Source organism: Chlorocebus sabaeus, chromosome 16, assembly GCF_047675955.1.
Source record: "Chlorocebus sabaeus isolate Y175 chromosome 16, mChlSab1.0.hap1, whole genome shotgun sequence".
Taxonomy (NCBI): domain Eukaryota; kingdom Metazoa; phylum Chordata; class Mammalia; order Primates; family Cercopithecidae; genus Chlorocebus; species Chlorocebus sabaeus.
The window spans coordinates 1-143,164 of NC_132919.1; the positions used below are offsets into that span (position 1 = coordinate 1).

At 49.6% G+C, this 143,164-nt stretch overlaps 1 protein-coding gene and 1 pseudogene across 4 annotated transcripts; one reads left to right on the plus strand and one right to left on the minus strand.

Annotated features, from left to right (window-relative positions):
- The first annotated feature begins 11 nt into the window (after positions 1-11).
- Positions 12-89,241, plus strand: LOC140713572 (uncharacterized). Of its 4 annotated transcripts, XM_073023829.1 has the most exons (3): positions 25,783-42,712; positions 42,801-42,856; positions 43,033-89,241. In XM_073023829.1, the coding sequence occupies exon 3, from the start codon at positions 60,929-60,931 to the stop codon at positions 61,877-61,879; it is 951 nt and encodes a 316-aa protein (XP_072879930.1). In that variant the 5' UTR covers positions 25,783-42,712; positions 42,801-42,856; positions 43,033-60,928; the 3' UTR covers positions 61,880-89,241. The 4 variants fall into 4 exon arrangements, with proteins under 4 accessions (XP_072879931.1, XP_072879930.1, XP_072879928.1 ...); XM_073023830.1 differs by lacking the exons at positions 25,783-42,712; positions 42,801-42,856 and adding an exon at positions 12-17,711; XM_073023827.1 differs by having other exon boundaries at positions 25,783-42,856.
- A 28,141-nt stretch (positions 89,242-117,382) lies between these two features.
- On the minus strand, positions 117,383-138,648 carry LOC140708581 (SH3 domain and tetratricopeptide repeat-containing protein 1-like; annotated as a pseudogene).
- Between the last annotated feature and the right edge of the window lie 4,516 nt (positions 138,649-143,164).

Below are 143,164 nucleotides of genomic sequence, written 5' to 3' on the forward strand. Positions count from 1 at the left end.
AGCTACCTACCTGTGAGTAGTCACAAAGGTTCACGCAGTTTTCTCTAGCCGTCCCTGGCTCGTAGCTCAGCAGATCCCTTCAGATGAGTCAGCCAGCTGTGTACCTGCATGTTCAGGATACTTGTCAGGGGCCTTCCTCAGAGCAAGACCGACGCTTACCTCATCCTTGGGACTTTGGAGCCCGCCCTGGAGAGACTCCAGCCACATCCTAAGGGGCCGTCCGGGTCCCACAGGCTGGTGGGAGTGACTTCTGAGCCACTCCAGACCACACTTTGTGTTCCTACACCCCACAAAGCCACTTAAAGTGCCGTGTTCTGGTGCTGTGTGCCTCACCAGTGTGCCACACAAGCCTGCACGGGGATCTGAGCGGGCGCTGCCTTCCTCAGGCTATGCTTGAGTTTTGGGGCAACTGGAGCACTCGTGGCTGTGATTCTCGCCACTGTCTGGGCTTCCCTAGAGGGTCTCACCCGCAGCCTGAGGACCACATCGGCAGCCACCGAGGAGCCGCCAGGTGCGGCCTTGGTCCCACTCAGTGCTTCTCGACTTTGGTGAGAGAGGAGACAGCAAAACTTCAGCTGGGAGCCCCAGGCCTTCTCTGCTTGGGGCCCTGGGACTGACATAGCACAGATCCTGCCATCCACGTGCTGGGGGCCCCGCCGTGCGGCTCCCTCCTCTGGTTAGGGACTGCACCCTTGGGCTGTGCACCTCCTGGTTCTCACACTCAGGGGCCCAGGGAGGGTGGTGGATGAAGAGAGAAGGAGAAGGGTGGCAGTTTGAGCCCAATTGTGTTGGCTTCGTCTTCCGCCTCTTGTCCCTAAGTACATTGGCAAAGTTTTCCAGATGAAAACTCAGAAGGGATTTTTAATGACTGGAATCTGTGAATTCCATGGAAGCCAAGTCTGTCCACCTCTTTCACCCGCCTCATTTCTCCCCGTTGGGGCTGATTTTGGCAGCGTTCATAGGGGCAGGGACGGAAGGGGTGGGGGTCAGCCGTTGGCCCTGTGTCCCTCCCCTCCTCCCCTCAGCGCCACAGCATTTCGGTGTCATCCCCTTCCGTGCACGCGTCCTCATGAAAACCAGGTGCGGCTGGAAGGAGATGCCTGTGCCCACTCCCGTGACCTTCCCGGCCACCCTGGCTGCAGCGGCCTCTCGGCAGACATCTTTCTGGTACTGCCTTCGTGCCCCTCCCATCACCTGACGCTCGTGTTCCTGAATCTTCACGCGTGTGCTCTGTGCAGCCACCTCACGGGTTCCCTGGGAACGGAGACAGTGTCTCACGCCGGTCAGAATGCTCTTCTCTGTCCACTGAATAGTCCAACACAGAATCATTCCTCTGTGATTATTTATGCTTTGTTATGTAGAACTGGAATAAAGAAAAAGTGAATTTAGACATTACAGCCATCAGGTTGAAGCTTAGTAATTGCATTAGGGAATTAAATGGAAGCATTTGAGCTTCTCGAGTTCTAATTCCACATCTTCGTATCCCCATCACCCCATACCCAGTGTCTAACACAGCTCTTGGTCTAGGAGTTTCTTGATAAATGCTTACTGAATTGAACTGTACTGAGCTTAACATTCCCACCCAGAGTTAGAAGCCAGTCCCTGAACAAATTGCATTTAGAATATGAGTTTGACGTTACTGTGGTAAGGGGTATCCTACACGTCATAATTCCTAGTCAATGTCGGGTATTTAGTCAAATAGACTCAAGTATAGAGAAGCATAGGCCCATCTGGCAAAAGGGCAAGGCATGGTGCTTTAGGTCCAGGTCCCCAATATCAACTATGAAAATAAAACGTCAACTCCAATGACAGCCCTGTCCTAAGCTGGTCACTGTTTACGCTAACAATTATAAACAGCTCGAACTTACTGTCCTGAGAGGCAACGTACCCTCCATTCTCTCTGCAGTGTAGCTGCCTTGGTGGATGGAACATGCCCCTCCTCCCTCCCTCTCCCTATCCCTCCCTCCCCCCTCCTCTCTCCCTCCCTCTCCCCTCCTCTCTCCCTCCTTCCCCTCTCCTTCTTCCTATCTTCTCTCACCTTTCTCCCCCCACCTTCTCTCCTGGACAAGGGGTAGAAGAGAGGAGACCTCTGGAATCTTCTGCTTCATCCAAGCAGCTTGGGGGCAGCATCAACAGCTGCAATTTGGCTGCCCCAGCAGGTGCCTCAGGGCAGCCTTTCTAATGGGAATCCTAGAATCGTGTCTTTCCTTAATGTGTCCTAAAGGCTGGAGGACATGAAGTGAAACAATGCTCCATGCTCAGTCCTGTGATTTTGTGTAATTATTGGACTTACTTTGAAATTAAACTAAATGATACCCAAGGTAGAGCATGAAAAAAAAAGAAAAAACAGGCTATGGTGTTTGAAAAACAAACAAAACCGTTTGGTTTGTTGGTTTGTTCTTAGACCTTCACAGGCTCCTAGGTCACACGTTTCAGTTTCTCAGCAAGTGACATTCTCTGCAGAAGCTGTGTCAGTCTCTTGTTTGATGATGTCAGCCACAGCAGAAAGAAGCACTCCGTAGGCCCCATGCTCAGCACCTTGGCGTGAGCTCCTGCCATCTTTCGTTCATGCTCATCACAGCTCTGTGCAGTGGGCATCCTCCTGATCCCTGTGGGAGGATGGGGGATGGAGGCGGAAGGGTGAGTGATGGCAGGATCACATGAGGGGTCTCTCCCGAGGTAGGGAGGGGAACCGGCCCAGGACCTTAGTGCCCATCGAATCCTTCCTCCTCCTCCTCTGCCTCTCTGTGACTGTTTGACTCAGGCTGCAGGGACGGACATGAGTATGTGCAGAGCCTGTGTGCACCCCTGGGAATGTGTGCTCATATTGGCAGGGAGGGATGTGAGGTTGTACAGAGCGTGTGTGCATACCTTGGCGGTGTATGCTGGCATTGGCAGGGACAGATGTGAGCACGTATGGAATGTGTGTGCACACCTTGGGGATGTGTGCTGGCATTGGTAGGGACAGATGTGTACAGAGCGTGTGTACACACCTCGGGGTGTATGCTGTTGTTGGCATGGACAGATGTGAGCGTGTACAGAGCGTGTGTGCACACCTCGGGGTGTGTGCTGGTGTTGATAGGGACAGATGTGTACAGAGCGTGTGTGCACACCTGGGGGTGTGTGCTTATGTTGCTTTGTAACCGGCAAATACGTGGCCCGTTGCGTCGGGCGGCCCTGCGCCCATGCTGAGTCCGTCAGTGGCCCTCGGGTTGGGGTCTCCGTCTGCCCAGACAGCACTCGAGTGGCTTGAGGTTTCAGATTCTTCCTCTACGGATACTTGGGCCTGCTCAGGACCAAACATCAGAACCAGCCAACTGCAAACTACAAGAACGTTCAAATGCATCTTCAGTAGGAAAAACAAAAGCAATTGGAAAAATTTTCCAACGTGACCCCGTGGTTAAGCCGTTAGATACTCCAGCCAACAGATTGAGTCACTTTAAAATTCACACCAATTAAAATGGTTGTGAGAGTTGCAGAGCTTTACCGCTAAACCTTGAAATAATTGAAGCATTCTGCTCCACTTGCTTACAAACTAGGGTTGGGGATACCTTTCAGTCCAAAGTAGCAACCTTCTAAATCCAGCTTAGATGCGAGGCTCCCACTGACACAGGAAGAGACAGTGGCCCTTGATTATTCTCCTGTGTTCAGATACTGTGTCATTTCCTTTTTTTTTTTTTTTTTTTTTTGTATACTGATCATCACTTCTGCTTTTCCAATTCAAACTAAAGGGAGTTTAGTTCTGTTTTGGAGAAGCTGTGGTTAGTGGTTTCTTTTCATGGTTTGCTTAATCTCTTAAGTCTGGTGCTTACATTACCCAAATAGACTTTTCTTTAGTACCACAGTGCCATAACCAGGGCTTCTCCCTCCATATCTGCTCCCCAGGAGGCTCCCTAGGAATGGGAGCTGGAGATCCAGCCCCTCTCCATGTGCCGTTTTCTTTGAGTCCAAGGCAGGTTTGGCTCAGAGAAGAAAAGAGGCCTCCGGGCTAGCTGCCTCTGACTGCTTGCTTGTGAAATGTTTAATGATAAGGCGACTTCAAAACTAATTTACACATTGATAGTTGTAGCTTGAAGTATCACCGCAGTCATAAGAACAAGAAACACTCCCATAAAGTAGATAAGCAGAAAAAAAGCCATAGAAGTTTAATAGAGCACAAATAAAATGGTGTTGTAAGAATGTACAGTGGGAAATGCTCTCAGTCCAGCCAGATCCAGCTGTGACGTCAGTCCAGCTGTGGTGTCCTCCTGTAAAAACATTCAGCCACATGTGGCCCTGATTGCAATCACTAGTCTGAATTTTGATCCAGAATGTTCTTGGGGGCCGATGCTGGGACTGTTCCAGCAGTTGAGTCTGATTGGGCGTCACGGTGGTGATGTGCTTATCGCAGACAGCTGGGCTGAGTGGTGGCCACCCGTGCACTCGCCACGTGCAGCCGTTATTCTGGTGATGGGGTTGCATGCGGTGCGGCTTGTCCACCTGGGCTATTAAAGTACAGGGAACCCAACCGCGGGCGGGTGCCTCCCGACATGAGAGCTGTCTTTTTTATCCAGGGCCCTCTGGCGCTGCAGACCCCTGCCGCCAGTCTGAGCTCACAAGGAGGTACCGGAGGGCTCTGCTGGGGCATGGAGGTCCCTGAGCAGGTGGTCACTTATTGCTTGTGGAGTGGTCCGTGGCCTGTGAGTTTATTCTCGGGGTTTGTGTGGGCGAGGTTAACCAGTTCACAGCTGGGCACTTACCCCTTACACAGGTGACACTAGTTAAAGTGGAATCTATATTAGCTCACACAGGCGTGTCTGAGGAACTGGGAGGGTGGGGAGGTTTGGCCCTAGCACTAGAGCCTGGGCTCCTGACATTCTGCGTCTTCCTGTTGGGGGGCCGTCAGGGCCGCTGTGAGTCCTGAAGACAGTAGGTGCCATATGGACCAGGGGATGCAGAAGCCTCTAGAGGCTGTGGGGGGCAAGGAGACGGTCGCTTACCCAGAGCCAGCCCTGCCGACACCTCGACGTTAGATGGTGGGAACTGTTTTGGACTCCAGCTTCCAGAAATGTGAGAAAATAAGTCAGTGTTTAGGGTGCTAAATTTGGGGTGATTTAGTGGAGAAATAGAAAACTAGCCCACAAAGGTGCACGCATTGAAATGTGCTCTGTCCAGGTGTTCACAGTGGTGTGAAGGGGATGGCATCAGCGTTCTGGGAACTGTGCAGTTTCACTGAAGGAAGGGGGTTCGCCACTCCTTTCCTCATGTAACTGAAGGTATGTATGCCTGCCACACTGCCCAGGAGACAGGGACTGGAATTCTGACTTTATTTCTTATGGTAACTAAGCCACAGTCAGAACACAGTGAGGGCTGAAATGAGCTTCCTACAGCCTGAACTGGGAAGAGGAATCGCAAGTAGCGTGTTTTTTTCTACACAGACCTGTCCTTTCAGGTTTTGTTAAGTTCTGGAAAAAGGGAGAAGCCAGGCACACCTCAGCGAGGGACAGTGTTTCTGGAGGTGGCACGGCTTCAGCCTTAATGTGGCCGTGTGGTTGGGAGGCTCAGAAACTGCCCTCCAAGGGCACTCATCTGTTCCTTATTGCAGTAATACTTCGTTTACAGAAATCCACAGAAATTACAGTGCGGGAGGCCTCTGGTCTGGATGGGTTTGTGTGGACCGAGGTCACGGGGTGTTGTCCCAAGTGCTTATCCTGATCTGGCAGAGGCTCTGTTTCCAAATAATTATTCTTCAGTTTCAGAGCCTATACCTGAGTGATAGTCTTTTAACTTTGTTGCATAAAAGTAAAGTATGTCTTGAGGGTCTAAAAACCTATTTAGTAGTCATGGCTTTAAACTCATACATGGGGCTTTGGGATGGAGTGAAAACCACCGTCACCTGCGTGGACGCTGCGTGGTATTTTTAGCGTGGTGGCCTGCTCATGCCTTGAGCTCCATCTGCAGTGTGAGCAACAGCTGTGCATTTGAGAAATGTAGGCAGGTCTGCTTGCTCCTCCAGGGGCCTGCGGGCATCCGGGTGAGGGGCCTGGGATGAGGCCACATCAGTGGGAAGGAGCTTGATTGTGTCAGCAGATATGTCTGCTTCTACAGGCCTGAAAGCCAGCCAGAACCCAGTTTTCCTTTGGTCATCTAATGCCAAAAGAAAAAACCGTTTCTTGGAGATTCTTGTAATTTATATTAATGAACCATTTGACCATAAATAAAATGTTATAAATGCATGAGGCTTTACAATTTGGCAGATGTGTAACTCACATGTCATTATATCAAACTGTTGAAGATATTTGTTTCACTTGAAGGCTTTTAGCATTTTATGCGCAAACCAAATGCCAGTAGCATTTTGAAGGAGTATTTTGGAATTTTAAACACAGTGGGACAGTGCTGGGTCTCTGGGATGCTGGTGAGGTGGACGTGACCTCAAGCTCTTGGAGCTTGCAAGCAGGATTCCTAAATTGTCACACCTGCAGTGCTGGAAGTCAAAGTGGGTTTCTGTAAATGAGGTATTAGTGCAATAAGGAACAGATAAGTGCCCTTGGAGGGCAGTTTCTGAGCCTCCCAGACACCCCAGGAGGAAGCGGGGTGGGAGGCAGTTACCCACCAGAACCTGGACGGTGGATCGTGTTTGCTGGTGGCCCTGCTTGGCAGGCCATTACGTGCAATAAGAAACAGGTGAGTGCCCTTGAGAGGTTTCTCAGCCCCCTTCAGAACCGCAAGTGGAAGACGCTCCAAGGTGGGGGGTGGGGGTTCGGTTATCCACAGGAGCCTGGTTGGTGGAGCTGGGTTTGCTGGTGGTCCTGCGTGGCAGGTCATTACGTGCAATAAGGTACAGGTGACTGCCCTTGAGGGCGGTTTCTCAGTCTGCTTCGGAACTGCAAGTGGAAGACGCCCCAAAGTGAGGGGAGGCTGGTGGTCGGTTATCCAGTGGGGCCGGGTTTGCTGGTGGCCGCTGCATGGCAGGTCACTGCGTGGAGCGATGGGAGGTGAGTGGAGTGGGAATAGAGGATACACCCTCCACAGCTACTGCTGGCAGTTGGCTCTGGTAGCAGAAGGGGCATAGATAGAGGGATTCCCATCAGGGGCAACACGACTGGGGTCCCACGTGTGGTGGATGCCGAGGTGTGGCTATATGTAATCTCAGTCTGCACAGCCGTCCTGGTGAGTGGGTTCAGTTACCTTCCCATCTCACATTTGAGAAATCTCGGGGGCTCACATCACAGCTAGGTGGGTTGGAACTAATGTCTCAGGCAGGACGTTGGCCCCAGAGCCCAGATCTTACCCGCCCCCACTCTTTTCAGTCCACCCAGCTTGTAGAGAGGGTTGTGTGGTGGTGGGTGGTGGCTGAGAAACCAACACAGTAGAAGGGGGGGAGGAAATAAACCAGGCAGGAGACACAGGCAGTGCTTGGGAGATCTGCACGGGGTGTGGGTGTGGGAAGCACCTCTGGGCCTGTGAACCCCGTTCTGTGCTCCTGGCTTGCCCAACCTTGGCCCTCAGCCACATGCTGCGTGCTTTAGGTGAAATCTCAGTCCCTCATGTGGTGCGGGCATCTTTTCTCCCTGGCTTTGCCTCTCTTTAAATCACGGAGTCTCAGTGGGGATGGCGGGGTGGTTGGTGGTTCACGGAATTTGCCCTCCACTTCCCCATCCTTGTCCTGTCCTGTCTGGCCTGTTACCTGAATCTGTGTCTCTTCAGAGCCTGCAAATGAGTGGAGGCCACGGCAGCCTCTTGCTGACCGACCTCTCAAACTCTCTTATTCATCAGAATCGTGTTAAATGCTGATTCCTAGGCACCGCATTAGACTCTACGCCTGTCTGGCATGGGTACTTTGGGGAAGGTACAGAAGGTTGCTGGGCTGTTCCAGGAGGGAATTTGCATTTGTAGAATGTCCACTGTGGTCTTTCCAGCACTCTACTTTCCACACACACATGGCATTAAACCTGGAAGATCCCTGGGTGCTGTGCTGGTGAGGAAGCCTCGGCTGGATGAGGGGTTGCTGGGGCTCAGACTTGATTCCTGGGCTGGGGGCTGCGGGCTTATTCTCTTCAGTGGGCCTGCTGATGGGATGCCCTGAGAAGTCCTGCTGTGCGCTCAGGGGAAGGTGCAGAGACAGGCTCAGAAAAGACAGACCATGGATTTAAAAATTCCTACTGGAAAATCTTTTATGAGCAAAGTAATTTGCATCTAACTGAAGACAATCATTGCTTGAATAATTGGTTTGTTGACAAAGTTGGTCCTATGAACAGATTAAAGTTTTCATTCATGCCTTATCTATAATGTAAATAGGAGCTATTACCACAACTTATATTAGCTTTAAATTTCGTATCAGATTGCAGTCCAGATTACAAACGGCTGCTTGATAACCTAATTGATAAAATGGAGGAATTTAGTGCTTGGAACCCAGAGTGAAGGGAACAGAATTGCTTTGGTTTCTCAAAAGCGTGTTGACTGAGTGGTGACCTGGGGTGAAGAGAAGTGGCTAGAGTCATTACACTCGAGGAGATGATCTGCTCCCGCCTTTCTCAGCTGTCTTCTGGACAAAACAAAAGGGTGATAAATGGAAAAATTCAGCACTGAGTTCGTCTATGCCCTGAGCTTCTCATACGGTCATTAATGGGCTGTATCTGTGAAGCCTCCATACAGGCACAAAGGAATTAGGCTAGAGTAAGGCGGCCGGCGACCTCTGGTGTCTGGACCGCGTGTCATTTCCTAAAGCCCTTTTGGATGAAATGACAGTCGCAATGTCTGTTCGGAGAAGTGTAATCTCACGTATGAGATGCAGATTTTAAATGATGCAGATTTTAAACACCAAAGTCAGGAAGCTTGGTGGGAGTGGCTGTCTTCCAAGTGGTTTTCTGTGCTGCCATGGATGAGGTGTGGATGTGTCATCTGTTGGTGAGATCCACTGGTGAAGGGGCTAAGTAAACCATGGAGGTGGGGGGGTGTGAAGCTGCATCTCTTCTGGCATCCCAAGGAAATACATTTTGTAAAACTTGTGAATTTGACCCTGACCCTAACCCTGAGTGTTGAAGTCTGGTGCAGTGTCTTGAGCCCTCTTCTGCATTGAGGGTGAGTGACTGTAAATGACTGATTCCTCAGTGGTGAAAGTTCAAATTTAGCTTCCCTGAGGAAGCCAGACCTCAGTCACCCGTATCTCCATTGTAAACACTGCGGCCCCTACGCGGGTGGCTGCAAGTATCCAGGCCTTCCTTGGAGAAGCAGCCGTGAGGTGCTTGATGATTTGATAACATTAGCCACCTTCTGTCTTCTGTCTAATCACGGTACAAATCATTCTCCTACAAGGAAATGGATCTGGTTTCTTCCCGATCGTTGGAAGAAGCAGCCCGCCTAGGGACTGCACCGTCCTCTGCACTTTCACAGCGAAGCCTGTGTCCGTCTCCAAGGAGTATCACGTGTGTCGTGGGAGTCGCCTCCTTAATTCTTCCTACTTTAGAGGGCTCGGGTAGCTCTGCCTGTTTCACCCGGGATGAGCAGCGGGTGGTCTCTGGCTGCTGTGGGACCAGGGCTTGTGTTTTACCCGGGGCGAGCAGCAGGTGATCTCTGGCTGCTGTGGGACTAGGGCTTGGGGGTGCATCATCACATCCGGTGGCCCGTCCAGGTGGGCATCATTGTCTTTTGCCTGTTGCCTGAGGGAGCTGTGATGCCATGGGGGTCATGCTTGTCAGGGCCAACCCAGTTCTTCCCGTGTACACCTCTCCTGCTGGAGTGCCTTTCCTTATGATGACTTGTTGAATTAACATGGAGAATGCAGAGAGGCTCTGGGCCTCTCTCTCCCGTTCTTACTCCCTGGAGCTGTGAGGCCCAACAAGGGAGCCCATAGCCAGGGGCTTCTTTAAATTTAATTAGAATAAAGATTTGATTACATAGCTAAACACATTTGAAAAGAACTTCACAGATTAAATTCCAGATTCAACCCTTCAGGCCCAGTGGCCACGTTTTGGGGCTCAGCAGGTGTAGGTGGCTGTTGTCTTTCTGTGTTGGCTGAGCAGATTGGGGCGTTTCCAGTTCAGCAGGCAACTCTCTTGCATGGCTCTGCCTGTGGTGAGGGCACCTAGGCTGGAGAGCCTCGTGGGAATCCCTTAGGCCTCTGGCTGCAGCCAGGCTGCATGGTTCCTGTGCCCCAGGTCCTCTGCAGACCCAGATGGATCCCACCACAGAGCCAGCACTGCTAGACTTGGGTACGGTGTGCAGACAGCAGAGGGTCACATCCGGGCCTTGCAGGGGATGGGGTGACTGGCCTCCTTGGCCAGGCTCCTGTCTCCGAGTCTTCAGGGGAAATGCTTCTACCATCCACCATCCACACCGTACACCAGAGGAAAACTGCAGGCTTCTCTGTGGATGGTGAATTGAGATCATGCAGAGTGACTAGGTTTGGGCTTCTGACCAGCGTGGAACCTGATACCTTTAGGTGGAACCTGACATGCCTCCATGTGTACAATGCAAAGAGAAGGCAGCATTGTCAGCTTGAATCCAGATGTGCTCCCGTTTTGAGGTGGAAGGTTCTGGGAGTATTGGCCATTGGTGATTGTGCTGCCATGGAGGACTTTGAATGCAGGCACTGGTTTGGGATAACCCTGGTTTCCTGGTCCTGTATGTGGGCATCCCTGAATATCCCGGACTGGAGGAAGGCAGGGCAGATGGGAGGGTGACAAGAGGTTTCAGGTGTTTCCAGCTTTGGGGACTGATGCCATCAGATGGCCGAGATCAGGATGGTGGTGGCCAGGGACCAAAGCAGGGGTGCGTGGAAATGCCATGTTCCTCAGAGCATGGGGAGGACCTCTTGAACTCTATTCCTGGGCAACAGTTCTTCCATTCTCAGGAATCTGTGCCATTGTAATTGAGTAGCAAATTCTGTAGTTGCTCTAATTACTTACTGTTAAGTCCCCATTCCAATTACCATAAATTAGCAACAGTGATAACAGTTTGCCTGGTCAAACCTTACCAAGAAAAACCAGTGGACCTAGTTTTAGTTGCCTCCAGTTCCCTCCAAATCAGATTCCTTAGCGGCTTGTGTCCCCACACTTGCTGCAGTTCCTCCTGGGCCTGGCAGGCACATTCCAGACATTCACATCTCCGCTCAGATGCAGGCGTGCGCATTATTTATAGAAAATCGCAATGCGCTGTGATCGGCTTGAGCTGACGTTCTCTAGGTGGGAGGTGGAGGTTCAAAAGTTCTAATGGGATGAAATTAGAAATACAAATTTTAAAAATTCACGTGTTATGAACTCTGTTCAGTGATTTTCTCTGAAATGAGAGACTATTTGCAGATGAGGCAGTCAGCCTGCAGCTCTCCTTAGATCTGTCCTAGACCTCGATGCTGTCCTTTGCCCTCTTCCTGGGTGTGGGGTGCTCTGCTTGAAGCAAAACCAAAGGAAAGAACGTGGTCTGCATCACTACTGCAGCCAGCTCAACGCGTACACCCACTAGGAGGGGGGTTTGTTCACTTAACATTTTAAATGCATTTAACATTAAACCAGCAAGTCAGCCAGTGCTTTCTGTAAGCAAGCTGCCTGGCTCATGGGAACCTGGCACTTGACTTTTTGGAAGAGAGTACTTGCTTCTGTGGAGTGTCAATATTTGTCTCATTTCTTGAGACTGCTCAAAGTGATGAATGTGAGTAAATTAGGACCTTTTTTTTTGTAAATTGGGCCACAGAGCTCTCTAGGCACAGTGAGGGGAGTAAACGGCTGTGAAAGATGCCGCCTGATGTGAGCCATGGCCAGGCACTTTGGAACCCGGGATCCCATCTCCAGCCTTTCAAAGGACACAGGAATATAAAATGCAGATGGGAGAGTTCATAATTTGGGCATCTCTGTTCTTTTGAAATCAAAGTGCAAAGAAAAAGTTTTGCCTTGAGGTCTTAACCCATATTTGCTTTTCTCCTGTGGTTTTAAAATTTTCTTAACTGCTTTTTTCTCCCCTGATCCTTAGGGAACTTCTATCTTCATATCTTCTTAAAAGATATGGTTAAATTCAACACTGAAATTTAAAAACATGCTTTCATATTTTTCTTTAAACTGATGTATCTGACATTGGTGAAGAACTAACTGGGAGTATTGGTTTATTTTTATTTTTTTGAGACAGTCTTGCTGTGTTGCCCAGGCTGGAATGCAGTGGCACGATCTTGGCTCACTGCAGCCTCACCTCTTGGTTCACGCCATTCTCCTGCCTCAGCCTCCTGAGTAGCTGGGATTATAAGTGCCTGCCACCATGGCTGGTTCATTTTTGTATTATTAGAGATGGGGTTTCAACATGTTGGCCAGGCTGGTCTTGAACTCCTGACATCAGGTGATTCGCTCACCTTGGCCTCCCAAAGTGCTGGGATTACAGGCACGAGCCACCACACTCGGCCTGGGATATTCTTGATTATAACTGTAACATATCCCTTTAATAAAAACAAAACAGAACAACAACAACAACAACAAAACAGCTGTCTGAAAAGTCTCGAAATTAAAGAGCTCACTTGGACAGGGATTTGGACACCAGTTGAATGGCCCAGCACGCCATAGTTACATGGGCCACTCGGCCTGTTAGATCCTTAGGGTATTTGAAGTCATGTGGATATTTGCATTTCTGCCTCTGGATATCGTGTTAGTATTCAGCTAGCGTTTGAGGTCCAGGCTCAGATCCGGGAAAACAAGAGCTCCTGCCCTCACGGAACTTCTCTTCCATGTGTGTGTGTGAGGAAAATAGAAAGCACAAGATATTTTTTTCAATGAGCTGGGAAGATGGAAAAACAAGCTTAAGATGTTTACTTGTTCAGAAGAAGGGAAGTACAAGGAACACTCAGCTTTGCTGCTGCTGAAGGAGGCCCCTGGTGGAGGCTGTTTCAGAGGTGGGGTTTCTCTGAGAAAGGTGGTAAGAAGCAAATAGGATGCCCCATCTGGTTTGCCAGAGATGGGGAAAGTTAGTATCCCCAAAACGGCTTCAGCATTCTGGCAAAGCTTTGGAAAACCAGCTAGGGTGTGGGACCTTGTTGGCCGCTGGGTAGAAGGAAAACATTGCTGGTCCTGAGGACTGTACTGTTCTTCCACTGCTATAAAGAACTACCTGAGGCTGGGTAATAAGGAAAAAAAGGTTTAATCGGCATACAGTTCTGTGGGTTGTACAGGCTTCTACATCTGGGGAAACTTACAATCAGAGTGGAAGGTGAAGGGGAGGCCGGCATGTCTTCACATGGCTGGAAGGGGAGAGAGAGTGAAGGGGAAGGTGCCATGCACCTCCTAACAACCAGATCTCAGAACTATCATGAGGACAGCACTTGGGGGATTGTTCTAAAGCATTAGAAACCACCCCCATGAGTCAATCACTTCCCACCAGGGCTCACCTCCAACAGAGAGTTAGAGTTCAGCATGAGATTTGGGTGGGGACACACAGCCACACCATGTCAGGCTTCCCATTCTTCTCCTGCACGTGCTTTGCCAATGATTCTGTCATTGGTTTTTGTCTCTGTTGTTACATAATATTTTATTTTGTATCTGAAAAATACATATTTTCAGAGTGCATGTGATACCTTGATTCACCCCTATATTGATGAAATCTGTGTACTTGGGATGTCTTTCACTTTAAATAGTTTCTTTTCCTTGTGCTGGTTATGTTAAGTTATTCTCTCCTAGCTGTTTTGAAATACACAGTAGATGACCCACTGCCACCCCCCTGCTGATATATCAATAGTAGGTCTCGTGTTCCCATTAGGCTGTGTGTTTGTGCCCGTTACCAGCCTCTGCCCATCCTGTTTATGAGTGGACTCTGCTGGGCCCTGTTGACCACCTACTCTTGGCCTCCACGAGATCTGTTCTCAGCTCCTGCTTATGAGAACATGTGCCGATTCCTTGCTTGGCTCGTTTGCTTAACGTAATGTCATCCAACTCCATCCATGCTGCCGCGGATGACAGGGCTCTCTGCTGTGTGGTGGAGTATTGCTCCTGTGTATGTTCGGGCCACATTCCCTTCGTCCACTGTTGACGGGCACTCAGGTGATTCCAGACCTTGGCTACTGTGGATGGGAGCTGAGAGCAGTCACTGGCTTTATATTCGGGGGACGTGAGCCACTTTGATGTTCTCAAGCAGCCATTCCCCAAAGCCCTCCGTAGAATGCTGCATTCGTTTGTACCCATGGCTTCTTCCACTAGGATGCACAGCTGGGAAGCGGCTTTGAGTGAATGCTTGGGTTTCTGTCTTTAATTGGTACCCAGCTACACTGGCCAAGCAGGGGTCCCAGTGACCCTGGACACTACCTCACATAAGATCCAAAGATGCAGTTAGGTTCTTTTTTTAACTTAAAAAAAAAAAATGCTTTTGACCTGGTTAAGCTATAGCATTATCAGTTAGAGTTTTTCTATATTGGAAAGGTGTATATTTTATTTTCTAAGAAAGAAAGAAATCCTGTTAAATACTCTAACCACAGATTAAATCGTGTCAAGGAAAGAGGTACTATTTTGGGGGAAAATTACCCCTTCATGTCAAAGATCAAGGAGATGACTTACATTGTTTAATTGAGTTAATTATGAAATCTTAAGTGGTTTTAAGAAGATGAGCTGTGGATGCTGCAAGACATGAGACTGATACTGATTTAATGTTAGTCAGCCCTGACAGAATGTGGGTAATATTTAAAGCTTGCTCCAGTATTGCTTGATAGATTGTAAGTTAATGTAAAGATCTGTTTGACACTTTTATTTTACAAAATATTATTGAGAAAAAGTTTGACAGCCAAGGAATGGCCTTCAACCAATTTCTTCCTAATTTCTATCACCAGAAAATTTTGTCCTGTTAATTCCAGAATTTACTTTTGGAAAGTTCCCGTAAGTAGAGCAGAGGTATTGGTGGTTGAATGGTGACTTGAATTTAGGTTAGGATCATTAAATATTTCATAGTCATGTTTGTCTTGGTGGTTTTAGCAATTTTATATTAAACTTAGAACTGTGAGTCAAACCAAATGTGTTCTTTTGCTTTTGTGATACTCCTTTGTATGACTATACTGGTAAAGAATGATAAAATGTGTATTGGGTATTTTTTCTATGTAGATATTAGGATTTTTAGGGGAACAAATTAATCATTCTTCTAATGTACACTGTGCTGTGTGTTGGGTCCTTTGTATATTAGTTGAATCACTATAATGAGGACCACTTGAAAGTCTGTTTCTATACCAGATCTTTTATATGTTGACTTGTGTTATGCAAAATCCTTCATCCTCTAAGAAGACTAAGCAATGGGTTGGAGGAGAGATTTAATCACCCATTAGGTCTATTCTGAATGCCCAGAATTGAATGCAAGTACTAATTATGTTTTTGAAGTGAGGTGTGTGTGTGTGTGTGTGTGTGTGTGTGGTGGACTTCTTTTTAGGTCATGGGAGGGAGGTAAAGCAAAGATGAGATTTGCTGATGAACATTTGTGCATATGCTAGTGGAGAAGTCATATGACTTGACTGCACCTGCGTACTCTGATTTTGGTTTCGTTAGTGTCCGTAGCCACAAGCCTCAGCCACCTCTGGGACCCACCCTGAGGGGCTGTGGTGAGGGTTATTACAGAGTCGTGTGTCTTAGTGAATGGCACAAACGGCCTTGTGGGCCTACTTTGGCTTTGTTTGAACCTGTAGATTGTTAAACTAAGTTTAACATTTTGAGGATTATAAATTGTGATTCTTGTCTAAGAGGAGGTTTTTGTTGTCTCTGAAGACAGGAGCCGTAATACAGATGGTCCCTGGCTCCCGAAGGTTACATTTGTGGTTTTTTTTCAACCTTGTGATGATGTGAACTAGTCACACTCAATGCATTGTTTGGCCCAAGATGGGCTGCCTCTGGATGAACCCGTTGTAAGTTGAAACTATTATGTCAAATGAACTTTCTATTTAGGATATTTTCAGCTTACGCTGGGTTTATTGGAACAGTTTCATTCCGTGGTAAGTCAGAGAGCATATGTGCTCATAAAAGTAGAGACAATCTCATAGATACCGTGAGATATAATGTCTCTGATGTTATAGAGATACGATGAAAACAATCAAGTGGGACTTGGAAGCCTTGGAGGGACCCACATGGGCGATTCCTGGAATGCAATCCTGAGCGCCACTGGCTCTGGATGTGACATCTGTGCCTTCTGCTTAGCCCAGTGTGTTATTGGCTGCTCTCGAGGGCAGAGTGGTCCAGCGTTCCTGTGTTTAGGTGTTTGAGCTGCCTTAAGAGGCTAGGTCAATTCTCACTGGTGTCTTCAGGGCTTTAGGCCTTCTGAACAAGCAGGAGGAAGGGCGACTTTGTAGAGCTTTGGAAATCTCAACAGACTTCAGGGCCATCCCCCTTGGCAGGAGAGAGCCCCACTGGAGGCGAGCAGGGTGCCGTGCGGGCCTGTGCTGGGCCCAGGCATGTACGGACGTTGTGAGGGCCACAGGACACAGATCGGTCTTGGTTCACAACTGGTGTCGATGGCCACGCAGCATTTCTGCCAGGTATATGAGTGCGGGGACTTGGGTTTTGGTGTGTGCGTCCTGGTTGCCTAGTTGCTTGGAAGACCCCTATTCAGACCCAAACCTGAGTCACCGTGACAGGCCTCCTGCTTCACACGCCACACGGAAGCCGTGGCGTTGGTCACTGACACCCACCAGCTGTCAGATGTGCGTGTGTATCTTCCTTGGTCTCGTGATGGGTCTTGTTTTGAGGTTATAGTAAACGTTCTTTACGAAGGGTTTTGGATTTTTTATGTTGTTTGCAAGGAGACAGCAGGGAGTGCTTAAGCAGTGAGATCCCCTTTCCAACCAATGCAATTTCAGATCCCAGCAGGTAATTAAGGCAGCGGAGCTATAGGATCACCTTTCCAACCAATGAGAATTCAGATCCCAGCAGGTAATTACGGCAGCGGAGTGGGTGGCAGAACCCTGAACTGTGGCTGTTCCTGGTGTCTTGCCCCGCGGACAGAGCGTGCTGGGGCCTCCGTGGTCCTCTGTGGGGTGAGTGGAGCGCATGAGCTGGGTGCTGCTGGGCCCTGGCTGGCTCCCCAGCCCGGGGTTTATGCAGCACTCGTTAGACAACTTGGAACCCAGAAAGCAGCACGAGGAGAACGGGATTGTGCCTTTCTGGATCGTTGGTGCTTCCCAGTCTCAGACACTGAGCAGGCTCTGAGGGGTCTCGCCGGGAAGACTTGCACAGTAGGCCCCCAGGGTGGAGTGGGGCTGCAGCGGGTCTTGCAGGAGCTGGAAGTGGGGGTGAATGTCTCGCAAGTGGGACCTTTCAAATGGGCCCAGTAGGATGCATCCGTGGAAATGGTGCCACCTAACGCAGGGCTGCGGCTAGCAGGACCTGAAAGGCTGCAGCGGGCTCTGTTTCTGCTCTCTCTCTCTCTTGAGTCTCTGCACGGTTTTCCTTGGTTTTTGTCTGTTTGGAGGACGCTTCCCCCCTTCTTGCGCTTACCTAGCCTTCTGAGCTTCCTTGTTGAGTATGACAAAGCCCTGAGAACCATTTTTATCGCATAATTGGGTTATCCTGGTGGCTGGATAAATGACCTGCAAATGTGGGTGACTCAGTAGCTCTGAGGGTGTTCAATATGCAAGACAGAGGTGGGAAGGAAATGTTCAGGCAGGCATCAGAGGATCTGTTCTCTGCTTCACACTAGGGCCTTGGTTTGCTGAGAGTCTTCACACTCAATCCAAAATGGGGATAATGAAGTCTCACGGATTCGGCTTCAGCTGAGAGCTGCCTCCAGCACAGTCTTGTGTGAGTAACAGTTTCTATGTTTGGTGCGAAGGGCGGGCGTCAGTTGATCTTATTTGTGGTGGTGCTTATGGTGGGTTTTCCGTGAGGAATGTAGACTTTATTAGCTTTGGCAAGGGAATCCTGAGTGATAAATTGGAAGAATGTTTCAGGAAATTCTGGAACCTGCAGTGAATCTGGAATCTGTATGAAATTGAGATTTGGATTCTCACGATTTCCTAATGCTACCCCGAAACCCAGTAGTTGAGACAGTCGTAGAGCTTCAGTTGTGCTGCCCTGGTTCCCCATTTTAAAAGGAACACGTTGCTTTCATCTAGAATGTTCTGAGCTCTGAGTGCTGCTGGCAGAGTGACCAGCTCTCTGCATCAGAGGGGAAGCCAGGACTGTGCTCAAGCTGTTGCAGCAGCTGGGAGCTGACCCTGGACTTCAGGCACGTGTGATGCTGAGCATTTTCTGTAATTTCCAAGGGTGTAGTGGTCTCCTTGGCCCTTTACAGTCTTCTGAAGCTTTTGATGTGTCTGTACTTTATAGATTTTTCAGAAGTAGACAGCATTTTCCCACACCCTTGGGCTGAGTTTCATCAGAGGCTGGTGTGTGGGAAGCACCACACCCACATTCTGACAGGGAAGACTCTGGTGCCCAACTGAGGTCAGAGTGGAAATTTGTTCTTCCATCCCTCCAGTCTGGTCCAGCTGCTCCCTGGTTGGCCAGAAGAAAATCATGCTTATCCAAGTCGTAGGCAAACCCCCGAAGTCAAACATTTGCCTTTTTTCTTTAATACGCCCATTTAGTTTATAAGGGATGATAGGTAGATAAATGTCTTTTAGGGGAAAATTAATTTCCTTAATTACACAGAACTTTTTGGATAAAAACTGCAATCAGGAAGCTATTTTGTAACAAGATCTAGTTAAATACTACAGTGGAAAGCTCCTTATATTTGATCTTAAACTTGGGCCCTGTGTGCGTGTCCGCACGCTCGTGCTCATGACGCCAGGCACAGATGTGAACTACAGGCAAAGTACATACTTTCTGGTTGCTTTTTTGAAAGTCTCATTGCTTGGCCTCTCCGACTCAAATGTTGAGTTACGTTGATCCTGTTCAGAATGTTCATCCCTCCGTCTAAGGTCCAGTCGTCTTTCAGGGAGGAACCGTCTTCCTCATCTCTGTCTCCTACAGTATTGTATATTTAATAGTCAAATATTTATAGGTTACATGGGTACATGGGTGACTGATCTGTTCATTAGGAGGAAAACGATGCCAATTTTCACATCATTATAATGCACTTGTTAAATGATTGTTAGTATAATGAAGTTTCCATGGCAAAAGAGGCTTTGCAGATGTGAGTGTAATGGACAGTGAGATGGGGAGGACCCTGGGTTGTCCAGGTGGGTGCAGTGTTCTTACATGTGCCTTGATGAGAGGGAGTACGAGGGTCTGCCTCAGAGGAGGAGACCTGAGGACGAGATAGAGGCCAGAGGGCTGTGGGGCTGAGGGCGAGTGTGGGGCAGGGGCCGGAGGGGTGCAGGGCTGAGGCTGGGGCAGTGGTAGGAGGGGTGTGGGGCTGTGAGTCAAGCTGCATGGTGGCCTCTATGAATTGGGAGACTCCAGGCAGGAATACAAGCTACTGACCCCTTGACTTCAGCCCTGGGACTCCTGACTTCCAGGGCTGAGGGGAGGTTTGCCTTTGTGGTAATTTGTTGCAGCAGCAATAGGAAGTTAATGCATTGTATCTGTTCTTCACCTCCAAACCTTTGAAAAGTAACCCTGTTGTATTGGCCTTTTGTGTGCCCTAAATTCTAATGAGACGGTTTGTAGGAAATAATGGACACAAACGATGGCAGAACAAAAAGTTGGACAGAAGTAGTGTCTTCTGCGGTTCTGTAGTTTGGGTCTGTGAAGTTAGATTTCGGTCAGAGAGTGTGTGGTCTTGTTCAGTGTATACCTGGAGTACTTGTTCAGAGCTCCTTGGGGGGTGGTCTTTAACACTGTTAGGGTTAAAACTCCAAGCACATCAGGGCCAGAGTTCCTAAGTCAGTGTTAGGCGACCTTTGAATAAGAGTTGGCATGTAGAATCTGCCCACTTTACTAGTATGAAGCAGCAAAATCTTTTATTTTTTGAGGTGGAGTCTGTCACCCAGACTGGAGTACAGTGGCGAGGTCTTGGCTCACTGCAACCTCCACTGTCTGTGCTCAAGTGATTCTCCTGCTTCAGCCTCCAAATTGTATGATTTATTTTCCTGTTTTATTTACTAGTATGTGAAAACTCTGCAAACTTTATTAATACAAAAGACATGCCAGAACTTAGGAGAATCTGGCATTTTCCCATGCAAATTAGTAGTGATGTGGAATTCCTGGGCTGGTTTGGTTTTATAAGACATGGGGTGGATTCTTTGCCTAATTTCTGTGGAGCTAACAATTGTTAATCACCCAGCACTCTTACCTCCCCCAACAGCTCAGGTGAGGGGGGTGTTATCCCTACTGTCGTGATGAGAGGCAGGAGACTGAGGCTTAGATGAGCAGGTGACACATTACTGTCCAGCCCCACCCACCCTGTAGTTTCCTGCCATGGCTCAGTTATCTTCCTGCAAGAAAGGACAGACACCCTGGTGCTGGGTAGAATTCCTTGTGAACCCCTTTCCAACCTCCAAGGAGTTCTTGCTTCACAGTGGTGGCTCATGGGGAGTCCTCTGGCCCACTGAGAAAAGTGACTCATGTTGTGACATTACTGTCTCTGTCCGGTTGCTGTTGATTGGGTGATTTGTAAAGAGACATTTATTGCTCACAGCTCTGGAAACTGGAAAGTCCAAGGTCAAGGCAGTCCAAGGTCAAGGCACCTGCACATCTGGTGCCCCAGGGCCTGTGGCTCACAGAGGGCAGCATCTTGCCGGGTCTTGCATGGCAGCGGTCGTCTCGTCAGAACTCACGTGGTGGAGGAGCAGGAGGGCTCCTCCAGGCCTCCCAACAAGGACACCAACCCCAGTCCTGAGAGCACGACCTCCCAAGGGCCCCACCTCTTAATGTATCCCATCAGAGATGGTTTCAGCATGAGGTTTTGGGGACATTCAGGCCACAGCCATTGCTCTGCTGTGGTGTTAGGGCTGCATGGCATCATTACTGCAGCAGAGCCACAGCTTCTTATCTGCATTTGCTGCAGGAGGAAGGCACAGGTGCCTGTGCAAGTTGGGGTTCGGTGCAAGAAGTGGAGACCCTCTGGGAATCTTAGCAGGAGGAACTTAAGGGCTTTGAGAACTGACACTTTAGGACTGCAGTTTTCTTCAGACTATAAAAACCTTGGTGTGTGACAATACTGAACATTGCCTGAGCCCTGTGATCCTGTAAAACAGTGATGGTTAAGACACTCCCCCTCCCCACAACTGCGCCCCCACTTTTACTGCAAGAAGCCCCTTCCCATGTGGCTTAGGCTGACTGGCGGATGACCATTTACCGAGGGCAAGGCCAGATACAGGCCTTCAAACCCCCCTTCTCTGCCTTATGAGTGATTAGCTAAACTGCCTGTTCCCACTAATCAATCACCTCCCACCTTGAAATGGTTCTTCGTGGTGCGGTTGCGCCTAGGGGGGTGGACTTGTCTTTGACTGTCGCCTTCCACAGACGACAGTTAGGGTGGGCAGGAAAGAATTCTCTGCTACAGGTCTGCATTCCAGGCTGTTTCCAGAACTGGGAATTCTGGGGCCCTGGAGTCTGGGAATGGATTTCTAGTGTCCCAGCTTCAGGTGGAGTTGAAATTGAGTGAGGCAACCCACCACACCCATCTGGAGCCAGGAACTGGAGCCATTTTTAAAGTGGCAGTTTCTCCATAAGATTACCCAAAAAATGTGCTCAGCACGTTTCTTTCTTTCTCATATGCATTTGGCCATCTAAAATGGGAATGGTGGTTTTTGGAAGCATGGACGTAGTTTTAAATTTTGAGTATTGTAAACCTTAATGTAGCTTCTTAAAATGTTTGCCTGATTATCTAGAGATTTACTAAACCTTTGGAGTGGTAATAATGAGTTGATCTATATGACTTTGCTTTCTATGATGCAATGAAAGTACTCTAGTTAAAACCTCTGCAGTTGGGTCAGCACGCGATTGGCCAAAACACATTCTGCTTGGGTTTCTTTAACCAAACAAGGGAATAGAGTGTAGACTGAAGTGGCAAATTCATTTCAGAGCATGCCAGAGCCCTCAGTGACTGAGCAGCCTTCTCAGGTGAACGTGTAACGTGCCGTGAGTCTTGGCAAGCCTGGCTACTGATGTGTGCACGTGACACCACAGAGCCACACCTAGGAAGATGTGGTTTCTGTAACAAGCTTTGGAAAACCAAAGTTCAACTTAATTATCCAACTTTGTTACAGAAAAAGCTTAGACCAGATAGCCAAAGACCTGATTGTTTCATGGTTGAGACATGGTTATAAAATTGCCCTTACTTGGTGCCAATCAGTGTTGGTCCACAGTGATACTCTTCCAACCTCACTGAATAGTTTGGAGACTGATATGAGACTGTGAAAATCTCCTTAAGGTGAAAAGGGCTCTGGGGCACCCGGGAATGTCCACACACCCGTGGCCATTCCCCTATAAGGTGGAGAGGACGGCTGGGTCACGCGGGAGCGTCAGCACACCCGTGGCCATCCTCTTTAAGACGGAAAGGGCTGCTGGGGTGCCCCGCAATATCTGCACACCCGCGGCCATTGTGGCTGTTCCCCTTTCTGCTCAGTCACCTCTGTGTTCCCGCATTCAGGCTTTGGGACACTCATGAACAGCTCGTCCCCTGGGCTGGTGAGGAAGGAGTGGGAGGTTGTTCTGAGGCTCTGTCACTGTCTGCCCTGTCATGAGCTGGGCAAGGCATTGGCAGTGACCCTGGAGGAGTCTGGTCAGGGAGGGCTCCGGCAGGAAGTGCTGAGGCTTGAGGTGGCTCTGCCAGTCGTAACCAAATGTCTTCCCTCTTATTTCCATGATTCCTTCTAGTTCTGCACCTTGCACTGCAGTGTCTCTGTGTATCTATAAATACATGTGAGTTATGATACAGGTGTCTCTTTCTCCTCTGGGGCTGGGCCCAGGGAGTGAAGTGCAAGACCCCCTTACTGCTGGATGCCCACCAGCACGAGGCACTGCCTGCCCTGCTGACAAATGCCTACAGCGAGTCCTGGAAGCCTCCTTCTGAGCACCTGGCCTGTTAACGGTGTATACGGGAGACAACTGAGCTCCCCTGGCCCCACCCTGAGCAGAGACTGGGGAGGTGGTGGCAGCACTGCCTCCATGGTGCATCCTTGGTGCATGGAGGAAAGTGTGTTCATGCTTAAAACACAGCCCATCCTCTCAAAAGCAGGGTGACAACCACATTTACTTCTGGAATCTTAAAAAAGGGCCTGTCTCTTTGAGAGAAGAACGTGGCATGTATGTGTGTACCTGCTTTGTGTTTTTTTTTGAGACTATTTCCCTCTGTCACCCAGGCTGGAGTGCGGTGGTGCGATCTCAGCTCACTGCAAGCTCTGCCTCCCGGGTTCATGCAATTCTCCAGCCTCAGCCTCCCAAGTAGCTGGGACTACAGGCACCCGCCACCACGCCTGGCTAATTGTTTGTATTTTTAGTAGAGACGGGGTTTCACCGTGTTAGCCAGGACGGTCTCGGTTTCCTGACCTCGTGATCTGCCCACCTCGGCCTCCCAAAGTGCTGGGATTATAGGTGTGAGCCACCGTGCCGGGCCGTATGTGTGTACCTCTTTACAAGTCTTGCCCGACCTTTGCATTTAAAAATTATTGAAAAACTTAAGCATGTAACTGACAAGAACTTTATAGGTTTCTCCAAGTAAAAATTTGGAAAAGTTAAGTGAACCCATAATGTGTTTTATTTCTATGAGTCCCACACTTGGATTTTTAAATGTGGGCAAAACATCTGTATGTTCTTCAGCCTGATTTCTGTGGAATCATGAAGGAAACCTGCTGAAGTTGCCGTGCGGATTTTGTTATGTGGCGGTGACAAGTGGGGCTGGTCATCAAACAACTGGAGGGATCCTCGTCCTTTCTGTGCTCCTGTTGGACACTAGGCACGTGCTTGGGTGTTTTCTGTGTGTGTGGACAAGATGAGGACAGAATTTCCAGATTCACACGGTGGTATCTTCTCCCTTTTCTGTTAAAACGTGTCTTCTGCTGCTTCTACATAGACCAAGTGTTTCTTTCTCTTGCCTGTCTACATAAACGCTGTTTAACAAAAACCGTATTATAGACATGTGAAGCTGAAGTCCACATGATAAAGCAGATAGAGATGACTGAGTATACTGTTTTGTGGAAGGAAGGTTTAAAATGATTTTTAACTTTTTCCCTGAAATAGGGAATACTTTTAACTTTTTCCCTGAGATAGGGAATAATGAAATGGGAAAATAATTAAATTTTCCCATGTAATTGTTAGATTATATTGAATTATTAGATTATTCATGTATTGCAAGGGAAAAAGGAACTAGATCACCCCATGTACTCAAATGAAAATTTAAAGGGTATGGGCGAGTTCATTTGAACTCCTTTAATTTGTTTTTGTTTGTTTGTTTTTGACAGTCTCACTCTGTTTCTCAGGCTGGGTGTAGTAGTCCAATGACAGCTCACTGCAACCCCAACCTTCTAGGCTCAAGTGATTCTCCTGCCTCAGCCTCCCCAACGGCTGGGATTTACAGGCGTTAACCACCACACACAGCTTATCACCTCTTGGAGACTAGCTTTGAGTTTGGGCATTCATTGAACTATATTTTGGTTAATTCTCAAAGTTTGTCGCTGTTTATCTTTAATTTGCTAAAAATCTACGTGTATTGTAAAATGCGTTACATTTCCTTAGCATTCACGGATTCTCCGTTAGTGGGGCAGAGATACAGAAGGGCAGAAGGCGTTCGGACATCATCAGGGTTGCAGTTGAGTCCTTGCCCCGAACATACTGGAGCTCTGGGCTCTGTGGCCCCACGGGGGTCCTCTGTCCACTGAGGGGGCCGGGTTACCTGGAAGGTCCCTCCAGCCTCTGCAATTTTGCCCTTTTCAGGTTAACATCTCATTGTTGTCCTGGACAGCACTGCCTTTCGTTCACTGACCCACGAGTGAACAGCTGGTCAGTGGCCAGTGCTGCTTCCTTCAGCTGGGAGGTGGTGATGTGATAACACTTCCGTGGAATTTGGTTCTTGGTGTATTAAGGGTTCAGTTGTATGTTTATTTTTAATCTGCACCTCTGAATTGGTCTTTTGATTGCAAAGAGATTGCTTACTGGATTTGTTTCTGAATATTTTGTGGATAACAGGAGAACCTTGGTTATCTGTGTGTTCATTTAATGTGTTTTTGCCTGGCATTTATTTGGGTGTGTTAGCCCTTAGCCCACTTTCTGTGTGTGGTGGAGTCATTGAAATCATTTATGTGAAGTGTCTCTTCTATTAAGGCCAGAGGACGTGGGGTGGTGTCTCCCTAAACTAGGGGGAAATGGCATTGTTCTGCCCTCCTCCCTGGGAAAGCTGGTGTTTCCAGGTCTCTGAACTTGGCTCCCACACTGGGAGAGTGGCTGTGGCTTCTGGAGCCCGTTTTGTGCGGTACTGACTCCTTCACTTGCTTTATTCCTCACTGTCTTTGCTGCTTTATGACGCAGGGATGAGGGAGTTGGGCCCAGGGGCCTTGACTATGCCTGAAGGACCCGATGCAGAAAACTCCTGGTGGGAAGGATGTTCCTTGAGGGCAGCTTTTGAAGTCTTTTCCTACTTTTAACTGAGAAGCAGCTATTCACATGGTTCTATTCTGCTGGTATGTTTCAAAATAATTGGCGTAGAGTTACGAAGATGTCCGAGACACCCATGATCCACTCCGGGCCAGTGCCGGGCATTGTGCTCAGATGCCTTCAGACCACATTCACATGCCAAAGATTCTTGCTTGGTTATTCTCAAACTTATGAGAATCTAAAACGCGAGGCACGGTATGGATTTTCTCTTGAGCCTCCATGACTTTGCCTTGTATTTTGGGCATGAATGACTTCATCAAGGGGAAAGAATTTGAGGAAGGAGCCTCTGAGGCTAGGAGGGGGTGGGAAGGGGCGGGGGGAAGAGGAGGGAAGAGGCAAGGAGCTGTAGAGAGAAGAGCCAGGCTGGGGCTGGGGCATCTCCCCATGATGCTCCCCCACCCCTGGCGCGAGGCCCCAGGGACTGACTGATTTTCCCACAGGAAATGTGCATGATTGCGTGTCTGTTTTGTGGGCTGGCCATTTGGATTGAGGGAATGTCTGTGTTGTGATTCCTTATAGATTCAAAGGTTGGAAAGGTTTGTGCTCAATACAGGGGTCTCTTGGTGCGATGGGAAATGTGATCGCAGCCGCCTTCAGGGTGGGGAGAGCCCTTGAGGCCCTCAGTGGTGGCCGGTGTCGGCCTTCGCTTTCCTGGGTGAGCTGCCCTCAAGGTGGGAAGGGAGGCCCTCGGTGGTGGCCGCTGTTGGCCTTCGCCTCCCTGGGTGAGTGCTGTTCCATCCCCAGCTCTCCGACTCCTTGCCTGGCACCTTCCTCGTTGGAGACCGTGATCCATGAACTTTTTCCACGCGTGTCCTGCAGACTAGTGCTGACTGCAGGTTCAGGAGTGGTCAGAGGAGGCCAGAGGAGGCCCTCGTGATGCGAAGCTAAACGTTTAATGATGGCGCTGTTGAGTGCATGAGCCGCGTCAGCCCAAGAGTCTGGGTAAGAGGGAACCTTGGGGTGTGGAGGGAAGACTGGACAGATGGGTGCTTTCCTCGGCCCCCAGGAGCACAGCCAGGTCTGTGCTCAGACCTCCTGGTTTCTCCCATATTTCCATAAATAGCAAGGGAAGGACTCAGGGGCACCCAGGGACCTCAGGGGTATAAGCTGTGTCCTCTCGTGGCCCCAGCTGTGGCCAGTGACGTTATTCTCTTTAACCTCAGGCTTATTTTCTATAAAAACACAAAGGGACAGAAGTAGTTCAAGGGCCTCTAAAGACTTACGTAATTGTTAATAGGCCTAATTTTATGCTTTCTTATGTATTAAGAGCAAATCATGAAACAAACTCATTTCTGTTTGAAGAAATCTTTACTGCTCTCATTTTTGTGGCAAGCAGCATTGATTCTTTGCTTAGTGAGCGTTAGTGCCCTCCTGCCTAGTGCTGCTGCCTGGTGTGTCCTCGCACACACCTCTGTCCATTGGTCTCCGTTCACCTTTCCGCCTAGAATTGTAGGAGGGGCGCTGGGATCTTAGGGCTAGAAAGAAACTCTGAAGACCACTTTCAGGGGCGGCTTTTAGTCAGGGCTTCCAGAGAGACAGCCAGCCGGGTGTGCGTGTGTCTCCAGGGCGAGGCTTGTTGCAGGGGCTACAGTGTCCAAGAAGCCCCAGGACCCACAGCCTGCAAGCTGGAGTCCTGGGAGGGTGTGGCTTGAAGACTTGAGAAGCGGAGGGTGCAGATCCCACCCGGGTCTGAGGAGCTGAGACCCAGGAGCACGGGCTGCAGAAGACAAATGTCACTGGCCCATCAGCCAGACAGGTGGAGTGAACCCAGTTTTCCCCGCCTTGCTGTTTTACTCGGGCCCTGGGTGGATAGGGTGGTGCCCCCCACACCGGCAAGGATGGGTCTCCACTCAGTCCAGAGGCCAACATGCATCTCACACAGAAATAATGCAGAACCAGCCATCTGGGCACCCTAGGCACGCTCAGGTTGATGCACAAAACCAACTCCGCGCGTGGCCCTGACTGACGTCTGCGTGTTCGCATCACTCCACGCACATTACTCGGTCGTCGCCTTGGTGAGTTTGTAAGCTCATTGTGTGGTTCTGGGGCTCTTTGTCCCGGGTGGTAGTGGTAGTGATGTCATCACCACCCAGCTCAGGTATGAAAGGTGATGGCACCAACGGCTCCTTGTTTCTCAGACACTTGAGCGGGTGCTCTGTGCAGCCAGTTCCACCTGCAGCAGCATCTGTTCCCTATGCCGATTCCATTCGGAGTATGTGCCTCCCTTCTGTTGAGGGTGCCGCCGCCTTTCAGGGAAGAACTGTGTCCTGTTCGCCTATATCTCCTGTTGTGTATCTCATGGCTGAATAAGTAGCTATAGGATACCTCAGTGGCTGAATGATAGGTTCATTGGAAAGAAAACTTTATAATCTTTTTTTCTTTTTGGGATGGAGTTTCACACTCAACGCCCAGGCTGAAGTGCAATGGCACGATCTTGGCTCATTGCAAACTCTCCCTTCTGGGTTCAAGTGATTCTCCTCCCTCAGCCTCCCAAGTAACTGGGGCTACAGGCGTCTGCCACCATGCCTGGCTAATTTTCGTATTTTCGTTAGAGAAGGGTTTTCACCATGTTGGCCAGGCTAGTCTTAAACTCTTGACCTCAGGTGATGCACCCACCTCGGCCACCCAAAGTGCTGGGATTACGGCCATGAGCCACCACACCCAAGAACTTATTACCATTTTTTAAAAAATCATAATGGGCTTGTTAAATGCTTACATTAATGTTTATTTTTAAAAATGTTATCTGTGACCTTTTAGCTTTTCATAGCACTTCTCGTGTGAGTATTTAAAAAAGGCCCTTTAGTCGTGGGGGAGAAGCGGTTATCCCTTTCAGCAGAGGGAGATGGAGGAACAGGCCCTGGTGGGTCTGAGCACAGGCAGTCACCCCAGCCTTGGTGCTTGCTTAGGTCTGTTCTTCGTTCACCGTAGCCGCATCCACTCTCATTGTCAGCTTAAAAATAAGCTTTTTCCTCTTTCTAATCAGAACAGTTAGTTTGTTAACCATCACGTTAAGGTATCGAGAATGATGGCTTTCAGGCCTCAGATATGACACAAGTAATAAATGCAGCTGACCCTGAACCACATAGGTTTTGAGCTTCGAAGGATCACTTACGTTAATTATTTTCCAACCAAACCCTTACTGAAAACACCTGGCTTTGTGGAGGGCCGACGTTTCCTACATGCGGTTCCATAGGGTGGCCGTGGAGTCCTGTGGATACGTAGATTTGGGTAAACTCGGGGGGTGTTCTGGAATCCATGTCCCTGTGTATACAGAGGGACAACTGCAGCTTTTTAAAAGTTTGTGTCCTGCCTTATCCTAAAACGGCTCCAAGGTGGATGCAAAATTATTTCATTGTTTTGATTTTCTTGGTGGGATATTGATGTTTATTCTTCAGTGTCTAAAATCCTGAGTGAACAGAGTTACCACTTCAGGAACAAAGCCAGTCTGGAAACACATATTGAGATATCCACCTCTTCTTCATGGTTTCACAAAAGGCCATGATCATATTTTATTCAGTTGAACTGTAGGAAACTGCCAGTATTTGCTGTTTTTGGCCTACAAAATGGCAAGTGCGTACGATATTAAAAACCAAGGCTTCCTGGATGGGGAAAATAGGAATCGGTAAGAACCTGAAGTTGTCTGTCATGGCCGCTGAGTCACAGATAAATAAACCTGTGTGAGGGGAAGTTGGCTGTACAGTATTTTCCTTCTGTTTTGAGACTGTCAGAAAAAGGTCAGTTCCATTGCGTTGGGTCCCTTTGCCTCACCTTTGCTGCATAGGGGATTTGCCATTATACCTCTTGGTTCCAGTGCCCAAGAGGCTGATGCCACATAGAAGACCTGCAGGTCGGTGGATGTGAAACAGGCATCGGACACGCTGTGCACCTTGGGACGCATCTGAGAAGTGCGTGCTTGTGGCAGGTCTGAGGTGAGGGCGTGTTCCATCTCCTCTCCCTTCTCTGGCTTTGCAGGCCTTTGAAGTTGGTCCTGGAAAGTGAAATTAGTTAATGCTGATTTAAGCTCCAGGTCAAAGTCGGGGGGCCGAAGAGACCCGCCCTTCACTAGGGGTGTGAAGCATTGGACCCTCCCATCAGGAGGCAGCAGGTACTCGAGAAAGCCCCACATTCCCTCCAGTTCCCTTATGTTGAAATTTTTTGTACTCGGCCATGCCGGGTCATTTTGGGAGGTAAATGGGACGTTCACATGGGGGTGTGCAGTATTGTTAGGTGTCAGGTGTGAGAGTTGAATTTGTAGAAGCTGTGCGGATAGGAAAGGGCCTGGCAGGGAGCGCTGTTTACAGGGAGCAGATTTAACGTGAGGTCTGTGCTCTGCCTGGGTCCATGTCTGACCGGTGTCTCCCAGTCTGCAACAGGACGTTCACGTGACTCGGCGCCATCGTCCCACTCTGTGTAGACGTCTGAGGATCTGTTCGCAGCTGCTCTGTGAGAATGAGTTGTGAGTTGTGATAATTAACTGAGAAACAGTGAACAAACCCTGAATTGGTTAGCACTGGTTCCACGGCCACTTCTGCCGTGGTTGGAGTCATTCGTAATAAAGTGTGCTGGACTCCTATGCAGAGCTCTGAATTTCAGAGGCCCTTTAACTTGGCAGCTAACCAGCCGCTTCCTTCAGAAGACATTTGAGTCCCCTTTACCTACCAGGGTGACTCTGGGAGTTTGAAGATGAGTGAGACAAGCCCTCCGTGTCTTGTGGATTTTACTGTCCAGAGGGGAGACAGATGTGGATGGTGAAGGGGGCCCTAGCAGAGGTCAGCGCATGTCAGTTTTGTTTCTTCAGCACTTGCTATGTTCAGGCAGTGCTCCGGGCCATGTGCAGAGCATCTGGGGACCCTGCCCATGGCATCCCAGGCACAGCTAACATCTGTGCCATCTTCGTACTTGGCCTGAGTTTTGGGGAAGTACCGAGGATGGCTTCTGCCTTTGCTGGAGAGAGTTGGAAGTCAGGGCAGCCCTCCACAAGGAGATGATCGCCAGCTGATTCCTCAAGAAAGAGAGGTGGTCCCCACATGGGCAGAGCAGGGCAGCATGCACAGACCTGGGTGTGGGGTCTGGGGCATGTGCATCTGAGTGGGGTCTGCTGGGAGACAGCAGGGGTGAGGTGTGAAGGCAGTTGGAATTGACAGGATAAATTATCACTAAGGCGATGCTGGGAAAACATAAAATTGGGACTCTCTGGGGTAAACATGGACTTAGGGTGACCCTGGGCGTGGGTGTTTTCAGGCTCTGAAGGCAGAGATTTAAGAAATTGGGGCAGAGCTGAGCCCCAGATGAGGATGAAGACCACCCTTGGGATGTTAAATGAGACAGGGGTGGAAATCCAGTGAATATCCTGGGGTCAGTCCAGCAGGAAGGCAGCAGAGGAGACCAGTGTCCTCAAAGGTCCCTTGGGCCTGCCTCTCAAAGTGCTGGGATTACAGGCATGAGCCACTGCTCCCTGCTGATACTTTTAAAATTTCTAAGCTACTCTCTCTCATACTCACTCCCGTATTTATTTTTTTTAGACCAGGTTTATGGCTATATTTTTTCCAAGGGAATCAAAAAGTTACCTGTTTGAAGTACAAATAACACCGTGTTTAAAAACCAAAAATGCTAATTTGCATAGAAGTTTCCAAATACCCAGTTGGTTTGAGCCTTGCATTGCAGTGTCACTACCTGCTCTTAAATTTCTACACGATGTATAGATAGCGAGGCAGGGGGACGGCTCGTACATCTTCAGGTTTCGATTCTACTAACTTAGGCTATATTTTCATTTATTTTGGCACACCTGTGGGTGTGGCAAGCAATGCCAGGGTATTTATTTTGAAGCTTGTCCAACAACAGTTGGGAAGATTTTCACATTTTTAGAATTTTCATAGTAATAGTTATAATTTACAAAGAATTTAAAATTGTGTAGTCATTATTTTGCTTTTTTTCTAGATGTGCCCCAAAACAGGATTGCTAAATATCATTCTACATCACAGGATTCAGAACAGTACCCTTTTGGAGCAGATGCCTGTAATCGAGGAATTCCACCTAGTCAGTTCACTTTAAACGTGTTTAAAAGGTTTTCTTTATCCTAGTTGGCACCTGTGGCTATAGTTTGTTTTCACTGCTGAGGAATATTCCATGATGGAAACCGTAATTCATCCGTTTTTCATATCGGTGGACATTTGGATTGTTTTGGGAGGGTGTGTATGTCTATTCAGCCTTCATTTTTTCAGGATTTTTTGTAGAAGATAATGTAACAGTGTAACATCCTCTGGTACAGAGCCAACACGAACCCTGATTACAGCCACACAGACTCACACACAGACTCTCAGGCCTTGTTACCAACGCACAGAACCATTTTCTTAAGTTGAAACACAGTAGCAGAACTTGAAGCCATGTGAACGGGTCCTCTGATCTTACACTTGGAATTCACTTTTTATTACTATGTCTGCCAATTAGGAAGCATATCAATTATACAGAAATCTGAGAATGTAAAATTATACGTTTATAACAGAAAAAACCTTATTTAATACCCCAGAACATATGGCTATGTTTTTCCCTCATGCCACACCACTGTTTTCTTTGCTTGAAATGGGAAATGATACTTGAAGGTGGTTTTCTAGCAACTGTTAGGCTGGCATAGTTCTTCAGAGACAGAGGATGTAAAGCACATGGAGAATTTCTGTCTGTGGAATGTGATTTCCTGGTCACCTCATTCAGGCTGCTGCCGCCTTCCCCTCTGGCCACCTGCACCGTGGGACGTCTGAGGAGGTCCCTGTTTCATCCTCTGGAAATTCTGAAAAGGAAGGAGAAGAGGGTGTGCAGGGTGTGGTGCATTTGTGTTGGTCCTTCGAGTTTTTATTTGGAGTCTCGGCTGCCTTGGTGGTTCCTGCCTTTATGTCCCAAGCTCGTGGCTTCGTCCTTGTGTCTAACTCACAAGCAGACAGATGGAAAGGGAAGTTGTATTCAGCCAACAGCTTGATGTTATTCTCAAGGCTCAAATCAACTAGGTATTTGGAGACTTCTGTGCAAATTGGCATTTTTGGTTTTTAAACATGGTGTCTTATTTGTACTTGAAATGGGTAACTGGTTCTCTGGGAAAAAATATAGGCATAAAGCTGGTTCTTTTAAAAAAAAAAAAAAAAAAAAAAAGGGAGTGGGTGTGAGAGAGTGGCTTAGAAATTACACCAGTAATGGTTGGGCCTGGTGGCTTACGCCTGTAACTCCAGCACTTTGAGAGGAGGAGGCAGGTGGATCCCCTGAGGTTAGGAGTTCCAGACCAGCCTGGTCAACATGGTGAAACCCCGTCTGTACTGAAAATATGAAAATTAGCCGGGCATGGTGACAGGCACCTTGTAATCCCAGCTACTTGGGAGGTTGAGGCAGGAGAATCACATGTATCCGGGAGGCAGAGGTTGCAGTGAGCCGAGATCGCGCCACTGCACTGCATCCTGGGAGACAGAGCAGAAATTCCATCTCAAAATAGAGGGGGGGGAAAAAAACACCGCAGTAATGGAAACCTGGTTGCGTCATTTGTGATGGAGATGGCGGATTATTTCCTTTTTAGTGACAGGATGAATTGGATATGTTTGCAGTATTGATCTTGACAAGGGAAATGGTGAGAACCAAACGTGGCGCCCAGCTTGGGCCTTGCCATTGGCAGAAGACCGTGGCAGGCAACAGACTGGCGACTCGGAGACCGAGGGGAGAATTCTCACGCTGTGACGCTGGTGCAGTGTGTGCTTCTGGACTCCTGCTGGAGGGAGCTGCCCCTTTTCCTTGCGGGCTTTGGTGCAGTGGAGACCTTAGGACCTGCCCCTACTGGCACACCTGTGGGTGTGGCGAGCAGTGCCAGGGCTGAGGCACAGGTGCTGAGCCCGGAATGTGGGACGGCAGAGGCTGCACACGCCGGCAGGCGTCTGCTCCAGCAGCCGGGGGTTTCTGCAAGGGGGCGGGGGTTGGTTTTCCTCCTTGAATTTGGGTGGGGAGGGTGTCCTGGGGTGCTATGTCTGCACTTGTGTTGCTCTGAGGTCAAGTTGTGGCCCCGAGTCCCTGTCCCTCTGCCAAAGTGAGGGTTTGCCCATTTTTAGGTGAGATTTCCCTTGGGTCCAGGTCTCTAGGAGTGGGGTGCACTCCAAGGGAGCGTGAGCACGGTGGACGCGCGTGGGCCTCTTCCTCTCCCCTCAGCGACTGGGCTGTGTGTGAAGAGCTGCCCAGCGGAATCAACCTCCTGCCTGGTGTTTCATTCACCACAAATCATTCTCACTGTGCACTCCTGAGTCAAATGTAATCCAGGAATGGAATGTGCTGTTGCTGGATGCCGCACACAGCATCAGGAGCTTAGTTGGGGATTATATGATCTTACCCCACACCTTAAAAGTAAAGACTATGGTTGTCAAACCTCTGAGGCCAAGCCAAGCCATCGCATCCCCTGTGACTTGCACGTATATACGCCCAGATGGCCTGAAGTAACTGAAGAATCACTAAAGTGCAAATGCCCTGCCTGGACTTAACTGATAACATTCTACCAGAAATAAGTGAAAATGGCCGGTCCTTGCCTTAAGCGATGATTTTGTTTGTGTGTGAAATTCCTTTTCCTGGCTCATCCTGGCTCAAAAAGCTCCCCCACTGAGCACCTTGTGACCCCCACTGCTGCCCGACAGAGAACAAGCCCCCTTTGACTGTAATATTCCTTTACCTATCCAAATCCTATAAGACGGCCCCACACTTACCTCCCTTCGCTGACTCTTTGGACTCAGCCCACCTGCACCCAGATGAAATAAACAGACATGTTGCGCTCACAAAGCCTGTTTGGTGGTCTCTTCACACTGGCGTGCATGACAATAGTTAAGGGGATACTGAAGTCTTTGGCAGCTCCAAGAGCTTTTTCAGTTTGTGTCAGGACATTTTAGGCAGAAGGAAAAGCTTGCTAAGAGAATCTTACAGAAATGTATAGTGCAGTGCCATTAACTCGTGGAATAAATGTGTAACTTTCCATGGCGGACCTCTGGAAAGAGATGCACTTTGAGTGCACCCTGGCCTGCTCGCTACAAGAATCGGCCGTGTCACCCCGCTTTCCGTGGGTCTGCAGGTGTGCGTGGTCCATTGCCCTGCACTGTGGCCATGGGAGGGAAGATGATCTGGAATACTGGCGACAGTTATCGGTGTGTTGATATGTGCTGCTTTCTACAGGGGAGAACATTTCTGTTTAATAAACGTCTCATCACGATGATGACTGCAAGATATTTGAGTCTCATTCAATAGTGCTTCTGGGTTCCTTCTGTTTTTAATCTGCTTTCTAGCACTAGGCAAGTGAAGACATGGAAAGTAAAAACCCATCGAACTTGTAGAGACATGGTGTTGTGTAGGAGCAGACTGTAGCCTCTGGCTCTGTTTAAAGATTGTAGTAAACCTCTTACCTGGCATGGTCAGGGTGTAAATTATCTTGTTTAATTGAAATGTGTACGAGTCAAAGCTGGCGCCTGCATTGTTGATGAAATACCAGATTTTAAGGGAACATGTCAATGTGCCATAAGATACCAACAAAGTTCCTCACTGAGGTTTGGCGCGGGTTCGGAAGAGCTGGGCCTTAGGTCACCAGGGTCGTCTCTGGGAGCAGATGCTCAGTGTGGGCATTAGTCACTTAGCCATTCCAGAGCCGAGGAACAGCTCTCTGTGATGGTTTTTGGAACCTGTATTTTGAGTCAGTTTGTCCCACTTGACTCGAAGTTGCTGCGCAATTTCAGACCTTTGCCTCCACCGTGCGCTCGTTTTCTTGTCCCCTGATAACTGCCTTGGTTGCCCTGGCCTGACATTTGAGCCTCGTCATTCAAGGACACAGGCTCCGCGGTGGGGCCAAGGCCGCGACTCCGGCTTGCACAGTTCCTTGCCTCTCACCATGGCTTACCACATCACTCCCGGGATCTCCCGTTTAGAGGAAGAGTGTCTCTTTCCTGCAGGCCCTGTGTGGTGTGGAAACCACCCCTACCTACCTTTCTCCTGTTTGAACTGTACCGTGAAGCTATTTCTGTTCTAGTCAACCGTCAGAATTTAAGGAACAGTGATTTATGTAACTTATCACACGCTTCTCAGCAGTTCTTTATGAATTTCATTCTGCTGTGAAATTATTGCAGTTTTCATGGCTATGCTGGTCTCACGTTGTGGCCCTTGAAATGAATTCCCTTCCCCATTGTGTGTTAAGGTTGTGCCCGGGAGCTGTTGAGGCCTCACCTCTGCTTAGGGCAGTGGCTTTGCTCTCCTGACAACAGGAAAAATCTTATTTAGAGCATTTCTAATGTGGTTTTTGCTTCCCGACAGAATTCCTTTTTTCACAGAGACAGCCACTAAAGTCACAAATTATGCTCAGGATGGACACACGAGTCAGCTGACAGAGTGGAGTCCAGAACAGATCCAAAGACGCAAAAGCAGTTCAGTGGAATTTGAGTCTTTTCAACAAATGGTGCTGGAATTATGGGACAGCCATATGCAAAAGAGTGAAAACAGGGAGAAATTCCTGTATGAAAATTAAGGTGGACCATAGCCCTGAATGTAAAATACCAAACTACAAAAGAAAGGGAAATTGTGGAGACCGAGGGTGAGAGCTCTTAGCCACACCGTGATCCATAATCAAGGAAGAAAACAAGTAGGTAAGACTCATCAAAATTAAACTTCTAATATAAAAGACACCCCTAGGGAATTGAAGAGACACATTTTTGATAGACGAGAAGAAGATTTCTGTGAACCATGCAGCCGGCAAAGGACTCATATCCAGAATGCACAGGACTCCCACGGCTCATGACAGAGAACAAACCACCTGACTTAAAAGCGGAAGAGACATGAACAGATGCTTCGCTGAGAAGGACGGAGGATGGCCCAAAAGCATCTGAAATGACTTTCAGCGTGACTGGTTGCACCGAGATGTGCACTGAAGCCGCAGTGAATGTGTTCACACCCCTGTGGAGCGCCTGACTAAGGTCTTCGACAGCCCCAGGTGCTGGTGAGGACAGGCAGCCGGGACTCCTGTGCGATGCTGGGGTTCAGCACGGTGCAGACAGCTTGGCGGTTTCTTACAAAACTGAACTCACACAAACGTGGGGCCCGGTGACCCCAATCCTGGGTATTTACCCTAGAGAAACAGAATCTGATGTTTAAGAAGAACTGTGCCCAGATGTTAATAGCGCTGTCTATAGTTGCCCAAAACAGGTTACAAAGTGCCACAGCCATACGTGGAATAATATATACCCAGCAGCCCCGAGGCCTGGCTGTTGATCACAGGACACCCCGGGTGCACCTCCAAGCACGATGCCCAGGAAATCGTGATTTTGCGAGTGTTTTGCGACAACACTCGCAAAAGACAGACCCGGGGGATGGGAGAACACAGAGAGGGTGGTTGCTGGGAATGGAAGGGTATGCTTATGAGGCCCCGTGAGTGGGTTTGGGGCTGTTGGACTGTTCTGCTTGTGTGATGATGATTATGGGAATATTTGTGCCGAAATTCACAGAACTGAACACTGTCCACTTTACAGTAATTTTTAAAAGGTGGTAATATGCTTATTGTCGGTACTGTTTTTAATGGAAGATGGAGTTTGCAGATGATTTGTCAGGGCAAGCCTGTCTCAAGAGTTTGTAGACGATTCGTTAGGGGCCTGTCTCAGGGCCCTTGAGTTGGGTTGGGTTGGGTTGTTTGGAAAAGCCTTCCCTGTTGCGGGCAGTAGTATGGGGCATGGAAAGGATATTGCCAAGGAAACACGTAGAATCCTTTGAGGAAACGTGTATTTCTAACCGCTATAAGATAGAATTGGAAATTGTAATGGTTTTGTTTTCTAGAGTCTTGGTGGAATAGGGAAGACAGTGTAATAAAAACTAATTTTGAAATGAAGAATTTTAAAGATTTTCAATAGCAATAGCTCTAGGAAGTCACCCTGGAAATGTTTTTAAAGATGTTCAATAGCAGTAGCTCTAGGAAGAGTCACCGTGGAGTTGCTTCTTAAGCATTGGTTTCCTGGCTGTATCTTCCGACTTTCATTTTTAAGTTTTGCTGTGAGTTGAGGATGTGTGGGAATAGCCATCCCCAGGTGTTGGGTAGGAGTGGCCCTGCAGGGGTGTGCATGTGCCCCGAGGCCTGAGGCACTGTTTCAACCTAGCTTGCAACATGGGTACTCTTGTCAGTGGCCTGGAGTAAGAGTACCAGCCTGGCAGGCTGGGGGAGCCCCGGGGTGGTCTGGGCACTGTCCTCCCTGCCTGCAGGATGGCAGCTGGAGGAGCTTGAAGGCTGCCTGCCTCGTGGCTGTCAGCGCAGCAGCCCCTCCTGGCCCTGGAGCAATCTTTGGGCCCATGAGTCTCTGCGCCGGGACTTGCCTCCTGGGACCTCCGCCACTGTCCTGAGGGCCCTGGTGCCACTTTCCCGGTGGGACCCAAGCCTCAGGCAGCTGCGACCCCAGATTCGGTTGCTTTCCCTGCCGTCTCATTGCAGCACGAGTGCTCACCTCACTCAATGTAGAGCCTCAGGTTCCTTCAGGATCCCCAGAGATGGAATCTCCCAATTTAACAAGATAGTTGGTGACAAGATTTGAGCGGCACTGATTTAACTCAGCTTCCAGAGTTTAAGTTCCCAAGACACAGTCCTGCTCCTTCCCTGGCCTCATCCTGTGTGGCTGGTGTGGATGCGGGGTTTCTGGAGGGTGCGGCTGAGGCAGGTCAGCAGCAGGAGGACGGCTCATTATTGATCACTCAATGCCTTGAGGATAACTAGGATTAATGGCCTTTATAGGGCTGTAGTTTTGGAGTATATATATGTGTGTGTGTGTGTATGTATGTGTATATATGTGTGTGTGTATATATATATATTTAAACGAGGTGGACACGGTTATCACTGCATTTTTCTGACATGAAACTTGGAGAGCAGAGGGTTTAGGAAATTCCTGAAGCCACACTGTCAGCGGGACCCGGGCGGTCTGGTCTTAGACCCTGCACTGTTTGCCCCTCGCCACGCTGTCAGCAGACCCGGGTGGTCTGGCCTTAGAACTCACGCTGGTCGCCCCTCCCTGCCACATTGTGGGGTTTTTCTTGCTTCTGGGCAGCATTTGATAGCTTGTGAAACAAGACCAAGACTTACTATGAGTGGATATGTCATTATCTGAGATCCAGAACGTTTACTGGACCTGGTGTTGCCGATGTCACGTAAGGGAAGGTAAAAACATTTTCATTGTGGTCACTGGGGCTCCTGAAATGGTATTTTTCCCAGTGAAAGTTTACTCCTAAAAATCTTTTAACTCAATACTATGTGAACAGGAAGAAATGTGTTGGGCTCTAGTTAAATGTCTCAGAGCCACAGAAGTAAATGAGGGCACCTTCCGAGCACAGCCTCCCGGAGGAGGCCAAGGACGTTTGTCTGGAGGGTTTGCCGTGAAGCAGGACTTGGGCAGGGCTGGTCTGCCTGGAGAGGCCTCTGCCATGATGTAGGTTAGTTGAAGTAGTTGAGGGGTGGTGGCGTGAGGTCGGTGGTCCCCGAGGAAGCCCCTAGCAAGGCCGGTTTCCGTGGGATGGAAAACTGCCGTTCAGTAGCTTTAATCCTGGCTTCACGGGTCTAACATACAATCTTGCACTTGGATACTTGGATCCCAGCCAGGTCAGATGGCCCTGAAAGGACATTCGGACTGTGACGGCTGCACCCATTCTCAGCATCTGTAGGGTCTCCTATGTATGTGTGTGTTTCCATTTTCTTTCAGCACAATTTCTGCCAGTGAAGTCGTGAGAAATAGAAGGAAAGGTGGAATGAAGATGTGATTGAGGAAAGTGTGGTGTGGTCTTCGACCTTATTTTGCCTTGGTTGGTGCTCAAGAACTCCACCTGACCTCAGAGCTGAGCGTTTCTGCCAGGAGGTCCTGCCTTTTATCCTGCCTGGAGGCCTGTTGAGACACTCCAAGAAGCTTCATTAACAAATTGCCTTTTCCTTTTACAGCAGTTGGATATATTTGCAGTAAAACAAAGGAATAACCCCCCAATATGGTGATGAAATGCATTTAAGTATAGATAACATTCAGTCGTGAAGGGCCTGGGATTTTAATCATCTTTGGGTCATGTAACAAGTGGTGTTGGTGATTAAAATCTCCTGACAGCTTTGTTCTGCCACGTTTCTCAGTTTTGAATGATGATCTTCCTGGTTGTACCTTGGAGGGGCATTTGTGTCAGTAGAGAGCAGAGTGGTGGTTCCCAGAGGCTGGGAAAGGACAGAGGTGAGGCCCCTGAAGGACACTGGTCTTCCTGGTTTAGGGATTTGGGGCTCAACCACCTTCCTGGGTCCGTGTAAATTATACCCAGGATCATTTTCACTCGCCCCACTTTAGTTGAGCATTGGAGCTTCAGGATATGTGTGCCCACGTCACCTAGGCCGTGATCCTGGAGTTGGGTGAGACTGATTCCCAGGTTTATAGAATTACCCTGGGATTATTGAAAACAGAAGCACTTGAGGCATTCATAATGCTATTTCCTGCACATAATTTATGTTCAGTTCTTCAGAAACATTTATCTGAGGAAGCATCTATAACTTTTATTTTCTGCCACTCAGTGCTAGAAAGAATTGTGCAACACTCAAGTGAGTGGCATTATTCCTCTCCCTCCACCATGCAAGCAAGATTAAAGGTACCTCTGGCTCCCCTCAATCTTCTCATCTGCAGGGTGCCTGGCGTGGCAGTGTGCTGCCTTCCGTCTTCTTTTTGGGGAGAATTAGTTGTGTTTATGTGTACTGCTCAGCTCAGCGCAGTTGTGTGGGTGAGGAGCTTGGATGCTAGGTGACCCTCCCAGGCCTGCCTCCCACCTCCCTAGGCCTTGTTCTAAACTGACAGATAAACAGTGTGTTTTGGAAGAGGACAGCAGCAGGGCAGGAGAGAGTTTGTTCAGACTTTCTCCTTGCACTGACGTTTGAGCCTTCATCCAGCTTGGGCACTTCTACAGAGCTGCGTTTGTGTGTTGCAAACCATTCCCTCCCAGTAACCGTGCTTTCAGAGGTTTGGAAATGTGACTTAACTCATCTTCAATTTAAAGCGTACTATTAAATTTTAGTGTTGAAACTGATGTATTTTATGGCCTTTATTTGATTTCTCTTGATTTTTTTTTCCCCCATATGAGACATGGCATCTTAAGGGAGACAGCCTGGTGTTGGCCGCCTTTCCTAAGGATGGAAGTGAATTCTGAAAGCCCTTTATGTAGGCAGCGAAATAATCAGGGAACCGTTATTATAGCTATGCCTGTCCATGTAAAGCGAGCACGACTCAGAAGCAGAAAAAAGTGCAGCCCGGGGGCAAGGTGAGCCCTAATGCTGCCTGTGCCTCACCTCCCTGCCATGAGGAACGGAAGTGCAAGCGCAGGTGGTTGAGTTAGCCTCCAAGCCCAGCCTGCGTCCCCCTCACATCCCTCTGCATCTGCAGGGGCACAGGCCGTGCTGCCACCCCTCGCTCAGTGCCAGGGCTGATGCGTCAGGAACAGCGGGTAGTGTCCGCCCCTTGCTCGGTGCCAGGGATGATCTGTCAGGATCCCTCGTGCTCATCTGGTCCTCATGTCTTCATCACCAGCCTCCTGCTGGTAACGGGCTTGTTATTACCTTGGTATGGGTAATAACATACCCATACCAACGTATGTAATAACATACCCATACCAATGTATGTAATAACATACCCATACCAGGGTGTTGTGGGGCAGTGCTCAGTCCTCCGAGGGAATTGGCCCTTAGGCGATTCATATTCAACAGGATCGGGAAATGGGTTCTTGTTCCATGTCCTGGATCCCAGGAAGCCCTTGCCCTGGACCCTGTAATTCCCAGGGTCTTCCTGAGAAACACTGGTGCCACTGGAACACAGCCCGACCCCCTCCAGTTTCTCCGCTTTGTAACTGCACTTGTGTTTAGCAGGTCTTCCAGGACTTAGACGCTGCTTGGTGTGAGCCAGGTTTTGTGTGGAAAGAGGACAGATCCGAGCAGGCAACCAACCAGCCCAGAACCATCTTTTACGCTTCCAGATTCTGTGTCCAAAAACTCACCCGTGGACATTGAGGGTGATGCATTTCTGCCCCAAGACATCTGTGGACTCAGCTGGAGGGATCGAAAGGATGTGGAGCCTCTTCACTCTGGCCTGGGCTTGGACCTGCTGTGCAGCCTCTCAGTGGCACCAGGGCCCCCTTGTGTCACAGTGGCCTTGGGTTGGTGGCACTGCCCCAGGATGTCCCAGGCTTCATGATAGTAGGGCCTGCTTGTGCCATGGCAGCCTCGGGATGGTGGCACTGCCCCAGGGTGTCCCAGGTTCCAAGGCTAGTGTTCCGTCCAGCGAAGGGAAGTTGTACTGTAAGGTCTAGTCTCGGAAGGTGCCTGGGGTCCTATCCTTCAGAGCGGTCCTGCACTCACCACAAATCAAGCCAGGGGAGGCCCTGCCAGAATTTGCAGCTGTGTTTCAGGTTGTTCCACAAGGCCTCTTTTATTTTGGGCTAGTCAGGTATATAATTCTTATTCTCTGGTTTTTTTAAGACAGGCAAAAAAAAAAAAAAACAAAAAAAAAAACAAACCTTTTTGTTGCCCAGGCAGTGGTGTGAGCAAATCTTACTACAGCCTCAACCTCCCAGGCTCAAGCGATCCACCTGCCTCAGTCTCCTGAGTAGCCAGGACCCACAGGCACATGTTCCACGAGTCCTCATGCCTGACTTATTTTTGTATTTTTTGTAGAGATGGAGTTTTACAATGTTGCCCAGGCTGGACTCAAACTCCTGGACTTAAGCAGTCCAGCTGCCTCAGCCTCCCAAAGTACTGAGATCACAGGCATGAGCCACCGTGCCTGGCCAAGTGTGTTTCTAATTTCAAAATTAAGAGGACCCAGAGTCAGTTAATTACGTCTCTACTGGAATATGCTGCTTATAGTACATTAGGAAAAATCATCCAGAACTTGGAAAAGGGGCTGGTCAGACACAGCCTTTCGAGGTTGTCTGATGAACCCCTGGGGTCTTTAACCATCTGGAGGGATGTACCAAGTCAGACTCACTATTGTCGACCAACTGAAGCCCAGGTTTCATGAGGTTATGTGTTAACTTGTAGTACTTTGTCTGGCAGAGATGCGAGTGACTTCTGCTCAGTGAGAGGCTCATCTCAGGGACTTCATGGCCTGAGGGACGGCAGCCTGTTTGAGCTGATCGAGCTATCTCGCGCTACCCTTATTTTCTGAAACGCCTATGAGTTTCACACTTTAAAGACGAGTTCTCACACGGTCTTTGAAGCGGCTTCATGCCCGCGCTCCTTGGTAATGATTGAATGCTTTTTTTGACCCCTTGTCCCCTTTCTTTCGGGTGTTCCAGTCTCAGTTCTCATGATGTGTTCTGCTTCTGCAGGAATTTCTGAAGCTGCTGAGTGTAGAAAGCACTGAGGAGGCTGTGCTCCCACCCCTGTGAGTCTTCCAGGCATGATCCTCTCCCCTTGGCGAGGCAGTGTCCATGACACACCGAGGAGGCTGTGCTCCTGTCCCCCAGTGAGCTTTCCAGGTGTCCTCGTCTCCCCTCCAGGGGGACAGGAGGAACCTTTCAAACCCTTCTTAAACTTGTTTTCATGTCTTTGTTTTAACAGATTTCTTTGCATCTTCTCCCTTATCCAGAAGTGAGGGTGAACGCTGAGTTATTCACGGGAGTCAAGAAACCACACGCAGCCCAAAGTGACGTTTGTTTCCCTGAAATGATTTGTGTGTGTTCACCTTAAAATGCAATTCAGTAAAACAGGTGTGTTTTGAGGAATGACTTTAAATTACTCAGGTAAAAATGTGACAGTTAAATTTCATCATCTGTGCGGGTGTCCACAACCCCCTTCTGTGATTGCTTGTGAGTTTGTGACTTGTGGTTATATTTGAAGAAATAAAATCTGTTGCTGAGGACTTTAGAGGGTGTGCTGGGATTGTGTAGGGTGGACATCGGGGGCTTCAGTGTGTGGCTTCCTTGAAGAGGTTCAAATTAAGGCTGAGAGTCCCTACTCCAAAATGCTCCGAAACCTGAAACATTCCGAGCTTCCTCATGACACTCGAAGGAAATGCTCTTCGGAGCACTTTGGATTTCAGGCTGGGGATGGTCAACTGGAAAGTGAAATATTGCAAGACCCTTCTGGCCCCAGGAGCTTGGATAAGGTCATGGAGGGGGCCTGTGCCAGGTGTCCCTGGAGTGTTAGGCAGCCTGGGCTCGCTGAACTGGTTTTTGTAGGAGCCACAGAAGGGAGAGAGGGTCAAAGTGGCCACGCCTGGCTCCTCAGAAGGCTGGACCAGAAGGAGATGGGCGCAGAGGGCAGCAGTTGAGTCCCCAGCGTCTGGGGCCCCTGTCCCTGGTGGAGTTGAGAGCCTCCTCTAGTTGTGGCCTCTCCCCTGTCAGCAGCCACTGAGGCCTGAAGGGAGAGGGGGCTGAGGAGAGGAGGAAGGATAGGCGTACTTTTGGAGAGGGCCAGCATCTGCCTGTGCTAGCCTCGTGTGTTACTCCTCCATCCAGGGTGCACGGCCATGCCTCGTGGTGTAGCGGTTCCCGGGATGCACAGCGCTTTTGTCTGCAGTAACGGCTTTGTCTCCAACCCTTGGAGGCAAGTTACCTTTTTCCCCAGTGAAAAGAGGTAGAAAATCTTATAGAAATGCATTTGCTCTAATGTCTATTTTCGGATAAGACATGGTCGCTTAGGCCAAATCTTTGGGAGGTCAAGGCAGGAGGATCACTTGAGGCCAAGGGGTTCAAGACCAGCCTGGACAACATAGCAAGACCCCATCTGTATTACAGAAATGTTAGCTGAGTGTGGTGGTGCCTGCCTGTGGTCCCTGCTACTCTGGAGGCTGAGGTGGGAAGATCACTTAAGGCTACAGTGAACTGCGATTGCTCCACTGTACTCCAATCTTGGCAACAGAGCCAAGACCCAGTCTCAGAAAGAAAAGTAAAAAAAAAAAAAAAAAAAAAAAAAATCCAGAAATGTCATTTTCTTTTTAAATCATCCCAAAAGAAAAATCAGTTTTTTCTAAGAATGTAAAGGGAAACTGATACGATTCTTTCCTTGCATTGTTTCTCCTTTTCAAATATTTACAGTAGTCCATCCACATCATCTCTCATCTCATTACAAAGCAGCAGGTGTCTTTGAGGTTAGTGGTGCTTCTCTGTGTCGCACCTTGGAGAACAGCCTGCATGAAACCTCTTACCACCACCGTGCGCATTGTAGTCCCAACTAAAATCCTCTCCAGAGACGCCTGTGCTGCTTATTATAGCAGAACTTTGGTTGTGCTGAAATGTGCATTCAGCTCATGGTTTTAAGTTCATATCTGAGATGATGCTGTATAATTCCTGAAGTATATGGGATCAGTAATGATTGAAGATAATTCTGGCTGATGTCATTTAGAGGATATTTTTCACTTCAAGTTAAAGCTTCCTTCGCCATAGTCATTTTGGGATTCATTTAACTATGTGCTTTATTTCATAGCTCAAATTTTTCATTAGTCATTTTATAACATAGGATTTTGAAAGCAGATTTGGCAAAATATTTCTAACAAAATGTTTGCTTATGACGTCCCAAGGAACAGCACTCAGAATTGCTGGTAACTGTGGTACATTTTAAGGCTGATGATAGAAGTCACTTGAATGGTAAGGGCTGCTTTGTGAGGCAGATGGGGTTTGAACCCCGACCCTCCTGATACACCAGTCCTGACACTGGCCTTCTCTCCTCTCCACTGGGAGATGAGAAGGGTGCTAGCATCCTCCTCACAGGCTGTCCTGAGAGCCCTGGACTAAGGGCTTGTGTTCCTCTTGCAGGTGGCGCAGATCTGGGGGCTTGACGATATACACACTGCAGGCTGCCAGTGTTGGGGTAATCCAGTGTTATTCATAAAGGGGGGATTTGCTTTGCTCCCCTGCAGACCAGGTGCGGTGCTGCTGTTGTAGCAGATGTGTGGGTCCTCTTGGGTGGTCCTCAGGTGGACAAAGAGTCACTGATTCGGATTCCCAGTGTTAGATGTGAGGGGACCATGGACCTCATGTGTTCAGAGGGGAGGAGTAAAAAGTTTTGCTTGTAATTCCAGGACTGTCTATTCCAGGAATGCCAAACCACTGGCTTTCACCTGACGCTGTCGTAGGTGACACGGTATGGAAATGAGGACTCATGTTGCCCATACCTGAGCCCAGTACCCATCTCCCTCCAGGGCCGTGGCCGAGCCCTCCTCATTTCTTTGGGTTGCCAGCCTGGGGATCTGTAAGCCCAGTGACGTCTCCGGTCTCAGCCTCCCTCCCCGTGGGGACAGGAGAGGTGGCTTCAGGAGACTGGTGATGAATGCCTGAATGAAGCTGACTTGTGACTGCAGTTCTGTCTAAGGGCCTCCCCGGGTGTTAGATGTCAGTAAATGACACCTGTGTGTGGATCTCATGTGATGAGAGAAACAGTGGGGGAAACCAAAGCTTGTGGAGTCTGCAGGTGCTGGACTTGGGGATGTGTGCACCTGTGTACTTGGTGAGGGGTGTGATGTCTGGAATGAGTATGCAGGTGTGTCACGTTTGTGCGTGTGTGGTGAGTGTATTTAGCAGGTGTGGCTGCAGTGAGCATGTTCATGTGTGTTGTATGTATTTCAGGGTGTGTGTGGAGTTTGTACACGCATCATATTTGGTGAGTGTATTTGAGGGTGTGTATGGAGTGCATACATTTGCGTGTATAGTATTGGGTGAAGGGGTGGCCTGTGTGGAGTAAGCATGCACACGTGTGTGCTGTGTGTGGGGTTTCTACCTGCTCCTCCCCTGAGCCTGCTCCTGGGCCCTGCTGTCCTGGCAGCTTTACAGTTTGGTGCGTCTTTGATTCCGGAAGATTCTGGAACTAAATTCTGAAGCTGTGATCATAAACTTGCAGCCCTGGAGGACGCTGGCTCGTGGAGTCGGCACGAGAGTCTCTGTGCTGGCCTCTCCCTGGGCTGGGCTCTGTCCACAGAAGAGCATGTCTGATGATTGAGCTGTGCGGGTCTGTGGCTCCCTAGCCTCGAATCAGCCCTCGGTTCTGTCCCACCTCTGTTTTTCTTGCTGAGGGGCTCCGGGAAGTAGTGCCTGGGATGACGTTTTCACCCTGGGGTTGCTTCGCCTGCTGCCCAGGTGCTGGCTGCCTGAGCCCTGCTGCCGTCCCGGGTGGACGGGGCTGGCGCGGGGACATCCCTGAGCACCTGCGGGAAGGCAGGTTTAGGAAGTGCCAGAGGTGAGTGGCTTCCTCCCACACGTGATTTTCTGGAAAGTTCTGGGTCTCATATTTTTCCCTAAGGGAAGTTAGAAACTGAATTTCTCTTTAGGGGAACGTCTTTGCAGCATCTGTTGTTTGAATGTTCTGCAGGTGTGGAATACTCGGGGCCGTGTGTGTTTGGGAACATCCGTGTCCTGAGTGAATTCAGTAGGGAATGGAGAGAGGCGTCCTGTCAGCTTGGCCTCTGTTTCCAGCTTGTTGAGGGTTGACGGCTGCCGGTATCCCAGGGAGAGTTAAACACTGGGTTGTGTGGGATGGGAACGTTTGCTGTGACAAGGTCAGTGGGAAAGCATCTAAACAAACGTTGCTGTTCTCCGGGCTCCTCGGGGTCGAGCTTGTTTTGTGGGGTTGAGGGAAAGCAACCCTTGTTCCTGTTCCTCACCATTTGAAAAGTGTCCAGGACACGTTCTTCTGGAGAGGTGATGCACGTGAGTGGGGGTCAGGTCGTAAGCTCCGAGGTTATTTGGGACCTGTCAACTGATTTCCTGAACACACAGGTGCTTGGTAAAGGTGTTCCTGATTAGCTAAAACATGTCAACAGGACGTGATAGCTGGTGGTTGTTTAAAGACTATCACAATTTTCCTGTTACTCTTTTTTTTTTTTCTTTTTTTTTTTTTTTTTTTTTTTTTTTGAGACGGAGTCTCGCTGTGTCACCCAGGCTGGAGTGCAGTGGCGCGATCTCGGCTCACTGTAAGCTCCGCCTCCCGGGTTCACGCCATTCTCCTGCCTCAGCCTCCCGAGTAGCTGGGACTACAGGCACCCGCCACCTCGCCCGGCTAATTTTTTGTATTTTTTAGTAGAGACGGGGTTTCACCGTGTTCGCCAGGATGGTCTCGATCTCCTGACCTCGTGATCCGCCCGTCTCGGCCTCCCAAAGTGCTGGGATTACAGGCTTGAGCCACCGCGCCCGGCTTTCCTGTTACTCTTTAAATGCCTGTTGAATAAGGGAAGATTCACATATTTTTCTTTTCCTGTCTGCGTACTTGATATTTTGTTTTTTGTTTTTTATGTGGGTGTGCAGCTAACAGGAATTAGAAGCAGCCTCAGCCCTGGGGAGACTTCAGGACCGCCTCAGTCAGTGCTGAAGAGAGGCAGGGATTTGGGGGCTACCTCCTCCATAGGACGGACACCAAGGGCCAGAGGTCAGTAATCTCAGTGAGGTCACAAAGACGGGCACACCCAGCACCCTGGCCCATGTGCCGCTCCTTCACCTTTGTCTCTGCTCAAAGCTGCTCTCCTGGGTCATCACGGGTGATCTTTAGGCACGTGCTTGGTTCTTACAGAAGTGGTGTCTGGCTGTGGTCAGTGTGGGCCCTCAGGACTTCCATGTTTTTGGCTCCCATCAATATTGGGCAGTGGTGTATGTTTGTTTTGGAGTGGTAGATCGGGTGGATTTTGGCTTTGCCAACTCATTTAATACCTGTTCTCCTAGGCGCGGGGACCCTCTCGTAAGCCGCATATTCTCCTGGGTTCTGGGGCCCTATCATAAGCCGCGTATTCTCCTAGGCGCTGGGACCCTCTGGTAAGCCGCATGTTCTCCTAGGTTCTGGGACTCTATCATAAGCTGTGTGTTCTCCTAGGCGCTGGGACCCTATCGTAAACTGCATGTGAGGGATCTCGGAGGTGCTCCTTATGAGGATCCAATGCCTGACCTGAGGTGGAACAGTTGCAATTCAAAACCACCCCCCAGAAAAATGGTCTTCCATGAAACCCATCCCTGGTGCCAAAAAGGCTAGGCAAGAGCTGGCCTAACAGGTGCTAAGATGTCAGTAGATTTTTGGACTTGGGCCTCAGTTGAAGAGGATTAGATTTTGAAAGGTGGGGTTTGAAGGCTTCTAAAGGGCACGTTTTCATCTCCAGTGGGGCCTGGGCAGAACTGGGTAGAACTGACCCAGAAGCTGACAACTAGTCAGGCTGGCTCACTGCCTGTGTCCTGTGTGTGCAGCCTTGCTGTTTATTCAATTGTCTGGTGTTGTGGATTCCATCCATAGCTTCAGAATAGTGGAACCCATTACTTCAAGGCTGACCTTATTTAACGTTATCAAAAAGACATGAAATTCATTTAGTAAAAATCTTCCAGATACCTGTATCCTTTCTTTTCCCAGAGGCTTTTAAGTATTGCAACTTAAAAATCTTCCAAAATAACTTTAAAGGAAAACCTCTAAGTACATTTTTGATGAGCACCCTTGACAGCTTTAATATGTGAAGTAAATTCCCTTGACTTTTGTATTCCTAGAAACTCGATCATGTTTGCAGAAGACTTCGTATTTTCTCAACAGTGGCCACTGTTCAGTGACCATCATACCTGCCGTGTCTCATTTAGAAAGTTGGATGTGGATGTATTAACTTTTCAGACGCATAAACACATGGGTTGTTTAGTTTTGGTTTTGATTTTTTTGGGTTTTTCCCCCCCCCAGCTGAATTCAAGAAAGGGAAACAAGGAGACAGAGTAAGTACCTGAAAGCGTCTAAGTGGCTGGGTGGGGGATCCTACTATGGTGTTGGATTGTGTTCTGCCAGACATCGCTCCTTGAAAAGCTGACCCTGAAAGGGCTGGCATTGCCCTCACCCTGGGACGTTCGTCTGTCTCACCAGAAAATGAAGAATCTGCCAGAGTACTGTGAGTCAAATTCAGTCAGAACTCGATTAACTAAGAGGCTTTGTCTCAAAGGCCAAAACATGAGGACACATTTTTAATTTTTAAGGAGTGCTTTATCGTGAGTCAGTTCTGATGTGTACTGCATTAGGAAACCTCTGAACTTCCACGGTCAGGGCCAGAACTCTGAGGGAAAGTGGTTGTGCCCTTCCCACTGATTTTTGTCACTAGCTTTATTCATTTCCTTAAAACCCTTTTTGTATGAGTTCTATTATAGTTTGAAAAAAAATTCACTTAGGTAGAACTGGAAGAGTTTCCGAAGTATTAATACTCATGACCCGTTCTGGGTCTCGGTATATGTGTACTCTATAAATGTACATGTGTGTATGTGGTGTATGCATACTACGTGTATTTCCACTGTGCATGTATTTACAACGTATAGGTATGTACACTACATTTGTGTCCTACACACGTGAATGCTGTAGGCATGCATGTACATGTGTATATGTGTGTATCTATGGTCACTATGGTTATATGCACACTACTTGGACACCTATCTGTTCTGCATGTGTACCTACATGCATGTATTTAATGCCATGTACATACCTGTGTACGTACACCATGTGGGTATGTGCACATTATTTCTGCAGATGTATATATACATTTGTGCACACAAGCATGCATGTACACTATGCACCCTGAATACACTTCTGGATATGTACACACTAATACGTACACATGCTGCATATGTATGTACACTGTTGCATATATGTATACGCTTTATACGTTAGTGTACTGATGTACGTTGTATACATGTGCATATGTGTACACTGCGCATGTGTATGCATGCTGTAGTGCACCTACGTACATTGGATAAGAGTGTATGCTATACGCACGTGTATACATATAGCAAATAGCATACCTATGTACATACGGATGTGCATGTTTATGCCATATGCATGTACATACAGGTTATAGTATACCTGTGCACACTGTATGCATATAGATGGGTGTACGTGCTATGCATGCACATATGTGTTAGCTTACCTATGTACATTTGCTATATGGATGTGTGTATGCTCTATGCTTTTACACACGTAGTGAACTTGTTTGTACACTGTTTGGATGTGTGTACACTCTATGCATGTATACCACATGGATCTAGATGTGTGTGCACTCTGTACGCATGTAGTGCACTTATGTACACCCTACGTATTTGGATGTGTGTACGCTCTACGCAGGTACACGTGTTACAGTGTACCATAAATTTACACTATGTGGATGTAAATGTGTGTGTGCTCTATGGCACCAGGAATAGGGCTCCCGCAGGGATCCAAGAACACACCATCTCGCTGGCACCGGAGAGTGTAGGATGAAAACAGTTGTTTGTTGCAACCTAGTTGAAATTTGGCAGGTTACTATATCCTTTGCAACGATTTAGGAACAGTCACTTGATTGATGTGTGTGTTCCTGAAATCACAAACAACTCTGTGAGGTGTGTCTCATCCCAAGACGAGAAAGGGAACCGAAACAGCAATGACTCGGTCACTTAAGTGAGGTAGAACTAACATAGCAGCTGTCTAGCTTTCTGTATTATAACTTTGTCAGCAACTCAATGAGAAATCGGCACTCATCAGGAAATGTGTCCACTTTCTACTGTTCTTTATTCGTGGCGTATTTACTGCCTCGTGTTATTCCTCACGATGTAGCAAAATCCCTCCTAGAGTTGTGAATATAAACAGTTCATGACAAATGTAGTATTTTCTTTGTTAACATTGAAAACGATATGTAAGTTCATCTTCAGATACTGTTTGGAAGGATGAGAAAGAAGATATTTAGGACAAAAGAATAGAGAGCTTTCAAGTAAACAGGGAAAATAAGGACTTTGTGTAAAATATTTCCAAATTTGGAATTTGAGAATACTAAATCTCACATCTAAGATCATAGGTAGTTTTTTGGGGGGGTTTTAAAATTAGTAATTGGTTTTCCATGCCTTTGGGAATTTCAGTCCTGATGGAGGATTGCAAGAATAATCTGATTTTTCAGAACAGAAGGACAGTTTGTCTCAAAGGTAAATTCCAGGTTCTACCATAGAGAAATAGAAATTGCTGTCAACTTTCTGTAAGGTTCTTCAGTTCTTTCCTCTTCTGTGGTTAAAAAACCATCTCTGGGTTTAGTCTCAGCCAAGTTCCTCTTATTAGGTTGCCTTACATTTTGCACAGCTGTTGAGAGTCTTCATCATTCGTAGTTAACTTGTCAAAAGCAAAACTTTGTACTAGTTAGATCTGAGCACCTTGAAGGCAGGGCTTTGTTTTATATTTTTAATAAGCAGCAGGGTGATGGCAGGACTGAGGCCCTTCATCCCATCATGCGTTCCTCAGAGCTTTCAGAGTTCTCACTGCGTGCCGAGTGTGGTGTTGGCTGTGTAGCGTTTAAATAGGAATATGAGGTTCTGCGACTTGGTACGCTCTTACCACCTTCATAGAGAGCTTGGTGACAGCTTAGCATGACAGCTTGCACACCTGTTGTGTATACTTTATTACGGCCCCACAGAAAGGGTATTGATTTAAACGTGACTAATTTCTCATGTTTATTTTTGCCTTTATTCCTAGTTACAGTCCCGATACTTTTTCTTCCTTTAAAATCTTGCTAATCGCTGGTGAATTAGTGATAAACTGTATTTATGTGTTCTCTAAATCTAGCTATTTAATTGGAGGTCATTATTCTTGTACCATGTGTCAGTGCTATGTCAGGATGGTTCAGTTTTACGTTGTCAAAGGATTAACTAGAGCAGGATGCAGTCTTACTGGAACTTGCTCATTTATGAAATATAGGCACTTTATTTTTTGTTATACTCGAGGTGTGCTCAAATGTAAACATTTTGAGCCGTGTTAGAAGGATATACAAGATTGTAATGAAGAAATCAACAACTTGATCAAGTACCAGCTAATGAACTTTGTTTGAAGTTTATGGAACATGGACCTTGGCAATCAGTTTTCATCTTGACCTTTTATTTTTTACTAGAATCTTGGTCTGTCACCCAGGCTGGAAGCGTGGAGCACAGTAGTACGATGTCCGTTCACTGCAACCTCTACTTCCCAGGTTCAGGTGATTCTTATGCCTCAGCCTCCCTAGTAGCTGGGGTTACAGGGTGTGTGCCACTATGTCTGGATAATTTATTTTTAGTAGAGATGGGGTTTTGCCATGTTGGCCAAGCTGGTCTGCAACTCCTGACCTCAAGTGATCCACCCACCTCAGCTTCCCAAAGTGCTGGGATTACAGGTCTGAGCCACAATCGCTGGCCTGATCTTCTGTTCTAATATTGGTTATTCAGTCTCAATGATAGCGCCTGGTTGTATTAATTTGTTGTAGAAAGCACAATTGCAATGAATCTGGTTGTGTATGTACGTGCTGACTTAGCGTTCATGGCAGCACTGTGAGGTGGGCATTGTTCCTGAAGGAAGGCTGGATGGGCAAGTCGGGGCTTAGATATGGGACTTGTGGGCAGTCACTGTTGTCCCATGACTGAGATCAGGCCTGTCTGTCGCCTGTACCCTGAACTCTTAACACACGAACAAGCAAGTGTCAGTCGGTGCTCGAGTGTGATGTGGCCTGTGGTGTGTGCCTCTCAGCCTTGTTTGGCTCGGGGTAACAGGGCAACAGCTCCGTCCCTCGTGCGGCTGCCTGGGAGTCCCAGGAGAACCCACTGATACCGTTTATAAATGCCAGACATTGAACGTTCTCCTTGGTACCAGCACATCTGGAATCGGACAGTGCAGTTAGATTCTCGGCCAACAAACCTGTACAGGAGTGTGTGAACTCTGCCTTTGCTTCTCCCGGACAAAGGTGAATTCCTGGTCACTAGTGGATGGCAACAGGTGTGGCCTCAGGAGCAGCACGGAGACAGGCACCCGGGTGCAGGAAGAGCATCTGCAAGAGGGGTCGGGGAACGTGACAGACGCACGTGCGAGTTTAGCTGCTACCGTAGGGGGTATGGGGTGGGTGAGACCAGATTTTCTCATTGTTGCCCCTTTCTGAAAAGGACCCTGAATTGACTTCTCTGTGGCTCCTCGCGCCTCCTTGTCAGGTTGGAGGAGACTGGTCTCCTGGCTCAGGCCCTGCTTGTGGCAACACGGAAGCTGCTGTTGCTTGCCCTGCCCTCCCTGTGATGTCCTCTGTGCTGTTGTCCGGGAACAGTTCTGTTGAGCAAGCTTGGACTCTGCTCCCTTCTGCTCTTGGATTTCATGTCTGGAAGGCTTGTGTTCTTTCCTGATTTTTGATGATGCTGAGCTATGATTTTGCAAGGATCACACGTGCCCATACAGGGAGAAGCTCCTTTGCAAATTTAACATCTTGTCGCTCTCAAGCAGAGCTTGCTATCGAAGTTGACAGACTCCTGTGTTTTTGTTTTGGCAGAAACTGAATTTCAGTCCTAAGACAGCTTCAGCACACTTGATCCTAGCTCTTCTCTCTCACTGCTCCCCTCGTGTGTGGCAGAAATCATATGCCCTGAAGTTTACCAGTCCCTTCATTTGAAAATCAGTTAATGTATGCGATCCTCATGAGAATTTTACTTTTTATAAAAGCAATCGCAAAGACTGGGTTTTGTGAAACCAGTGTTTTATGTGTATATTACTTGCACTCACAATAAACTTTGTCTTCTAAATATTTCATGTTTCAGATTAGCACTGGAATCATGCCCTGGAGTAGTTTTGCTTTTCTGCTTTTATTTTTGGCTAAGGTAAACTTGAGAACATTGTGATATTAGGTGTAGTGAGCCCTTTTAGCTGCTTCTATGTCTGTTTTCCTTTAAGCCAGAACCAGCAGACGGATACCAGTTTGTGAGCACCTGGCATCTCCCAGGCCTTTTCTGGGTCTTCCCTCCACTGTCTCGTGGACAGAACAGTCACTCGTGGAAGGTGAACCTGAGAATCTGTGCGTGGAATTAAGTAAATGTCATAGCTCTCTTCTGTGATGAACTGAATCACATTAAGCCCAGTAAATTGTAACAGCAGGTTTTGCACATACAAAGCATTGAACACCAGGACAGGTAACCAGGCTGCGACACTTCTGGTCCTGCACAAGACCTCCGGTATCACAGCACATTTAACAAATTGGATGCATTGAGTGTTTGAAAACGTTGTGTATGTACCATGTCCGTGATTTTCGAGGGCCTGGAAAAACACCTCTGTGGTTATAGCAATCTTGATCGATGGGAGCTTAAGGTTAGTACTGGGGCAGACTGTGTTTTAAAGAATCAAGGTCTCTCGAGTATGTTTCGGTTTTCCCATGAAGAAGAAAGATGTTAGCTGTTCTTTCCTGGACTGTGGCTATCAGAGTGCCTCACCACGGTCACTCACACGTTTAGTTCATTTCCATTTAACCGGGCTGGACTTGGGCCAGAGTACTTCGGTTGTCAAATGTTATATGAGGCTGAGGAATTGTCTTCTGCTTCATCGTTGGCATATGGAAATACTGTTTTTCAAAGCATACTCTACTTTCTTATTTGTGTTTATATAAAATAATAGAATGGTTATTTTAACTGTGCAGTTTCCTATGCTTGCTTATTTAATTGCGGAAAGATAATGGTTTTATTTTGCTAAAATCTGTGCTAGGAATTGTGCAAAATCTTTGTGAAATACCCAGTTTACTAGCTTAAGTTATAGATCTTTGTATAGAAAAGAAAAAGCCTATTGCTAAAAGGAGCATTGTCTTTATCGATGCAAAAAGTTTTAGGCTTATTGGTCGTGTAGTCAGTAAAATGCATCAGAATGTGGCGAAAATTGAGAAAAGCGTTGAAGTTTTAAAATCTGCTATGCAGTTTTCTTCAACTCTCTTGCAAGATACTTAATTTGAATAAAAGACAGAATAAAGTGTTCCCATTGAGGAAAGTGGCAGGAGGACTGTTCAGAATGTGTTCTGAATCTGAGCAGTCCTGCCACGCTTGTCTGTGATGTGGTGGTGTCCATGGTATCACTTTTACAGAACTTTAAGAATGCTGCTTCTGTGAATAAAATACATTTATTCTTAGCATTTCAGTTTTGAGTTTTGAGAAGTGTAAAACGTGTTAATGCTTTCTTTCCCTTACAGAATTTGCTTGTTCTTTTTTTTTTCCTTTTTAAATGCCTACAAGACTCTGAAGCACATTAATCACTTAAAAAGAAAAGAAAAAAAAAAAGTCCCGGGCGTGATGGCTCACGCCTGTAATCCCAGCGCTTTGGGAGGCCAAGGCGGGTGGATTGCTTGAGCCTGGGAGCTTGAGATCCAGGGAACCAGCCTGGGCAACCTGGTGAAATCCCGCATCTACTGAAAACACACAAATTAGCTGGGCGTGATGACTGCACACCTGTAGTCCCAGCTACTCCAGAGGCTGAAGAGAATTGCTTGAGCCTGGGAGGCGGACCTTGCAGTGAGTGGAGATCATGCCCTTGCTGTCAAGCCTTGTTGACAGAGTTTGGACCCTGCCTGATAAACAGCAACGTTCATAACGTATGGGTGAACTGCCCGGCTGCTCTGTCTAGAGTAGAATAAATCCAATTACGTTTTTGTCTTTTATTAGCATTGAAATTTTCTTAATCATCCCTTCGTTTTCATTACATTGTAGCAATATATTGCTGCTTAGAGTCTGGAACAAGTAGGCTTCTCTGGATCAGGTTCTTACTGGATTGCTAAAACTTAGAATGATTTTTCCCCTCCTTGGATGTGACTTACAGAATTTTGCCTTTTGAGGTGATGTGTTGCATTTGATAGCGGACACAGGAACGCCCGAAGAATTCACTTACGGGGCTAAAATATACGTACTTTGTAGTGTTTCCCTCCTAGAATGAAAACGGTACCTCTCATTTGGGATCGATGATGCTATTTGCTGAAAACATTTTAAATTGTATTTATTTTAATTTTTTGAGACAGAGTCTTGCTCTGTCGCCCAGACTGGAGTGCAGTGGCACGATCTCGGCTCACTGCAAACTCCACCTCCCAGCTTCACACCAGTCTCCTGCCTCAACCTTCCGAGTAGCTGGGACTACAGGTGCCCGCTGCCACACCTGGCTAATTTTTTTATTTTTGGTAGAGACGGGGGGTTATCACCGTGTTAGCCAGAATGGTCTCGAGCTCCTGACCTTGTGATCCACCTGCCTCGTCCTCCCAATGTGCTGGGATTGCAAGTGTGAGCCGCTGCACCCGGCCGAAAACATGTTTCTTGACTGCCTCAGTCCTCATTTGGGTAGTCTGTTCTTTGTAGGACATTCAGGGAGCGGGGACATCTTGAGTCTTGAAAGGCGCGCTCTGTGAGATGGGAATCTTCCGGCTGCTTTAATCACATTTAGTGTGATTTAGGGAATCCTGCCGGTTGTCATTTACTGGAGAGCGCAGTTTCCTGGCTGCCCTGGTCTTTGAGGGGAGGGAGACTGAGGGGTCATTTTCCCACCTGGACCAATGTGTTTATTAAACCTGGCTTGTGTATCCTTTGGATCTTTTTATGAAGGAAAAGCCACATCTGTGACTTTCAGATGAGTGGAAGTCATGTTAAAAATATATATATATATGTGTGTGTGTGTGTGTGTATATATATATATATGGCTACTATGGAGAAGTTTTGTCCTTGTGACCTGTGAATACAGTCACAGGAGAGCAGAATGTTCACGGTGTGGGTGCCTACAGTGGACATGCAGAGTCACATTCTTCACTAGTATTACGTTAAAAAGTGACAAATAAGAGAAAAATATTTTGCTCATTACAACCTTGGTAAGAAGCTGGCAGCACTCTTGTTTTTGGAGGGGTGTGAAGGGAATATTGAGAAAGTGTCATCAACATTAGACTCACCCACTCTGCAAATCCTGTGCCAGCTGGAGTGAGGACCCCGTGATGGAAAGATGCACCCCTCTGCCCCGAAGGAGTTGAATCTTTGTGGCGCTCAGGATGCATGGTTCATCTCTATATAAAGGCAGAATGTGAAATGCCGTGGAGGCTGAGAGAAGCGATGTGGTTAGCAAGTATGAGTGAGACGTTTGGGACTTGTTAGCACCTGGCGTGTGCGCAGCAAGCTTTGCTATCTGCACATGTGTGATCCTTAGAACACTGGCGTCTGGAGCCGTGGGGGCTGTAGAGGGCCCCAGCTCCCGGCGGGCTGAGGAGTTCCCTGTTACCACCAGGATAACCGTGATTTTGAAGGCTGTCCCCAAGTCCTGGAAGGGGCTCCTTTCAGAGAGGAAAACACCCCAGAGCCTCGGGCAGAATTCAGTGATTTTTATTATAATGTTGTTTAGATTTCGCAAACATGAAACCGAGAACGTATTTCAGAATGCTTATGATTCTTTTGTAACCATGGAAACAAAGTAATTTGCAGTCGATGGACAGTTTGCAGAAGCTGAACGGCCAACATCATGAGCACGGTGCTCTCCCTACCGCCCTGGGCCTTGCTCCGGTTTGCTGGGGAGGCTTTGCAGGGCCTCTTGGCTGGGATACCTCTCTCATGTCCCATGTTGCTACCCCTGGTCACAGCCATACTGCTGGGAACCTGCGCCATGAGGACACTGAGTGGACACGGAGCCGCGGGGCAGCAGTTGGTCAGGAGGTGGCATCCACATGGTCCGAAACAGGTTTCTGTTCATTAAGAATGATCATTGCAATAGAAACAGACTGAAAGAAAACTCTACTGACCTGAGAATGTGTCAGCTGAGTTGCATAGGGAAGTGCAGTGAAGAAGGTGAGGGCTGAAAGGAAATGAGGGAGGGAGAGGAAAGGAGAGAAGGGAAGCAAAAGGGGGAGGGCGGATGGGAGTGAAGAGGGAGATGTGGAGGAGGAAGAAGAGAGAGAGGGGTGGGCAGGAGCCTGGGAAATGTGTCCCAGAGCCGGTTCCTGACCGTCGTGGGTGCATCAGAGCTGATCTTCCAGGAGAGGTGGCCTGGGAGGGCTGACCCTTAGGAAGTAAGGGCCAGGGGGAGCTGATTTTTTGGCCCTCAGCGGGGCTGTTGTTGACCTGAGATACAGTGGATAGTTTTCCTGAAGAGGTCGTCTGCACAGCCACCATTAGCTGCCAGGTTGGAGAGAGAAGTGCTCCTCCCCATGGGTTCTATTTTGTGGATTTTTCCCAGTTTACCTGAGCAGCCTGTCAGTGGAAATGTCGGGGATTACTAACATGTCTCCATTCTACAGAGCAGTCGACCAGCTTCCGATCCTGTAGTTGTTGGGGGCACCATTCCCGTCCTGTCAGTGCCGGCCCAGCGTGGAAGCCGCAGCCGGAGGCGCTGGGAAACCTGCGGGGCTCTCGCTGCCGGGGTTCTGATGGGAGTCGTGCGCTGGAATAAAGATGTCCTTAGGGCAGAGCCTGGCGAGGAGGGGGTGCTGCTGTTGCAGCAGTACATGGAATTTCAAATGACAAATGAAACAAGCTTTTAATTATGACCAGAGTCCTATGCTCTGCGTTTCTTCAAATGGAAAAGTTGTGCTGAAATGAATTTGCTGTTAATCGGTTGCCTCATGCAAGACGCAAGACGGAGGGCTGGGAGCAAAGTAGAATGTGGACTTACCTACAAAGCTTCCTCCTCTCAGACTATAATCAGTTGCATGGTGCTACACAGGAATACGTGAGAATTCATGTGAGAAAGGTGATGGGTGCAGACCTGTGTGACCGGCAGGTGTGGGGGTAGGTTTGAGAGAAGCTTTTGGCTGAAGTGGTGTCAAGTGCAGGTGCTGAAGTGTGATGTCTGTCTGGATGGAAGAGCACACGCCTCTGGGCTGCGGGAAACAGATAAAGGAGGAGGTGAGCAGACGTGAGTCGTGTCTTAGGAATGGTAGCAATTCAGGCAGACCCAGGATCAGGCTCCCACGGGGGAGGAGTGGATATCAGGACCCAGGGAACGTGGGGCGGGGGTCATGCCCAGGCCTCTGCGGGTCTTGCTCTTGTGTCAGCAGGGCCCTGTGCTTGCCCTCCTTAAAACTTTCCTGATCCATAAAATGGGCACGACAAAATCCACCTTGTGACACTGAAGCTTAAATGAGATGATGTACATGGTGCCTTCCTTCCCTTCCTGACATATCATAGACTCACAGCTATGGTAGCAGCGACAGACTGGATGGAATGCTGGAGCCGCTTTGCGCCTGGTGAAGCCACATGGATTTGTGCAGTGCTGGCGACTGTCTGAAAGCCTTTGGTCATGGAAGTGGCAGCCTGGAGTGGCTCTTGGCATACTTGAGTCTGTGGAGTGTAAGGTTGACTGGAGCTCCGAGGCCATTGATACTATCCAGGGGTGAGCTGATGAGGCCCTAAAACATGGGGGAAGGCCGAGAGGACTTGGCTGCCAGAAGCATTGTAGATTTCTGGCTTTGAGAACTTGCTGACTTATGGACATAGGAAGGTAAACCCAGATGGCTCCAAAATTGTAAGTCCAGAAGAAAGGTGGGAGGGTACAATTGCTGACTAGGTCATTGTTGCCCTGTCCCTTTGTTTCTGGCCATCGTTTCTCCTCCCTCCCCTGCCTTTGTGGGCTGGAGGGCCTGAGCCTGCACAGCGGTGTATTTCATGATGACAATGGCCGATTATTACCCTGCAGTAAGAAGTCTCTCCATTTTATTTGGCAGCAGTAGTTAAATAAATTTAAGGAGTGATGGTGTAGTAGTATTTGTTTTGTTTGTGCTTTTTTTTTTTTTTTAGTGTCATTTAACTGAATGTTATTTCCAATTTCGCTGATCACTTTGAGAGGCCAAAACATGCTTTGATTTGTTATTTTGTGTTTGAGCTAGTTTATTGCCTCACAGGAATGCCAATTCTGTTGTCACACATCTTTAAGTATCTCAAATTGTGTTACTATAATACTTAGCTGAATTACCTCCCTTATTTTGGCTTTTAAAAATCTAAAATCTGTGTGAAACACAGGATGGAGCATCTCCATTGAGGGTTGTTGGGAAGTGTGACTTTTCCTGGCATGCTTGAAAATCAGTGACATTATTTTATAGAAACACTTTGTAACTGACACCAAAGCTAGAAGCTCCTGTAAAGGGCAGAGTAGGCAACATGTTATACTTTGAGGGCCACAGAAGTCTCTGCATATATTTCTTTTGTTAAAACTTCAAAGTGTAAAAATCACTTCTGGTTCCCTGGCCAAGGCTCGGTCGGGGATCATGGTTTGCAGACCCTTGACAGCAGCTTAGCTGAAAACTGGTCTCCCATGCAGTGAGCAGGAGCCCACCTCATTGCTTCAGCCAGAAAGATGCTGCCCTCATGCTGGAATTTACTTCAAACAAACTTGAAAGCTCTGGCACCGCTGCTCATTTCCATACTGTTGCAGGCTATCTAAAATACGGAGGATGCCTTGGCGTTTTGATTTTGTTACTCCTCTGGAAGGGCTCTGAGATGGCTCATCGCGAGTTAGACATTTGCAGAAATGATCAAGCAGAGCTGCAGCGATCTTGCAGATCAAGTGAAGTTTTTTCTGAAAGCTTGTTATAGGCTTAAATTTCTGATCCCGTTCCATCCACTGATCTTGTATGATTGGTTTCTTTTTGCACCCATTTGGGTCTGTGAAGCATCTCCCCACCGTTGTAGAACTTTAGCTGTGATTTCATGCGTGAGTCGGTATCCTCACTCCTCTTCTGTGAGGAGAAAGCGCTGTAGCTCCTGCGTGGTTTCCAGCCCCTCCCTGCACGTGGATGGATTGGGAGGTATTTGTGGTGTGTGAACTTGCTACCCCCAGAGGCTCCTTGTTCACTCCCCTGGACCATACTCTTCCCTACTCCCATGGACTGCACTCCTCCCTCCTGGTTCATTCCCCAGAACACATTCCTCCCTCCTCCTTCCTGGCTCACTCCCCTGGACCACACATCTCCCTCCTGGTTCACTCCCTGGACCACACTCCTCCCTCCTGGTTCATTCACTGGACCGCATTCCTCCGTCCTCCTTCCTGGCTCACTCCCCTGGACCACACACCTCCCTCCTGGTTCACTCCCTGGACCACACTCCTCCCTCCTGGTTCACTCCCTGGACCACACTCCTCCCTCCTGGTTCACTCCCTGGACCACACTCCTCCCTCCTGGTTCACTCCCTGGACCACACTCCTCCCTCCTGGTTCACTCCCTGGACCACACTCCTCCCTCCTGGTTCACTCCCCTGGACCACACTCCTCCCTCCTGGTTCACTCCCCTGGACCACACTCCTCCCTCCTGGTTCACTCCCCTGGACCACACTCCTCCCTCCTGGTTCACTCCCTGGACCACACTCCTCCCTCCTGGTTCACTCCCTGGACCACACTCCTCCCTCCTGGTTCACTCCCTGGGCCGAACTCCTGCCTCCTGTTTCACTCGCTTGGCCGAACTCCACCCTCCTCCCTCCTGGTTCACTCTCCTGTGTCCCCACGCCTCTCTCCTGGTTCACTGCCCTGGGCCCCCACGCCTGCCTGCTGGTTCACTGCCCTGGGGCCTCATGCCTCCCTCCTTGTTCACTCCCCTGAGCCTCCACTTCTCCCTCATAGTTCACTCCCCAGGACCCCCACTCCTCCCTACTCCCCTGGGCCACATTCCTCCCTCCTGGTTCACTCCCCTGGGTCCCCACTCCTCCCTCTTGGGGGTGTGGTAGTTTCTGCTGTGCTTGTGCCAGCACGATAAGGCTGAGTGGCAGCTCCAGGGCTATGGCTGCTCACGCAGCTGTGGCGTTAGTGCAGAGAACTGCGGGGATGCAGCTGCCCTTGTTGTGATGCTTCGAGTGTCACAGTCGGTATGGGAAACTGGGTGGGACGTGGATGTCCCAGGAAGGGACAGGAGCCTCCCCTCAGCCTCTGTCAAACACTTCTCAGCCAGGCATGGTGGCTCATGCCTGTAATCCCAGACCTTTGGGAGGCCGGGGTGGGTAGATCACCTGAGGTCAGGAGTTGGAGACCAGCTTGACCAATGTGGTAATTTTTGACACATTAAGGATTAAGGAAAATGACTCTCACTCGTTTGCCTTGCTTTTTAATTGATGATTGGTGTAGCCCAGTAGTCTGAACTTGTTAAGCAACCATTCTTACTGAAAGACTAATGTTTAAAAGTCTCTTCCTCTGGACACGTCTTTGGCTGCTGTAATCAAATGCAATGTAATCAAATGCAATGTAATCAGCACTGGTTAATGGCTTTCCTTGTTTGGCTAACAAATGCTCCTCAGAAACTTTGGTTTCTTGTTATTTTCATTTATAATTATGTTTTAAGCCTTCTAATTTTTCTAGCTTTCCTGCGAGTTGGGAATAATTGTGATGGGTGCTTAGTTTGGGATGTTGACGTATACTCTATGCCCAGCTACTATGCCATTGTGTGAACACTGATTTGTCACTTTCTCATGAAGACTGATTTCCCCTAGTTTGGTAAATTCTATTAATTTTAAGGAAGGGGGTGGAATGCAACTGCTGTTAGGAGGCTCTTTTAACGATCGGGGAAATGTTGCCATGATTATTACCGTTACAGAAGGAACATAAAAATACGTGCTGCCTTCAGTCATGATGAATATGTAAGTCCGCGTCTGTGACTGCAGAAAACAGCAGCCCCAAATCTTAAAATCGTGTGGATGCACCAAGCCCATGTGCAGGGCACTGTGGAGCAGCCTGGGTTAGCTGAAGTTGGCCCACAAGCCCTGAGGGATGGTGTCTGAGTTATGATAAGGCTCTGACTTGGGATTAAACAGACCTCCAAATACTGTGATATTCTAAACAAAGGCACAATACTGCCCAGGGAGCCCAGTGGGCACCTGTAGGCAGTGTAGGTGAGAAAATGTTCCAAAGAAGATTCCTGCAGCTCAGCTAGGAGGATTCTGTAAGGCAGTAGACACATCAGTGTTCATATGGGAGTGTTGAGCTATATTCATTCCTTTTAAGCAGCCAGGCTTGTGTGTGTTTTTAGGGGCACTCACATGGTGCCCCTTCCACCCTCACTGCTGGTTGTGCCTGTTTGATGTTGCGGATTTCTGTGTTAAGTGTGTCCACTCTCCAAATGTATCTCTGTCTCTAGAATATTTTAGAGTAGACCATTTATTGTTTAAACGCTTGCATTTAGTGAGGAAGAAATCTTTAAAACGGGCCATACAGACCCTGCTATAAATGTTGAACAATGGAATGTGTAATGTTTAACACGTAGTGTTTAAAGTAGAAGACAGTTTAATTTAGAAATCCTGTTGGAATGCCAGTTTAAATTACCACCATCCATATGCATATGGAAAAGAATGAGAGTGAATGTACAGAAATGGAATTGTCTCTATTTTGTAGAGATTCTGTAATGTATCAGGTACAAGCCTCACTTCATGATTTAAATGCATGAAGCTGAAATTACAAAACTTGACAAAAACATGCCTTTGAATAGTGAGCCTTTATCCTCCTTGAAATAGTGATTCATTCACTAAAATGTCCACCTGCAACTTTGTCAAACACATTTGTTGCATTAGTTCTCAAGTGAGCTCAGTTTTCCAGACAGGGATATGATTATTGCTTAAAGTTTGTCCTGATGATGTTGGTGAACAGGGAAAATCCTATGATGTGGATCCTCTGCGTGTGTTACACATCAGATGCGGCCTGCCCAACCCTCTGCCTGTAACTGGGAACCTTGACTGTCGGGATCATTGTAGAGAACCTTGAGGAAAGCAAAACAAAGAGCCTCTGGAGTAGCAAAAGATGTAGCTGATTTCATGCAGTAAAACTTACACATTTTTCTTTAAAATGCATCCTTCAGAACCTCAGTTTGCTGATTATTTTAGAATCACTGTAGTCTGCTGACAGTAGTCGTGGGAACAGGTGCGTGGCCTGGCTGGTGCAGGAGGGTCTCAGAGCGGAGCCACACTGCTGACACCAAAGGAGGGACTGGAGCCATCACGCTCGTGACTCGTGCAGATGGCCTTGGCTGACCTCCAGAAGAGGAAACGTCAGTATCCAAGGAGGAAAAAGTCTATTAATTTCATGAGTGTTTGCCTTCACAATGGCTACAACCCTGAGTTTGTGGCACCTGCTGTCTCTGGAATGAGGAGTCTTCCCTTCCTGGCAGATAAGCTCTAGATGGGAACAGGAGCTGTGGTTGCTGGATTGAAGAGGTTTCCTTCTTGGGGAGGTGGCCTTTGAGCCTGACATGAAGGAAGCTGTGACTGGCGGGAAAGGGCCTTGGAGACAGTGTATTTACCAGGAGGGTCGGTGACTGAGAACCATCCTGTTCCGAGTGTTGCCATTCTGGTTCTAGAGTAAACTTGGGGAGAAACAACAGCCAAAAGCCTCGAGAAATATTCTGTGATGTTGATCACGTTTGGTAGATTTGTTGCTGAGACTCTGAAATGAGAAGCCCGGGAGGTGCAGGTCTATCAGGCCGTGGGACGTGGGACAGTTGCTGCTTCAGGGGTTGGAGTCCCCGTGCCAGAGGCTCACTCCTGCAGAGACTTTTGCACAGTGGGCAACTGCTGCCTCTGGTTGACTGTGAGTCCCCCAGATGAATACCCATGAAAGGTACCATGTCAGTAAAGAGTCAAACTCTGTGAAGCATTTGGAGATTTATTCTGAGCCAAATGAGTTACCATGGCCCTTGATACTACCCTCAGGAGATCCTACGAACGCATTCCCGAGGTGGTCAGAGCCCAGCCTGGTTTTATAGCTTTTAGGGAGACACGAGACAATCGATCAAATAAATGTAAGATGCACATGGGTTTGGTCTGGAAAGGTGGGACAACTGGAAGCAGGGGTGTCCAGGTCATAGGTAGATTCGAAAATTTCCTGATTGACAGTTGGTTAAGAGAGTTGTCAGATAAGGGGTTGTGGAGACCAAGGCTTTGTCATGTGGAGGAAATCCTCCAGGTAGCTTCGGAGAGAATAGATCGTAAATGTTTCTCATCAGACTAAGAGTCTAAGTTCTGTCTAATTCCAGAAGGGAGGTGGGGTGATGAGGCAAGTCCGACCCCCCAGCGATCATGGCCTGGACTAGTTTTTCAGATTAGCTTTGGAATGCCCTTGTCAAAAGCCGGGGCTGTTCAGATGGCCAAGGGTGCTTCAAATTCTAATGTTTTCACATCCAGAAAGTGATTGTGTTTTTTTCTGTGGATGACAGCTAGTGTGGTAATTAATATTTTATTAGCAGACTAATTTGAAAGTCAATGTGTTTTCAAGTGTGTTAATTATTAAATCATCAACAAACAGAGAAGGGCTTACTTTGAAACCAGCCTGAGACTCAAGAGGCTCGGCAAAGAAAACGATGGACTTGGGAGAACTGATTCACGTGTTTACTGCGCCAAGTTTCAGGCATTATGAGAAGTCTGTGCTGATACATTGTGACTTGAGAACTTAAATCTTTTTTTTCCTTTAAACGGTCAGCATTTCTGTCTCCTGTGTTTTGTCTTCCTGCTGTGGAGCACTTTAGGTTTGTGTTCACGTGGCGTTGTTCCCTGAACCACCGGCTTTGCGGCTCCTCCGTCCTGTCCGCCTTGATCGCGTCTTCCCCGCCCCGTGGGTTTTATCCTGAGGACTGTTCTCCGCTGTGTGGAGTGGAGGATCAGTGGACAATGGCTTTACCGACTCATTTTCTATGTAGCTCCCAGTTTCTCAAAATCATAATTGTCTTGGATTCCCTGTGAAACTGGGAGTCAGGCCTTGGGCACAGTGCTGGGTGGCCTTGGGTGCAGTACTGGCGCAGGAGGGAGAGATGAGAATAGGAAGGACGGGTTTGTCAGGGGAAGGAACCCTTTGCCGCATTCCTGTGTCTGTTTTAGGTTAAAGATGAATGGCCGGGTGGTGGGTGTCTCACCTGCTGTGGCTGGACCTCGCTGTACTGAACCCTGAGCAGGGGCTCCAGGAGCTGCCTCCTGCCAGGCCGGGGCCACAGGGCTGGGCTGCTGCCTGTGGGGTGGGTTGTGAGGGCTCGTGCCAAGTTGCAAGGGACTGCACTGCTCCTGTGTGACCTGAGGGGCATGGGGGAAGCTGGTCTGTGCTCGTTACCTGGGAGAAGTTGAGCTCACCTGGGCCAGAGCCTCTGTGGAGGTATTAAGGCAGAGGCCTGGAATTCCTGCTTTCCCCAGACAGCAAGAAAGCTCAGTGTTGCACCTGCTCTGAGATGCCCTCAGCAGCCATATATAGTTGACTTGAACATGAGGGAAGGTGCCAATTAACCCGGCTCTGTGGAGAGCATTGAGGAGTCCAGGCCCTGGGCCCCGGGCTTTGTAATATGTTCCTTCCCGAACAAAAAACAACAAAAGATCCCTGTGGCTGATGCCGACTGCGTGGGGTAGGACATGCCGAGCTTGCGTGGGGCTTGCCCCTGAGTTTCCTTGGTGCTCCTCCCAGCCCCCACGGACACCAGCCTTTCCAGGCCGAGGCTTGTCCTGTTTAGACCCTCGTTGGTGGGGTCTGTGGTCCTGGATCGAGGGCCCAAGCACTTCTTTCATGATTATAAATGATTCACCAGAGACGCACGGCTGCCCCCAAACATCTCACGAGCATGAGATACAGCCAGTGTCGCCGCCGCAAGCTCATAATTCTCGTGGAAAGAGGAAATTTTACTTTTAATGTGCTCGTGAGACTCAGATGCAAATATTTAATTCCCGTTCAACTTTCAAGACCTTGAGAACCTCTGAGATTCCTTGAAAGCTGTTTCTTTGCCCCACGACTAACTCTCTTGTGGAAGGAGGCTGGGGTCGTCCGCGGGGTCTGGGGTCCTGCTGCGTTCTCCAGGATTCCTTAGGTTTTCAGCAGGTGGAGCTGATTGACTCTGACATTTCCATTATATTGTTCTTGTGTTGCCTCAGTTAACTTAGAATAATCAGTATTTACCAGAAATAATTGATGGCGAGATGGGAATTATTGGTGATTCCCTGACATAGACAGCCTGTATAGATAAGTGTGTTACACAGTGTCTGATTTCTGAGATGTTGGTCCAAACCTTCTCAGCAACACACTTTGAAGGGTAGATTCCTGTGCAGGAGAAGCTGCTTTTCCCCGAGACGCGGTGGTGGCCCCTGCACTAGCATGGCAGGGTGGGTCTGTGACTGGGCAGGGCTGGACATGCTCCTGTCCGCCCCGGCGCGGGGCGCCCACCTCCGCACCACATGTTTGTCGAGGGTTGCCTGCCTTTGTTCCCCCAGCTCGAACTCATAGAATGGTATACCTTCCTTGACACATTCCTGCATAGAGATGATTAGATCTGGGGGCTGAATCTCAATCTGACATGCATGTAGGTAAATTATTCACGTAAATGACTTGGGTCCTCCACGTTCAGGCTCAGGAGGCGCGAGGTGGGTTTGGAGACAGCTGCCTGGCCTCAGGAAATTTCTCTCAGGGCCTGTTTCTTTCTCTAGCAAAGTAAATGATGCCTACCTCACGGGGCTTGACACACGCTCAGTACTCAGATGCTGTCTGGTCTTTATTATAGTTAGTATTTGGGGAACAGCGTGGCTGGTAAGAAAATGCATTATCTTTACAATTTATAGAATGTCACACAAGGCAAGCGTGAAACCGGGACTCTACCCTAATCTGAAGATGCTGGTGCTTACTCTTCTCCCTAAGCATTTTGTTGTCATTCTGGCGTGTGTCAGCCAAGTCATATGACGGCACCGCATGCGTGATGCCAGCTCAGTTACCTTGGAACGGGGAGCCTGAGGCTGCCAAGGAGCATCCCTCCTGCCTCCAGCCTTCGGCGGTTTCTCTCTCTCCTTCCCTCTGTCCCTCCCTATCCCCCACTCCTCCTTACCACTCCTGATCCTCTCCCTAGCCCCCTCACTTACTCTACAACAGACACCCAGACTTTGACAAATCGCAGCTGGGCCTATTTATCACTCGGCTGGGAAACCAGAGGGAAAGGGGCCCAGTTACTACAAAAATAGAGAATTGAAATAGAATGTGAGCTACTTTTGCGTATTTTTTATTTTAATCTGAATATAAAAGGCAAGTATCAACACAAAATGGGTGCTAACTGCGCCACACAGCTCCAAGTCTGCCTTGTCAGGGCTCTGTGGCTTCCCACGCCCTGGCCTTCTCTATGAGCGTCTGGACATGCCGTGGCTGCGAAAGGAGCATTCAGTTATGGTCCTTTGAATGTTGCAGAGTCACGTTTAATAAAAATCTTCACGTTTACCCACAACCAAGTCTTCATTTAATAACAGGTACTGCAGGTCTCTGGGTGGGCCTGAGCCTCTGTTTTAGAAGCAGCCACACCATCCCTGAGGGGCAGGTCTGTGTGGGCTGGCAGGCGGCTTGGTCCTTGGAGCACAGGGTGGACCTAACCCAGTCCTGGCATTGGGGGGGCCTTGCAGTTCTAGAATGTAGTGATGCAATCTGTGGCATAAATAAAAAGCCTCATGTGCCCCCATGAGAAGCTGGGGCTTCCCCTCAGTACTGTGGTGTGCTGTGTTTGTGATCATGCAGATGTAAAAGGGTGAGGGAGATGTCTAAAAACTAGGCTCCCAAAGACAGCCCTTCATGTCTGGTGCTTTCATGTGTGTATGTACACCTGTTTGACGAGTGTACACCTTCACGCGCGCACCTGTTTCATGCATGTACACCTGTTTGTGCATGTGCCTGTTTCGCACTTGTGCCTGCTTCGTGTGTGTATGTGCCTGGGCATTCACCTTGTATTGCATCATACGTTGTATTTTATAGATTTTTTTTTTTTCAGTTTGTATCGTGAGCTTGTAACGACTTCGTGAAGAAAAGAGGGGATCCTGGCAGCCTTTGGCTCTGAGAAACGTGATGTCACGGGAACAGATGAGACAGCCCGGGTGAGGCCGGCAGAGGCCATCGTGGCCTGGGAGTCTGTGCACATCCACTGTCTGTCGCTGTGTGACAAGTGACCCCAAAACCTAGGGGCTTAAGGCAAAGTACACGTACGACTGTACAGCTTATTCAGGTTGCAAATTCAGGGCAGCCTTGCTGAGCGGCTCTGGCCCAGTCCCCTGGTCACCGTGAAGATGCTGTCGAGGGCTGCAGCCATCTGTAGGCTCAGCTGGGCTGGAGGTTCTGCTCCAGGATGCTGTGCTGACGTGTCTGCAGGCAGAGGCCTGGTCCTCCACACCTGGCCACTCCCTGGGGCTGCCAAGTGCATTCCTGCCCAGGGCCGCTCCTTTCCCCAGAGACGTAGCAGTGCTGGTTTTATGCCCAGCGTCAAGGTGGCTGGCTCAGGAGCAAAGACTTGTTTCCCCTACTCAGCGGCTACTCCTGCAGGGCTGGGCGACAGTGGAGGTCGCGCAGGAAGGTGTTCGCTGAAGACCATGCTCTGTGACTTGATGGGTGTTCCTCCCAGGAGGGTGAAATGGAGACTGGACGCTGGGAGCGGCGTCCTGCGCGACCCCGCATGTAGTGGGCTCACAGCAGAGCTAAGTACTTCCTTTACAGATACTTTTCAGAGTTTGCCCGCCTTTAGATTCTCTGATTAACGTGTCTGAGGAGGGTCCCAGGAGTCTGCCACCTGCCAGGCCAAGGAGGTTCCCTACATGTGGCTTGTTCCCTGACACCCTGAGAAACGTGACTCGAGAGGATCACCCAAGTTTCCTAAATGGGTCACCTGCCTTCTCTTCCCTTTGCTTTCATGCCTCCCCCAGGGTGGGTCAGTCCTGTCAGCCACAGCGATACCTGCATGCTGGGGTTCCAAGGAGATTGGGGGGGTGTGGTCCCCCAGGGATATTCGGTGACTGAGGATGCTGTCATAGCAGCCAACATGTCCTTATTGTTTTCACTTTTAATGAAGTTCAGTTACTAGGTTTTCTGAGGCACAATGATGTCGTTGTGAAAAATTGGTGATCAGGGAAGCAAGCAAGTGTGGGAAAATGATCCTGCCCTTAAATCTAAAAAATGATGAAACAGCAAAGCGCCTTGAAGAGCCCATGAACCTCCTCATGGGGCAGTGAGGAGACACTTCAGTAATGGCTTTAAAAAAGAGATCATACTGAAGAAAAGGTACACTAAATTTTGGGTCTCCTATGGGTAAAGAGATTGAGGTTTACATTTTGGAGGCATGCATTGACATACTTATTTATTTTTCTTTGTTGGATTTAGAATTAGTTGAAATAGTTGTGGTTTTTTAATTTTAAAAATTGGGGTATATGAAGTCTAAACTCTTTGTGACATTTCTGTACTGTGAGACTCCACATACAAAAGAGAAGCCCAGACTGTCTATCTCTAATGAACCAGAGAGAGGTGGTCATCTCCTGCAGGCCGGTCTGGTCTCCAGGCATCTGGCCATCCTCCCAGTCTTGGGCACACCTGCATCACTGGTGCTTCCTGCCAGACTGTGACTCTGCCCAGGTTTCAGGAGCACCTGGAACAGTTTTCCTAGGGGCTCCTGCTTTGTCCCGGCTCCTGGAAGCACAGGCTTTTGATGAAGGACTCTCCCCACTGCCAGGCAAATTGGTGATGGTCCCACAGTCTGTATTTCTTGCATGGGGCGCAGAGAGTCTGGGCGTGGTGTCGTGGCCCTGGAGCCAGCTCTAGGACTGCATGGCGGCCTTGCCTCCGCCCCTCATCTGGGAACAGGGCGGTGGGGAGGAGAAGGGAAGCAGGGTCTTGCCCCTTCTGCGTCTCGAGAACACGAGAACACATCGTCCCATTGCCTCGCACCATTCACAGCCCAAGCTTGTGTGAAGTAGTATTTTATAACCTCCCCTGACAATGATGTATTTTATATAAGCAGCACATAAAGTGGTAATTTAATACCCTATCGAGCAAGATTAAACAATAAGGAGCAGATATCGCTTTAGAAAAGTTACATTATCCAGGAAACATTTACCTACTGCAGGTGGATGTGAATCATGGCTTCCTCCTCGGTGGCTCCTGACGAGCCTGTGAGATTCTGTCCTGTTCACCACTGTTAGTTATAAGCTACACCTTTCCTTCTATGATGTTACAAGCTCTACCGTTTCCTCTGCGATGTGTATTTCTTGCCTGTTCAGCACTGTTAGTTACAAGCTATACCTTTTCTTCTGTGATGTATATTTCTTGAAGGCATGGACTAAATCCTAATTCCACAGTATTTGATGCACACACTCAAGAGATACTTGTTTGAATGAATGGATTAATGGAAAATAGAAGTGGTGACTTCACTTTTAATTCATTATGTCAAAGTTTGTTTACATGGAAAATTTTATGGTCCTTTGGAAAAACAGGGCCTCTATGCAGGCTTGTTAGAGATTGTGAGAGTGCCTCAAATGGCTCTGTGGCTCTAGGATCACAAAGGTCTTCAGGGACTTGGTGGCGGCACCTGTGTTGAAAACTGAGTTCTGCAAACCCATTCGAGTGACCTGCCAGCACACACAATCCTACTTCCCAGTTGATTTCTGCACAGAGGCTTCTCCTGAATGCCCCAGGTGAATGTGGGTTTAGACAGCACTGCTGGGCTTCCACAGCAAGCCAGGGTGCTGCAGGGATGAGAGAGAAGAGGGGCAGGACCAGGATCTTCCTGGGCCCCAGTGCCCGTGTGGGGATGCTGCCTGGCCTGGCTTTTCTGGGGGAGGTCAGGGAAATGATGACATGGAAGGACTGTTGGCATGAGCTGCTTGCTCAAACATAGATCCCCAGGCCTGTGTGGGAGGCAAAATAGAAATTTATGTGGCTATCATCAGTAACATAGCAAATATGGGCTTCTTCCCTAGGGTGACTGACCCTCTTGCTCATCTGCTGAGCAAAGGCTAGGCCCGGCCTTCTGGGCCTCCACACTGAGCTTTTCCCAAGCTCTGTCCACTCCGTGGAGATGACTGGAGCCAGGGCAGACATGGGGTGTTTGCTACTTTTTTTTTTTTTTCTTTTTCGAGACGGAGTCTTGCTCTGTTGCCCAGGCTGGAGTGCAGTGGTGTGATCTCGGCTCAGTGCAAGCTCCGCCTCCAGGTCATGCCATTCTCCTGCCTCAACCTCTCGAGTAGCTGGGACCACAGGTGTCCGCCGCCACAACAGGCTAGTTTTTTGTGTTTTTAGTTGAGACGGGGCTTCACCGTGTTAGCCAGGATGGTCTCCATCTCCTGACATCGTGATCCACCCGCCTCGGCCTCCCAAAGTGCTGGGATTACAGGCGTGAGCCACCGCACCCGGCCAGGTATTTGTCAGTTTTTGAAAGCTACATTTAAAGAATGAAATGGACCGAACAGAATTACTTCCTTTGAATATTTAATACTTAGTCTACCAGAACACTTAAATATAGTCAATGTATTCAAGTAATAAGGAAGAACTTTCCCTCTGTTTCCAAAGCAAAAGTATAAACAACCTTTACTTGGCAGGGATTTCACTATGTTTCTGAAAAGCCAGGAAGCACTTTTCCTGAAATAGACCCGTCTCTTCCTCTGCATAGACCCTATGAACATTTTAGCTACATTTCTGCTGTATGTGGATGTGATAGATTATAGAAAATTCCTTGCTACTGGAACTTCAGAATGCTTTCCTTTTAAACATCAAATAGAACGTATGGATAGTAAATCTCAGACTAGTTGCGATTATCAGTCTTGATAGAGCTTCCACCAAGAACCTCTGTCAGTTACAACAGAAGGTGTGTCCCCAGCAACCCGGCTTAGATAGCAGACTGAGCTAGGCTCACCCAGGATTCAGTGCAACGTCTTCCAAAGCTGTATCCACTGCTCTTGGAGGAGACTTGAGAAGTCCTCCCTTTGATGCCTGTGCATGGCTGTTTTCAGATCACAGCAGCTGCAGCAGCAGCAGCATCTCGGAGGATGCCGGCAGGGGTGTCCTGAGTATTGACACCACGGCAGAGGCCTGCAGTGTCTGAATGAAATGGGCCGTGACACTGAGCAGCCTAGAGGAGTCCACAGCCACGTTTCAAAGGTGCAGTGGCCCGAGGTGAACCCCAGAGCACTGAGGAGCCTGGAGTTGACCTGTCACGATTCCATTGAGAGAGCTGGTTGAATTCTATACCTGTGCGGGCAAAAGATGGCTATTTGCGCTTGGCCCCTTCGCAGGCCAGGGCTAGGGAGGTTGTCTGCATAGCTAGTGGGAGCTTAACTCTGTGCACACTCGGGTCCGAGTCCCGCTCCTTTCTGTGAGCCCAGGGAAGATAGACATGCCGAGCTCTCCTGGAAGAGGGCCCTGATGAGTCAAGCTGAGCTTCAAGATGGTCGGCGTTGTGGTGTGCCTGGCGGGATCGGAGTCGGTGCATGCTGAGTGGGGGCCCGGCTGCTGCTGTCGCTATTGGGCTCAGCAGATGCTGAGGGGGACGTGGCTCCTGTTGTACTTGGTGTTTTTCTCCTCACGGAAGTGGGTTTCCCTGCAGTGAAGGTGTCGGTGCTGTGACAGGTAACCTGGCAGGAGGAAGGCGCTCATGGGGTTGTGCCCCGAGGCCCCCTTCCTCTTGAGGAGCAGGAAGGGGGTTTGGGATCCTGCTTCCGGCTGCACTCCCTTGCTAGGTTCTTGGCCTCCGGGGCCGGGAGAAGCTGAGTGCAGGCCTGAAGCCTGGACCCTTTCCATAGCCTCTGTGGCGCTTGTGGTGCTATGCGGGACGTGGCCCTTGGAACTCCAAGCCCTACCCTGGCATGCTCGCCCATTGGGGCGTCTCGGGCACCTGCTGTGTGCTAGGCTCCGTGGTGGGTGGGCGGTAGCAAGGGCTGTGGGGTAGAGGCGACACAGTACGCGGATGATGATGAGAAGCATCAGGGAGGCAGTGAGAGCAGAGCTGAGACCTGCAAGGAGGGGACTGGCTGTGGGTGTTGGGGCTCAGGGAGCTGCCTCTACCCAGAGCCACAGTGGCCAGTGAGGGCAGAGCAGGGGACCGAGGCCCAGGGAAGCCGTGTGTATGGTTCGCATCAGGTGTGCAGGTCTGCCGGGCTGGGCCTGGGGTCCCAGAGGGAACGGAGGGTCCTCGCATCTCCCTCCTCGTGTTTCCCTGTTGCTTCCTGGTCAAGGGATGCTTCTTTATTGCAACTCTGGCAGTTATTCTGCATATTAAGAGAAGTTTCACAAAATCGTAAGGGGAGAGGCTGACTAGGGATTCATTTTTTTTTTTTCGCCCCCTGATTTTACACGGAGGATTCTACTATCCCTTAGTGTGGAGGCAGAGTGCAGATGCTCTACAGTTTTCTGTCTAGGAAGATAAGAGCTGCTGGGAAGTCACAGATCTGATCATTGCAATAGCACTGACATTTTTAAGTGACAGAATGCTGATGTCTATAATAATCAGAGTAAAACTTCAGTAGCTTCAATATAAAGATGTCGAGATGATCTTAGAGCCATTTCGTCCTTAGAGCCTTCTGCAGTGTGGAGTGTGACATCTCTATCAGCTTCTGGTCAGTGGCCACCTGTGGGTAACTGAATGCTTGCAGTGTAAATGAGAAACTGAACTTCTAATTTTCTTTAATTTTAGTCAAATTTAAATAGCTATATGGGCCGGGCACCGTGGCTCATGCGTGTGTTACCAGCAGTTTGGGAGGTCGAGGCAGGTGGATCACGTGAGGTCAGGTGTTCAAGACCAGCCTGGCCAACAAGGCGAAATCCCATCTGTACTTAAAAGTATAAAAAATGAGTCTGGCATGGTGACAGGCGCCTGTGTTCCCAGCTACTCGGGAGACAGAGGCAGAAGAATCACTTGAACTCGAGAGGCAGAGGTTGCAGCAAGCCGAGATCAAGCCACTGCACTCCAGCCTGGGTGACAGAGGGAGACTCTGTCTTAAGAAAAAAAAAAAGATTTTAAAAAACCCTACATGCCCCTAGTTGCTTCTGTAGGAGACGGCATGGTTCCAGAAGGTAGACTTTGTGTTAAGGACTATGCAACGTCAGGCTGGAGACAGTCTCCCTTCCTAGCAGCGTGGGCCCGTGGGCTGCTCTTCTACCAGAAGGGATGGTGGAGTCTCTGGGAGGTATCTGTGGACTCAGATCTGTGTGGATTAGTGACTTGTGTTACTCACAGATACTTAATTTTATGGGTAAATGAATACCTGGACTGGCTGCAACTTCAGGGCGAGATTCGAGAGTAGGGAGTGAAAAGTGACGACGGAACCCTGGGCTTGTCCTGCCGCCCCCACGACTCGGTAGGGGCCCCTTCTAGTCTGAAGTCCCAGCACGTGGTTAGGGTACCCCTCCCCTCTGAAGCCCCCAGGAAGTGATCGGGGCACCACTCCCCTCTGAAGCCCCAGCACCTGGTCGGGGCCCCCCTCCCTTCTGAATCCCCCAGCATCTGGTCGGGGCGCCCCTCCCTTCTGAATCCCCCAGTACCTGGTCGGGGTGCCCCTCGCTTCTAAAGCCCCTAGACCCTCCTGGCCTGCGGTGCTGCTTCTCCAAATGCTGCCTTGGCTGTTTTCCAGGAGTCACCTGCACCCCAGCAGGTTGCGTGTGCTACTTCTTTTGGGATCTGGGGTGTCGATGAAGCTCATTTATCTTGTCTTCCTCCTCATGTGCCATATCTCACCTATTGTCTGTCCGAGTTCGTGTGAGTGCCTGTTGTGCGTTCTCAGGCTGTACTCGGTGCTTAGGTGACAAGATCGTCTTAGAGCAACGGACTGTGTACTCCAAAGGATGCTGTGCGTGAATTGAGACACAGTTTACTTGTGGGGTTTAAATTTCCTGGGTGTTGGAGGCAGTTACAGGGAAACAAGGTCTAAAAAAAGCCCTTGGGGATGAGGAAGGAAATAATTAAAAAGATTACTTTATACACACTTAACAGTTGATTTAATTTGTAGGTGAATCTCGCATTTTGGGAACTACTAAAGCTACTGTTTGTGGGGATTCCTTGATGAGTTTGTTTTCTGTCAAGTAGAAAGTAAAGTGGATCGGTTTTGCTTTTAATTCTGACTGACTAGAATCTACTTCCTTTTTCACCCCTTTCATGTTAGGATGGGGATTGGACTAGAAGAGCTGTAGGATCTCTTTATTTCTGATCTTAAATGAATTTTTTCTTTGCTCACTGTTTTTGTTGTTGTTGTTGTTGTTGTTTTTGGTGAGCTACTGTTTTTTCCTTCAATACACTGTTCTACGGGTTGGGAAATGTGCTCAATTTGTACCGTGCTTTAAATGTGCACAGTGGTTCTAAATTGCTACTTTTCGTTAAAGTTAGATATAACATCTTAATTAAAATGTCATCTATAAATCAGGTACAGTCTGAGGCCTGGAGACCCCTCTTGTCACTTCCTTCCCGCCGTGTCTCCTTCCCTGGCCACGTTGCCCCTGGCCACATCTCCTCCCCACACCACGCCGTGTCATCCCCCCACCACGTCACCTCTGGTCACATCACCTCCCTCCCGGCCACATCACCTGTGGCCTCACTGCCTGCTTCCCTCCCTCCTTGGTGGCCTCCATGGCTCCTGCTGTCTGCCTTCCTGAGAGTCTGTTCGAGGCTCCTTCCCCGTTTTCTGCTCCTAAGTGGGTCTTGGGGCCTGGATGTTTCACAGGATGCAAGTTTCTTCCCTTCCAGCCGCGGGTCTCTGAACGTCAAGTCCAGAGAGTGCACTAAACTATCCTTACCCACCTGGAGGCCCCGAACCCTGATCACCGACTACCAGGGCTTTTCTGCAGGGTGTGGGGCAGACTCATGCGTGAATTGGTCTCAAAAGGTGCTTCCAGGAATCCTTGTTTTAAGTGCACTGGAGCAGAGATGGGGAGAGGGGACCTCCGGGTTTGCTCAGAATTTGGCCCTGATCACAGCCAACGAGGCAACATAAGCTCCTCCTAAATGAAGCATTCCATAGACTGATTTTACACATGACAGTTGTGATGGCTGGAAAAGGCTTCACACAATGAGTGAGTTTGAGCTGCATTTGAAGGAAGAACAGGTCTCTGCAGGTGGAAATGAAAGATCAGGGTGACCCAAGTCATCAGCTGTAGCGGGGGGTGGGGTGGTGCGGACTCCCCATGGATGGTGGGCATCGCTGTAATTCAGGAGAAGGCAGGGGTGCGAAGCAACAGCACAGCAGCATTAAAATTCCCCTGCAGAGAGGAGACTGAGATATTATCACATGTATACAACTGAGAGATGATTTGAGGATGATTTCTGGGAGCCTATGGGAAGATCACGTGCTCATCATCAGTTCTCGGGATCTCTTTATGAAGTGAACAGTCATGCCTCTGCCTATCTTGGAAGCTGTTAATATCAAATCGGATAATCTTCAGTGAGCCTTGTAAATGCTAAAGGTTATGACAGACTGTTCCAGCACCCTTGTCTCTATCCTCCTTTCCTCCTCGGTAACGTGAACCCTGCTAGGTACCTCACTATCTGCCTGGCTTCCTCCTCCATAACGTGAGCCCTGAGTACTTGCTGGGTACCTCGCTGTCTGCCGTACAGCTGGCTGTAGCCTTGTCAAACGCACTTGGCTGGCACATAAGCAGAAGTGCTCGCCGGGCCTTGGGAGGGCTTTCTGACATGTGGGTGCCTGCTTTTCCCTGTTAGGCTGGAGCTGCAGGAGCCCTCCTAGACCAGACAGAGGACCAAGGCTGTGGCCTCGGGGTGGGGGTTGGGGTAGCTCCCTGGGTTTATTATGTGGGTGAGAGCAAACTTCAGTCCCGCTGCGGCATCGGGATTCAGGGTTCCTTCTGGAATGTTCTGAGTGAGAAACAGGAAGTGTGCACAGGTGCGTCTTTTGCGGATTTTACGGTTATCTTTAGCGAGCACTGGTGCCTCTGAGCTATGAACCTGCAGAACCACTTCTTCCACTAACGGCCGCCTTTATAGAAGGAATGACTTACAAACGATGCCACTTCAGATGGAGGTATTTGCAGGTGTGGCCTGAAAAATGAACAAAATGACTTTCATCTCAAGGAAAGTTCCTTGCATTATTCCCAATGATAGACATTTGAGCTTTCCAATGAGTATTAAAATATAAAAATCTTGTGTCCACCACTTTCTCATGTGACCAATGGTGATATTGATGTGTTTTTGTTTGTTTTGTTTGTTTTTTGATATAGAACAAAATGTGGAAGTTGCTCATAATTCTGAACCAGTGTTTTCTAACCAATGTGTGATTACAAAATTGTGTGCTGGTAAAAGTCATTCAAGTGTACGATGGACCAGTTGACTCAGAAGGAATTGGGGCAGAAAGGCCCGTCGACCAGAGCACAGACTCTGCGTTGCAGACAGCCTGTGCGGAAGTGCCACTTATTACATTTTGCAGCAGAGAATACCTAAAATGATCTGAAAACACAATGAAAATACTGCTTCCTACTTGTATATCAGCATGGGGTCGGACTTCCTTCATAAACTTGAGCCACGGCTCTGCAGCCCACTGAATGCAGATGCAAGCATGAGAACCCTGCCGTCTGAGGTGCAGAGATGTTAGGTGTTTTCACAGCAGCACAAACTGTTGCCACGCTGCTACCTATTTGGGAAAATGGTTTCTTCTTGAAGACTGTGTTAAGATGTAATGACTTTATCGTTGTAAAATAAACTAAATTGTTACCTTTTTTTTTTTTTTTTTGAGACGGATTCTTACTCTGCCACCCAGGCTGGAGTGCAGTGGTGTGACCTCAGCTCACTTCAACCTCTGCCTCCTGAGTTCAAGCAATTCTCCTGCCTCAGCCTCCCTAGTAGCTGGTACTACAGGTGTTAAGCACCATGCCAGGCTAATTTTTGTATTTTAGTAGGGACGGAGTTTCACCATGTTGGCCAGGCCGGTCTCGAACTCCTGACCTCAAATGATCCGCCTGCCTCTGCCTCCCAAAGTGCTGAGATTACAAGCATGAGCAGCCTGGGATCAAGGTGCAGGCAGGTTTGGATCCTCTGGGGCCTTACTCCATGCTGTGTAGACGGCGTCCTCTCTGTGTCCTCACAGGTTTCTCTTATGTGCGTGCAGCACTGAGGACTGTGTCTAAATTCTCTCAAAAGAATACCAGTCATACTGGATCAGGGCCTACTCTTAAGATCTTAGGTGACCTAAATTTCCAAGTTAAAGACCCTGTATCTAAATACAGTGATATTTTGAGTTTCCGGGGTTGTGACTTTAACATGGGAATCTTGAGAGGGGGGACAGTTCAGCCCATGACACCTTTAGGGAAGAATCGTGGTGAAACCGCTACGTTGGATCAGGTAATGTTTCCTTGGCTGAGACGTTTAAAGCTATAACAAGCAACTGAAGGGAAAAAGACGGTATCAAAATTTAAAATGTTCATTTCAGAGGATACTATTAAAGTAAAAAGACAACCCACAGAACAGGATAGATTATCACGATAAGGACCTGATATCATGAATATATTTAAAAGCTCTTAGTAAAAATCCAATTTAAAAATGGACAAAGGATTTGAATAGACATTCTCCAAAGAAAGACATATAAATGCCTTAAAAAGCACATGAGATGTTTAGCAGAATTCATCATCTTAGAAATGGAAATCAAAACCACCGTGAAATACCACTTCACAACCACCGGGATGGATAAAACCCCAGTATTGGACAGTGACATGGAGGTGAATTTGGGAAAAGTGAAATCTTGATATATTGCTAGTAGGAGGGGAAGTAAAATGGTACAGTTGATTTGGAAAAGTCTGGCAGTTCCTCAGAAAAGTTGAACATGAAATCACCGTACAACCCAGCAATTTCACTCCTAGGCATATGCCCAAGAAAATTGAAAATATTTTGCAAGAATCTTCATAGCAGCATTATTAGTAGTAGTAGAAACAGTCCAGGTATCTGTCGACAGGTCACTCACTGTGAGATTCCACTCACCTTGGACGTGAAAGATGTCAGCACCGAAGGTCACGCACTGTACGATTCTCCTCACAACAGGTGTCCAGAATGGGCAAATCCAGAGAAACGGAAGTCGGCTGGCAATTTCCAGGTGCTGGCGGAAGGAAGGAGCAGGTGCTGACTCTTAATGGGTTCAAGGTTTCTTTGGCCCGTGGTGAAAAAGTCCCAGAATTACATACTAGTGGTTGATGTGCAGCTTTGAGAATATGCTAAAAAGACTGAATTGTATCCTTTAATATTGGGGCTTTTATGATTTGTAAATTCCTTTCAATTTCAAAAGGAAGTCAAGAACTTCTTTGGTGTTGATATTTGGATTGTGAAAGAGACAGTATCCAAAACAAGTTACTATGTAACTCACGTCCCCAGAGTTAAACTTCATTTTCTGAGGATCTTAAAGGAAGTGTTTGAGCCTAGGAGACACAACGATCCTATACTAGATGTTACACCCCATCTTACTGATTTCTATCTCACATAACCATATTCAGGGAATACCGACACGTAAACGTGAGCTGAATGCTATGCAGAGGCACATTCCTCTTACCCGGATGATCTTTAGTGGTGCAGTAAGAGATGAGGTCATAGCAACGTTAGTTTAGCTAGTTTAATTTCCATGGCAACAGGAATTTGGCACATCTAATGAGTTAGATGTCCCTGCACAGCTCCTAACGAGGTTGCCCATTTCTGTGTGGTGTGTGTGTATATTCTTGCTGTGGAAAAAAGTGATAGCACCTGCACAAACAGTTGCCCGGAAACACGCACGAAGCTGGTGAAGGCAGAGGACAGGTAAGAGGGAAGCATGGCTCAGCCCTGGCAAAGAAGATCGTTATTCCGAACGCAGTCAGGTGGAGAGTCTTGCTGCTGGTGTCTGGGAAATGTGTTGTGTTTGCTTCTATCTGAACAGCTGGACCTGAGCGTGTCTGTGCTTCAACATTTAATCTGTACAGTATCCTCGGCAGGGTGTGTAGCTCTGTGGCAGAGGACACCCCGGCCACAGTGGATGTCAGCGGCGGTGGCTGGACTCAGGGTCCGTGAATGTTGCGTGATCGAACGTGTTTGGTTCATTCTCAGCTCCTGCCCAGGTGCCTCCCGAGCTTCAGGTGCTGTGGCTCCCCAAACCCTTCCCATCTGTGTGTAGCATGACCACCACCTTCCTACCATGTGTTTGTCCTACCACGGCTGCCGTGTCTAACGGACACTTTGCTTTCCAGCTACTTTCCTATAATCAAAACCCTTGAACGACTTTGCCTGCGTTTCAGAGATGACAGGGTATTAGTTTTTCATGATTACTCTGAGGATTTCCAAAAGCAAATGAAACTTACGGGATGTAAGATATTAGAAGTGACAGTAATTATAGATGGCTTTTCTCAGTTAGTCTTTTGATTGTGGTAAAATTACATAGCACTCTAAGTGTATGGTTTGGTGGCATTAAGTGTGTTCACACGGTTGTGCCGCGGTCACCGCCATCCATCTCCAGAACTTCCTGGTCTCCCCACGCTTGAAACTCGATCTACCAAACACTAGCTCTCTTTCCGCCCCAGCTCTGGTAAGCAATACAGATTGCTTACAAAATAGGCTTTTTCAGTAAGAGAAGGGGCAAGGAAAAGAGCTCTAAAGACTGTCTTGAGATTTGAGGAAGTGTTTTATTTGTTGCTGTTTGGTTCCCAGTGTAAAGGAAGTATTGAAGACATGGGAAGGCGAAGGTCTGTGACCTCAGGAAGTGCTGGACTGGGCAGCTTTCCTGCTGTACCGGGGGCACTTGTCTTCAAACCTACCTGAGATAATCGCATGAGGATGGTGCTGCCTTGTGACAGCTCTGAAATTGGTCTCCTTGAACGTTGTCAAGTACATAAGCTTTGGCGGTTACCATCTAGTGTCTGCGGGAGACCTAGAATTTGAACATTGTTGACTTTAGAACACACTCATTTGTATAACACTCTACCTGTTCTCATCAATGTGTTCTCTTTTTTTGCCTTAATATTCTGTGTTGCAGTAGCAGTAGTTGCAGCGGACGCTACTTCTGGTTCATGGTCATTGCCCAACACAAGCTTCTGGAAACCATGTGAAAAATGAAGGGGAAAGTGCTTTTCTGCAAAGGCTTTTTTTGAATATCTTGTTTTTTCTAGAATATCTGTTGTGGTGTAAAACGTTTTCATATTTACGGTTTTGTAACGTGTTTTACACTAGTTAGCTTTAAAACCTCCTGTTTTTGCATGTCATGGGGCTGCTTTGTCCTGTTATTCTATGATATAGCTGGTTTGCAAAACTATTGGTTATTTCCCTTTAAAAACCAAAGCAGCTTACAGATAGAGTGTGATTCCTGTAAGAATTTAATTGTAAAATTGATTTGTGTTCAATAAGCTTACCGAAATGACTAGATCAGTGGACAAAAAGATAAGAACATGTCAAGTCTCTGGGCCATGAAGGACTTCCAAATAATACACATGATGCACAGTAATTTCTTAACAAAAGATTAGATTTAGTACATAACTATTTAAAACCTCCACATTTTCTATTACAGCCATTCCACAGTGCCCATGGGGGTGGGCTGCAGGACTGCCTATGGCATCCGAGGTCTGTGGGTGTTGAGGTCCCTGCTCTAAAATGGCATGGTGTTTGCATATGACATACGCACATCCTCCTGCAGACAGTCATGTCAGGGTTGCTGGTATCAGCTATGCCATGGACATGCCATGGGAGTAGTTGTTTAATGAATAATAAATTCTGAATGCTTAGTACAAACACATTAAAAAATATTCTTGATCTATGATTGGTTGAATCCACAGGCCTGGAACCCCGGGAGAGAGTACAAACTCTAGAAGCAAAACAAACAAAGAAATTGAGGTCAGCAGTGACAGGTGTGGGATCACACTGAATCTCATGTGTTTTGCTGTGTGTGTCACTGTGTCCCGTGTAAACAGGAATCATTTGTAGCTTAAGGTAAAATAGGTAACAGGAAACATTACAGAATGGGCACGAAGGCGCACCCCTCATTACCCCGTGTTACAGCCAAGTGTCTGCCTCCTGGGGAAGGATCTGTTCTGTGGGGAGACTTCCGGATGTGTGAAGTGAAATGCCCTCCAAGAAGCGTGGCTTTGGCCGGAGCACATCAGACGAGAGTTAGCGTGGCATGGAGTTTCCACAGTGCCCCTCAGGCCTGCTACTTCTCTCCTCTCCCCACCCCTGGCCCTGACTCTTACCAAGGGAGGAAAGTTCAGCTCCAGTTGAGCCCCGCGCAGGGCTGTGGATCTCTAGGGCAGATGCCACCTTCGCCTGAATAGGCTGTGTCAGAGGAGGGTCTGGCCGTACTTGAGCTGTGAGAGATGCTCTCAGAGATCCAGCATCCTGAAAACCCAGGTGCTGAAGGTTCCTCCTCCACCGTCCTGCGGGGAAGGGGGTCTTATCCTGCTTCCCCTCAACCCGAGCTAACTTTTGTCTGTTCTGTACACCTAGTTTTTCAGAGCAGTTATTGTTAATCATCTAGCAGACAAACACCATAAGGTGACAGCCTGGGAGGGTAGATGGGGCTGTGGAAGATAGTTTCCTGAATAACAGTGTTCAGATTCCTGTTTTGCCGTCATTTGACCCAAGGCCTCCAGATAATTGAAATATTGTCAGCAAAACACCCATTTTGTATCTGAGTTTTTTTCATGTTTGTTTTTGTTTTTGTTTTTGTTTTTGTTTTGTTTTTAAGGAATGGGTGCAAACTTCTAACCAGGGACCTGACAAAAGAGAAGAATTTCTTTTCAAAGTGAAGGTCGGGGATGGTTGGCATTTGCCATCTGTGACGAGCAGGGACCCAGGCTGCTTCCCTCCTGCCGCCCGACTCCTGCTGCCCGACTCCTGCTGCCCGACTCCTGCTGCCCGACTCCTGCCCCTTCAGCTCCTGCCCCTGTTCCCACCAGCAGGAAGAGGAGCGGGAAGGTGCCTTTTCCCCTTTAAGGGGATGAGGTGAGAGTTGCACCTGCCATTTCGCTAGTCCCTGGGGTGATTCTCCAGCATGGGTGGGAGTTGGGTTTGGAGGCCTGAGCCCCGTGAAGCCGGGATTGCTTTTCCCTGAGCAGTGGGAACCTAGACTCTGGGAAGTGGGGTCAGAGGGTAGCCTTTGCTGCATCTGCAGGAGGGGCCTCTCGTCCCAGTTGACATCTTCACTGCAAAAGGGGGTGTGGGCTTCATGGTCCATTGACAGAACGTTACTTGTTTTTGTTTGTTTTTTAAGCACATTGAACCCTAATTCCTTTGGCCTTTACTAAAGTGGCACTTTGTAATTCCACATGATTTCATCGTTATACTCGCAGGAGAGAATGCTTCCTGTAAACCAGAAGGATCTCTGAGACGGTTCTCGGCCCATAGAGAGTTCCTTTTCCCAAGGTTAAAGACACAGCCTCAGGAGGGGTTGAGGACACACTGCGACAGCCTCAGGAGGTCCTGGACATGTGCCCAAGGTGTTTGGGGCACAACTTGGTCTTACACATCTTAGGGAGATGTGAGACAACAATATATGTGAGATGTACGTTGGTTTGGTCCAGGAAGGGAGGGACGGCTCGAAGCGGGGAGGGGTTTCCAGGTCACAAGTAGATCAGACAAATGCGTTTCTGGTGTACCTTTCCAGAGGAAGCAGTCAGAGCCACATTGATCTCCGTGTGCAGATGGTGACTTTGGGTTCTCTCCTCTGTCATGAGGAATTTCCTTGTGGATCGGTTGTGAGGGAGGTACATGGCTTGTTTTTTTCTCCCCCAGTATCTGTCTCTGTTCAGAAAAGCATGGGAGGTAGGTTTGCCCTAAGCTGTTCCTTACGTTGAGGTCCCTTTAGCTTAGTGATTTTGGGGTCCTGAGATGTATTTTCAACTTCATGTTTCTGAACACACTGGCACTCTAAACAGTGTTGTAGGAGGCATCTAACTTACTTAGAAGAAGAATCTATTTGGAAGGACTTGAGCACCTTCATCCGTGAGAGAACCAAGCCTTTGTATAGTTTGCTTTGCCCCGAGGCTGTTACTCTGCCCTGGGCTGTGCGGCCTTAGAAAGCTGTGCCCCTCTGAGCTCCTGCCTGTGGAATCTGGTGACTTTGAAGTTAATCCAGCAGCTACATGTTTTGGAAAGCAGATTGCCTCTGAAAGTGTTGGTGATTATGATTCTAACACTAGAATTTCAGTGTGTATTTTCCACCCTTCTTACTTTGTCTCCTCATACACTGAGATGCTGCTGCATTTGCCCTTAGGCTTCACAGAGGGAGGGTCAGTTCTGACCCTATCTTAGATATTGACCTTTGAACAGACAGAATCGGGATTCAGAAAAACCCTTGAGCTGTGAGAGTGTGCTGATATCTATGTAAGTGGGGTTCATGTGTCAAACTCAGGTTTAAGAAAAAACAATTCTAGGCTGGGCATAGTGGCTCACACCTGTCATCCCAGCACCTTGGGAGGCTGAGGTGGGCAGTTCACTTTTGAACCCAGGGATTCGAGACCAGCCTGGGCAACATAGCAAGACCCTGACTCTACAAAAAATTAAATAGGAGTGGTGATGTGCACCTGTGGTCCCAGGTGCTCGGGAAGCTGAGGCTGGAGGATCACCCAAGCCTGGCAGGTTGAGGCTGCAGTGAACCATGATAGCACCACTGTGTTTATGGTGCACTGTGCCTGAGTGACAGAACAAGAACCACCACCCCCCAGACACAAAGTATCAATTCATGTAGAGGCCAGTTCTGCTGGGACCACCTGTTAAGGCTACTCTGGGCCTCACGGTTTTAGAAGGGTCTGTTCCGGGGGCGAAAGGGAGTGGCTTGAGGGCCTAGAAGCCAGTTCTTGTGGTTCAGCGTGATTGCGGATGTGGAGATGGGGGCAGGGCTCTCTAGGGCATGAGTGGGTAAACGGATGGGCTTCCAGGATGAGTCCCTGTGATTTTGCCTGGTTTACATCTGTCCAATACAAATCCACAGTTTCTTACTCTAGAAGCTTCTGCTGGGGCTGATGGACTGGCCTGGGGAGAGAGGGTACCCTCAGAGCCTCAGGGTGCCATCTGGTTTAGGCAGAGCACTTAGTCACCTAGATCTAGGATTTATGGCACTACAGGGGACTCATCACACTTGGAGCAGCAGCCATCTGCATTCTAGACTTGGTTCTAGGCGAAGTACTTTGGAGTCTGTTGGTACCCTGTGTTCTGTTTATCTGTAAAACAAGTTAGAGTTATAACTAGTTACAACCTATGATTAAAATTTTACTACAGAATATGGCAGTTGTGGTGGAGCCTGGCCAGAGACCCCCACTCTCGTACGCTGCCGCGTGCTGGGGTTGCAGGCGTTGCCTGCATCAGCTGCCCCTCCTGGCGTGTCTGTGTTCTTGACACTGGTGCCCATCGAGGCTCGGCCTGTGGGACTTGTACAGCCATTTGTCTCTGTGTTCCTCTGAGGTTTCGCAGACTTCACTGTCCCGTGGCAGAGCGTACAGTATCGGCTTGCATCCTGATCTCCCCAAACCCCAGGACCGGTCAAGAGTTCCTGACACACAACTGCAGAGGGCCCCGTGGTGTGGATTTGCGGGTGACACAACCTTTCCCCAGTTCGGCCTTCATCTCCAGAGTTGGCTTTAGGGTGATAGAAGCTTCCTTCAGACTGGGGGGCCCTGAAGCTTTGGTGCTAGGAATTCGGTGACCGGCACGGATGATACCTCGTTTCTCTGCATTTGTAGCAATAGTTGTTAACATGACCACGAGATGTACAGAGGAAGGAAAAAGGAGGTTTTCTTTTCAGAGGAACACTCTGTGCTTTGGGAAATGTGGTCTCGGGGGAGCTGTAAGCACACGCCCCTCAGGAGGGGAGGAGGCCGCGGTGTTACACGTTCCGGGGTTTGTTGGCTGTGTGTGTTCATCGGGCTCATGGAATGTCGGAACGTTTACAGGGAAAGTGGGGTTTGTTCATCCGGTTCGTGCAATGTCTGAACACCTATAGGGAAAGTCTAGCACACATGCAGTGAGTTAACCTGTAACATCCATGTTCGCCTTGGGGCAAGCGTAACATTTGAAATGAGGTTGACTGGGCGTGTCATGTACAAAGGTGAGCTGTTGGGCGCAGACGTTTATGCGCAGCCTCAGTCACAGCCAGGACTGGCTCAGGGTCTGCAGCTTGTGGCGGGAAAGGACACCCACGAGGTCATTCTGTCCAGTCGGGGCTGCCAGCAGGGTCCCAGGGTGGGGCTGTCTGGTCAGCCAGCGTCTGGAGTCCACCCAGGTCCCATGGGCAGCGTTCCTCTAAACCAGACTTCTGATTGTGGAGGAGTCTTCATGCTGGTTAACAGACTGTACAGGAGTAGCGCCGTGGAGCTTTGGGGTCCACCTTCCCTATGATGCCGGTTACATTTCTCTCCGGATCTCATCGTAGCCACAGAGAGTGCACCTCGTCTGACAGCAGGGGTTGCCGTGTTGATATAGTAATTTATTGTATTAACCTTTTTATTACTATTTTATTAACTTTTTTTTCTTTTTAAAGAGATAGGATATTGCTGTTACTCAAGCCAGTCTTGAACTCGTGGCCTCAAGCAATCCTCCCACCTCGGCCTCCCAAAGTGCTGGGCTTATATACGTGAGGCAGTGCACCCAGCCTACAGCCATGTTTTTAAAACTCAGCACTTTAAAAATCCTACTCCTTTCACCCCCTGAAGAACGCTGGTTAGCCTTGTGCAAACTGGGGTGTCAAGATCTTGGCCCCCCTTTTATTTCACCCTTTGACCTCAAGTTCTGATGAGAACAGCAGTTACAAAATGGGCATTAGGTGATTCTTCTGTTACTAAAGCCAGAATTCTCACCAGTTAGAGATGTTTGTCCCCAGAGTCCCAGAAAGCTGTTTTGAATCAAGCTGGTAGCAAATAAGTAAGGAACTAAACTCTTGGTCCTCTGCTTAGTACCAGGGGAATGGGTTAGTTACTGATACCCTTTGATCTGTGCTCACGTGCTGCATCTCGTCACGGGAAGCAGAGTCACCCTGTGGAATAAAGTCCGGCTCACGGTGGCACGTCGAGACCCTCTGGGCTGTCAGTCCCTTTTACAGCGGCAGACTTGGAGACTCAGCATCGCGTGCAGAGCCCGGGCAACCGGAGTGCATCCACCTTAGAGACCACACGGCCGGTCGGCAAGGTGGACGTCCGGGCATATGGCCCTGACAGGCCGGCTGCGAGGTGAATTAGGAATTCGTTAGCAAAGAAATCAAACTCGCCTGTGGGTCCCAGCTACTTGGAAGGCTGAGGCGGGAGGATTGCTTGAGCCAGAAGGTCAAGGCTGCGATGAGCCATGATTTTAATACTGCACACTGGCCTGGGTGACACAGGAGACTCCGACTGAAAAAAAAAAAAACAAAAAAGCCAAACCTTACTCTTCATAGTAGGAGGGATAATTTATCAAAGTAACTGCCACAAAATCTTAGATGATGTCGGCCTCCATCAGCTCCTTCCTACCTGCAAACTGCCTGCTTTGACGTTGCCATCATTGGAGATATGTTAGGGACTTAGTATGGATTGACACCCATAGGACCAGCAGATCGTGGAAAGGTGGGAACCAGGGCTGGGAGGATGGTGACCACGGCCAAAATAAGAACCGTGGTGGGCTTGGGAGGTCCATCTTCTGTCTAAAGTGTTTTTAATAATAACAAAAATAGTGTCTCAGGAGCATGAGAGGGCAGGCCACAGACGCGGAGAACATATCTGTAAAAGACTCATCTGATAAAGGCTGTTATCCAAACCATGCAAGGAACTCTCAAAACTCAACAAGAAAATGAATAACCTGATTAAAAATGGACTAAAGACCTGGACAGATACCCCAACAAAAAAGATTCACAGATGGCAAATCTACACATAAACAGATGGCCCACGTCTTATGTCATAGGGTGAGGCGTCAGAGTACACCCATCAGCCTGACCAAAATGCGAACTCCGACACCACCATGTGCTGGTGGGTGTGTGAGCATCAGGACCCTCACTTATCTCTGGGGGAAGTGGGGCAGCGGCTGTGGGAGGCAGCGTGGTGGTTTTCCTTGGAACTAAGCTCTCCGACCACAGGAGCAATCACAGTCCTGGACGTTTACTCAGAGGAGCTGAAAGTTTACTTCCATGTGGAAATGTGCACACAGATGTTGACAGCAGCTTTGTAATTGCCAAAACTGGAAAGCAACCAAGATGCCCTTCATAGGTGAATGGATAAACTGTGGTATGTCAGATACTGGGATATTATTCAGCACTAAAAAGAACTGGACCCCTAAGCCATGAAAAGAAGGATCTTAAACACATGTTGCTAAGTGAGATCCTTCCTCTCAGGAGCATGAGAGGGCAGGCCACAGACGCGGAGAACATATCTGTAAAAGACTCATCTGATAAAGGCTGTTATCCAAACCATGCAAGGAACTCTCAAAACTCAACAAGAAAATGAATAACCTGATTAAAAATGGACTAAAGACCTGGACAGATACCCCAACAAAAAAGATTCACAAAAAAACGGAAGGATCTTAAACACATGTTGCTAAGTGAGTCTCCAACCTGGACAGGCTGCCTGCTGTCTGAGTCCAACCACAGCACAGTCTGGAACAGGCAAAGCTGTGGAGACAGTCAAACAGTCAGCGGCTGCCAGGGGTTGGGGAAGGGAGAGATGAATGGGAGGAGCATAGGGGATGTGGAGGGTGGGAAACAACTCCAGGTGGGGCTTTCATGGGGGATCCATGCCGTTCCACGTCTGTGAAACCCACAGAGTGAGCAGCAGCAGGCCGAGTCCTCATGTGAGCTGTGGACTGTGGGTGGTGGTGCCGTGTTGATGTGGGTCTGTCGGTCGTACAGGCATGCTGGTCTGGTGAGGGCAGGAGAATGATGGAGGCTGAGCCTGTGCTGGGAAAGGAGATACCTGAGGACTCTCTGTACTTTCCTCTTGATTTTGCTATGAACCGAAAATTGCTTTTAAAAACGTCTATTGAAAAGGCAAACAAAAGAGTACTGGCCAGACAGCATCTGTGTGAGGGTGTGGCCTGTGTTCTACGTTCAGAATTTCCCTGTTAGAATACACATATCTAAATTTTTCAAAGTTAAACCTTTGCAGTCAGTAACTCACTACAAAGTGACAGTATCAGCTTGAGCGCTGCCAGGATGGCCAGGATCCTATATCCTGACCAGCTTCTCCCCTTACAGGTGCAGTTGACGTCCATGGCCACATCCCAGAAAGCAGTAGGGCTGGAATCTCAGGAGTCAGGCTTTGCGGGACAGAGAGGAAGTGAGATCTTGTAAGCACGTGGCTGAGGGTAGGCAAGGAGGAGCCCGTGGCAGGGAGCTGGCAGGGATGACTTTTTGATCAGTTGTCCTTATCGCTGAGGCCTTCTTAGACTTGGGGAGTTGGGAGTCCCCACTCTTGGGCGCCTCAGAAACCAAAGGCTGCTCGTAATCCTCAAGTTCCAGATGCCTCAGGGGAGGTACCTGGGTTGTTGGCTGCAGTTTCATTATTTGCTGCTCAGTGGGATTTGCCCGCAGCATTTCTGGTTGTTTTTAAGAGCTGATGTTTGAGCAATTTAAAATCACATATGGATGTCGATTTATCTATAAAAGTTAAGAATGGAATTTGAGTTCAAAGAGTTGTGAAAATGCTCAAGGTTGTGTACTAATGTATACATTACATTTGTGGAAATATCTAAAAGTCTAGGATTTATATTAAACACTTCTCTTGATTTTTGTAATATCTACCTGTCATTTTTCCATTTGATTAATAGATGTCAGAGGGCTTAAATTTTGAGTGTCTGAATTCACTGAAATTAAAACTTCTTACATCAAATGTAATTAAACTGAATGTAGCCAACAGTGCATGTTTTTATAAGTATTGATTAAAATATATATAAAAACACATATCCATCAACATGCAGATGGGGGCAACATATTAAACCATGGAAGTAGAATTAGTATTCTTTGTTTTCTCAGAAAACAAATTTTTAAAAAGCCAGGGGTCTTATAACTTTCTAGTTTCTAACTTATTTGCCCTAAAGTGGAAGATTAACAGCAGCAGAAGAGGAGATCCTGGGCCAGTGCAGGCTCTGGGAGCAGCGGGGTGAGTGCTGGAAGGAGCTGGCTGGAGGCAGAGCAGGGAGGTGATCAGGGAGGCCAGGATGGCCTGAGGGCACGCTGCTCAGTGAGTGAGAAAGGGTTCACGTTTCCTGGAGAACCCTTGTCTCTGCCCATGGAAAACCCAAACTCCTTCCAACTGGGATGTGCATCTCATGTAAAAGTTGTTACTCCCAGAAAGAAAGCCAGTGGATGTAGAATTTTTTTGTATACAGAAATTACTTGAAATTTGTTTCTAACCTTATCCTTTTCTTCCACCATCTTAATGTCCAGTAACTTCCTACAGGTGACGCACACATCTTAGGAGAGCGCTGTATTTCAGTTGCTGTTGGCTCCGATGTGACTTTGTGGTATCTGAGGTTCTGGCTCTGAGGTTCTGCCCAGAACGTGGCTCCTCCCTGCTGAGCGTTGCTTGTTGAAGGCCCGTGTGGAAACTTTCCCTGTCAGCTCGTTGACCGCAACAGTCTTGGTTCAGAAACCTTGGACCTCCTGAGACTTCACACAGCCTTCTAAATTTTCTTGCGTGACCTTTTCATTTTAGTGTTCCCCATTAATTCAGCTGTTTTCCAGAATGTAAGTAAGCTGCTGGATGCAGGGTGGGGGGTGCCCTCCGTTGGCTCTGGGGAGAAGCATCGCTGTTTCTCCGGGTGGAGCTTCCCGGCCATCATGTTGTGCTCCAAGACGCAGCAGGGTTCTTTGGCAGAAGCAACCGTCGAAGGCCCGCGTCTCAGTGGCAGGGTGGCTGAGGGTATGCAGCCTCGCGGCCATACCGGCCCCTCCCCATCAATGGCACCACGGAGAGAAGCAGGGGGAGGCCTGGGATCTGTCTCCAGAGTCACAGCTATGCTTCCGAGACTGCGTCGTCCGTTTGTAACTAGACAAGCAGAGAAAGTGTTGGAGATAAGCAGGAGACGGTGTCTGTCCCTAATGTGCTCAGGCGTGCCCCTGAGAGAGTCAGGTTTCTGTGCAGTTGATCCGGACTCAGCCTGGCTGTGGCAGTGCAGGTGACTGCTGGGCTTTGGCAAGGCTGCAGCCACTGTCCGTCTGAGATGGCCCCCTTCCCAGGTTCATGGTGCCAGCTGGGCGCCCAGGCCTGATTTCCCGCCAGGACGGAGGCCCTGTGTATGTGTTGGGGGAGGGGGCGAGGAAGGGGAAGGTGGGGTCCTGCTTTATTGCCGTATCCAATGCCACGCGGGGTTAGCACTCAGGAAACACGTGCTGTGTGCGTCAGCGATTAAGTTCAGAAACCTGGAAAATTCAGCAGTGTAGTCTTTGGGCATGCAAGACCCGTTCAGCCCTGGGGCTCTTTCTCAGAATTTCCTTCCATGGCATCCTCCTCATCCCGGGGGCCTCTGTCCCCGCATGGCTGTTGGCAGCTTCACAGCTTCCTCTGCCTCCCCTCCCAGGCCCTGGTGTGGCTGGGGCGGCTAGTGGCTGTGCGGACACCATAGCCTGTAGATCGTTGGTGCCAACGTCTTGGGCCTGGGTTACCTGAGCCAAGGACTCCAGTGCACGGCTGAGCTCACCCCGAATGCCTGGATCGGAAGGCCTAGGCTTGCAGAGGGCTGGAGTTGGATATCGAAGGACAACTGCAAAGCGGAAGGGGAAATGGGTGTGTTGGATGGGCAGCTGGAGGAGTCTGTGCAGAGCCTGGGACCCGGTGTAGACGCAGAGCTGGCATAGGGAATCTGGTGACACAGCCGCCGTGGAAGTGGACAAAGTTACAGGCCTCAGATCGATATGGAGGGGCTGGTCTAAAACGATCCTCCTTTTCCTTTAATCCTAACAACTGCTGGCTTACAGGGTAGGGGAGTGAGATCTGTGGTGGTGGCGAAGAGAGACAGAGATTTTAATTAAACCCCTCTTTCTAGGAGGGCAAGTAGCCACCTCTGTAGGACAGTGAGCATTTTCATCTGAGTCAGCTCAGGCTGTTGTAACGAAACACCATTGACTGAGTGGCTTACGAACAACAGGAATTTGTTTCTCACAGTTCTAGAGGCTGGAAGGCGGGATCAGGATGCCGCAGGAGGGGGTTCTGGTGTGGGCCGCTTCCTGGTTAGCACACACCTGCCTCTCTGGCCCTGACACAGTGGGAGGGTGAGGGATTTGCTGAGCCCCTTTCTGAGGCACAAACCCCATTCACGGGGCTCCAGCTTCGGGAACTCATCACCTCCCAAAGACTTCCTGACAGCATCGCATTGAGGGTGAGGATTTCAACCTGTGTTTTGGGGGACGGGTAGGCAGTTTGTCACCGTCACCTTCTTTGTGAACTTCTGACTCAATATTGAGTCTGTATTCGGCTCTCCAGGGGACAGAGCCTATGTGGACACTGAGCAAGGTCAGAGCTGCAAGCATGTACACATTGAGGGCAGGGGAGCTGCCAGGGGTGCAAGAACGGGTCTTCAGAGTCAATCGGAGCTGCTTTCCTGGCAAATGTACTCATAAGCTATCCTGGCAGCATTTGCTCTTCACGAAGAGTCGATCAGGCAGTGCGGGCAGCAGGCGGTGTTGCCAGAAGCTTGGAACAGATGGGCAACGGAGAAGGGGCAGAGGCCACGACCTTGGGGTGGTCAGCAGCGCCAGGTGTCTGCCCTCCAGGCCTCACGCCTGTGACTGCAGAGACCGAGCCGACCGGGGCTTGCCAGCCAGTGTGGCTCTCATGCAGGTGATTATCGGGGTGTGCTTTCTATGTAATGTTCCCCCAACTCCATGCCCACCCCACCAATTTCTGTGTTTAGCAGAAATCATGCTGCGTTTCCTTGATGAAGTATTGAGTTTTCTATGGAAGTGTAGGAATAGCACAATTTGGCTCACATCAAAATACTTTGCAGTGAAGCTGCATGGAAGAGGATTCTAGGCTTCCATTTGACGTTTTAGAGAATGCCTGAGTGTTACAGGACCCTCTTGCTTGTTAAAAACCTCCAGATGAGAAAGGCTACTGGTTAATAAAGGAGATTTTTTACATTAGCACAGAGAGGGTGACTTGAGATAAATTCAGTGTAACGTAGGTGTTTGTAAGTCGTCAAAAGCACCATCTCTGTGCTGGTGACACATGTTTTCTAGTATTGATTTTCTGGAAAAGGATGACTGGCATTCGGTAGAATCATTGCAAAATTCACCTGAAAGGCGTCCACATGGTGCCTTGTTTTCTCCTGACATTCTGGGCACCACGAGGAATTATTGTTGTCCTCACCACTAGCGGGGGACTTTTCCTGAACACCTGCTCCTCTTTGGCATTGTGGGTGTGAAGGGGTCAGAGTGATCCTGTCTTCATGGAGCTTTCAGACACCACAGGGACAGTGTGGCACGAGTGTCAGGCTCGGGTGGGAAGGACGCTTTCCCCAGAAAACAGCTGCCGATTCCAGGATGGCCTTCAACCCCTCCTCCCTCTGTTCCTCCGCCTCATGTCTGAATTAAGGCTGTTCTATTGTAGCGGGGATGTCATGTTAACTGCAAGTGTGCTTTTGTTCTGGGCAGCAAGTAAATTAATGGTATATTTGCCAAGGACAGCGAGGTTTGATTTGATGAACCCAGTGGGGGAAAAGGAGAAGGGACGTGGCTGTGTGGGGATGTGTGTGATGGGAGCAGAATGGAGTAGCCATGCAGGCTGGTGGGATGGAGGGACCACGCCCGCATTTCCATGGGGTCCGTCGATGTTTGTGCCACTATACCTGAACCTCTGTCTCTACTTCTAAAACCTGCACAGTGAGGAAACTCCTGATGGGCCTGAGTTGTTACTTCCTGTGACCATTGCTGGGAAGTGCCTTGGACGCCTCTCTTTGCTGGTGACGGCCCCAGGCCTGGACAGTGGGTTCGTCCTGGGCTCTGCGAGGGGCTTGGGCTCCACACACAGCAGGCACCTGCTCATTTCTTTGGACGTGAGATGTTGGCGCTTGGCTTGGAGGCCACCGCGATCTGGGTGTGGTCAGGACTGGTTCATCGTTTGGGGAGAGAGCGCCTGCCCGGGGGCCCCTCTGAGGTGTGTAGCCCTGCACTGACCTCACAGGATGCCCTGTCCTCCGGGGACTTCCGGCCATTCCCCTGGACCCTCAGGTGTTGGGAGTCAAGTGTGGTGTGTGTGTGTCACGGGCGGGGGTGCTGAGGACACCACGTGTCTGCTCATTCGAAGACACGAGATGCTGCGTGGGCTCATTTCCAGGGCGCCGTTGGCATCTGGGGGTGTGTGGGTGTCTTTCCACTGGCAGGAAATAACTGGTGGCCCATGTTACCTTTTTTGTCTTTTTTTGCCAAAAAGTCCTAATGCCAACGTTGCTGTCCCGCTGTGGGAACTTCCCGTCTCAGGCTCACTGGTCCTCCTGTTTCTGGGCTGTTGCAGGGTTGTGTTGGGATAACTGTGTTAACTTCGTTTGAATTTTCTTCGTGTTCTTTTGGAAGAAGTGTTGACAGCTTGTGCTGCTTGTTCACCCCAGAGGCGAGGGTGTCCTTTAGGCCTGGAGGAGCACAACCCGTGCAGACAGGTGCTCAGCCTCGGCCTCTCCTGTCATTCGCAGCCCTCACAGCACGTTTGCTCTTCGCTCCTCGTGCACACGGCTGGGGTCACAGGCTGCTCGCTCTGCTCTTTGAGATCCTCGGAAAAGGTGGTGTTTACACTGAAGGAGATTGGGGGTGTGCGGCTGATTTTAAATATGAGGAAATGACGGTAATAGAATGAGCAATGCCTAGCACTTGGTCTTGGGCTTGAGAAATTGTGTTTTAGAAGCAAAGTATCCCCAACTCCAGTTTTTTTCAAATGAAATCTTTTAAAGAGTTCACAAATATAAAAAGCCTAAAACTATGCAACAGAGGGCCTTGAGCCCAAGCCACTGCCACCTCTGTCTCCAAGACACCTCAGAAACTTGTTCTTCCTCCTCAGAGAACACCCCTTCTGCTGTCCCCTCCACATTCCCCCTCCACACTCCTCCCTCCACACTCCTCCCTCCACAGCCCTCCCTCCACAGCCCTCCCTCCACAGCCCTCCCTCCACAGCCCTCCTTCCCCAGCCCTCCTCCTTCCCTAGCCCTCCTCCTTCCCCAGCCCTCCTCCTTCCCTAGCCCTCCTCCTTCCCTAGCCCTCCTCCTTCCCCAGCCCGCCTTCCCCCTCCTCCCCCCCTCCCCCCTCCCCCTCCTCCTCCCCTCCCCCTCCTCCTCCTCCCCCTCCTCCCCCCCTCCTCCCCCCTCCTTCCCCCTTTCTTTCCCCCCTCCTTCCCCCTTTCTTTCCCCCCTCCTTCCCCCTTTCTTTCCCCCTCCTTCCCCCTTTCTTTCCCCCCTCCTTCCCCCCTCCTTCCCCCCTCCTTCCCCCCCTCCTTCCCCCCTCCTTCCCCCCCCTCTTTCCTCCTTTTTCCCCCTTTTTCCCCTCCCTCCTTCCCCCCTCTTTCCCCTCCCTCCTTCCCCCCTCTTTCCCCTCCCTCCTTCCCCCTCTTTCCCCTCCCCTCCTTCCCCCTCTTTCCCCTCCCTCCTTCCCCCCTCTTTCCCCTCCCTCCTTCCCCCCTCTTTCCCCTCCCTCCTTCCCCCCTCTTTCCCCTCCCTCCTTCCCCCCTCTTTCCCCTCCCTCCTTCCCCCCTCTTTCCCCTCCCTCCTTCCCCCCTCTTTCCCCTCCCTCCTTCCCCCCTCTTTCCCCTCCCTCCTTCCCCCCTCTTTCCCCTCCCTCCTTCCCCCCTCTTTCCCCTCCCTCCTTCCCCCCTCTTTCCCCTCCCTCCTTCCCCCTCTTTCCCCTCCCTCCTTCCCCCTCCTTCCCCTCCCTCCTTCCCCCTCCTTCCCCTCCCTCCTTCCCCCTCCTTCCCCTCCCTCCTTCCCCCTCCTTCCCCTCCCTCCTTCCCCCTCCTTCCCCCCTCTTTCCCCTCCCTCCTTCCCCCCTCCTTCCCCTCCCTCCTTCCCCTCCCTCCTTCCCCTCCCTCCTTTCCCCTCCCTCCTTCCCCCCTCCTTTCCCCCCCCCTTTCCCCTCCCTCCTTTCCCCTCCCTCCTTTCCCCTCCCTCCTTTCCCCTCCCTCCTTCACCCCTCCCTCCTTCACCCCTCCCTCCCCCTCCCTCCTTCACCCCTCCCTCCCCCTCCCTCCTGCACCCCCCCTCCTGCACCCCCCCTTTCCCCTCCCTCCTGCACCCCCCTTTCCCCCTCCTTGATCTCCAGGGTAAGCAGATCGATAACGGGTTATAAACATGGAAAGGTTTTGGAAAAGCCGTCGTCCACTTGTCAACTCCATCTCTCCTGCCCGGAAGATGTAGGGAGAACCTGCCTTCAGCCCATCCTCATCCCGTAACAGACAGAAAACCAAGAGGCAGAGACCCAAGTCCTGTCAGTGCCCTCAGGAAACCCCCCGTTTCCTCCTCATGGTGGAAGTGGAAACCATCCCGCTGGACTAGATCTTCCCGGAAAGCCCCTCCACCCTGAAAGCAAGGAATCTGGTTTGAACGCCCACACCTTCTTGGGGCCATCACTTTCTGCAGCTGAACCCTGTGTACGTGGCCCATTAGTCTTGCTAGTCCGGTGTTACTGGGTCCTGGGAGTTTCTGTGGGCTGATGGCAGGTGTTTACCATTGTGTTTAGAGAGGAGAATAGAACTTTATTGTGTCGAAATCAAACGATAACCATTGCCATGTGATTCCTTGGGTTGGTTGGGACCGGGGATGCTCACAGCTTTTTCTGAGGGTTAAGTTATTTTTTGAGACACTCTCACTTTGTCGCCCAGGCTAGAGTGCAGTGGTGCGATTTTGGCTCACTGCAACCTCCGCCTCCTGGGTTCAAGCAATTCTCCCTGCCTTAGCCTCCTGAGTAGCTGGGATTATAGGTGTGTGCCACCACGCTCGGCTCATTACAAAATGTTTAAAACAGGCAGGGTTTTGCCATATTGGCCAGGCTGGTCTCGAACTTCTTACCTCAAGTGATTGGCCCACCTTGGCCTCCGAAAAGGCCGGGATTACAGGCTTGAGCCACTGCGCCCGGCCTGATCCTGACATCTTTGAAAGCTGCCTTCATGTACCAAAAGCCAGTCTATGTTTGAAAATCAGACTTGAAGAGCCTAGCAGAAGACGGATATACTTCAGCTAGGTAAATAACTATGCATATGTTAAACATATGGGCCAAAATCTACCCCAAATGTTAACTCTTCTGCTTTACGTTTTATATCCACTTATGGTTATTCTTTCAGTATTAAGATTTTTAAAGATTCTTTTGATAATTATGGACAAATTACTAAAAAACCTCAGCTGCATTTGTAACACTTTAAAGTACTAATTGGATGATATTATTTTTCTCAGAGGCATTTTGGATAGCTACATAATTAAGGTTTATCTCTTTGCCAGAAATCTTTTTTTTTTTCTAGATCAGAAACCTGAAAAGAAACAGTCCTTTGCATTAAGTGCTATTTCACTGTGTGACAATCTATTGTTGAATGTGAGAACAAGATCATCATGTATTTTTGGGATAATTCTTACTTCATAGTGATAATGCTAAGTGTTAAAATTATGGAACAATTTGTTTCTTTGAAAATTACTGTTTGCCTGCTCATCAGGTGGGAGCTGATGAGAACGTGAATGTAGAAATTAAATTGTATTTAGCTTGCAAAAAAGTTTAAAAAAAAGCTTTTTTGTTTTGTGCTACTACTGAAATTGCTTAGCAGTGGAAATGAGGTAATTGCAGGCACCTAGAATTTTATATCCTTCACTTCCACGCTGGGAAGAAATTCTCCAACAAGCACAGCAATGTGACATTCTGATATAGAGACTCCTAGGCATCAAGCCCCATGGAAGGGGTGGTGATTACATGAGCGTTGGCGTTGATGCGGGGCAGCAGTGGTCGTGAGGGTTGGTGCCAGGGACCAGGAAGACGTGGCGGAGGGAGCATGTGCCTCAAGGCAGCCGTGGAACCCGCGGTCCCTGCAGTGAGGTCTGGTTTGCAGAGGACGTGGACGGCCACGCGGCAAGGCCTACAGACAGCTTGGACTTGGTTGTCTCAGAACTCTGGTGGGTGTTGCAAACGGCCCCACAGGGTTGCAGTGCACATTCCACGGACAGAAAGAAGACGCTTGGAACTGTTCCCGGCACGAAACCAGCGCCCTGCGAACACTGGCCGCTGCTGTCGTGACTGAGTGCTGTCCAACTCGGGGCATTTGCTCTGCTCAGTTCACTTAATTGGGCCAGGAATGGGGTTGCCCTGCCTTCAACAAGTTTGACGCATTGCACGAGGACTCAGTCGATAATGTATTCTGTAAACGCGCTCTCCCGCCAAGAGTGAGCGAAGCCCAGGGAGTGGGTGGTTCTTCAGTATTAGCCAGTTGTTTGTGTCGGGGCCAGTTGTGCGGCTGCCAGAGCGAGTGTAACCAGGAAGCCTCTGTCCCCCTGAGGTGGCCAGCGTTCCTGTTACACGCGCCATAAGCAGAAGGTGGGCACTGCTGGGGAACTTCCTCATGTTCCTGTTTTCTGATTGGAAATTCAAGGTTTCTGAGCATCCTACGTCAAATTTGTACATTGCTGAGATTGTACACATTTCAATACTTGTTTTTCTCTGCTTTTCAGATCTATACAGTCTGGCATTTGGCCGTGGCTTCCAGGACAGACTGGATGCAGAGCGAAGTCCTCTCCTCACTGTCAATGTTTGCCGATGTCTTTTTGTATAAAGTTTGTATTTCTTGAGACTTTCAATTAGGTTTTTGCTTAACTAGACTTTTTAAATTGCCATGCACATAATTCTACCAGTTACAATCATGAGCTGACATGGGTTTTTGGTTTTACTTTGATGAATGTTTCACATTTGCATGCTGGATGTAGGGGCGGAGGTCATTTATCTGCTTTTCATTTCCTTCTTGGTTATACTTAGTGACTTTCAGGTAAGGTGTGGAAGGCGTGGTACAGAGTGAATTGCAGGCCGCACTGTGGTTGGTGGAGGACAGGCGTGGGCTGCAGCGGCGTACACTAGTGGATGAGAGAAAAGAGGAGACTTCCATCCTCGAGGGAAACACACAACAATTTAAAACACTGATCATCTAGCTTACATGAGGTCCAACAAATTCAGTTTGCAAAGTTTAACTTCCAAGTTAATGTAGTAATTTTTCCCCTAAGTCATTAATTTAGTATCTTATGTTTAAATACATTTTTTTGTCTAAAGCAAGTCATAAATTCTAAAATGAATGACTAAACATGGAATAATTTTGGCATACAGCGCCTGAAGAGAAAACTGCCAGTATGCTAAAATATTGCATACAGATGCTTAAAAAATCGAATGCAGCATTCTTACAATGCATGTGCTTTCAGCATGTAACTTGGTGAGTAGTTTTAAGCTCTATTTGTAGGAATGTGTATCTTGAATATTTCAGGGCACCACTGCAGATGTGTGCGTGAGATGTACAAATACTGAATGTCCTTCTTCCTTCCCTTAAATAAAAATTAGCTCCTTTTTTTAAAATTTAAATTTAAATTTTTTTTCAAGTAAACTCTTGCTCTTGTTGCCCAGGCTGGAGTGCAGTGGCACAATCTTGGCCCACTGCAACTTCTACTTCCCGGGTTGAAGTGATTCTCCTGTCTCAGCCTCCTGAGTAGCTAGGATTACAGGCACCCACCACCATGCCCGGCTAATTTTTATACTTTTATTAGAGATGGGGTTTTGCCATATTGGCCAAGCTGGTCTCAAACTCCTGACCTCAGGTGATCTGCCCACCCCAACCTCCCGAAGTGCTGGGATTACAGGCGTGCGCCATCGTGCCCGGCCAATTCCCTTCTGTACTGATTTATACAGTTGTTTTTACTTTTCATTTTTTTGAGACAGGGTCTCAGTCTGTCGCCCAAGCTGGAGTGCAGTGACGCAAATCTTGGCTGACTGCAGCCTTCCCCTCCTGAGCTCAGGTATCCTCCCACCTCAGCTTCCTGAGTAGCTGGGAATAGACACATGTCACCACGCCCAGCTAATTTTTTTTTTCTTGTATTTTTTGTATTTTTAGTAGAGACAGCGTTTTGCCATGTTTTCCAGGCTGGTCTTGAGCTCCTGGACTGAAGCGATCTGCCCGCCTCAGCCTCCCAAACTGCTGGGATTACAGGTGTGAGCACCACATCTGGCCCAATTTTTTTCCTTCCAGGATTAGAAGGAGACTTTCAGAAAACCCTTCAACCTTACAAACTTAATTTTCCGTAATAATATGCCTCTAGGATAAAAACAAGACAGAAACAAAGAAGTGTGTGTGGACTACAGTTAAAAATTTTTAAGGCAATGTAGCTTAGGAGAGTTGACATTTACAAAGAGCAGGAGGTCCATTCAGTGCCCTCTAGGCATTGGGAACGGCGGGCTGTGGGCAACCCTAACGTGTGCGGCGTCCTGAGACGTGATCGTGGCGCTCACGCTTTTACCGAGGGCCTCCCCCCGGAGTACCCGAGGCCCTTCTTCTGCAGTCGGCCAGCTAGGCAGCAGCTACTGGAGAAGGAACACACAGTAAAAGACAGATGTACACGGTGTTATTGTGGCAGAGAGGTTAAAACCAGGCTCACTCTGTTCTTACTGTTTTAAAAAGCTACTAATGAAGTCCTTAAATATGTATTGCATTTCAGGATTTTAAAGCAGTGGTGGATGTGTCTGTGTTTCTCTCTAGCTCCCGTTCGGGTGCTCCCTGCGAAGAGAGCTCAGAGATGCCACGTTTTCTTGTTGAGATGACGGGGCCTGGAGAGGTGTGAACCCCGTGATGGGGGTTGACTGACCTGTGGGGAGGCTGGGTCAGCGTGGGGATCCACCCCCACTCCACGTTCCTGTAGGAAATCCACAGTTCTAAGTCTTTATGATATGGGTAAGATGAACCTGGAAGAGGTGTTATTTTTTAAGAAGTAAGTGCCATGCTCTTTTTTCCTCATACTTCTCCGTGTTTAAGCAGCATTGAAGGATAAGGCACTACTAGCATGTTGGCTTGGAAACAACCTTGTTGGTTATTTTACGTTGAATCTGATATTAAGGTTATCTGGTAACAGAAGTTTTCCTTTAACAACATGGAACTCTGTTGAATCTGTTGCCCCATTGGCTGAGCCGTCTGAAGTCGGTGCGGTGGCAGCTGAAAACGCCGCTTCCCCTTGGAGGAAGCCTCTGGCTTGGCAGGAGGCACCGCCCTTGATTGAGGGAGTGAGGCGCCTTTGCAGGGCCCCCCACACCGCACCTGCGGTTCTCTCCTGCCCCTGTTGGCTGGCCAAGCAGCCTCGCGACAGTGTGCTCAGCGTGAACGTTCACGGGGCAGGTCAAGGCTTTTGTTCCAGAAACACTGACTTCGGAAATGGCCAGTCGTGTGTGTTGAGCATGGCGAGAAAGACTTACGTGTGTTTCAACTTCTTGAACAAAGCAAGTTGATGTTTCGAAGGCTAATGACTTTGCTATGATCAATATTCAGGAGAAAATAGAGTTTGATGAAATAGAAAGACAGGAGTGGCAAGTGACATGCTTGTGCCCCGTATGACTAAGCGATGACCTGGCCCTTCCACACCACGGCCTCTGAGCAGCCAGCATTGCAGATACTGGGTCAATTTAGATGGGACTCCTGGAACTGTCAGCCACCCGGGAGAAATACGAGTAGTTCTGTGTGCCCACGATCATGGTTCCCGCTACTGTGTCCAACAATGTGCCAGGTTCCGATTTCAGCATCGGGGCAGACACAGCCCTGAACGCTATCACCGACGTAAGTCCGTGTGTGCCTTAACAGACGGGTGCTGGCTGACGCTAACCCGAGGGCCCCGGCCCTTTTTATCTACCAGTGCGCTAGAAACAGCCTTTTACAAATACCATGAATGAGAGCTTCTCGTTATTCCTCCTCCGCTAGAAAATGTTTTTAGACTCTGAGCATTTTTTATCTCATTCTCAAAAAACTTTTACCGCCTCTTCTTCTGTGTGGCCACCAGCGGGGACGTAGCATGGCCAATACCCCGGGAGTGCCCGTGAGTACCTGCAGTGCTGAGGAGGGCTGGGCCGCAGTCTCCTGTGATTGCACCAGCATTAAAATCTGCTTTTTTTTTTTTGTAAATGCTGAGCCTAAATTTTCTTTAAACCTCCAATACCCATTATGATGAACCCCTGCCTTGATGCTGAGGGTAGAAATTGAACTGAATATTTTATAATTGTAGTCATTGTCCTGAACGCACCATTGCATTTGTTATTTCTTCGGTCTTGGCTGTTGACCTCATTTTCCCCTGTGTAAACCGGGGATGTTAAATTACATCTAAGGCAATATTGGGGCTAGTTGAGTATTTTGCCAAGAGACAGTAATAAAACATAGAAATATATTCTTCTGGTTTTTTTGTTTCGTTTTGTTTTGTTTTGTTTCTTTGTGAGACAAGGTCTTACTCTGTCACCCAGGCTTGAGTGCAGTGTTGTGATCTCGGCTCACTGCAGCTTCAACCTCCTGGACTCAGGTGATCCTCCCACCTCAGCCTCCTGAGTACCTGGGACCACAGGCACGTGCCACCATTCCCAGCTATTCACGTGGGAGTCTGAAGATCCGTACCTAATGCAGGAAGCATTTCATTTTTTTTTTTTTAATTTTAATGTCTAAAATTTTTCACTAATTCTCAAGTTTTAATTTTTCTTGTCCGACTTAGTTCTCACGAATATTTTTCAGTTTTTCTTTGCCTTTTTTTTTTTTTTTTGTAAACTCTTGGCATGAAACTTATTTCTAGCACTGGTAAATAAAAAAAAGCATTTAACATACAGCACCTGTAGTAAGTAACGTTTAGCACTCGTTTCTTGCTTTTCTAAGCGTCTTAAACTCTCTTCACTTTCTTTGCGAAGGAAATCTGCCCAGGTTTTCCCGTGTTCACTGGCTTTGGGGGCAACTTTCACCTTATTTTTGGCAGTCACTAATCTCTGACCTAGACGTTGCTTCTGTTCTCCTGGTGATGGGTGTCACGGCTTTGCTGCTGCGGGGCCGGCCCGGCTCTGGGCTGACCTTCACGCTGGGAACATGGACATGAGTGTCTTGTTTCAAAGAGGGGATTCCAGCATGGCTTTCGCTGCTCTTTCTCCAGCTTTAGCTGGATTTTTGGGTCTGTGAAAGTTGGGTGTGCAATGGGAGGGATTGAAGCTTCCTTTTTTTTTTCTCCTAATTGTTACCTAATTGAATCTTACCCAGAGAGAATGGGTGAATTTGAGAGCAATCACTGCAGTTAGTTGAGCATCTGAAAGATGTGGGACAAAGCTGGTGTTGAGCTCCCTGTGACTTTTTTATTTTCAAGTTTCCACACAAAGTAGAGGTCCTTGTGGTATGTGATGTACACTTCCAGGCTTGAAAAAAATCTCTCTTTAATTCCAGGGTCCTCTGCTATAAATAACTTTCTATTTGTTGTTTTTCAGTTTGTAAATATGTAACAAATGTGTAGGGTCAAAATTTGAAAACCGAAATACGTGAGGCAAACACCCCACAAATGATCAGTTCCACCCGCTTTGACTTCCCTTGGAGGGACTGTGTGATTTATTACGTGATTGTTTTAAATTCAGTTTTTCATTCATTCGAGTTACTCAAAGCTAGGTTAAACAATTTCATTTTCTTTCTTTTTTTGTTTTGTTTTGTTTTTCTTTTTTTTTTTTTTTTTTTTTTTTTTTTTTTTTTTTTTTTTGAGACAGGTCCTCACTCTGTTTCCCAGGCTGGAATGAAGTGGTGCAATCACGATTCACTGCAGCCTCCACTTCCTAGGCTTAAGCGATCCTCCCACCTCAGCCTCCTGAGTAGTTGGGACTACACGTGCATGCCTGTAGAAATAGAATAATTTTGTAGAATTACAAAATTTTAATTCTGTAGAAATAAAATAATTTTTTTTATTTCTACAGAAACGTGGTCTCCCTGTGTTGCCCAGGCTGGTCTGAAACTTCTGGGCTCAAGCAGTCCCCTTGTCTTGGCCTCTCAAAGCATGGGGGTTACATGGATGAGCTACCGCGCCGGGCCTGAAGTTAACTGATTATAATAGAGAAAGAACTGGAGCGTGTAGTTAGTTGAGGCTTCCGTTGGCCAGGCACAGCCACCTTGGTAAGGGTATGTGTGTGTCCTCATTGCGCTTCTGATCCTGAGCTCCGAGGAATGAGGCTGTCTTGGGAGTGCTGTGCTTCTAGTCTCGTGATGGGTGAGTGACGCCAGCCGATCGAGGTCACCCTGGCAAATGCAGCAGCTGCTCAGGAGCCGGGACAGGGATGAAAAAGCTGCTGAGGGTCCCTTTGTGGACGCCTGAAGGGAGAGGGACGGAGATGTGAACATGGCAGCTGTGTTCTCCAGAGTCCTGTTTACTGACGGCCAAACAGGATGAAGCCTGAGAAGGTTTGGATTTGGGTCTGAACTGGGCTCGTCTGGCCATAGAACAGGAGCTGGTGACGAACTCAGGACATGAGGGTGTGAGGCGACTTGATGTGGATGGCTCCGGGTCGCTCCAGCCACTGTCCTGCAGCCGTCGGAGGCTGAGGATGTGTGGGAGTGAGCGTCTCTTCCCTGTCCGGCCACACCCTCTGTGCCCCATGACTCATGGCCTGGTCCTGGGCAGCATTTATGTTTGGGGTCTGTGGATGGCTCCAGTTGTTCAGTAAATTCGGTGATTCTCATTGGGATGATTGTGCCCCAGGGGATGTTTGCACCGTCCAGGGAGGTTTCTGGTTAGAACTGGGAGAAGGGGTGCTCCCAGCTTCTGGTGCTGGAGACAAGGGACACCGTGGAAAGTCCCTCCAAGCACAGGGCTGGCTCCATAGTAGGAGTCTGGCTCAGGACGTGGCCGTGTTGTGCTTCAGAAGCCCTGGGCGGATCTGATACGGTGAAGTCGTCATTTTCTTTGGACACGTGTGTCCTCATCCTCACTCGTGATTTCCTTCTTGCCAGCATTGATGCTTAGCTGATGCCACAGCCCCTCAGAATCTATGCAGTGCTGGTGAGTGGGTCTTCTGGGCAGAACAGAATGAATGAAATACCTCAGAGCAGGTGTTACACATTCTCAGGATATGGCTGCAGGGAGTTTCGGTTGGACTCCTTTCATTCCCTAGTGCTGGCTGGTGCATTACTCTGTCCTGTAAGCTTGATCAGGTCACATCAGAAACACAGTAGTTGGGTGTCACACAGCCGTCAGGTGTCGCGAAGGTGGCGGTGACCACAGCATTGAGAGTAATTCCTTGTCATAGTGGCCCCACCACGGACCCAGGGGCTCGGCTGTGTTCGGTCTTCAGAGTTTTATGCTTTTCTGGGCAGGGTCTCCCCCATCTTGAAGCTTCCCTCCCCTTTTTTGGAGACTGAAGGAAGGAGAAGAGGAACGATAGGGAAGGAGGGGAGAGAGGATTTGCAGCAATGTGGTCATTCCCACAGATTTCAATGTGGAGTTAAGGAGCCGAGACCTCCCCCACCTGCCCTCTTGTGTGCCTCAGGCCCCTCCTGGCCCCAAGTCACCCACACCCTCTGGCTTCCAGCCAGGGCTTCGTGGAGAAGCAGCCAGCTCCCCGTGACCACTCTTGGTCAGTCCTGACCTTGGGTATTCTACAGGAAAGGAGTGACATCACCTGTCTGAAAAGCATAAGGAGCCCCCCACGTGATGGTGCTGACGGGGCCACATCCTGGGCACCAGGCCAGTGAGTATCCCCAGATGAGTGTTTCTGGCTGGCAAGCAGGCTGCCATTTGGATTGAAGTCCTGCACAAACTGCCATGGCCAGAGCCTGCAAGGCAGAGCCTGTACAGAGCAGCCCAAGAACTGGGCATGTGCTGGGCCTGGGTGGACGTGGAGGCCATGCCATGGGGTGCGGGGGACCCTGCTCACAGCTCACCTCGTGGTCGCCCAGCACTGACCCATCCACCTTACCCTCCTACCCACCACTCTGTGAACTCACCTGCCACAGATCTCCACCCACTGTCGGAAGCCCTCGGCCCACACGGACTCCTGGCCTTGGGATGCTTTGGGTTGCACCAGGGCTGCAGAGCCTGGGTCGCTCACTGTCCAACTCTCCCGGGGTGATGTGGGCCCCGCCCTGCGTCCCAGCAGTAGCATTTCTGCAGCAGATGTGGGGATATTCACAGGAAGAGGGACACGTCCAAGTCCATAAACAGTTGGTTTTGCCGCCAAGTGGATGACAAAAATACCTTGCTGTGTGGGGCCGCTTGGAGGTGGGAACAGTGAGCGTGTAGACCTGTCCTGCTGTTACCTTGGTTAACACCTTGAGGTGGAGTCTGGAAAATCCCGGTGCACATGGGCTCCAGAACCGCTCCCCTTTCTGACACCAGAACCCATTTCCCAGTGGAACCCCAGAGCAGTAACTCGGGCTCTTGCTCGCCTGTGTGGCTTTGTGTGCGGCTTCCTGCCGGTGAGCAGAGATGTGGCGTGGGGCTGAGTGTGACCCGCCGGTAATCCAGCTGCCTGCCTCCTTCCCTGCCTGAGCGTGGAGGCTGCCTCTGCACGATGAAGGCTGTCACTTGGTATGGTCCTTACAGCTGTGTGCCCATCCCACTGATCGTGGCCTGCCTGCAGGAAGCTACAGGACTGGCTTTGCCTTTAAACCTGCTGACCGTCCTGGCCTCCCTTACCCACGATGAGATGCCGAGAGCTGAGCTGTCCCGCTCGTGACTAACTCGCCACTGCCTGCAACCTGCTCTGCTGCCTGCCTCACACCCACCCTGCTGTGCTGCCTCCAGGCCTCCCCTTTCACGAGGACCTGGGCTGTGCCCAGGCAGTCCCCTGTGTCGCTGAGGCCTGTCCTGCTACCGCATGGCCTCCAGAGCTCCCCGTGGCCCCTTGACTCGCATGAACCGGCTTCCCTTGGTGATTCAGGCCCCTTCTGTCCCTTCCTGGAACTCAGCGCAGGCCCTGGGGCTGGCAGGTGAGCACCCGGCACCCCCCGCTAACCGCTTGGCCCTGCTGCTTCAGGCTTACAAGAGCGCGTGCGACATGGCTGAGGCGTGAGGCCGCCGCCAGGAGCTTTGCATCCCCCTGTGTGTGGTGCCGGCCACGATTAGCAACAATGTCCCGGGCACAGAAATAAGCCTGGGCGCTGACACTGGCCTGAACGCTGTTGTCTAGGTAAGAGAACCCCATTTCCTCCCATTGCTTTCTTTCATTTATTTTAGCAATTTGTTTCTTCTGTGCTAAGAATGAGCCAGATTTATTATTACTCTTCCCCACCCTCCCCCACTCTTTGTTAGCTTGACTTATGTCGGTCACCCTGGCTAGAACAGGGTAAATTATTTAGCTTCTCTGCCTTAGGGAGAATCTGTCTTTATTGATTAAAAGTGAGATGATATATTCAGTCCTTGGGGTCATGTTTCTATCCCACCTAGACTAGGGGAGCGGTGAGCACCATTTCTCTGAAGCCTGCCTCTCCTGCCTGCGTTGACTAGCGAGGCTGCAGGACCAGCTGTGGGAGCCTGCAGGAAGGGGTTTGAGTGCGTGGTATGTAAGAGCTCTGGGACACAGCCGTGTCCACTGGGGGCCGCTGCCTGGAACCACAGCCTTCCTGGTGAGATGAGAGGTTCTTGAGAGAGCTGAAATCAAGTCCTCCTGGGCAGGCAGCTTCACCAACATGTGCTTTGGGAGGAGTGGATCCTGCCGGTGATGGGCATGGTGCTGACAGCCACATGGTGGCCCCTCAGGTCCCTGATAAGCTGACCCACCTCTATGATCATGAGCTGGACATGAAGACCTGTGGGAGTTCCCACAGGCCTTTGCTGCAGAGAGTGTCCTCACTCAGCTGCAAACGGGACTATGGCCACCTTGGCAGGTGGAGTCACATCAGTGGCTTGTCCGCCTGGTGCCTTCTGAAGAGCAGCCGCTGGCCTTTACCTTAGATGTTCACGTCCAAACCACCTCCGGAGTTTGAGGTGAAAACTCCCAGCCCTGTTGGAGACTCCTTAGTTCAGCTTGGCACAGAACCTCGGAAAACAGCGGTTCTGTTCCGGGTTCTTCCTTCAGAACTGACTTCCAGTGCAGGGAAGGGAGCGGAGGGGCCGTGAGATCAGCTGCAGCCTCCCGTGCCTCCCACTCGAGCTGAGGGCCATCTCTCTCCTGGGCTTCTCCTTGTCGTGTTCCCTGGTGCTGTGCTGGCCTTGCAGAGGCTGGCCCCGGCTCGTTCCCTGGACTTTCTTGGGCCCCGTGTTTGACCCCTGTTCATTGAATGCCATTATGTTCCGGCCATCGCTGGCTTCGCTCTCCTTTAGCACCTTGTAGATGTCCACACATGCTTCCACCCTCGCACCCCACGTGCGGCGCAGCACAACCCTGGCCAGCGGCTGTGCTTTGCTGCGGGTCCCTTGCTGTAGCAGGGACGGGACCCCTACCCCCTGCCCCGTCTGGCCACCGACTTCAGTAGAGGCTCGGCTGCCGTGAGGGATAGCAGTCATGGGAAAACTGGCCTCCCTGCAGATTCACAGAGCAAGGTGGTTCTCACAGAGAAGTCAGTGGCTTTTTTCTACTTTAACGCTGTAGCAAACGCCACCTTATCTTTCACCACCAATGTATAGTTCTTTACACCCACGGAGCAACGTGCCAGTTATGTTTGAACTGTAGCCTGGGGCTCTCGCTCCCATGGGACTCCTTAGGGAATTTCCTAGCAGGATTGTGTGTGTGCCCTTGCAGGGGGTTGTGTCTGCCAGGCACATCCCATTGTGTGGCAAGAATGGCTGAGGTCACAGGCTCTGCCTGACGAGTGCGGCTCACAGCTGCTGTCCACGCAGGGCCACGCTTGGGATCGGCCTTTTTCTTGTCAGTGCTACTTTGACTAATTGCCTGAGGCACGGCTGGAGTGACTTGCTATTTTTAGAGGCTAATTCAGGCTTCAGATGCCATCTAGGTAATGAGGAGAGAGTTCAGGAAAGCTGTATCTAAGCTCCAGCAAAGGCGGATTCTTCCATCCCAGCTGTCACTGCGTTTACACTGAGAGGAGCACACGGTCGCGGGCGTGGCTCAGGTGTCAGGGCTGAGCTGTTCCATGCACCCACAGCAGTAGCCTGGCAGGACAAGAACTCAGACTCTCTTGGGCACAAATCAGCCTCTTGGGAGAGCTGCTTTGCCTGCAGAATTCTTTTGCCATTAAGCGATTGTCATTCTTTGAATGAGTGACAGTAATTCCCCACCTCAGGGTGGGCTGCGGGGGAGATTCAGTTGGAAAAATAACCCATGAGGCTTTGTGCCTCTGGGGGTCCTGATGCCCCACCCACATTTTCCTTCCCATGCCCGGGATTCTCTAACACCAAGGGCAAGTCTTAAAGCCTTATGGCATCTTAAGTCTTAGATCGCAATTAGAGAGAGACCCGGTACAGGTGGAACAGTGACACCCTCAGAATTCTGCACTGGCCCTTCAAGAAGGCAGTTGTGGGCTCTTTGGACCTTTGACGGGTTTCTGTCCTCTGTCCTTCCTAAGCACAAAGATGGGAATTCTTCCTATTGCCTGTTTCTCTCCCCACCTCGGCTTCTACACAATGCAAAGAGGCCTTCTAACTAGAGCCCGTGTTCAGTTTTGAATACATCAACCAATTATTTTGGGAGGAAAAGAATCTGTCAAAAAACCAAGTATAGGTTGGAATGGTTTAATCAAGCCTGTGTTTACTCAACAAAATGCGCTTTTAAATTTCATCCGAGGTACTCAAGTGAAAATTTCCCAGTGGGTGTTAAACTTTGGTGCACAGACTCTCATATGGCTCCCAGTCTCAAGTCCACACCCCCACTTCATGTTTTTACTCTTGACTGAGTCCCATGGAGGCCTGTTAGGGAATCCTGCAGGATCAGCCCTTGACCAGGACGGACGGATGGACAGACGACTTCCTGGGGAATACTGTGCTTATGTCATTCAGAGACAAGTATTTCTTGAGCGCCTGCTGTTTGGGCTCGGCGGGGTCCTGCTGATGGTGCAGTGGTGTGAGCCCAGCCCACCGTTCCTGCCCTCATGGAATTTGCAGCCTAGTGACGACTGCAAGTCAAATAACCACGAGGTAACTGCAGGGAGAGACACTGGGGTGATTTCTACGAAGAGAGGACACGAGGTGCCCCGAGAGCCCCTGACAGAGGGAACTTTGCGGTCTTAGAAACCAGGCGGCGTTTTCCTGAGGAAATGGCATTTCCCTCTGGGTCAGAGCTAAGGAAGGTGCCTGTGTGTGTTCCGTGGCCGCTGTGACCCTGACCATACACCTGGGGCTGGAAAATAATACTCCCTCTCCCACAGCTCTGGAGGGCAGGAGCCATGGACTGAGACCCGCGTGTTTGCTCCAGGAGAGTCCCTCGTGGCCCATTCAGGTGCCCAGAGCTGCGGGCCTTGCACGCCTTGTTCCCTGGCGCCGCCTCCTCCCATGTGGGTGTGCAGCATCCTGCTCCAGCGCCTTCAGCCTCTGCACCCCTCATCTGCCGATGCAGGTCGTGGCACTTAGGGCCCACCTGGGTAGTCGTCAGAATTCACCTTTATCACCGCATGAGGGAACAGTCCCAGGTTGCAGGGATTGGGACCGGGATTCCTTTGGGGGTCGCTCTCCCGCCCACCACTGTGCCCGAATGTGACGCACACAGCGGCCAGCATATCCAGAGGCTCCAGGAGGACCTGGGGTGGCTGGAGCTACAGTGGGACCTGGTGTCAGAACCAGGCGAAGCAGGGATTCTCGAGAAAGGCTTGACGTGTACTTGAAGTGAGCAAAGGGTTTTCAATGACTGGATCAGATGAATGTTTTTTATAGATGGGTCTCCAGTCTGTGTGAACAGATTGGAGGGTGCCGGGGTGGGAGCTGAGGCACAGGTAGAGGCCCCGCGAGGTGGGGCCCAATAGCCACCCCCTCTCCCCCACTTGGCTATTGGGCGCCCCCTCGCAGGGGGGTGAGGCACCTCCCGCGAGGTGGGGTCCAATAGCCATCCCCTCTCCCCTCCTTGGCTGTTGGGAGCCATGGTGGACTCATAGCCTGTTTAAGATATTGTGAGTAATATCGTCTCCCCCTCTGGAAATAATGAACTCTTTCACAGTCGGGTGTACACCTTCAGTGTATTGCTCAGGGAACAGTGATGTAATTAATTATTAAACATCAAAAATCGATTGTAATAATTATCAATATTATCAATTAATATTTTACCATTAATATAGATAATTATTTTAAATAGATGTCAAAAATTAACGTTTAATAATTATATCATTGATTAATGTTACTAATTTTTAATATTATCGTTTTTTGCCAGCATCACTCAGTATTAAGATTAATTGTTGATATCATTATTTTATTATTAATAGTGTTAGTATTAATTATTAATACTCATCGTTAATATTTTTAATCAGTATTAATATTTAGTATCTATTGTCATTATTAATGTCGATGATTAATATTAATTTTATTATATTTATTAATATTAATAATAGACTTGTTCCTCATATCCGACAGGGAGAAGATATTACTCCCAATATCGCAGAAAGTGTACATTCCTCTATGATGTTTTTCCTAATAACCAGGGGATAGAGGATGATATTATTGAAACTACCACAGTGTGTGTACATCCTTTCGATCATCTTGTTCCTTCTATCCAGGGTACGAGAAGATGATATTACTCCCAATATCGCAGGGGGCCTGGACCTCCACTGTGATATTTTCCCTCACATCCAGCCAGGGAGACGAAGATATTAGTAATAGCCACCCGGGGAGAGGAAGATATTACCCCCAATATCACAGGGGTGTACATCACCTTGTGATGTTGTTCTGTATATCCTGGGATGGAGAAGATAATACTAATGGCAATATCGCAGGGGTTTTACACACCCACTGTGCTGTTGTTCCGAACAACATGATATGACTCCTAGTATCACAGGAGGGGTACATCCTCCTGTGATATTGTTTCTTATATTCAAGGGGAGAAAATGATATTACTCCCATTATTGCAGGGGTTGCACACACCTCCTGCGATATTGTTCCTAATATCCCGAAGAGGAGAGCATAATATTACTCTCAATATCTCAGCGGGTGTACACCTCGTTTGTAATATTTTTCATAATATTCAAGATGGGAGAGGATAAGACTCCCAATATGCCAAGAAGTGTACAGCCGCCTGTGATACGGTTCCTAACATCCAGGTGGGGATAGGATATTACTGCCCATATCGCACGAGTTGTAAAACCCTTTCGATATTTAGCCTACGACCCTGAGGGGAGTGGGTGATATTACTCCCAATATCGAAGAAGGTGTACACCCCTCTGAGACACTACACCCAACATCCACGTTGGGTGACGATGACAATATGCCGAATATCGCAAGGGATGTACACAAACCCTGGGATATTGTTCGTTATATGTAGAGTGGGAGAAGACGCTATTACTCCCAATAACGCAGGGACTGTGGCTGTACACCCCTCCTGTGATATTGTTCTTAATATCCTAGGCAAGAGAGGATGATACTACACCCAATATCGCAGGGGGAGTACACCCACCCAGTGATGATGTTCTTAATGTACTCCACTTCCCTCCACCAGGGATATCGTTTCTAATATCCAGGGGAAGAGAGGATAACATTATGCCCAATATTGCAGGGGAGTGTGCACACCCTCTGTGATGTTGTTTCTAGTATCCAAAGGTAGAGACGATGATGTTACTGGCCATATTACAGGGGGTGTACACCCTTCTGTGATATCGTTTTTGACATTCAATGGGGGAGAGGATAACACGAATCCCAATATCGCTGAAGGTGTACAGAACCCTGTGATGTAGTTCCTAATGTACAGGGGAAAGAGAAGAGTATTGCTCTTAATATCGCAGGCGGTGTAACCACCCTGCCCCCTGTATGCTGTTCCTGATATGCAGCGGGGTGGAGGCTGATAGTAGTCCCAATATCCCAGAAGGTGCACACACCCCTGTGATATAGTTCCTAATATCCAGCGGGAAAGAGGCTGATTTTACTTTCGATATCGCAGTGGGTGTACACCGCCCCCAAACCTGGGGTATTGTTCCTAATATCCAGGCGGGAAGAAGACGACATAGATGACAATTTCGAAGGGGGTGGACAACTCTTCTGTGATATGGTTCCTTATATCCAGGGGGTGAATGGATGTTATTACTCCCAATAAAGTAGGAACCGTACAGCCACCCTGGGATTTTGTCCTTAATAACCACAGGGGAGAGGTGATATTAATACCAACATTGCAAGGGGTGTACACCCCTCCTGTGATATTGTTTCTTATATCCAGGAAACGAGAAGATGGTATTACTACCAATATTGAAGAGATATACAACCCCCATGAGATATTGTTCTAAAGTTACAGGAGGAAAGAGGATGAGACTCCATCCAGTATAACAAGGGGTGTATATCCAGTCTGTGATGTGAATCGTAAAACCTAGAAGAGAGAATGACATTGCTTCCAAAAACACACGGGGTGTACACCCACCCTGTGACATCGTTCCTGTCATCTAAAGGTAGAGATGATGATACTACTCCCACTACCGGAAAAGGTACACACCCCCCTGTGATATTGTTCCTCATAACTTGTGGGGGAGAGCATGATATTACTTCCAGTATGACAGTGGCTTGACACCCAGTCTGTGATATTGGTTCTGCACACCAACTCTGTGCCCCTCGTTTTCCATGCGTTCTCTCCACACTTTTGGAACCTCGGGGAAGGCTTTGTCTTTGGTTACAGATGAAGAGACGAAGGGTCTGAGAGGTTAAGCAAGTTTGTTACTGGAAAGCGGTTCCGATCCAGACCCCAAGAGAGGTTTCTTGGATCTCACAGAAGAAAGAAATTGGAGAGAGTCCATAAAGTGAAAGCAAGTTTATTAAGAAAGAAAAGGAATAGAAGAATGGCTACTCTGGCCGGGCGCAGCGGCTCACCCCTGGAATCCTATAACTTTGGGATGCCGAGGCAGGTGGATCACCTGAGGTGAGAAGTTCGAGACCAGCCTGGTCCAACATGGCAAAACCCTGTCGCCACTAAAATACAAAAAATTAACTGAGCATGGTGGCAGGTGCCTGTAATCCCAGTTACTAGGAAAGCTGAGGCAGGAGAATCGCTTGAACCCAGGAGGTGGAGTTTGTAGTGAGCCAAGATCATGCCACTGCATTCCAGTTTGGCCAACAGAGCGAGACTCCATCTCAAAAAAAAAAAAGAAAAAGAAAAAAGAAAAAACAGAATGGCTGCTCCACAGGCACAGTGGCGCCAAAGGCCGCTGGTTGCCCATTTTCATGGTTATTTCTTGATCATACACTAAACAAGGGTTGGATTATTCACGAGTGTTCCGGGAATGGGGTGGGCAATTCCCAGAACTGAGGGTTTCTGCCCTCCCTTCTGAGACCATGTAGGGTAACCTCCAGATGTTGCCATGGCATCTGTAAACTGTTGCGGCGCTGGTGGGAGTGTCTTGTAGCAGCTAATGCATTATAATTAGCACATAATGAGTCGTGAAGACACTCAGATGTCACTCTCGTGGCCATCTTGGTTTTGGTGTGCTTTGGCCGACTTTACTGCAACCTGCTTTATCAGCAAGGTCTTTATGACCTGTATCTTGTGCCGACCTCCTGTCTCATCCTGTGACTAAGAATGTCCAGCCTCCTGGGAATGCGGCCCAGCAGGTCTCAGCCTCCCTTTACCCAGCCCCCATTCAAGATGGAGTCGCTCTGGTTCACGTGCCTCTGACAAGTTGGCCTGGGTTGAGTGTTCCCTAGTGTGTGGTGGTTGGAGCTGTTCCTAGGAGTAAGAGGTTTTGTCAGTAGGAAACAGGCCTCTATTAGCCCGGGGACTGGCACTCTGCCCCAGTATGTCGGCCTCATTTTAGTGGTGACAAAACTGGGGCTCAGAGACATCAACTCCCTCATCCCGAACCCCAGACTGTCAGTGGTGGGCTGGGGTTTGAATGTGGGGATTGAAGACCCATCATCTCCTCTGGTCCCCCAGTCTCTGCTGCCCAAGAAGAACAGGATCCCAGGATCCAGGCCCCTCATGGCACCAGCCAGGATGGGTGGAGATGGGGAGGCAGAGTTCCAAAGCCCCCCGGACTCTGAGGCAGGTCGGGGACCAAGAGCAACCCGGACCTACGGGCCCCACCCCGAGAAGAATAGCTGCAGGTCTGGCCCAGCGGGCAGGATGTCTGTGTCCTCAGTCAATGTGACGGCGCTTCCGGCTGCTCCAGCCAGGCCGTGCTGTCTTTACGTTTCCAATCATGCGGCCTCCTCTCCAATTCCCAAACCCAACCCACAGAGACAGCGATCTGGGGTCCAGCTGAGGTTTGTCAGCAGCTTTGACCCGCTGCTTCCCGCCAGCCCCGCGGCCAGTTCTGGAAAGCTCTCTGCTGCCCCCTGGTGGGGAGACTCAGGGAAGGGCTCGGCTCTGGCTGCAAGCATGGGGTCCCAGAACCTCCTGGCTCTGTCACCTCTGCTGGGTGGAAAACCAACCCAGGACTGAACCAGCAGATGGGTGCCTGATTCCTTATTATCAGAGCTCCGCCCACTGGCAAGTCTCTCTCGGGGCCTCAGTTTCCCCTTCTATTAAACGAGGGGCTTGGGGGATACCAAGGAGCCGTAACTACTTACTGAGGATGGGAGGTTTCTTCTGGGGAGATGAATATAGTTTGAAACTAGATGGCGTGAGTGGTTGCACAGGACTGTGAATGTACAAAAGCCACCACATTAATCGCGTTGAAATAGTTAATTGCGTGCGATGTGAAAGTCACCTCATTTAAAGTGTTTAAAAGAGGGGCCTGGGAGAGTGCAGTGTACGTGAGAATCACGTGGGACACCCATAGTCTCTGAACCTCGGTTTTCTTGTGTAAACTGGCAAAGAGACCGTGTGAACTGTGTTTCCTGGGGCCAAGAGATTCCAAGAAGGAAAACCTGGGATTCCTGGGACTGGGATGACGGCCAGGGGCCGGAACGGGAGGGGTACGTGGGGGAAGGCTGGGGGGCAGCCCAGATAAGGCTTTCAATACTGGGTAGCAGCGTCTACACAGACGGAGATCCCTGCATCTCACTACAGGGCTGACCAGTGGCCAGAGGTGGGACTGGCCAGGCTCGGCCCAACCGAGTCTGGGAGCAGAGGACACTGAGAGAGGGATCCCCAGGCCCACTTTCACTGGCCTGTGGCTGTCCTGACACCACAAGAGAGGTCCAGGAGCTGGCCTTGGGTCCTAATGGGGGATACCTTCCTGGCTGCAGGCTGGCAGCGTGGTGTGGTGGTCAGTGAACTGGGCTCTGCGTCTCCGTCCCTACCTGCTGTGTGACAGTGGGCCAGACACCTAACCTCTCTGTGCCTGTTTCTTCAATGGCGAACAAGGACACTAGCAGCCCCCACATCCGGGCATAGTGGCCTGAAGGTTAAAGGCAAGGGTGGCACGAGACCTACAGCAAGAGCTCTGAGCAGGGAGAGCAGGGAGCTGCCCAGGGAGTTCCACCACCATCTCCCCTCTGGTCTCCGAGGAAACCGAGGCTCATGGTGACCTGACCCAGGTCTGTTGGACTCAGGGTCCTTCTCATCCCCAAGATCAGAGGGCTGCCACCAGGGAAGGAGCTGGCCCCTAGACACAGCCCAGGAAGCACACAGGGAAGGATGCCTTGGGGACTTCGGTATGTTATTGCAAAAAAAACACATTTATTGCTATTTGAACCCTGCTTTCATGCCTCCATTACCCAGAAAGTGAGCCACGGGAGACACCAGGAGAGGCAGGAGACCATCCTCCTTGCACAATACCCACTGCCTCGGATGCTGTCCTCAGTGAGGGTGGCTAGTGGTCAACCAGGGGGCCCACCCGCAGAGTGGCAGAGGCTGTAGGTTGACCCTGCGGACGTTGAGCTCTGTGGCGAAGGTCCTGGCCTTCTGGTAGAAGAAGAGCGACTTCTCGCAGTCCAGGAGGAAGTTGTGGGAGATGGTGGCCGGCCACGTGTAGATCTTCAGCTGTGCCTTGTTGCCCAGGTCCACGGCGGCTGCCAGTGCCAGCTGGTAGTACCCGGCTGCATCAAACGGATCCTGAAAGGGACAGGCCGTGCTGAGCAAAAGGGGGACTCGGAGCCCGTCTTCCCAGAGGCCGTTCCTGTCTCCAGGTCATTCCACATGTCCATCCGATGCTGGCTTACCCCATGAGCCCCGAAGCCTGTGACACTGCTGTGGTCTCAGCTGCAGGAGGTGGGGATGACCCTGACACCCCTGGAAGCCTTCCTGACTGTCCCTACACCCCAATCACCCCAAGCCTCCTGCCCCAGTGCCACCCTATCTGCAGGCAGTGGCTGCTTTCCCCATGGGCTGAGGTCAGGGCAGATCCCGCCTGCTCTGAGAGTTCGATGCAGGACCCGTGGCTCCAAGCCACAGCAGGGGCACAGCGTTGAGTGACCTAGGCTCCCCTCTGGCCCCTGTCCATGCTGACCATTTCCAGGCCCTCCAGGGGCCAGGCCAGGTACAAAACCATCTCTCAGGTGTCCTCTCTGGCAATGCTCCCTGAAATATTGACGGAATGTGACTCCCCAGACATCCACTCCCATTTTCAATGCATCTTTGGCTCAAACTCACCATCCCTGGGTTGGGATGCCGTCTCCCAGACTTCCTCCTTCACCCTCCCATGCCCCACCCGGCTTCTCCCCAGGCACCTCCTCCACATGGGGGTCACCCAAGGGACCTCTCTAAGACCCATGCCTGGCCTGTCCCTCTTTACCATCTCAAGATGGCTCCCAGGGCCAATGACAAAGTCCAAGATGCAGCAGTCCATTCCCTCACTGCCCCGCCCCACACACGGAGCAGGGGCGTGAGAAGTCCCCAAGTCACGGCCACTGCTCATCCAATGCTCCCAGCCCAGCCGAACACTGGACTCTGCGCTGGGTGCGTGGCTGAGCCTAACGTCCTTGCTCCCAGTCTGAGGGACTTAAGAGTCAACACTGACCACACAGGGTGGCCCGGGCTGTGGCAGAGGGAAGCCCAGGAGCCTGTGGGGTCCCCAGGAGGCCCCAGACTCAGCTGGGGGTGGAAGGCAAAGGCTTCCTGAAGGGGTGGGGGCTTCCCAACTAAACAGGAAGGAGCCAGTCAATGCATATGTCTCTGCGTGTGCCTGTGCTCGTACGTGTTTGTGTGCCTGCATGTGTGTCCCTGTGTACGTGCCTGTGCCTGTGTGAAATTGCGTGTGCATTTCCGTGTGCCTGTAGTGTGTGCAGCAGCTAGTGAGTGGCAGGCTGAGCCAGTAAACACCTAATCCACCCTATTCCAAGGCTCACTCTCACGTGTAAAGGGGACCCCATTTTAGAGGCAATCGGCAAAGATGCCCATTTTCCCCTGCTTCTCTGCCAGCCTTCCAGACTCCATCCAGCCCGGCTTTTTCTCCCACTCCTCTGGGCCCTGGGTCCAGAGCCTCCTATACAAGGAGAAGGGTGTAGCCTTGGAAAGACAGCCGCCCTTGGGGAATTCTAAGGGGGCTTCCCTGTGGGAAGCTGGCCTGTGCTGACAGCACAGTCACGATGAGGCCCAGAGGGCTGTGCATGGGAAGGAGGACTGTGCATGGGAAGGAGGTGAAGGAGGGTTGTGAAGGGGAAGGAGGACTGTACATGGGAAGAAGGACTGTGCAGGGGAAGGAGGTGAAGGAGGACTGTGCATGGCAAGGAGGTGAAGGAGGCCTCTGCCCCTCGACCCCAACAGTGGACTTTGGCCTCTCAGGTACTACTTGGCCCTTTCCTTTCTCCTGGACAGGCGGAGTGGGTGGCAGGCTTGACCAAGAGAGATAAAGGCCTCTTCTGGGAGGCCCGTCCTCCTGGGTCCCAGGTGAGCCCCTGAGCGGTGAGCAGTGTCCCCCTGGGCCTGACACTTGGCACCTCCCTGTCTGGCTGGGACTTGGGAGTCCACAGGGACCACTTCTGACCACCAGGTGTCGCCAGCACTGGGCTGAGGCGTCCCGGGCCGCCGTAGGCCTGCGGTGGGGAATACGGGGCAGGGTCTTAGGGCTGCCCCAGCTCCTTATGTTGTTCTAAGGCCCCCAAGATCTCGGCCCCTGGACTAGAGTGCCCTGGCCCCTCAGCCCATAAGGAGCACTGACGCGGTGCCAGTGCGATGCTGAGGAGGGGCGGTGCCTCCTGGGCAGAGGGGTGGAGACAGCCCAGGTCTGAGTCTGCCAGTCCCAGCTCTCCAGCCCTGCAGGGCTGGGGGCAGAGGGAGCACAGCACGTCCCCTCCAGACCGACCCGACCCAGCAAGGCCTAGGCCTGGCTGGCTGGGGCCTCGCCCCAATACACCTGCCCTGAGCTGGGGTTTCCCTGTCTGTGAACCCAATGGTAAGACACTGGTCCCACCCCACCCTTCCTGGGTGGTGTGAAGATTCAAGGTGTCTCGGGACTCTAGGAAGGAGTTGCTCAGTGCAGGCTGGCACCCTGGGCAGGTTTCCTAGAGGAGGTGCCAGGATTTGGGTTGGATCTTGCAACGTGGATTCAATGTGAGGATGATGCCATCCTCTGAAATGTCACTCTCCCGACCCTGTTTTCTTTGTTAAATGCAACTTGACACTTGACTGTCAAGACTCAGCTTTGGTGTCACCTCCTCCAGGAGGGCCCCCTGACTACAATCCCCCTTCTTTACTCAGAGGCCACCATTGCCCACTCGTGTGTTAGCCTCCGTGGCTGAGACTGAGTTCCTGAGGGTGGGACCTGGCCATCTTGGGAGCTGGATTATATCTGCTAAGCTTGCTGGCTCCTCCAGCTGGGTACAGAGCTCCAGGGAGGCCACTGGGCCATTCCTAAGGAAGGCTGGAACCCAGGCCTCTGGGATCCCACCCCGAGGGGGCCGGGAACACTCCGAGCCCTGCCCCTCCTACCCACCTTCAGGTCATAGAAGATGATATCACCGAGCATCAGGTACAACTTCACGTAGTACAGGGTCTCCTCGTCGAACTCCAGCGGCGAGTTGCAGAGCTACAGGGCCTTGAGGTAGAAGTGCTCCGCCAGCTTGTCATGGCCCAGCCGGTGGTGCAGGGCGGCCAGCCGGTGGTAGGCCACGCGCTCGTTCAGCCGGTCACCTGGGGTGCAGGCCAAAGGGGCAGGTGTGAGGACGTGGCTCCCTGGGGCAGGGAGGGCACAGGCCCCTCAGGAGCAGGTATGCAGACCCCAGGCAGCACACCTGACTTGCCTCCAGGCACCTGTGGTCACCTGGGCAGCTCTGGCCATTCTCTTCCAGGTTCCCAGACTCACTTTCCCATCTGCAAAGCAGAACTAATAAGGCCTGCCCCTGTCTACTGTGAGGCTTTGGCAAAGTGGGACTTGGATGGCCCAGCTCTGTGTCTACACATAGCCACCTGCCTTTGCTCACTGGTTTTAACCAGAGGAGCCCAAAAGCCATGCAGTCCAGGTACTCCCGGGCTCCCTGGCTCCAGGCAACCCACAGACATGACATCTGACTCCTCCTGGGTGTGTCACGATCAGAGTCCCCTACCTTGGGGAGTCAGCTGCACACCTACTGTGTACAGGGCCACGGGACACAAGGCGCTGGGGCATGTGGCCTGCCTAGGGTTCTCTGTCTCTGGAGGGGGACAGATGACCCTGGCACAGCACCAGGGGATGCCCGGCCTTAAGGGGCAGACTGCTGGAAGAGGAACCGGGATTTTATCAGCCAGAGAGCCGTGTGGTTGATGAGGGTGGGAAGGGAACAAGAGAAAGGGAATGTGCCACTCAGCCTGACACATACAGGGACCAATGAGATGCCTGGCATGTCTGGAAGGCAGAGGGCACACTGGGCGGCCCTTGTGGTCAGCAGCGGGAACAGGCAGAGGAAGCAGAGCTCAGTCAGGCAGGGAACTCTGCACTGCGTGAGAGACCTCGGGCTGTTCCTCACAGCCGGACGGGGAAGCCAGTTGGGCAGATCTGCCTGCCTGGACAGGAGACCAGGAAAATGCAGCAGCTGTTTCAGCTCCTGGCCTGCAGACCTGGAGGCTGGGCTCTGGCAAAGTGTGGGTCCTGGCAGGGCAGCGGCTCAGGGGACTTACCCAGAGTGATGCTGAGTGCTAGGGCCATGTAGGCAAACTCCAAGCCCTCCTGGGGCTTCTCCAGTGTGGCCAGGAGTGCCACCAGCTTGTTGCACAGCTGTAGCTGCAGCTCCACCTTGCGGTTGCCCGTAGTCACTGCCAGGGGCAGGGACTGGTCCTACCACACAGGCAGGTGGGGTCAGGTTTCCCACAGCACCCACCTTGCCCAGCGCCCTTCTCAGAGCTCAAACATGTGCTTGGAGCTTCCCAGGCCCCAGCTACCCCTGCACCTCGACACAGCTCTGTGCTCTGGGATAACACATAGTTCAGACACCCAAGTTGGGGGCTGAAGAGTCACCTGCCGCCCATCTAGCTACACCCGACAGCCTCAGACCAGCCTCTCCCACCTCGGAGACCCACCGGGGGTCTGACTGGGGGAAGCCAGCACTCCTCTCCGCTCTAAAAACACCACATTTATCTGTGCCGAGGGCTGAGCCACACCGTGAGCTCAGAGGAAGGGAGAAGCTGCCCCACTCTGGGATGCATGCAGACCTGGGCCTCCCACTGGTATGCTGTGTGTCCTTTGACATATCCCTGTGCCTCTCTGAGCCTCGGTTTCCTCATCTGGAAGATGGGGACAGGACTTCCCCCTCATGGTTGCTTGAGGTCATCAGGTACAAGGGTAGAGCCATTGTCATGTCCAGGCCCTGAGCGTTTGTCCCGGGCAGGGGCATGGTCAATATCATTCCCAGTGAGACCACTTGGAAACTCATCATGTGCATGGGTGGCCCTGCCTCCAGGTGTGAGGCCTCTACCCTGCTACACCTGTGCCTCAGCCCTCCAGGTGCCCCACTGAGGCCCACCCACATCAGCCCACAGGCCAGCTCACCCGGTAGAAGGACATGCCTTCCTCCCGCTCCCAGGCCCCATTGAAGAAGATGTCTCCAGCTGCCTCAAACAGCTCCAGCCCCAGGTTGGGGTCGCCTGTGTACAGGTCCACATTCTGTGCCACCTGAAAGGAGACAGAAGTTCCCTCAAGACCCACACCTAGCGAGGAGGCTACGTGCGCCTTTGCCAGGCTCCTTCCTCTCACACAGTACAGGTACACCTGAGCATTTTTCAGACCCTGTGCATGAGGGTTGCTCCCACCACTGGCATGAGGACAATGAACTGATGCACCTGAGTGCCGGGAGGTGACTGAGCAGCTGCAGCCCAGGAGCCTGATACCTGTGAATCCTACCAACAGGGTTAGCCCTAGCCCACTCCACCTGCACTCAAACCAGTCTCCGTGGCCCCCAGATTGCTGGGAGCCCAGCCCCTGGCTCCTTTCTGCGTTGCCACATCCCTGCCACATCAACAGTGTTTGTGGGTGGGCCTGGTCCCCTCTTGACCATGAGCTCTTGATCCCTCTCCTCAGCTCAAGGAGGTATACAGCAGGTGCTCAATAATGAAAGCTTCACCAGGCTCGTGTGCTTCACAATTTGTTCCAGATCACACTGCGTTTGGGAAAGCCTCTGAAAACAGCCACTATGATTAAGATTCATTTTGTAAGGAGATGTGCCACCTGTCGCTTGGAGCAAGTTCTTCTGTGTGTTAACTCAGTGGTCACATTATTTGAGCATGTGCTGTATACCAGCAGGTGCTGGGCACTGTGAGGGGCTGCGCCTCTGCCCTCAGGGAGAAGATGCTGGCCACCGGGGGAGGATGTGAGGGAACCAGGTGGAGGGAGGGAAAAGGCACACAACAGGTGCTCAGCAGTGGCTTAGGAATGAGTGGATGGATGGATGAATGGATGAGGAGATATAGACACATGGATGGACGGGTGTGTGGATAGATTAATGCTGGGAGGGGTGGATGGATGGAATGATGTGTGTATGTCTGTATGTATGTATGGGTGGGTAGATTATGGATGGGTGGAGGGTAGATGATGTATGTACATGTGGATGGATAGATGGTGGATATACGAATGTATGGATAAACAAATGGACAGATAGATGAATGGAGGGATGCATTAATAGGTAGATTGGTGGGTGGGTGAATGGATGGATGGGAGAAAGGATGGATGAACGGATGGGTGGATGGATGATAGATGGATGGAACAACAGGTGAATGGATAGACGGGTGAATGGATGGATAAAAGGATGGATGAATGATGGATAGATGGAAGGAAGAACAGGAGGTGAGTAGATGGTTGATGGAAGGATGGATGGATGACGGATGGATATATGGACGAATGGATAAATGGATGGATGGATGAATGATGGATGGTTGAATGATGGATGAATGGTGGATGGATGAATGGTGGATGGATGGAAGGATAAACAAGCGGATGGATGGAAGGATGGAAAGATGAACAGGTGAATGGATGGTGAATGGACGGATGGATGGATAGATGGGTGAATGGATGGATGATAAATGAAGGATGGATGATAAAAGGATGGATGGATGAATGGACAGATGGATGGATGATGGATGGATGGAAGGATGAACAGATGAATGGATGGATGATGGAAGGAAAGATGGATAGATGGATGGATGGATATATGGATGAATGGATAAATGGATGGATGGAAGGATGAACAGGAGACGAGTGGATGGATGATGGAAGGATAGATGGATGATAGATGGATGGATGGATATATGGATGAATGGATAAATGGATGGATGGATGGATGAAGGATGGATGGATGGAAGGATGATCAGGTGAATGGATGGATAATGGAAGGATGGATGGATGAATGGACAAACAGGTGGATGGATGGTGGCTAAATGAATGGATGATAAAGGAATGAATGAATGATAGATGGACGGATGGATGATGGATGGATGAATGGAAGGATGAACAGGTGAATGGATGGATGATAGAAGGATGGATGGATGGATGGATGAGCAGGCGAGTGGATGAATGATGGAAGGATGGATGGATGATGGATGGATGGACGATGGATGGATGGAAGAATGAACAGGTGAATGGATGATGGAAGGAAGGAAGAATGGATGGAGGGATGGATGAACAGGTGAATGGATGGATGGATGATAAAAGAATGGATGATAAAAGGATGGATGATGACTGAATGAATAGACGAATGGACAAGTGAATGGATGGAAGATGGTTGGATGGATAATGGAAAGATGGATGGAAGGATGGATGGAAGGATGGACGGACGGAAGGCTAGATGGAAAGATGGATGGATGGACGAAGAGGTGAACAGAAGCATGATGGATGGATGGATGGATAGAAGGATGAACAGTTGGATAGATGATGGAAAGATAGACGGAAGGATGGATGGATGGACAGGTGAACGAATGGATGATAAAAGGATGGATGGATGATGGATGGATGGATGGATGCGTGGAAAGACGAACAGATGAATGGATGATGGAAGGATGGATGGATGGATGCATGATGGATGGATGGATGGAAGGACCCACAGGTGTATGGGAAGATGAAGGAAGAATGGATGGATGGATGGAGGATGGATTGATGGAGAGAAGGATGAGCAGGTAAACAGATAGATGATGGAAGGATGAATGGATGGGTGGATGGACAGGTGAATGGATGGATAGACGAGTGAATAGATGGATGATAAAAGGATGGATGGATGGAAGGATGCACAGGTAAACAGATGATGGGAGGATGAATGGATGGGTGGATGGACAGAGAGTGAACAGCACAGGGGTCCTCCTGCATCCCTTGCCACTCACCTGGATTTACAGGTCCACCAGCTCGCTCTGCCGCAGGATGTAATAGATCCTCCCTGCTTGCAGCCAGGCATGCGCCTCCTTCTCTTTCCTCTGGAGGTCAACGAAAATCTCCAGACTTCGTTTGGTGTAGTCCAGAGAGGATTTGTAGGCCCTGGAATCACTGGAATCAGACGCAGGTGTCAGAACAAGGGCTCTCATCCTCCTGGAACCAGTCTGCCTCCTCCCGTGGGTCTGGTGACAGATGAATCTGGCATGTGGGGACTGGGAACGGCCCTCTTGTGTGTGCAGTGTTCTGCCCTTGCCAGGCAGCTGGGAGACCCAGGGTGAACACACACGGCATGGAAAAGATGAAGGACATCCTTCTGAGGGAATCGAGCATCGTGCTGCCCTGTGGCAGGAGGAGTGTGCTCGTCCATCTCCCCTGCCTCCCAGATATGGCCTGTGTCTTCTCCAGACGCACCAGGAGCCGTTAGTGTTCAGAGGCTATCTAGGCCGATGGTTCTCAAGCTGTGCAGGCATCACAGTCACCCGGAGGCCTGTCCTTATAGCTTGCTGGCCCTGCCCCCAGAGCTTCCAACTCCACAGGCCTGGGGCAGGCCCTAGAACTCCCACTTGCCACAAGCTCCTAGGTGACATGGATGCTGCTCTACTGGTCCAGGGACTACACTTTGAGAAGCATGGCTCTAGCACACTGGCCCATTTTCCTTCTGCGAACCTGAGGCCAAGACTGGAGCCAGTCTTCCAGGTCCCCATGGAATCTGGCTCCTTCCCTGTTCTCTAAGTAAGTCCGACACTCGAGGGGGTGTGACTGCAGCAATGTCACCAGACCCTGTGGGTGGGGTGGCCAGGGCCATGGTTACCCCACCAGGTCAGGATGCTTGGGGGAAGGTGAGTAGGCCACATATGGGACGTGAGACCTTGAAACCCTGCCCCAGGGAAGCAGGTGACACAACTGGCTCTGTCTTCTGTGGGAGAGAAGCCACAGGTGGCTGCTGTGGTCACATTTAAGGGGACAGACGAAGGCCAGGAGTGAAGACTCGGGGCAGGCATAGGTCAGATGACAAAAGCCACCATAGTAGGAAGAACAGCCCAGAGTGCACCTACTGCCTCTGCTGGGGTTGAGATGACCTTTGACCCAACAAGGGAGGCTCAAGCTGTGACTCACGGGCTAGCAGCAGCCCTGGGATGACCCCAGGCCCACCAGCTCAAAGCATCTGATGCCAAAGCACCAAATGCTCAAAAGGAGAGGGGCTGCTGGGCCCTGGGCCAGCTTCCCTGTGCCCCTCTCCCTGCCTACCCCCACCTCCACCCCTGCAAAGCTAGCCCTTACCGCTCCGTGCCCAGGGACAGGTACAGTTGACTGATGGTCTCCAGGAGCTGCCCCTCCAGCACCTTGTCGGCCACCTTGTGGGCCAGGGACAGCTGGAGATCGTGGTAGATGACATACTGGGCCTCGCTGGGCTTGACGGCGCTGTAGAAGTAGCACAGCCACTGGACGGCCCGCAGCTGGCCTGGGCAGAAGACAAAATGGAAGACGTTAGTCTCCCAGCATCGAAGCGAGGCTGGCTGGGCTCGGAGGCCCCTGCTTGCCTCTTTCACACCTCTGTGAGCCTGGGCCCCATAGGCGGGGCGCCTGAGCGCAGACAGGCCATGCACCTGTGCCAGGGCAGACGCCGAGCACCCTGTGACATGGGCACACCTTGGTGCAGATGTTCATGGTACAGGCCGGCCTTCTTTACAACTCCCAGGGCCGAGGTTGTGGATGGACACAGAGTGAACAGCAGGGGCTCGGCCCCTGCACCAGGCCATCTATTTCTGCTTCACAAAGCCCCTCTGGCCAGGACCAGGGCCACCTTCAGCCTGAGCTGATGAGGTCAGAGGCACAAGTAGCCCCTGTCACAGATAGAACCCTGAGAGAGCAAAGCCAAGCGTTATGTCTGCCACACACGGCATCATGTTGGGGGAATGGGGTTCAAAGCCGGCCCCTGGCATTCCCACACATGCTTCTCTCATGCAACCAGGCTCCAAACCCACAGGCTCACTGGCCTCTCCCAAAGCCAGGGCGCTGGGAACTGTGGAAAACTTCTGATTTTCTAGTGTCAGAAACATTCCGGAGATTAACACAGGAAAACAGATACACCGAATGGACATCTGTCACACACGCCACCCAACAACAGCTGAATACACAATCCTTTTGAGCACCCATGGGACATTCCCCATGACAGACCATGTGCCAGGCCACAAAAGGAGCCTCAGTGAAGGGAGAAGGACTGAGACCAAAGCAGAGGTGTTCTTCAGCTGTACTGGCACGAAACTGGAAATCGACAGTGAAGGAAATGTGGAAAATTCAAAAATATGTGGAAATTACACACTCCTAAACAACCAGTGAGTCAAAGAGACCATCAGGGAAACCGAAAACTAATTTGAGAAGAATGCAAACAAATGCACAGCCCGGGCCAGCGCGGTGGCTCACGCCTCTCATCCCAGCACTGTGGGAGGCCGAGGTGGGAGGATCGCTTGAGTCCAGGAGTTTGAGATCAGCCTGGGAAACATGGTGAAATCCCGTCTCTATTGAAAAAAAAAAAAAAAAAAAAAAAACCACAAAAATTAGCCGGGTGTGGTGGTGCACATCTCTAATTCCAGCTACTCGGGAAGCTGAGGCATGAGAATGGCTTGAACCTGGGTAGAAGTTGCAGTGAGCCAAGATTACACCACTGCACCCCAGCCTGGGCAATAGAGCAAAACTCTGTCTTAAAAAAAAAAAAAAAAAAAAAAGCACAGTGTATCAAACATTCCAAGATGCAGCTAAGGCAATGCTGAAAGGGAAATTTATAACTGTAAATGTCTACATTCAAAGAAAGAAGAAAAATCTCAAATCAAAAACCTAACCTTCCACCTTGAGAAACTAGAAAAAGAACTAAACCCAAAGTGAATAAAAGGAAGAAAATAATAAACATGAGAGTGGAAATGGGAAGTAAAAATATAGAGAATGGAAAAACAAAAGAGATAATCAACAGAACCGAAGGTGGGTTTTTTGAAAATAATAACAAAATTGACAAATCTTTCACCAGACTGACCAAGAAAAGAAAGATGAGACACAAATGACTAAAATTGGAGACTGAGCACCATGGCTCATGCCTGTCATCCCCGCACTTTGTGAGACCGAGGTGGAAGGATCGCTGAGGCCAGCATTCAAGACCAGCCTGGGGGAACATGATGAGACACCATCTCTAATAAAAATGAAGAAATAAAAAATTAAAAACCCAAGTTTCTAAAATCAGAAATGAAAGAGGAAACATTATTGCCGACCTGACAGAAATAAAAGGATTCCATGAAAACACTACGAACAATTGTACACCAACAAACCAGACCATCTAGACACAACAACCAAACTCCTAGAAGGACACAAACTACCGAAAGTGACTCAAAAATGACCCCAAGGAAGCATGTGGGGTATCAGCCCCGCCCTCGGTCTCCTCGAGAGTTCAGCGCAGGGTGGGGAGACAGGGAAGCATGATCCCCGTTCCCTGGCCTGCATTTCCAAGTCTGAATCCCCCAGCACCCCGGGGAGGGCCTCACAGGAAGAGGTGCCAGAGTCTATTGTGCCAGGAGCCAGCGGAGGCTGCAGTGGGGCCTGGGACGCTGGGTTCCTGGAGGGTCTCCTTCCAGTCAGAGAATGCCCCTGGGGAAGAAGCCTGGGTCTGAATCCCCCAACCCTCCTTGGGCAGATGTGTGGGACCGGGGCCCCTTCACTCAGTCCTTTCCAAAATCTCACCCCTCCTAGGGCCAGGAGTGGGTGCCGGGCCTGTGCTGGGAAATGCGCAGGTTTGGTCACAGCCCCTGGGGCTCTGGTCCAGGCCACAGGAGGCACCTCTGAGTGGTCTCACTATGCCATGACAAAACGCTGCAAGGCAGAGGGAACTCAACAGTATCCCTTATCTCAGCCATTTCCCTGGACTCAACTTCCTCATCTATTCTCTGTGGCCTAGATTTCAGACAGCCCTGCCCACCTACTGTCCGTTCACTGCTCAGTCTGCAGAGACTGTTCGATAGCACTCCATGGCTCCCCAGTGCTCTTGGGGAAAAGGCCAAGCCATAGCCTGAGGCCCCAGGCCCTGCTTAGCTCTCCAGAAGAGCTTCTCACCATCCAGCACCCAACCCACCCCCTCCCAACTCTGCACCTCCCTGCATAAGCCCCGTTCGCTCATCCCCGCTCCCACCCCACTCATCCCCGCTCCCACTCCCGCTCACTCACCCCCATTCACTCATCCCCGCTCCCACCCCACTCACTCACCCCCATTCACTCATCCCCGCTCCCACTCTCGCTCACTCACCCCCATTCACTCATCCCCGCTCCCACCCCACTCACTCACCCCCATTCACTCACCCCCGCTCATCCCCGCTCACACTACCGCTCACTCACCCCCACTTACTCACCCCCGCTCACACCCCACTCATCCCCGCTCACTCACCCCCGCTCACACCCCACTCATCCCCGCTCACACTCTTGCTCACTCACCCCAGCTCACTCACCCCCGCTCACACCCCGCTCACTCACACCCCACTCATCCCCGCTCACTCACCCCCACTCACTCACCCCTGGGTCTTCACACAGGCTCCACCACCAGCCCCTCCCCCACCACCTATTACTTGACTAAATGCTCTCAACCCTCTGGTCCCAGACTAAAGAGGCTTCCCTAACCCGGGGCCAAGTGCTGCCCCACCATCACGCCACTCACCCTTTTGTGGCTTCTGGGGCCTGAAGCTCACATTCTCATGCTCAGTCTCTGCCACCCGAGGACCCCACAAGCCCCATTTGTGGGGGGGGCCTGGCACACTGCACAACGAGCTGCTTTTGCATGAACTGCTCTGCGGCTTTGGGCAATCACCCGCCCCGTGTCCTCTGTGAAGTGGGATGACAGGTGTGCAGGCTGCCAACATTCCAAGCAGATAACACGGACACAAGAACTGGTGTTCAGGGCCTGGCTCATGGTGGGGCCCGAAGTCCCAGCGCAGCCGAGCCTGCCTTGATCCCAGGGTTATGTCTAGGAATTCTCAGCATGCAGGACCTTCAGTGCTCAAGGCAGGATGGTCCCTGGGCAAACCAGGAAGAGCTGGCTGCCTCAGTAGGGCACAGAGGGCCTGGCCCTGCATGGGAACCGCCTGTCTCCAGGGCGTTTGCCAACATCTACTGCTGGCCATGACTCAGCACTTTCGATGGTGGATAAACCACCACTTGTTTCCGAATCACAAACCCCAGGTGTGCCCTGACCCGAGTGGCCCCAGAGGGCGCACAGGAGGAACTGGCACTCACTCTCCACGGCATCCATCCCCTCGGTGACCAGAAGGGCCCACTCATAGTAGCCCTTGCCCTGCTGGGCCGGGCCCTGGCGGGTGCAGGGGTACCCAGCTACAGGAGTATGTGGGTGAAGTCCCGGCCACACTCCCTGCAGGGCAGCCTCGAGAACAGCCGCACGGCCCCCAGGAGTTAGTGCTGGGCCAGCCTGCTGGCACTCGCGTGCAGGCACAGGGTCCTGAAGTTGGCCAGCACTACTGCCTGGTTCCTCCACTGGCCCAGGTCCCAAGCCGCCCATAGGGCGCAGTAGTAGCCTGCAGCTGTCTGGCTCGTCCGGCCCGTCCTCTTCAGAGCCACGGCCACCATGTTGGCAATCACACCCTCCTGGTCCTCGCTGGCCACCACTGCATCCTGGACAGACTGCAGGATGTTCAGGGCCAACGGGCTCTGTCCATGAAGCACGTGCAGCCAGGCCAGGGCCATCAGGCGGTCCAGGATGGCACGGACTCTGGCAACAGCGCTGGCTTCCACTGCCTATGTCATGAAGGTGATGGCTGGGCCGTGGTAGCCACGGTGGCTGTACAGTTGGGCCAGGCTGGCGTGGAGAAGGCCGCGCAGCGCCTGGCCTGTGCCCGGGGTTAGGGAAGCCAGTGATCCCCTGAGGTAGTGGGAAGTCTGGGTGGGGAGGCTGTGGGGCTGGAGGGCGTTCTGGAGCACCAGGTTCACGCTTCTCAGCGAGCCGGCCAGTGAGTCCTGTGTCCTCAATGAGGCCACCTTGACACAGCTCAGCCCCAGGTGGAGCAGGCACTTGCGGCCAGGAGTAGGAGCCAGGAGTAGATGTCAGCCAGGAGTAGGGAGCAGTCTGAGAGCCACGCAGCCTCTGGGGCTCCCTAGTCCCTGTGCAAAAGCAACAGCCGCTCCAGGAAGGGCAGGGCCTCCTCGGGCTGCTTGAGGTGCGCATGGTGCCTGGCCAGCAGAAAGCAGGCCCGGGCCTCGGCCTGTAGGCTCTGGCCACGCAACGCCTGCTGCAGCGGTAGCTGCAGGAGCTCTCCCTCCACCTCGGTGCTGCAGATGTAGCCGGGCGTCCCCAGGAGCAGGGCCATGGCTTTGGGAACCACCTATGTACACTTCTCCCGTTCTGCTTCTGGTAAATGCCGGCCAGGTTGGCATACACAGCCACCACCAGGAACAGGTCCCCAAAGCTGCCTTCCAGGGCCCCCAGGGCTTCCTCAAAGTACACCCGGGCCTGGGACAGCATGAGCCTCCTGCTGCACAGCCGCCCCAGGAGGAAGCAGAGTCGCTTTCTTGGCCACGCCTCGGGCCTGTGCCAGGCACCCAGTCAGCTCCTCTTCGTCACTAAAGCTGCTGAACATGCCCCACAGAAGCTGGCCTTGGACCCGGGGGCGTTCAGGAACAGCAGCAGTGAGCTCAGGGCCTCTGGGTCCTCTCAGTGGTCCTCAGCTTCCAACAACAAGGAGGGCTCCTTGGGGTCCTGTAAGGTCACGTTGCTGGATGCTGCACAGAGACCCCAGGACGCTGGCTCCTGGGGGCAGCCTGGGCAGGTCTTGCATTGTTTCAGAACATTCTTCACCTTCGGCAGGGTCTCCTGTGGATCCAGGCCCAGGCAAAGAGGAGGTATTTCTGCAAGTCACAAAAACACCTAGACAGATTAGAGTCCGGCAGTGAGTCCTTGGTCCACTGGGGGCAGGGTCCCCACATCCCCGCACTCTGTGTCCCTGGCGCAGCTTGCCATGAGCCCTTGAGAATTATGTGCAATGCAAACCCAGGCCTGGAGTACGGAGGAACTCCGGCACTATGGGGACAGAGAGAACACGCAGGCCCGTGGCCCGACTCTCCTACAAAATCACCCTCCTGTCCTGTTTTGTCACCCACCTGACAGCAAGGTTTTAGGAGACTATGTCAGCTCAGTGATCCCTCAGAGATGCCTTTCCCTTCAGAAAGAATCAAAGCCTTCTAACTGGACCCATGAATATGCAGCACCACAACTACAAATGTAACTTCTGTCAGCATATTGGGCCCACCGGTGGGGCACAGGAATCCATGAAATCCTCAATAGCCAATCAGAGCTATTGATCAGCTCAAAAGCTGCTATGCAAAATTGGTAAAGCCACCGAAGGCACAGGACAGGGGTGTTGTACCCATGTACCCAGCTCCGTGCAGGGAAACGGACCATCCCTGCAGGAAGGATGGGAAAGCTTCCAGGCCCCTGTGGCCACCTTCACCTTGGATGGTCTGAAAACCTGAAGCCCACGGTTCCTAAAGGGTTAACAAAGGCCAGACTGCTCCAGCAGCCCACTGGTGCCTGCTGGCTTTGGTGGATTCCTAGCCAAAACCCCCTCCCAGAGGTGAGCAAACAAGCGCATTTCCTGTTGGAAAACCTGGGATGAAAGGAGGCATTACTAGGAAGGGAAAAACCTAGATTGAAACAGACTCTCTGTTTCAAGATCACATGTAAAAAATATTTTCAATACAAACGGCCTCCTTATTCATGTGTAAAGCCTTGGAATTAAAAAAACAAATAAATATGATTTAGAGGCAAATGTCTGACTTGACTATACTAGATTAGCTAAGAAATCTCCCCCACCCGGCAGAGGCACACAGCCCCTCCCAGCCATTATCCTGGCCTCTGGGGCAGCTGGAGAGCCACGTGCCTTTGCTCCAGTGACTTTGGCAGAGGGTAGAACCACCCCCTCCGTGAGGCAAACCTACAACAGCCTTCCCTTCCCCACTGGCTCCCCAGGAAGGAGCAGACCCTTCAGGGACCTCAGTTGAGACCCCTGTAACCTAAGGCAATTCCGCTACCTGCTGAGGGCAGTGTGGCCTCCCATCTCTGAGGCAGAGCACAGGGTGAACTGCAGTTTCTCCAGGTCATGAAAAAGGAACCCACAGCTACATGTGGGCCTCAGCAGTGGAAAGGATGCCCCACCTCGGTCGGGGACCAGGCGGGGCTCAGCATGTTCATTGGAAGAAGTGTGGGACCCCACGGCCTCCAGTGCCAGAGTAGATGGGAGGTTCAGGCCCACTTCAGGCGATATCCCTCAAGTCCCCTGCCCACACCACAGAGGGGTGACAGCCACATCCAATGCCCACCGTACTCAGCTCTGTCCCCTCCCCCGGCGTTACTCCAAGGCCCAGCTCATAACCAGAGGAAGCCTGAGCCACGGGCAAAACCTACCTTGTTCCTGCGGCTGCTCGGTCTCAGCTTCCTCTACTCAGTCTGGCAAGGGAGAACAGAGAAGCAATGAACACCCCCAGCCAGCACCTCTGCTCTCATGTCAGGTTGAGCTGGTGTCAGTGTTGCAGGGTGAGAGCATTGCAGGGTGCAGGGGTTGAAAGTCATATCATCCTCTTCCCTCCTGGATCATGGGAACAACATCACTGGGAGGTGGACACTTTCTGTGATATTGGGAGTAACATCGTCTTCTGTGCCTTGGAATATTAAGGACAATATCACGGGGGGACATGTACATGTTCTGCAATATTGAGAATAATATTATCCTCTCTCCCCCTGCATATTAGGAAAGATATTGAAAATAGGCCACAAAAACTTAGAAACTTATAGACTTAGAAACTTAGAAACTTAGAGACTTAGAAACTTATAGACTTAGAAACTTAGAGACTAAGAGACTTAGAAACTTAGAAAGCTTAGAAAAGCCACACCAGGCTCTAAAGCACCCGCCCAATGACCAGGTGGCCATCTAAAGCACCCGCCCAATGACCAGGTGGCTATCCAAAACACCCACCCAAAATTCCCGGAACTCAAACAGAAAAACAAGTCCGAGAAATACCCCGCGCGGGTTCAAACCAACTAATCAGAGTAAGACACCTTGCTCAGGCCATAACCTGCTCCAATCATCTTGCGCCTCAAGCTTTGTGAGTTTCTGTGGTTTTGCCTTTATAAACTGCCTGTACTAGGCATTCAGGGTCCTGTGGCCAACTTCGGACATAGGACCCTAGTGCGCTAGCAATAAATCTCTGCGCTGTGACTTCCGTGTCGAGTGGTCTCTCGCGACGACCCCTGCCCAGGAAGGAATCTAAAAACTAGGTTTCTACAATATCACAGAATGGGTGTTCACCTCCTGCGATATGGGGATTAATACCGTCTTCTCCCCTTCCAGATATCAGGAAGAGTATCACACGGGGGTGTACGGTGTCTGTGATACTGGGAGTAATATCAACCTCTCAGCCATGGAATATTAAGAAGAATATCACAGGGTGGATGTATACCCCCTGCCATATTGGGAGTAATATCAGCCTCTCCTCTCCATGGATATTAGGAACAATATCCCAGGCTGGGTGTACGCCTCCTGCTCTATGGGGAGTCATATCTTCCTCTCCCTTCCAGGATATTAATAACAATATCACAGGGTGTGTGAACACAGCCTGTGATACTGGAATTATTATCATTCTCTCCCCCTCCAGATACTAGGAACCATATCACAGAAGAGCTGTACCCTCCCTGCGATATTGGGAGTAATATACGCTTCTTCTGTGAATATTAGGAGCAATATCACCGGGTGGCTGTCCATTCATTGCTATGTTGGGAGTCATGTCATACTCTACCCCCCTGGATATTAGGATCAGTGTCACAGGGTGAGTGTATACCTACTGCGATATTAAAACTAAGATCATGCTCTCTGTCCCTGGACATTAGGAACAACATCACAGGTAGGTGAACACCCCCCGCAGTATTAGGAGCAATAATATGATTAATTAGTAAACATTAATGATCGATTTTAATAATTATCAGGCTGGTCTAGAACTCTTGACCTCAGGTGATCCGCCCGCCTCAGCCTCCCAAAGTGCTGGAATTACAGGTGTGAGCCACCACGCCCGGCCAACACTTCTTGACATCCCTTTTTGTACCTCAAATTTAGCATGCCGAAAACACACTTTTGATTCCCCCTGCTATAACCCACTCCTCCCATAGTCTTCCCGATCCCAATAACAGCATCTCTAGTCTTCCAGTTACTCAGGCCAAAATCCTTGACATCATCCTTAATACTTCTTTTTCTCTCTCTTGTCATCCAACCCATTTAAACTCTCCTTTCAAAATATGTGCCAGACCTAACCACTCCTCACCTTCCTCATCATTTCCAACCAGGTCCAGCCCTCATCATAGCGCTCTGGGTTACTGCAAAAGCCTCCCAATCGCCAGGCACAGTGGCTCACGCCTGTAATCCCAGCACTTTGGTAGGCCAAGGCAGGTGAATCATCAGAGGTCAGGAGTTCAAGACCAGCCTGGCCAACATGGTGAAACCCCTCTACTAAAAATACAAAAAATTAGCCGAGCATGGTGGTGGGTGCCTGTAATCCCAGCTATCCGGGAGACTGAAGCAGGAGAATCACTTGAACTCAGAAGACAGAGGTTGCAGTGAGCCGAGATCGTGCCATTGCACTCCAGCCTGGGTGACAAGAGCGAAACTCCATCTTAGAAGGTTAAAAAAAAAAAAGCCTCCCAACCCACCTCTCTCCTTCCGCCTTTCACCCTGCCCTGCATTCTACCTTCCTCTCTCAAACATTTCAGAAAAAAAAAAATTATATCCACAGAGAGAGAAAGTACAAATGGGGTGAAATGTTTGGGGAATCTGAGGGAAGAGTATATGGGAATTCTCTGTACTATTTTTGCAACTTTTCCATAAGTCTGGATTATTTCGAATTCAAGAGTTAAACAAAGAAAAAAATAAAAAACACACTATCTCCCTTTGTGAATCCATCCTCTTTCCCCTGGCAACTTAAGGACGCTCTCAACTAACATATCTATTTTTTCATGAACACTAAAAGAACCCTTGCCGAGTTTTGACTTTCTGTGCTTGGCAGTAGAAGAGTGTGTGTGTATGTGTGTGTATTTCATGTATATGTGTGTGTGTGTATATATATGTGTGGTGTGTATGTATATATAGAGAGGGAGAAATATATATATGAGTATATATATAAATATATACTATATTTACAATGGTAATGTGTATATATATATGTGTGTGTGTGTACATATATATAATACGTACCCCATAGCCTGTCCTTAACCAGTTCTAAACTTAGTCAGAAAAACACACACCTAAGCACAGAATTTCAAAATAATATGATGAATATTTTGATAGAGGGATGTGTTGCTATGGAACACGCTGCTAAGACACAAAATCTCCTAGATGGGGCAATGAATGAACGAAGTTTGCATCTATAGGCACCCCCTCTGATATCCCCTCAAACCTTTATAGTTATATGCATTTGCTTCCGCCAGGACCCCTATTTCATAAGGGTTAGTTCTAGAGTATAGCAAGTTCCTACTACAGCTGGCACACATATGCCATTCAAAAATCAGTGGCGGAGTGAATGACGAGTTAAGAACCGTTTGTCAGCCAGTGCTCAGTAATACAACATGCACTGGTATGCAAATTATACTTTTGTTGAAAGCAACAGCAGGATCACACATTATCTTTCCAGAGAAAGCAAACCTCAAAAGCTTCTTTACCCTACTAAAGCACATTATAAGAAGCTCCCCTTATATAAAAGAAAACCTCCTCATTCGTTATCAATGGCATGTAAACCTAATAAGCCTCCGTCTCTGATGACATCTCTTCCATCCCCAGGGCTAGATAAAGGAGGTTCCGGAAACCATGGCAGTTGTGAAGGTGGCTCCCCGCTCTGACAGTCTTGAACCCTGCATGCGTGGAGGTCACACAGCAGAAGAACAACAGAGGGAAGCATCATCAGACTTCGAATATGTTTGAACCAGAGATAGCAAATAGGCTGCAGCCAACTGAAAACACCAGAGATTCATGGTGGCCACCTGAGAGGTTGTGCTCTTAAAAAACAAAAATAAAAAATAAAAATTAAAAAATTAAGAAAGGAAGGGGTCAAGAATCCATCAGGTCTGACTGAGACGTGTATCAGTGACTAACACCCCGTATGGCAAAAGTACTCCGGTGCGCTTTGGGTACTCACAGCTTCAGCAGTATTCAAAGGCGTGTGCTCCCCTAAGACTAAGCCACGGGAATACCCCCAGCAACACTGCCAGGAGAAACGTCTCCCATGGATTTGGCTAGAAATACAGTTGTCTTTAACAAATTAACACTGAATAAATCCTGACTTATTAGAGCCTGTGAGAATGACATTCTCAATGATAACAGTTATCACTACAATCTCCAAACATCTGCGATCCTGCAGGGAGGAGCTGTGACAGTGCAGGCCACAGGCCACATGTCCAGAATGTTTCCCAGACTGCCTGTTACAGAATAAAAGAAATGAATCCCCCTCCAAGAATGTCTTCACTCACATTTAGCCAGTTGTTCCTTTGTGTGCATCTCTGTGCTAAAATGGCCATTCTTCCCCACAGCCTGAAGTCATATGCTAAAATAAAAGAGACTCACACGAAGTCAGAACCATGCAGATGCAAGGAAACCACCACAAAGGAAATGGGCTGGAGAGTGTGGCCAGGAGGATGGTACTTCCCAGGAAGCAATTATTTCATCTCTGCCCATGAAGCAGGCAGCTGTTATTGTCCCCCAGGCCCACGCCAGCCACTCAAAGTAGGTTCTAACCAAACTACCTCCAACAAGCAATATAAATACACCACACAATTGGCTTCTGAAAGGACACCTTGCAACCAACAAGAAACTGTTAGCACAACTTTGACAAACTGTACAACTAAAAACCTTGGAAAGGGATAAACACTGCCACATTTTGACTCAAATACTGCTACGTGGTAGCACCGCAATAATTCACTGAAACAAAAGAATGAATGAGGAATACGTTTATATAGGAATCAGAGGAAGCATGACTAATCATTTAAAGAAATAGGTCAAGAAACTGCTAGGTTCAAATGCTACCGTGAGACACTGTCAGGGCCTTAGGCAAATTCACTTCTCTTGGTCCTGTTTCTAGGTTCATCGAAAACCAGCTTTGGATTAGGGAATCTATTGCTTCCCAAAGCCTTCCTTCTGTGATTCCAGCCCAGATTTTAGGACTGCTCTCCCACTTGGTATATGAAAGCACTTTCTATGTATAAAAGCAAGAGTGCATTTCTGGGTTGAATGCGGTTTGGGACCTACTCTATGAGGCAGAATATCATCATGTAACTTTAAACGTGACGACAAGGCGCACTCTAGATAAGGATAACACATAAGATGTGGCCATACACCTGTGCATGCCTGACAGGGAGATGGGGAAGTCTCATTTAATGAAGCTGGGGTGCCTGTTGCAACTGAACATCCTCAGTCCACGTCAAGTTCACAACGTCCTTCTGATATCAAACCACAGGTATCACATATTTTCCATACTTTCCACCCAAGATTAAAATATGCAGAGCACCGTGATAAAGACACCTCCATTCCCAGCATGTTGGCTTTCATTCCATAGAATTACATACTTTCGGTGCAAAATGGTGACCAGGTTCCAGCGGCAAGCAAGACTGTGCTCAGTGGGGACAGCAGGCCCTGCAGCAGCCACCACGCCTGTCGCCACAGTCTGATGCAGCTGCAGAGAAGCTGTGGCTGAGGCCATTCACTTTGTGAGAGAACCGCACAGGAGGGAAAAGGTAGGGAAGAGGGCAATGTCATGCTTCTGAGCCCAAGCCAAGGAATCGCATCCCCTGTGACTTGCACTTATATGCCCAGATGACCTGAAGTAACTGAAGAATCACAAAAGAAGTGCAAATGCCCTGTCCCACCTTAACTGATGACATTCTACCACAAAAGAAGTGAAAATGACCGGTCCTTGCCTTAAGCGATTATATTATCTTGTGAAATTCCTTTTCCTGGCTCAAAAACCTCCCACACTGAGCACCTTGTGACCCCCACTCCTGCCCACCAGAGAACAACCCCCCTTTGACTGTAATTTTCCTTTACCTACCCAAATCCTATAAAACGCCCCCACCCTTATCTCCCTTCGCTGACTCTCTTTTTCAGACTCAGCCCGCCTGCACCCAGGTGATTAAAAAGCTTTATTGCTCAAACAAAGCCTGTTTGGTGGTCTCTTCACAGGGACGCGCATGACAGGCAGGTGCAGAGCCAGGGAAGGACCAGTGATGAGAACAGAAAGGAATGCGTCTCCCTGTACACACACTCGGATTTTATGACAATGTGCGCAGGGGGCTGAACTGGATGCCTGAGAACATTCCTCCAAGTTCTTTTGCTGATTTTCTAAATATTGGTGTAAAATCTGAACTCAGACAAAATTTTTTTAAATCGCTTCAATCAACATCTTTGTCTAGTGCTCAGCATCATATCTACATGATCATCTAGAAAACCAACTTCTGTTCTAAGGCTCACATCTTCCTATTAAGTCCCAGGGATTTTACAAGGGAATGCACCTCTGATTCGCACCAAGAACACACACAACTACTGTTAAAGAAATGATTAAATTGCTTACATAATTTTTTAAACACCCAGATTTGAAATACAACAGAGACAACTTTTTGATAGCTCTGCTTTCCAACTGCGAACTGCGAGTGGAGAAAATAACCTACCATGATTTCTAACCAGTCAACAACCTGTCTTCCCTGGCTGCAGTAGGAGCAATCTTTCTGAGCTCAGGATGAAAAAGAACCCAGCTGGTTAGGGGACAGACAATCATCAGTTCTCAGTGGACTTCCCGGGTCCCAAATCCCCATGTGACACGTGGAAGTAAACAGCTATCATTGACCAAGCATCTGAATGCTTATCTCACCTCGCCATCTGATTCTCCTGCCATGCAATTTAAAATTAATAAGCCTGCTATTAGAGAACAGAGTTGGTGCTACATCTGTCTTCCTAAAATTATGGATAATTACCAGCCCACAATGGCTTCTAATCAGATTTGAGTAGTCCCTTAGACAGGAAGCTAAAGTGCCTCAGCCCTAAACTGAGAAGAAAACAGAAACTGGAATGCTCTAGGTTTGATTTTTTCCCCCTTGTTCTAAAGTTGCTGTTCACGAATCTCCTTCTACTGTCTTGTTTATAAAATGTATGAGAAACAGGGAAATTCAAAGACGTGATAGAAATGGCCACGTTTTCTAGGTACAAACTTTGTGAACATTATTTTTAGGTGCTGGGCTTTTTCTCCACAAATTGTGAGCCTGGAGTACATTTTCTCCCTCGTGGTTACACATTCAGAGTCAGGGAAAGTGGCTTTAGGAGTAAAGAGGGGAGTGCAGTGAGAAGTGACAGGACACTGAGAAGGACAGACAGGGACTCTACCTTGGTGGCCTACAGCATTCCTGGGCCTCCGACTTTACTTTTCTATCTGTACAAGGGATCTAAAGGTCCGTGATTCTAGGCCATGACAGCTCTTCATACACACATACGCAAACATCACACGCCTGTGTGAAAAGCTGTGACACTTGGCTGATTTCCTGAAGAAGTTATCTTGTATCATTTCTACTCAAGTACTCCACCTCCTTCCAGACAATTATCTGAGGATGATGGGCTATCCCACAGCCATGTGTGTAACCTCTGCTGCTTACGATCCCTGTTCATATAGCATTTTCCAAAAGCATTTGGTGTGAACTGACAGAAGAAAGAAGAATAAGGTTCTTTCAGCCCATTCATTCATTCATTCATTCAACAAATATTGACTATCTATGTGCCAGGCACTGGTGATATAACAGCGAACATATATTTTTGTAGGTAGCGACAGACAACCAAAAAGTATGTTAAAGAGTGATCAATACTGTAGAGGAAAATACACCAGGAAACAGGAAAGAAGAATACCCCTAGCCACCCTACACTGGGGTGACGCTAGTGTTACAAAATGGAAACAGCGGCCGGGGGCGGTGGCTCACACCTGTACTCTCAGCTCTTTGGGAGACTGGGGCAGGCAGATCACCTGAGTTAAGGAGTTCAAGATCAGCCTGACCAACATGACGAAACCTTGTCTCCACTAAAAACATAAAAATTAGCTGGACGTGGTGGCACACACCTGTAATCTCAGTTACTCAGGAAGCTGAGGCACAAGAATCACTTGAACCTGGGAGGCAGAGGTTGGAGTGAGCCGAGATCGTGCCACTGCACTCCAGCCTGGGTGACAGAGCAAGACTCTGTCTCAAAAAATGTAAAAAAAAAAAAAAAAAAAAAAAAAAAAAAAAAAAAAAAAGTAAACAGAAAATAAGATACCAAAAGAAAGAACATGAACGATTAATTGTAACAAAAGCCTTTGTAAGCTGATACTTTCCTTCCTGGATCCTTGTCCCTTACAAATGGAAAAAAAGGGCAGAGAGGGGGTAGCATCCAAATGATGTTGTAAGATGGCTTCGCGTTTCAGATGTCTGACAGCCATACTCATGTACTTCAAGGAAAAAGCTCTAGCTCTATAAGCAATCTGGGCAATGGTTTAATGATCCTGTAAGATCAGTACCATATTCTCTCATTTTTCATAGATGAGGAAACTGAGGCATAGAAAGGCTAAGTAAATTGTCCATGGTCACAGGTGATTTAGAAACTTTTCTTCAAACTTTCAAAAGTTAACTACTGCCACTATTACACATGGGTTTTTGTTTGTTTGTTTTTGGTTTTTTTGGGAAAAGGTCTTGCTCTGACCAGGCTGGAGTGCAGTGGCGTGATGATGGTTCACTGCAGCCTCGACTTCCCGGGCTCAAGTGATTCTCGCACCTCAGCCTCTCCAGTAGCTGGGATTACAGGCATGAGCCACCACACCTGGCTAATTTTTTAATTTTTATTTTTTCTAGGGATGGACATTCACCATGTTGCCCAGACTGGTTCCAAACTCTGGGCTCAAGAGATCCTCCCATGTTGGCCTCCCAAAGTGCTGGGATTACAGGTGTAAGCCACTGTGCACAGCCCTACTCATGTGACTTATACAAAGTCAGAGCAGTGAGCAGGAAGAGAACAGAGACTTCAGCGAGTCTCCTGGCTGTGGCAACGCCATATCCCTCCTCCATACCGTAATGTGTCTACACCCACCAAGCTCCTAGACATTGAACGCAGGCCAGCTCAGAGACGAAACAGCAGTCAAGAAAGGGAAGATGCAGACATGCGTCTTGATTTCAGCTCAAGCGTGCCTCTCTGCCCTGCAGCTGCACAGGCAGAAACCAGGGGCCGTGAGTCTGAGGCAGTGTGTTTGGTTCCTGGCTGGTAATCTTTTGGGAGACCATCCCATACAATTAGTGTTACACTTCTCAAAAAGGAAGTGTGAGTTTTATAGAAAAATCGATTCCATTTGGGAGAAAGGCCTAATAAAACCACAAAAGGATAACACATTCATACAACAACAAATTCCATTCATCTGTCACAAACTGAAATCCCAAAGCCATCTGGGCACACAGCTGCTTTTCTGAGCTGAAATTCAACTCCAGTTGAGAAACAGGTCAACTTTTCTAAAAAGATTTCTTTTTCACATGCCTTCAATAAAAATTCCTTTCCCTCACTTGTCATTTTCCAGATTTAATGACTCTGTTGGCCTTTCTCTCATT

Coding starts and splice junctions, on each gene's coding strand:
- LOC140713572 (XM_073023830.1), top strand. CDS start 60,929: ATGGATTGGGAGGTATTTGTGGTGTGTGAACTTGCTACCCCCAGAGGC.